Genomic DNA, 118,046 nt, shown 5'->3' on the forward strand with positions numbered 1-118,046 from the left:
TAAATTGAACCCATCGAGCAATCTTCACCTCTCCTCGGACTTCGCCCTCCAAGACGTACCTTAACTGCGCTACCTATGGTTAGGAGTTGCCCTCACGAAGGCGTACTCTTTTCGCATAGAAATGCCAGATACCCCCTTATGTGACTTGTGCAACACTGGCGTGACAATACAAGACTTATCGTGTTCCTGTGATTGTGTGAGTGAAAGCAACCTGCGACGCGAAGCGCTAGAAAAAACTTGATGATAGACCTTTTTCCGAAGAGAATATCTTCGGATCGTGGATCTAAGTGTCGCAGGCCATTAAAGTCATGTGGTCATTACTAGGTTAAAGAAAATCAAGCGGATTAAGTGACCACCTGCACGCGTGCAATGAACAAGTGCATATGTACCTCGAAGGCGCTGTCTTACCTCTACATTTATTCTCTTTTTTAACCACCTCGCCTCTTCACCCGATACAAGGTAGCAGACCGGACGCGTGCCTGGTTAACCTTTCTTTTAATTTCCCCTTTTCCTCGTTCGTCTCAGTGAAGCATGCTGCCGCTAACAAGGCAAATGTACAGTTACGGTCATGTTGGCTGTGCCATGTATAACATGTTGCTCGTGGTATTACGAGAAATAATTTCGATGCCTGCTTGTATATAGAATGAACCATCAAGACGGAAGTACTCGGGCTAATCAAATCTGTCTCTAATTGATACAAGGACACCCAGTAGGCATAAAAGCACAAACACCGAATGAATCTCAAGTTAGAAACCGTTTATAGGACGTGTTGCTCACTGATTTTACGATTTTTATATCAAATTCATTGCCTTTTTTGGTGCGTTTGAACTCACCAGTTCTTGCGTAATTTTAACATTAGGTAGAAATTGAACATTAGTGTTACTTCCTCCATGCAGTACTCAGTAATATGCAAGTGGCCGCGTCGTTATATGTTCCCTTGGTATAGCTTTTAGTATGGGGAGCATTTGCTGAAGTCACTTGTACCAACTGACTCAATGTGAAAAAAGGTTTTTTTCGATTCAAGCATTGCCCTGACAAAAGACATTTATTAAAAGTAATAGCTACACTTGTGTTCGTAGCCAAACGTTTGCTCAATAAAATTGTTTCCAGGGTCATCTGAAGTATTCATTCAACATTACAGCAGTCAGGCCACGTGTAGGGATTATATTCTCCTTGATAGTAGTCGTAACTTGGTGGTGGACACCTGTGAACAGAGTGCACATAATTAGCAGGATGCATTTTACATTCAGGTTTAGAGACCGGACGCTCGTACAAGCACATCAGGGTCGGATAGCCATTAGCATTTAATAGATGTTCCGCTAGACGGCACTAACTTCTAGAATAAGAGCAGTATTGGTGGTACCGCGTTACATTTTTTTTTGACGACTCAGTCACGCACTGGTCAAAACTTGGGACCTGTAACAGATAACGTACTTACGTTACCATTTTGTGGTAGCCTATTGTGTATAGTGTCACGCTAACTGTTTTTTTTTTCCTTTGTGAATGCCATTTTTCCAGCTCTCGCCCCCAAGGATTTTTTGTCGCAGCGATGGCCTGCCAAACATGGACTAAAAAGCACAGGCACTTTCAATTTTAAAAGCTTCATTTAACACATACACACACACACACACACACACACACACGCACACACACACACACACACACACACACACACGTTCCCATGCACCGGTATCAACTGCGCCCAATGATCCTCATCCGTGTATACAGGGTGTTTCAAGAAATGTGTCCAATAATCTGAAGAATCGAGAAAAGGCGCGTTTTGATCGCAGTCTCCATAGTTGCTTATTATGTAGCGGCAGGCATATGAAGGGGAATGAAGATAGCATTCGTAAATTATAATAATTAACTTTTTAATTCAAGAGAAATTCATTAATTCAAAGCTATTAACTAGGCCACTTGTCCGAATACTCAAAGCGGCAATGGGTTCATCGCATGAAGGACTTCGATTCTCCAATTTACTTAACAGCATAACTGCACTAATGAAAAAAGTAATAGCCCGACTTTTCTAATTCCCGTTACAAATGTTGTGTTCTACCCTTTTAAAATGCCTGCCGCTGCAGAAAAAGCAATCGTGAAAACAGCGTGTAAATAACGCCTCTTCACAATTTTTAAGGAATATTGAACACATTTTTTCAAACACACTCTATAGTCTGCACATGCACGCCGGCATCGATGAGGCACGGATGCTTATTTTGGGGTGCCAAAACGGAACGACGGATGGGGACCAAAGGACATCTGGCGTCGCAAACGTCAAACTGCCCTTCCCCCCTCTTTTATCAACCGCTTCCCACCCAAATGCAACGGGTCATTTCAGAGGCCATGAACCACGAGTTTTGATTTCGACGTGCTCCCCAGGAGGTGCTGTTCGTATCAGGAAAAGACCGATTACTGTAATGTAAAACTAGTGAGAGTCCAGTGATGAGTTAATTATGGATAGCGTGCATGATTGATTTGATTGACACGTAGGGTTTAACGTCACAAAACCAGCAAATGATTATAAAAGTCGTCATAATGGAAGGCTCTGGAAATTTGGATTACCTTGGGCTCTTTATTGTGCACCCAAATTGGAGAACATAAGCCTACACATTTTTTGCCTTCATCGAACCGGCATTAGATCCCGCGACGTGCAGGTCAGCAGCTGAGTACGTTATATAGTCGGTTACAACCAAAAAAATAAATCTAAGCTCCACCTACAGCCGTACCTTTGCCACCCGTACCATGAGAAACTTTGTTTAATAAAAAAATGTTTAATGATTTTGACTACTTGGTAATCAGCTAGACGAAAGACATCACGACTTTCGCTATTTGTTCACCTGCCCTTGAAATTCGCATCAAATCTCATTTGTTTATTTGTGTGATGCCAAGCACCTTTTGCGCATTTCACATCGGTGGTTTCATTATAAAGACACAAGTAGGTGCTACTGGTTATCGGTCAAAAAACGCGGACTTCCTTCGCAATTTCCGCGAAAATTTCAATATCACTCTCTGCAAAACACAGTTTTTCAAGTAAAAGACGTGAAAGTCGTAAATAATATTCGGCGTATTATTTGCGTTAGCAGCAAAAAAGTACTTATGGTTGCTACGGAAGCCACGTAGCAAGACTCTCTCGATGAGATGAATGGCTGGTGATTCGCAGTTTTCAATGCGGTGCTTGTTCTCTTATTTGTAATTTAATTTTTATTTTTCGGTTATCACCGACTATAGACTACCACGGTATGGCAGCGTGCGTGATTGAATAACATATTTGTATAATGTCCCTTTGAAAAAAATAGCTCTGTTCGTCGTCAGCCTCAACGTCAGGAGCGATGGCATGTAACTTACAGGCATATATAACCTTCTATAACATTGCTAACCTCTGGTACATTTGTACAAATTACCATTTTTTTGTGCGTGAGAAGCTATGTGAGGAATAAAAATTGTTGATGAAAAAAAACATATTGTGGGTTCTTGATGCAAAGACACGCTATTTAAAATATATGATTGTGGAAAACGGCAAAGGTAACGTTCGCTACTTTTTTTCAGTCATAGTGACAATAAAGCGTTTTTTTTTTATTTTTCGATGGAAACGTTGAGCGGCAACTGATTCATATTTTTGTTGGAGCTATGAGCAACGTATTTAGTTCCTGTTTTTTGTAACGCCTAAAATATTGTTCAAGAGTATTAGGCTAGCTGTCTCACCCTCCATATGATGCCAAAAAGAGTGAGAAGGCAGGAAGCCTTCACAATGCTTTTCGTCTGACGTGGCGTGTGACGATTCTGCCTGTGAGCTCGAGCGAAACCCCCAGCCTTTAAAATGCCCCGTGCATGAAGAACGTCTTCTAGACTAATAATTCTTGAGTAGTCACAGAGGGCACAGTGCTCAATAAGTACTCGCAATGCCATAATTCAAGCTTAAGCGAGATCCGAAGCATCGCTATGTGCCGCGATATGTAGACAGTATGAAGGCACGCGACCCTCGTGTAAAAATGTATCTGTTCCAGCACACGTTTTTCGAGAGAAAAGTATGCAAGTGTGGGTCACCGCAGTTCAATAAATAAAATAAATTCCGGCACTGTCTCGCGTTCTGTTTTGATTGTCTCTATTTTTCGCTTGAACCCATTTGTTTCGACTTCCTGAGTCAGCACATGATGCGGCACGTCCATGCAATGAATGCAGTAATGACAGCTTACTGCCTCCTGGCATCGTGAAAGTCCAGTTACAGTGTTATAACTCGTTCGTGTAATTCTGTATTGTTCTTTTTGTAACTCTGTCTCTCATTTGTTGTCTTCTTACGCTCTCTTGCTACTGCTATGTTCAAGTACAAACCTGCCCAAATTTCAGTATGGTTGTAAGTTGAGAAAACTGCGTATTTTGATTCCTCGTGTTTGTGAGACGTAGTTGTTGTTAGGTGTTCACACTCACATGCATCATACAACGATTAGCGCTGCCTAGCTGGTTGCTTTGAAATGAACACCGCACGTTGTCACTGGTTCACCGCGTGCAATTAGTGTATCGGTAAGGATTCCTAATCACGCAGGAACGCATGTCTGTGCATTTTCAGAAAACTAGGACATCGTTTTGCTGGTTTGTATATATTATGGTATTTTTAGGGCAGTATTGATTCAAGCAACTGAATCTAATGGTGTCTTAAATTGGCAGACCTGGAGTGGCTGACAAACTTTGCGCCGGATGCACTCCACTCTGGCGGAGGGACACAGGAGGGAATCTACCAGTGGAACACACATGCTCCCTCTGGAGCAAATGGCAGGGTCAGAATGGAAGGCGATGCGTGCGTCTTTTTTCTCGTATGCGTGGGCACACTTCACGTCAGCCATGAGTTGAGCCATGCATCAACGCCGTGCACCTGGACCTGGTAGATTTACAAACCAAATGATATCAAATATGCCTGCAGAAGTGAAGAACAAGATTTTGGTGCAATTTAACTATGTGCGGGAGTCAGGAAACATTCCTCAAACCTGGAAAATGGCCTGGCTCATGCCAGTGCTGAATCCAGATTAATACAGGACAGAACTGGCATTATATAGACCACTGCCCCTAACATCGTGCGTAGCGAAGCTGATGGAGAAGCTGGCCGGTATTCACCTAACATGGCGGATGGAGAATCACAAGGATGTTCCAGCATGTATGACTGGGTTTCAGCTACGGTTGAGTGCATAGGACAACACCTTGGACTTGGGGAGCCACATAGAAGACCAACGAGCATACAGATTTTCAACGCTGGCAATATTTCTGGACGTTTCGAAAGCGTATGACTACGTGTTTTAAGGTGCGATAATTTGTAGTCTTATGTCTGTGAGAATAATAGGGCACCTTTTACGCTTTGTTCAGGCGTTTCTTAGTGATCGATACGTGCAGGTGAAGTTAGGGTCAGTGTTCAGTAGCTCAAAAGAATGACCAGAGGAGTGCCACAAGGCAATCCCCTGTCTCCATAGTTGATCCATGTGGCCATCGCTGGTTTACCTGATATTCTTAAGGCTGTGAGCAAGGCAGTTCAAATATCAATGTAAACTGACGACATATGCATCTGGCTTTCTGAATATCAGCATGAGCTATTGGAAATGATAGGCCAAAAAGTTTTACTCTCCGCACAGACCTATCTTGAATCAATCGGACAAACATCAGCAGAAAGGTCTCAATTCATGCTATTATCAGGTATCCGAAGAAGAAAAACAGGGATGAAATATTACTTCCTGGTGCATCGAAAAGGCAAGTTAAATACATGAGATTGTTTGAAGTCACACTATACTTGAGGATGAATTGGCGATATGTAGTAGACAAGGCGATGTCAGTGCTGTCATCCCGTGTAAACATTGTTCTAACGATGAAAGCAACAAGCTGGGGGAACCACCCAACATTAAATATAAGGTGACAGCGGTAGTAATTGTCAATCGTGCGCTCTTCTAATTTCCTCAGATCTCTCCAAGTGAGTTTCAGTACGAACGGCTGGAAACTATTCATCCTAAAGGCCTAAGAGTTGTTTTGGAAGTGCCTAAGTTCGCAGCGAGCATGGAGGGGATTCATGAAGCTCGTCTTCCGCCATTACCTCTTCTCCCCTCCCAACCACTGCTGACACATCTTTGCTGATTTTGCGAATGGAGCACAGGACGAACACTACTCAGTCACCTTCAGACTGCTCGTAGATGCACGAAATCGCGAGCTTTCATGGCCCCCAACACCCCTCGCCATCTTGGCATGGGATTCCTCAAACACAGACAACTTCGACCAGACCCCTTGGTCACATGAGAATGTTGACTGTGAGGTGACGATTCTACGGATGCACAGCAAGTGCTCCAAACCGACAGCAGAAGTGAGTTCTTCAGTGCTTAAATACATGAAAGAAAAGTACGCCGGTCATTTGAAAGTTCCCACCTATGAATCGGTCGACATAGAGCGCGAAGCAAGCACTGCAGCGTTTGCGATCCCGTTTCTAAAGGTGTCCTGGGCAGTGCGACTCGAGTGCATTGTTTCATCTAGAGCATGTGAAAGCGTGGCAATTCAGGCAGCCCTGGAGAAACTGAGGTTTTGTAACGAGCAACAAGTCGTGCTGTTTTCGGACAGTAAGCCCGCTTTGTAGCGGCTGAAACACCGATTGGTTTTAGTTCAGTTCACTCAACATCACTGCAAATTCTTTAAGACCTGAATGGCATTGGTCTAAACATAAGGTTTCAATGAATGCCATCCTATATAGGTATAGGGGGTAACGAGGCAGCTGACAGGCTTGCCCGGAGTGCTTTCGAACTTACACCCACGAAGAATGATTCCTAAGACAATCAGAGTCTTTTACGAGAACCTGCAAACAGGCATTTTCACTCTTTAAGACTAACGCCACACCAGCCATGTGTGACAAACGGCTATCAAAGAAAAAGGCCTGCTTGATTCATCGCATTTGAATGGTATCAACGCGTACACTAGCATGGCTCCACAATATCATATTCTCCGCGACGCCGTTCTGGCCGAAATGGAAAGAAAATTGTGATATAGAACCCTATTTGCTTGAGTGTCCTGAGTTTAAGAAGTACCGGACGTGTTTAAGGAACCTCAAAGATTATGCTCTCCATGGGACAGCTGACTGATATTGTGTTCCTGCATGGTCATTGTATCTCCAGGAAGTTGGTGTCCCGACTTCTGTTGAATTTTTAATGCTGCGGACCTCTCATGCGACTGGTGAAGAGGGACAACTATGTTTGGGGTATGGTGCAGTGAAATAAGGGTACCGACGCAATACTGCATGTGGAATTGCACAGAGGCCGCCCAGTTATACAAACACAGGTCGCGCTACACTCGACTATTTAGGAGACTGCCCGTGCTTAGTTAAACAACAAATAAACAAAAGGACATTAGTTTTCAGCAAAGAACAATCCACGCAGAGCAATAGCCGGCGAATTTGCAAGGCTACATCCACCGGCTACCTACCACCTCCTAAGTCTAACCCTAGTTGGGTACGTGCATGTATGATCCTGGTGATGATGATGATGATGACATTTGATGTTCTGTGGCGCAAGGGTCATTTCACGGCCAAAGAGCGCCAGTTCACCATACTAAAGATGTGGACAATGATTGTGATAAGCGGCTGTATAAGGGCCATAAAATTCCTCGCGGGAAGGCGGGTAAAAACATACATTAAAATCATGACCATGCCGTGAAAGGTGTGTGTGGTATGAATAGATGAGAAAAGTTGCTGATAATAGAAAACGATGGTGGACATGTATGGCATTATCACAAGTGCCTCACTCATTCATACCCTTGCGTCCAAAGGCCGTGAGGCAAGTGCTTTGTTGTGTAGCCACCGCAGCGAAAACCTCTCTGGAGAGGTCGTGCAACGGAATGCCCGGGTACGATATAAAAACTACGAATTTCTTTTAAAAACGCTAACAATGATTTTTGACTAAAAGGTGGTTCCCTACCGACGAACATTGCAGGGTGTAAAGGTATATGCTGTCGGTAGGGTAATGAAAGGTGTTGTTTTCTTGGTGTTTCTAACTGTTTGCAGTGGATTAAAATGTGAACTGTTAGTAGTTCCCCAAATGTGTCACACAGTGGTGGATCACCACCAGACAAAAAATATGAGTGTGTCGTGTATGTGTGTCCTATCCGGAGCCTCGTTAGTAATACCTATGTACGACGTGATTTTGATACTGGGTGGCCAATGGCCAAGGTGGGGCTTAATAATGTGTAGTTTGTTTTGTGTGTGTCTATCCCACATGCTCTGCCAGTAGTCCCCGAGCTTTCGTTTGAGAGACAGCTTAAGATCAGGGGCCAGGATTGATATGGTTGTAGTGGCAGTGCTTTCGTGGACGGATGCAGCAAGCTGATCCGCCATCACGTTGCCTTGGATCTCATGGTGCCCTGGCACCCAGCACACAACATGTTGTTTGAGTGTGTAGAGTGTGCATAAAATGGAGTAAAGTGAGACGAGGACAGGGCTTTTTTTGTTTTTTAAGATTGTGCGGAGCCGTTACAGCACTGAGGGAGTCCGTATAAATTACTTCTTCTTGTATTTGTGATTGTTTGATGTGTTTAGCCGCCACAAGTATCGCCTAAGTTTCCGCTGTGAAGATACTTGTGCCTGGATTTAGAGGGCCAGCATCCGAAAAGGATGTACCGACAGCAGCGGAGGACGCAGAGGAGTTAGACTTGGAAGCATCTGTAAAGAACTCAGGACGTGTGTATTTGTGTTGAAGTTCCAGGAAGTAGTTTCGGATATGAGCAATAGGTGCATGTTTTGTAACTTCTAGGAAAGACACATCGCAGTCTATAATCTGCCACTGCCACGGTGGCGGGTATACTACAGGAGCCATTAAACTGTGTTCAAGTGATACTCCAGTTTCCTCAGCTAGACCCTTCAGGTGAACCGAGAAGGGCTGCCTCATCGAAGGCCTGTTTTGAAACAGAATGGAGCTCGACAAATCATTAATAGTGGAGTATTAGGGGTGCTTCTTGTATGCTTTCACCTTAACAAAATATACAAAGGACATGTAAGTTCTTTGTAGATGAAGCGACCATTCATTTGACTCAACGTAAAGGCTTTCTACAGGGCTGGTGCGAAAAGCACCCGTTGAAAGGCGGACGCCCAAATAGTTCACGGGATCCAGCATCTTCAGAGCACTTTGAGTCGCAGACTGATAAACAACGGCCCCATAATCTAAGTGGGTGCGAATAAGGCTTCTATACAGGTTCATGAGACATTGCCTGTCACTAACCCGCGTAGTTTGTGACAACACTTTTATTACATTGATGGCTTTTAAACATCTTGTTTTTAAATACTTGATGTTTGGTACGAAGGTCAACTTGTTGCCCAAGATTAAGCCTAAGAATTTATGCTCCGCATTTACAGACAGACGTTGACCTTTCAGTGCAATTTCAGGCTGTGAGTGAACGCCTCTGTTTTGGGAGAACAAGACACACGTGCTTTTTTCTGGGTTCAGCCGGAATCCGTTTTCCTCTGCCCATTTGGAGACCTTGTTTAAACCTAACTGAACCTGCCGCTCCCACGTTGCTAGGTTGCATTACTTAAAGCCAAGCTGAACGTCATCGACATATGTGGAATAGAACTTGTTGCGGAGGATGGACAGGTGCAAGTAATTCATTTTGATAACAAAAAGTGTACAACGAAGTACACCTTCTTGCGGTACTCCCGTTTCTTGCACAAATGTTTGGGAGAGAATACTCCCACACGGACACGGTATTTCCGATTAGACAAGTAACCCTCGATTATGGAAAGCATTCTACCGCGCACACCCAGGTGAGACAAGTCTTTTGATATGCCAAAACGCCATGTTGTGTCGTGAGCCTTCTCGATATTGAGAAACACTGAGAGGAAGTATTGTTTGTGGACGAAAGCGTCTCGGATCTGTGCCTCGATACGCACCAGATGGTCGGTGGTGTATCTACCCTCTCGAAACCCACACTGGAATTGGTCGAGCAGATTGTGTGTTTCAAGAAAATGTAAAAGTCGACGGTTTATCATTTCTTCGAAAAGTTTACAAAGGCAGCTGGTTAGTGCAATGGGCCTATAGCTTCAAACTGAGAAAACGTCTTTGCCCTGTTTCAAAGTAGGGATAACAATAGCCTCTTTCCAGGAAGCAGGGATGGTGCAAGAAAGCCAGATAGCCTTGTATAAGGAGAGTAAAGTTTTTCGCGTTTTGAGCGGCAGGTTTTTCAACATTTTTTACGTGACACGGTCGTAGCCTGGAGCAGAATTACTGCAAAAGTTTATTGATGTTTGTAGGTCAGCTAAGTTGAAAGGTTGGTTGTATGCCTCGAGATTTGTGCACTTGTATTCTAGTTTCTGGTTTCTATCCTTTCTTTATATCTTTGGAAAGCTTCGGTATAGTGTGACCAGCTAGACACTTGCTCGTAGTGTGCACCGAGGAAGTTCGCCTGATCTTTCAGGCTGTCACTCTGTGTGTTTACGAGTGGTAGTGAGTGTACTTGTCTTCCTGCTACCCTACGAACCATGTTGCAGACTTTAGCGTTTAGTGTATATGAATTTATCCCTGATAAAAACTTGTACCAGCTTTCTCTTCTGGCCTGTCGACGCGTTCTCCTGCCTTGAGATTTTATTTTCTTGAAGCTCTCAAGGCTTTCCACTGTCGGCCAGTTCCGCAGCAACCTCAATGCCCTGTTCTGATCCCCTCGCGCATTACGAGACTCAGAGTTCCACCATGGGACGTGTCGCTTGCTGGGCAGTCCAGATGTTTGTGGGATGCACTTGGCTGCTGCATGAGTAAGAAAAGCCGTGAAGTACTGCACAGCTTCATCGATGCCTAATCCGCATACGTCGGTCCAACTTAAGTGAGTAATCTTTTGAAATTGATACAAGTCGGCTTTGTTGACCAGCCATTTGGAAACATGTGGAGGACATTCATATAATATTGGTGTACTCAAAGCTAAAGGAAAATGGTCACTTCCGTATGAATTATTTATGACTTTCCACTGAACTAATGGTACAAGTGAAGGAAATGTGATGTTGAGGTCTATGGAAGAGTAAGTTTTGTTGGCAAAGTAATAGTATGTTGCTTTTTTCCTATTGAACAGACAAAATACCTGATGAAATGAGGAAGTGTTCAATAAGACAATCTGGTGCATCACAGCGAGAGTCACCCCACATGCCATTATGTGCGTTCAGGTTCCCAAGGACCAGATAAGGTTCAGGTAGTTCGTCTACTACAGACTGGAATTGAAGTTTTTCAAGACGGTGGTGCGGAGGTATGTACAAAGACCAAACGGTAACGAGTTTGTTAAGTCTGAACGGGTAATTGTGTACATGCTATACCTCGACTAACTATAACCGCTACACCACCGGATGGTGGCATGGCATCATCTGTATCCTTTCGGAAGATTACGTAGTTACGTAAAAAGTTGTGTTTGTTCATTTTAAGTGTGTCTCTTGTACACAAAGCACTCTAGGATTGTGTTCATGGAGGAGTTCTTGTAAGTCATCGAGGTTTCGAAGAAGGCCTCGGATGTTCCACTGTAAAATTTCTGTCTGCATATTTAAACAAAAAAAAAGATGCTGCTGTGTGTACAGAGAGTATCCTGTGTTGGAGTGAGCTTGTTAATTCAGGTGGCAGGACGATCGTCCGACCCCGTTATTGGTTTTTTTATTTTTCTTGGCGCGCTCCAAGGAGCCGCGCCGCTCTTTCGGTACCAAGGGTACCGTTGTATCCATTGCCTCCTCAGAGGCACTGGGTGCCCACGCATGCGAGCTGGTGGTTCTAATTTTAGGCCTCGCCTGTTGAGGTGAGGCCTTGAGACCAGAGGACCCTGGAGTCTCCGGTCTCAATTCGCTAGGAGGCGGGGTAGACTAGACTACTGCCGCCTTGGGGGCAGGCGCCACAGCTGACGGCTCGCTCTGCGCTGGCCGAAGGAGTGGCGAGGGCTGGTGCAGCGTTGCCCCCTGACGCGCCGCATCAGCATATGTAGCGCCGTAAAATGGCGACACTCTTCGTCCTGCTTCTTTGAGTGTAATATTTTCTTTAATTTTCAATGTGATGATTTCTTTTTCTTTTTTCCAAAATAAACAAGACCGTGAGTATGCGGCATGATTTCCACCACAGTTCACACAGTGTGATGGTTCTTCGCAGTTGTCAGAATTGCGGCCTGACACTCCACATTGTGCACAAGTTTGATGACCATTACAGCTTTGTCAGCCATGGCCATACCTCTGGCAGATAAAATAACGACGTGGGTTAGGTATGCATGGTCTGACCGACGTATTCGTGCGCCCTGTTTGAATACTTTCTGGCAGATTACTGGAAGCGAACGTGAGTAATAGGTGTTTTGTTGGTGTTACCTTGTTGCCTCTTCTGATGAGGATCCTTTGTACATTGGTCACATTCTGACTCTTCCACCCCTCCAGAAGTTCCCCTTCAGCATCAGATATTACTCCAAGTGTTGTGTTCATAGATCTGTGTGGCGTTACAGTGATCGGAGTGTCACCAAAAGTTGAAAGATTCTGTAGCTTCTCAAACTGTTATTTTTCTCGAACTTCAAGGAGGAGGTCTCCGCTGGCCATTTTGGTAACTTTGTACCCGGACCCAAGAGTTCCTGTGAGACATCTGGCTACTACAAAGGGGGATACAGTTCTGGCTTGCTTGCCACTTATCTCACTATGTATAACATAAAATTGGGGGAAGCTTTCATTTGATGGGTTGAAAAAGCCTAAGTCTTCTGTGCGTACGCGCTGTAATGCGGTACGATCGCTCAATAAGGGAAACGCTCTATGCATTCTACTTTAATTTTCTTCAGAAGCGTTGGCGGCCACCCACTACGGAGCCCAACGAGGGGGCGCTACAAGTTTGCGGATGCTAAAACCTGCAGACGCCAGCCGTACAGCGCTACTATAACCCAATGCGCCTAGACCAAGGTAGGCTATTTGCACAGGGTTAACCCTAGCCCCCAGGAAGTTCGGAAGTAAACAGAAGAGAGTAGAAGACAGGACAGATAAATAGTGAGAGATAATGACGAAGATGTAAGGACAGAGATATAGGAAAAGGCGACTGCCGATTTCCGCTGGGTGGGTCAGCCCAGGGGTGCCGTCTACGTGAAGCCGGGGCCAAAGGGGTGTGTTCCCTCAGCCGAGGGGCCTTAGAGGTCCAAGCACCCAGCGTCAACTCAACCCCCGTGGTCCCCTTTTCCCCGGACACGGCTCAGCCACGCACGGCTAGGCGTAGGAGAAAGCCGAAACTCCCCCGTTAGCTCGCGTCCATGGTGTCGCTACAGACCAAACGCCTACTTGTGCAGGCGTCCCTGCGGGGGTATGATCCTGATGCTACATAAGGATAGGATAAAGGGTGGTTGTGAGAAAAGAGACCCATTGCAGTACCCAGTTTGCCGTACCCAAAGATCAATATTGTTGAAATTTGAGCAAAATATCTGTGCAGGTGTAAAGTGAGATTCAATACCGAGCATTGAGCGGCGCTAGCGTTCGCGAGCACAGACAGAAGTGCACGTGTATTCGCTCAACAGGGCCGACAGATAGTGATGAAGACAGAGTGTGAGTGCACGGCTGCTCGATAAAAAAAAGATGTGGCCTGTTGCTTCTCGTCACCTTCAATGGGCGAACGCGTCTCGGCTGTCTTGGGAGATGTGGCCACTTTTTTTTGCGTGAGAGTGTTTTTATTCCAAGAAGACAATTTTTACATTTTGTCCACCACAAGATTTATGCTTGGATTTGTGTTTTGGGGGTGAACTTCCTTAAGTCGTGGCTTGTGCCCTCCTCTGTAGTTGTAGTAGTTGTAGTATTTAGCTACCTATAGTTTATGACTTGCCCAATAGATGACATTGTGTGCATACGTTCTTTAGCGCTATGTGCTAGTTCATTTATGAGGTGGGCGAGTACCCCCTCCAAGCCCGGAGTACGGCGCACTTTAGAGAATTGGAAGAGCCCCTACAGATTCTGAATAATACTTGGGTAGGATGCAACAGGTGCATAACGAAAAGGAAAGGTGGGGGTTTCAGAAGCCAAATGAAACATACTGAGGCATCGTGTTGAGAACACGTCTAAGTTTCGGGCACTGTAGGGAAAGAGAAAACTTGGCTAGGTGTAGCTTACTTGTGGGCGGGGAATAACTGCAAGGAAAAGAATTTAGAGATTGTAAATTGCCTACGCACCGATATCAATAAATTTGGTCATGGGGCCGAAATAATTCTTCTAGGGGACATGAGTGCTCACATACAAGATCTTGACGGATATTAGGACACTAGTGGCAGGTTATTGCTAGATCTCTGCGAGCAACATAGAGTGAGGGGCGAATAACGTGGGAAGTCGGACACAGGCAATCGAGGATTGATTATTGCCTCATGGCAGAGGGGACCTATGACAAGCTTAAAGAGGTGAGAATAGACAATGAAGGCAATAATAGATTGGGTAGTGATAATAAACGCATAACATTGCAAATGGGATATCAAACTGAAAATGAGAACATAGAATCAGTTTGGAAGCTCTTTTTTAGGTGACACACAAATAACAAATATAGCCGCAAGAGTCGAGATCGAAGTAGGAAAACAACCAGGCAAAGACTGGGAGTACAGTGAGCTGTTACATGTAATGACGAGGGAGACATAAAAAGAGAAAAAAGCTATTCGGTGTAAATGAAAGAGAAAGCGAAAAGGTTGGCGGTACAGAGAAATCCGAGAAGCAATCGAGAAGTGACGCGAGGCATGACGGGAACACAGAGAAGCAAAAAGGTGGAATCAGCCAGAGGATGAAGTCAACCAAATATGAGAAATATATTTGGAGAAAAACTTATTGTGCAGAAATTGGTTGAGGCAAGAAATTAAGGATCAAAGTGAATGCTGCATAACACAGATTCTCAAAAAAGCCGCTCCTATAACATTTTTAAGCCTTTTAAAAAGCACTAGAAAGGAAGTCTGTCATAAGGCAACAACATATGGTAGCTGAAGGAGAAAATAAATTGTAAGGGTGCGAAGCACAATGTTGTATCCGAAAGGTAGTAACAGATTTCCTTAAAAAGGTCGGCCGGAAGGCTTCCGCGGGGAGTAAAAGTATGGAAACGAGTGCAACCGAGAAAGAGGGAGCACTCGAGAATTTTGATTAGAAAAAGGTGGAAAGAAAAAAATCCCAAGCGCACTTCTCCAGGTTCCCATGCAGTACCCGTCTGCCTCATTAATAAACTAGGACATATCAATAAAGAAGGCCTGCTGAAATCCGTAGAAAAGTGCTTACCGGACGGAGAAAGAAATAGCAAACACTTGGCGGAAAAGTATAATGAAACTAATCTATAAAGGCAAGGGAGAAACGGGTAACAGTCGCTCGTATAGACTGCTTACCATTACACCTGTGCTATATACATGTCGGCGATGCAGGCAGTAAAATTTAAACTAGAAACGTGGCCAGCGCAAAGTAATATTTAGGAGAACTTCAGAATAGATTTAGAACCAAGAGGTGGTTAGACGATAACCTGTTTTTTCTTAGTCAGTGTACAGAAATATTTAAAGTATAAAAGTGGTCATTACACTTTGCTTATCTTGAATTCGTTGGGGCGCATGACAACGTTAATCAAAAAATTAATCAGAAAGTTAATCAGAAAGACATATTGGTTCCAGGGCTTACATTTAGGAAGTTAGTGGTATGCATGAAGTCAGAGGTGCAAACAGGAATGGGTGTAAATCAAAGGACTGCGTGGCGTCTCGTGTTGGGCGCTCACGGGAAGATAAGGAATGAGGCTGTAAAGGAGGATATGGGATGGACAAGCTTTGAAGTAAGAGAAGCTCGGAGAAAAAATAGATTTGAGGAGAGGCTCAGAGAAATGAAGGAGAGTGGATGGGCTGGGAAGGTTTCCAGTTGTTTGTATAAGAAAGCGCGGACAGGAAGTGGGAAAAAAGCTAGGAAGCTCACCAGTAAATATACGGCTGGCAGTGTGGACGACATTGCCACAAGGAGCATTAAGCGAAAAATCAGAGAGGCACATAAAATTCATTTGATGACAGCGATGAAAAAAAACGGCTCTCAGTAACTACCGAAAGGGCAGGAACGAAATAAGGCGGGGTGGATTTTATAATATTTCAAGGGGAAGCGCTTTACTGTTCAAAGTGAGATTGGGTTGCGTGCGAACGCGTGGTTATGAAGAAATATTGAATAAAAAATAGGAACAATGTACATGCTCAGCGGGAGCTAAGGAAACGGCGGAACATGTTCTGAATGAATGCGGGGATATCCACCCAGGTATACGTGTGGGTACAAGCCTACGTGAGGCTTTGGGTTTTATGAACAAACATGAAAGCGGGAAACGTCCTTGATATAAGCAAATAAAAGACGGTTAGAGTGTTGGTAGCAGAAAAGTATGAATGAAAGACAGAAATAGTGGGGAAATGCCATTCTGCCTGACGAGGTAGAGAGATCGAACATAAATTTACATTTTTCTTGTTATATCAAAATTTATTTATTCGAAGTAGATAACGCATTAGGCCAGCATGAAAAGAAAGTTTTCTTTCATTTTTTTTTTTTTTGGGGGGGGGGGAGCCGGATGGCACACATGTCACCATCTCGTTACAAAGGGGACGCTCATAGCATCCATCCATCACCTCTTGGGCTTCTATAACAAGATTGTGTTAGTGATTTTCACATAATATCCACGGAGTTAATGACGAAGACTGGGGCGAACCGTCCATTCGTCCGTCCGTGCTTACGGAATGACAGACAATCAGACACAGAAACGGGCTAACGGATGGAAGCACGAACCGACTGATGGACGCATGAACAGACGCACAGGCAGACGGTCATAAGCACGAACGGACTGACAGAAGGATGGACAGAAGTACGGAGAGGGGCACGGACGCATGCGCGGATGATCGGAAGCACGAACGAACTGACGGGCACATGAACGGATGGCAGAACGGACGAACGGACAGAAGCACGTATGCACGGACGCACTGAAGGACGGATGGGCTCACGGACGAACGAATAGAAGCTTGGACGGACGGACGCATGGATGAACGGAAGCACGGACGGACACACAGACAGACGGATGGATGAAAGCAAGGACGGACTAACCGACAGACTCACTGACGGACTGATGAACAGGAGCACGGACGGACGTACAGGCTGAAGCAGAGACGACTAGACACACGGACGGGCTTACGTATGGAAGGATAGAAGCACGGGTGGATGGATGGACGAGCGAACGATTGGCACGCGTATGGTTGGATACATGGACGTATAGCAAGATACTTCGCCCCACTCATCATAATTTACTCTGAGGATATGCTGAAATTTTTTGCTGTACTTTCTCGTCCTTTTTTTGTTTGTGATTATATGTAATGGAAGCTTGCTTCATGTTTCTTGTGCTTGAGTAAGCTTCTTTGGGGCTCGCATCCACGGCAGACAGTTTTTTAAGCGCTTTCATGTCGCCAAGCTGTTGAGAGCGGCTGAGCCACTCAAAAGTGGGAAGAGATGCAACTGTGAAGTACCAGGCATTTTTCTATTATATACAGTGTCGGGGTGCGTATTATATGTTACACCGCACTCATTTTGTCACAAAAAAGTGCCGAGTCAGACAGCAGTTGCCCCCTCAGGAAAACATCAAATCTCTGCCATGCCTAGGATACCTGCAACGGTCACGTGCAACGAAAAAAAAAACCCCCGTAGCATATTTTTTTGTTTAGATATCGCATAACACGAAAGTGAAGGGTGTCTTCACAAATGCAGTTGAGCATTTCATATACGTTGTTTAACCACGAGAGCGAAGGAATAAATTTCGCAGCAACAAATTGCGAAGAAAGGCTAGCAGCTAGAAACTTGCAGTGCGTATCCCAAGCAAAAAGCACGCACGAAATGAGCACACACAACACGATCATGAGGTAACAATGTCAAAGCTCGACAATCAAAGCCCACTGCTCTAACAGAAAGAAAGACACTCCAAATGAACGCACAGGTCACTCAGAAAATGATAATAAACACCAGTTGTTCTAAAATTTTGGGCCTTTGCCAATCGCGTGCAAAACGCTCCTTAGGTCACTTTGCACCATTTCTTGTTTTCGCGTATCTGATTCACCCTTTTTGTCAATGTTTCCATTGTCCAAAAACTTTTGTACATGTGCACCGTAAAGCTCATTTGGAGATAGATATGCACTCATGAATTAATGAATCAATTAAACCGTTTACAGTCAGCTATTCTGCGTGTATCTTCGTTTGTTGTTGGGGCGTGGTCTGTGTTCGCACTGTTAATTTTAGTTTAAATATTCGTACCAACTAGGCCCGAATGAAGTTCAATTGATGGCCACTGACTGGACCTAGTTTGGTTAACCTCCCTACTTTTCCTCTTTTAGTTGCGAAGCAGCTCTTTGACTAGCCTGTGTATCACTGTTCTTTATTGTCTCTGTGCGAACGCGCCACACCGCACCCCCCCCCCCCCCCCGCCGCCACAGTTGTTGGAACGATGTCAAGTAGGTCAAGTTGCAGCGGCGTGTTGACGTCATTTTCTGGAGAAACCGGCAGCAGCTGCCGGTTTCTCCCAACATACATATGTGGTGTTGCTCCTCCGCTAGCGTTCAATACACTTCTCTCTTGCTTCCCCCTCTCCACCACCCGCAACGCTCGAGTGCACATCTAGTGGAAACACTCTTTCGGCTCGTTTATCTGCGATACCACTTACACTAATCCCAATCCATCTCCCGTGTCTTTGCGTTTGAAAGAAACGAATACTCGAGTAAAGGCTGTACCAAGTTTTGCTTCAAACCGTTCTTCCGGCACTTGCATCAATGGCCGTTTCAGTGCAGTTAACAGCGTGCGCACAGGTGCTTCTTCGCATACTATCGTGGTTCCCTTCGGGGAGATGGTCCATGCAATTTTTTTTCTCTCTGTGTTATGGATGCCCGCATGCTCGGCAGCACTCGACGAGGAACATTTGGTCAATGCGGCATCGAACACCGAACCAGCATGGCTACCGGGATCACTGCGTACTTATTGCTATTCTCGTACTGGACTGCGTCGACGAAACAGCTTCCCCGGGAGATCTTTGCTGCCCTGCGGATGATTGCCGGTGCAATGGTCCGTCTTTTTCACATGCTTCGCCGCGGGTGCATATTGCACGAAATGGAGAAAAAGATTATCTGTTCACGTTGTTTTCTTGATAAACACTCGTAATTTGGCCCACCATGGCCAGCAGGATACCCATATCAGTCAGGAGCCACCTCCCAGCTTTCGTGCCCGGGAAGCTAATGACCTGTGCTGTCTCCTGTGCCTCCGTAATCTCTGCGATTGTATTGTGCATTCCCGACTGGAGGAGTCGTTCCGTTTGCTTGTAGTTAGAGATACCAAGACCTATCTTGATGCCTTGCCGAATCATGGCGTTTATCGGCCTTCTTCAAGATATTCATTCAAAGTGCCACAGTAAGAACGAATGAATGAGCCTTACGAGGTTGTCTTGTGCAAGACCACTGCGCCTGTAGGCAACCCTCCTGATAAGGCCGAAGGTACTGTTCGTCTTTTCGCGAACCGTAGTATCATTTGGTTATTGGCGCCCGCCGACCACAAGATCATGCTGAAGACGCGGATTGTCGCGACACTAGGGATTGTGCCCCAACTCTTTCTGTGTCGGTTATGTCGATCTCTGCCACGGGCTTCTGGTCTCTTGGCTAGCGTCCCCGCCTGATGGGTCTATACAAAAGCAGACCTGATTTACTTGGTGAGCATCTGAGGTCCGTGTCCCGAGAAAAGGACTCTGTGCAGTCGATGGCTTCCTAGAAGACACATTCAATGTGCCCATCGCTGCCTCCAGCACACCATATTGTTATGTCGTCTGCGTAAACGGTAAGTTCGAGGCCTTGAATCTTGCCCCAACTTCACAATAGACCAATCATGGTGATATCCAATAAGAGTCGTGACATCACAGATCTTTGCATATATATATATATATATATATATATATATATATATATATATATATATTTATATATATATATATATATATTGTGATGAGCGAGACAGAGAACAAAAGACAACACCCGACCCTGGGCCAGCTGTTCTATTCTGCCCCTTCGTTCTTCTCTTCCTTGCTCTAGCTACCCGCGCGCCGAAGCGCCAGCGTCTTTCTTGGTCATGACACTCGGCCGTGACGGCGCGCGCGCGGAGCTGGCGGCAAAGTTTCTGGTGGTCGGGCTTGGCTGCATCATGGTGGTCAGCCCGGACCACAATGCAACATAGAGCGACGGTTTGGGGGAAGCGTCTCTGGTGAATGGCTCTGGCTGCCTCGAGCTGGTCACTCTTTTTCACGCCACGATTTCTCTTGAAAAAGTGCTGTGGACTCAGGCGGCCGGCACTGGCTGCCCCGTTGCGGCCAACGCTCTCGGCCGCGATTGGGTTCCGGTATCTGTCAAAGGTAAATCTGGTGGTCGATATACTGGCTGCATCTCGGAGGTCGGCCTTGGCCACGCTGAAACTGGGTGCCAGAGTCTTGCACAAATCTATCAGGAGGTCGAGACTGGCTGCATCGTTGTGGTTGGTCTCGGCCATGTAGAGACTCTCTGTGGGAAGCAGCTAAACATGCACCTGACAGCGCGCTTCGGACGGGCTGCAAACTCAGCGGCAGGCATTGAACTCCGGACAAGGGTAGCCGAAAGAGTATCCCAAAAGACGCGCTGGGTACCTTGCCTTGTGTCGAGAATGGGTATGCAACTTCTGAGGTGTGTGGCGAGAGAACATAATTTACGGCTGGTTTTGGCATCTTCGGCAGGACATTTTGTGAACCTGTTATCGTATTGGCTGCTGTCTGCATCTTGAGCACCAACTTTCTCCTCATGTTCTTGGTCAGTGAGACCAGCAATGGTTACCTTGGGCTCTACCAGCGCCATGACGGTAAGCGGTTCAAGCATAGCGATGCTGGTGTCTCCACTTGCCTCAGTAAAGGTGATATTGAGGCTGGCTTCTCTAACTGAGCTGTATAAAGACTGGTACCAGCCTCTTCCACTGACATGATGGCGTCGCGTACCGGCACAGGTACTGAGAGCAGCAGTTGCGTGTCGCACCTGCGTCTAACGTCATTCGTAGGACAGGTGGAGAAGCTTTCTGCCAAGCGGCTAGAGGGCTCCGAGGAACCTTCGAGGTGTTGCTCCACTTCAGCTCGGTGTGCGAATGGGGTTGCGTCAGTGAAGGGCAATGCAGCAAAGTCGAGATTATTTTTTGCGGCTGTTTCGTTAGAGCCTTCAAGAGGTCCGACTTTGGTAGCAACCCCTGGCCGCAGTGAACTTGATTCGGGTATCGACAAAGTGTCTAACTTCTCGTGTGGTAAGCTGCAGCGCACAGCTGCAGCCTCGAGGTGGAAAGACTCTGAAGCTTGCTCCTCGATAACGGCCAGGTTGAACTGGATGGTGATGGAGAGGTGGTAAGGATTACGACCCAAAGCAGCTATGAGCTTACAGCTACACTCCGCCCATGACTGCTGCTTCCAGCCTTCATACCGGTGCCACGCCGCTGCACCTTCTCGAAGACGGTCTATGGCCACATACCATTTGTGATCCTCTGTCCAGGCCGCGCACATTGCTAGCGCGTTGACGGTTGCCACCCAGCTGTCAGCGTCGTTCCGGGCCCCGTGGAATTCCAGTTGTTCGCAGACGGCTGGTGATTGTGGGGTGGCAGGCACCAACGCAGAGATCACCGACGCGAAGCAGTCGAGCTGCTGTGGGAGCTCAAAGAGAGAAGACCGAAGCTGCCTGCGTTGCTCCGGTGTGCTCGCCTCAAGGTCGTATGAGGCAGTTACATTCAACACTGCGTTAATGTCACACAATGCTGGCAACATTGTAGGAGCTTGCTCGGTGATCAACGCTGTCAGTTTGTTAGTCTAGGCGCGGAGTAGCGCGATGGTACGCCACAGTTCCACGGCACTGTGGCACGAGGCTTCTGAACCGCTTTGGTTCGCGTCCGTGAAGTACGTGGTTTTAGTAGTACTCAAGGTGGTGACACGCTCGTCCAAGGAAGCATGAACAGCGTTTCTTGGCGGCTCATATGTTGGAAGAGTACCGGACAGGGAATGCAGGCCGTGGGAAGCTTGAACAGCATTCCCAAAGAACAGGAGCCCGTGCGTATTACGGCCGCGAAGTGGTAGCATAGTGTCCATTGGGTGATGCCCTGGTACCACAGAGGAGGCATGGACAACGTTCACTGATGGTCTGGTGGGCAACTGAAGCGGCGGCCGGGTTGTTGACTCCATCGCCAAAGAAGCGTGAACGGCATTCCTGGATAGAGAAGCCCACACTGCCGACGAACCACGAAGACACGTACCGGTTCCTTCCCGCAGAGGGTTGACTTGCCGGCTTGCGCTGATGACAGAATCCATAGCCATAGACGCGTGGACGGCGTCCTTTGTGAAATGGTACCGCTAACGTGTACTGCAGCCGCCGAGGAGGCCTTGACGCCGTCCCCGAGCCGTGGTGACAGTGGCGGCAGGTGATCAGCTGCCGAGGAGGCCTTGACGCCGTCCTCACGCGGCGCTTATCGCGGCTGTTCTGGATGATGAAGCCAGGACGTAAGACTTCTTCGTCAACTGCGCCATTGCGATGAGCGAGACAGAGGACAAGAGACAACACCCGATCCTGGGCCAGCTGTTCTATTCTGCCTCTTCGTTCTTCTCTTCCTTGCTCTAGCTACCCGCGCGCTGAAGCGCTAGCGTCTTTCTTCTTGGTCATGACAATATATATATATATATATATATATATATATATATATATAAGCAAACCAAAATTGTCTCCCCGTTGCTACATAAACCTGCCATTGCCCCGAGGTGTCACACTAACTGGGCGGAACCAACTATTTAGCACTGATTCACTTAAAGTGAAGCAGGTAACACAGAGGAGGCGAAAATCAAACGAGAGTTTGATTTTTGCCTAGATAGGCATTACTAGCAATCGAGAAAGAGTGTACTGGACATTCCCGATTATCCCAGTGATAAACATCGTGATAACACGCTTCACCCACACTGGGTCTTGGTTAACCATCTGCACGGTGCTATTCGACGTGTGATTTCGTGTTGGAAGGGGCATCTGCAGTAAACTTCAGTTTTCATGGGGTATTGCCACAGCCTAGCTCAGTCAGTGCCTATGGGATAATATAGGTGTGGTGAGAACCATTGAATCTCGCAGGGCCTATAAAAAGAAGATAACACATGCCACCAGTCGCCTCCGGTCGAGCCAAATTGCGAGTGCCATGCGAAGTGACCACTTTGGTTTTTATGGAAATTAAAAAAGCAGAAGCACGCAAAAGGACGCAGTGCTTATGGTTCAAAAGGATATCCGCGATCACTGTACCTATGGTGTATAAGCAAGGGCTACGGCAGGCTATGATTCACATGTCTTGGTTAATAATAAAGTACTGTAGTTGAAATGGCAAGCATGCAGCAGCGATACCCTTTTCTAAACAGCCCAGCTGTTTAAACTAGGATAAAGGTCGAACTAGGATAAAGCACTCTCAAATTATGACAGGTTGATTGCCACTATCCCTCAAGAGGAAGGTATATAACAGCTGTATCTTGCTGGTACTTAGCAACGGAGCAGAAACCTGGAGACTTACAAAGAGGGTTCAGCTTAAATGGAGGACGACGCAGCGAGCAATGGAAAGAAAAATGGTAGGTGTATCCTTAAGAGACAAGAAGAGAGCAGAGTGGATTAGGGGACAAACGGGGGTTATGGATATCATAGTTGAAATAAAGAAGAGGAAATGGACATGGGCCGGGCATGTAGCGCGTAGGCAGGATAACCGCTCGTCATTAAGGGTAACTAACTGGATTCCCAGAGAAGGGAAGCGGGTTAGGCGGAGACAGAAGGTTACGTGGGCAGACGAGATCAAGAAGTTCGCGGGTATAAATTGGCAGCAGCAAGCACAGGACCGGGTTAACTGGCGGAACATGGGAGAGCCCTTTGTCCTGCAGTGGACGTAGTCAAGCTGATGATGATGATGATGATGATGAAAGGTCGATGTGGCAGACCACAGTCATGAGCCGGTATTAGACTAGCTGACGCTGACTTGACCAGCGGCTTATGAAAAGTAGTCTGAAACCGAACTTCATGCTAGTGCACACAAAATGGCATCACTTGTTTACCAGCTAATGCGTCACGCTCGCTTTATTTTTCGTTCCACCGAAAGTGCTTCCTCATCAAAAAGATGACTGTAAGCCCCATGAGAAGCTGATTAGTCGCTTTTTTCTGCCCGTATGGGCTTCTATAGAGCCTTAACTACCAGCTGTATCGACCTTGTATTCCCTCCTTCGCTATCCAGACGTTCTTAGCATCGGTATGCTTACCCGCTGTTGCTACTATACAAACAAATAGCCGTTGTGTTTTTTGGGTGCGAATCAGTTATTTGACTAGCGTGTAGAACGCTGTCTTTCCTTTCGTCCGTAAGAACGCGTAGCGAGTGGAGCGAGTCGCAGGATATTCATACTTTACGAAGCCGCTGGAATGTTTAAACTGCTTCCAGTGGGACAGCGGGCCTGATTTATCTGTAACGAAAATAAATTTATATGGCTGCAGCAAGAAACTGGATTGGCTCTCCAGACAAAGGGCAACGACGTGTCAACTTTTTTTACTTCACCGATCGTCTCTTGAGAGCAATGACATAATACTTCCTTAATTGAGTGGCATTGAAAATATTTACACGTCCCAGAGAGCATTTAACAATGTGGTTTAGAAAGGCCACTCTTCCGGCTTTTGTCGTGATCGCGCAGTTTATGGAAGTATATAGTAATATCATAGTCGACGTATAACTACCAGGTTCATGGCTGAGTAGTACAATATTCGGATTACCATGTATTCCAGGAGAAAGTGGGTTGAAACACAGCGAATACACGACAGCATGGCCTGGGTCGGAATGTGAGGGACACTATGGACCACATCGATGCCGCTGGACATTTATACCGCTTGCAGTGAGGCGGGGGGACTAATTGATTACAAACAAAAATTGGCAGATCCCACGTACAGTGAGAATTGATTATATGCGAAGCACGAAAGTGAAAGGTTGATATTTCACTTTAAAATCCCCACACCGGTACGAGGTGGAGGTAAATGAAGCCGTACATGACTTCCGTGTCATGCAAATCAAGTTTTAATCCTTCGTTTACCTTTGTCACGTGATTCACGTCACGTGATACTAAATTTAGTATAAGTGCGGCTAGCAAAACGACCACGAGCACGATATGAGCATGGTATGATGTCATGTTCGTTCATTACACACGTGTCAGGATTATCATGTTTGCACCAGCAACATACTTTCGCCATCCACTGACGTCACGAAACACCAAGTTTGGTTTATGTGGAGATAGTAAGACGACCGCGAGCGCAACTTGAAGGGCTCAATAAACTCCTATGTAGAGTTGACGCACGCCCTCGCTGGGCACAGCGACGCTACGTTAGCAAAAGGCGAGCACTCTATAATCTGACGCCAGGCGCGACCGGCACGAGCAGCGTCCGTCGGTGCGGCCCGATGGCAACCGGCGCGAAATGCCACATGCTGCGTTTCGCGCCGATGCGTTACCCAGACAACACTGGGTCTCTTTTTAGTGGCGAAGCTCCTTAGGGCGTGGGCTTTGCGTCCCCTGTAGCCTGTATGTAGACACCTCTAGTTTAGTTCTTGCAGTGGTCACTAGATGGCGGCACAGTGGTCACTAGATGGCGCTCAGAGTCGCCGGATGGATAAGGCTGCACAGCGGAGAGAGCGCAAGGCGGTAGCAGTGCGCGCTCGCAGACAGAATCCCAATGTGCGAGCGCGCGAGGCAAGGGACACCGCAAGCCATCCATCGTCTAAGAACAAATAAAAGTTGATTTGTGTATATACACACACAGCGTTTCTCACGTCTTTACATGATGATCGACTGGGCGAATTACACGGAAGATTCACAGTTTACCGATGAATCCCTCCGGAGCTTCGCCCATTCATCATCATTCACCCCGTGAATATGCCGTAATTTTTTTTTTGTTGTTACGGAAGGACGCTGGACGCGCTAAAACGCGCATGCGTCAAAGCAACGCAGCGCGGCGCGCGCCTGCGAGTATATGGCAGGACCGGTGTCTGTCGTGGCAACGCCTGCTTGACCCGACGAAATGAACGCCGGTGAGCACGCGCACTGTGTCACGTCGAAATGTATTGGCGCCTTGACTGTGGCATGTAGTCATGCTCACACATGACACGCACCTCATGATTATCGTGTTTGCACCAGTCACATACCTTCGTCATCAATTGACGTCACATGATACCAGATTTGGCATATGTAAAGCTAGCGAAACGGCCGCGAACACATCATGAGTGTGGCATGTAGTCATGTTGTTACATGACACGCTTATCAAGATTATCATGTTTGCATGTGTCATTTACCTGTGTCGTGCATTTGCTTCGCGTAATACCAAGTTTTGTACATGTGAACCTATCAAAATGGCTGCTAGCACATCATGATTGAGGCGTGTAGTCATGTTGTTACTTGACACGCATCTTATGATTATCATGTTTGCACAAATCACATACCTTTGTCATTCATCCCCGTACGGTAATACCAAATTTGGTATATGTGACTCTAGCGAAACGCCCACGAGCGCATCATGAGCTTGGCATGTAGTCATGTTCTTACATGACACACATGTCATGATTTCCAAGTTAAGATCTGTCGCTTGTATTAGCCATGGAATCATGTCATACCATATCAGTTTTGCAGCATGTCATGTGAACGAAAACACCGCAAGAGCTGCAGGACCATGAAATTGAAAATATAACATTCATGACATCCATGTCGCGATTTTCATGTTTCGACTAGTCAAATAAGTTCTTCATGCAGTCATATTATGGCATACCAAGTTTGGCACCGATACATCTATTGAAACGGCCAGGAGAGCTAAAAGTCGTAGGTGGATAGATAGATAGATAGATAGATAGATAGATAGATAGATAGATAGATAGATAGATAGATAGATAGATAGATAGATAGATAGATAGATAGATAGATAGATAGATTTATTTATTTATTTATTTATTTATTTATTTATTTATTTATTTATTTATTTATTTATTTGAGTACCTACAGCGCCCAATTTGGGCATTACAGTAGGGGGTAGGAGACATAAAACTTGAAATTGATACAGGGTATGAATACCGATAACAAAACAAGTAAGCATGCTCAGCTTATACAGTGTGTACACATTCTCGGGAACACGAGGCAATCAAGGAAAAGTAAAACAAACAGAAATGCAAACAAAAATTGGCATCTTTTATTTCAACAAAAATTGTGACAGAGCATTTTGAAATGAGGGTGGTGGGGTGGATACAATATATTCTGGTAGGTTGTTCCATTCGTGTGTGGTTTTCGGGTAGAAGGAGTTTTTGTAAGTATTTATGCGACATCGGTATTCGCGAACTTTGCGGGAGTGATCTAGGCGAGAGGATACACAAGTGGGATCTTTAATGTACACGTCTTTGTTTAAACCAGTGCTACCAATATAAATATTATGAAATAGATTTAATCTTAAGAATTTGCGCCTGTCCTGCAGGAGAGGCCAACCCAAATGTTTACGAATGCACGAAGAGCAGTTAGTGAAATCATAGTTACCAGACACAAAACGCGCTGCTCGTTTCTGAACCCTTTCTAGCGCATTAGTACATATTTTAGTGTCTGGATCCCAAGCCACACAACCGTACTCTAAACTTGAGCGAACGTTAGAAAGATAGAGCGTTTCCTTTAGTTTAGGTGGGGCCTGTTTAAAGTTACGCTTCAGGAAGTTCAATACACGGCTCGCTGTAGCACTGACGTATTCAATGTGGTCGTTCCAAGATAGGTTGCTCGTAAAGAAAACGCCTAGGTACTTATATTTAGACACAACTTCCAAACGATTGTCTCCAAGAAAGTAATTCGTACTTAGAATGTTCTTTTTGTTTGTAAAGCGAACGGTAATACATTTTGAAAAGTTAAGTGTCATATTCCATGTGGTGCACCATGATAACACAGCCTTTAGATCACTTTGTAGTTTTGAGCAGAATCTTGAGCAGACGTGACGTCACGATATATGCAGCAGTCATCTGCATACATGCGCATGTGGCTGGATACTTGTTGGGTTATATCATTTATAAGTATCAAAAAAAGAAGGGGTCCCAGAACAGATCCCTGGGGGACCCCTGATAAGACATCGACTTCAGATGAATTCACTCCCTCGAGAACAGCCCGCTGTTTTCTACCAACAAGATACGCTACAAGCCACTTCAACAAAGAGGGAGGGATATTCAGAGCAGACAGTTTAAGTAATAATAAATTGTGTGATACAGAATCAAAGGCTTTTTGAAAATCTAAAAATACACAATCCACTTGGCATCCATTATCGATCGAGGCAGCTATATCATGACTAAATTCAATTAGTTGAGTATCGCAGGACAACCCTTTTCTGAAACCGTGTTGCGTAGTGCAGAAAAAGTTATTATCTTGAAGATGGGAGATTAAAGTGGTATAGATAATGTGTTCCATTATATTGCATATTACATAAGTTAGCGAGATCGGTCTGTAATTTTTTGTTCGCGTTTTGTCTCCAGCTTTGAAGATAGGGGCAACGTTGGCACTTTTCCAGTCGTCAGGTAAACAGCCAAGCGCCATTGATTTTTCGAAGAGCAAGACTAGAAATGGTACAAGTGAGGCAGCACAGTTTTTTAAAACATAATTAGGAATAGCATCAAGACCAGGTGCCACATTTACCTTAATTTTTTGTAACAGAGCTAAGATTCCACGTTCAGTAAAACATATTTCAATCATTTCTGAATTTTTTCTGACTAACTGAAGGCCGCTGGGTAGGCAAACTGATTGGGTGAAAACAGACTGAAAATAAAAATTGAATCTCTCAGCTTTGCCCTTTAAGTCTGCGCTGAAGTTGAGGTCATCTATAACATCTGGAATCGTTTCCTTTCCAGCCTGCTTGATTTAACGTACTTCCATACTTCTTTCGAGTTATTTTTGATCCTATCAGTTAGGCGACCCAGATGCTCAAGTTCAGCACAGCGACTCTGTTTAGCAATACTCTTGTTTAGTTCTTTCAACATTTCATGTAGCTCGCATTGTGGTGTCTGGCAGTACTTTCGATACACGCGGTGCCTGCGATTAATCTAGGCCTTGAGGCTGCTGTTCATCCAGGGCTTACTAGTTCTACGCTTTGAGGAAAGCACCCGTGACGGAACATTAGTGCGTATCAGTGATAAAAGCTTAGTTGTGAACAAGTGCCATGTAGTATTCAAATCCAGGTTGGTAGCATATTGTCTGAACTCCGGTAAAAACTGATCTAGCTCTCGGGAAAGAGAGACATAAGCACCGCGATTATAATAATGGATAGATAGATAGATAGATAGATAGATAGATAGATAGATAGATAGATAGATAGATAGATAGATAGATAGATAGATAGATAGATAGATAGAGAGATAGATAGATAGATAGATAGATAGATAGATAGATAGATAGATAGATAGATAGATAGATAGATAGATAGATAGATAGATAGATAGATAGATAGATAGATAGATAGATAGATAGATAGATAGATAGATAGATAGATAGATAGATAGATAGATAGATAGATAGATAGATAGATAGATAGATAGATACGTGAAAAGTCGCCGAAGTGCGCTAAGAAATGCTTCGCTTTTAAAAGAAAAATATATGGCTGCAGCAAAGCCCTGAATTAGCTCCCCGGATAAAAGCGCGACGACGTCTTATTGCTTTTTGTTTAGTTGAGCGACCATCTCATGGGAGAGATAGCTGGATACATTCGGTCCGCTCGCTACACCACCAATTTGTAGGTACTGGAAGAACGAGCCGCAACCTTTCCGAGACGCTCCTGCTCCGAGCGCGTTGCCATGCCGGGCGGTGACGTCACGATACTGGCGCTGTACCTAGCTCCCTACCTGCCGAAACAATAGGTTCAGCACTGTCTGGAGGAGACGCTCACTGTTTGCGGCGAGGCGTGTTGAAGTGCGTCTCTCGTAGATGCGGGCAACGCCTTCTAGGAGGTGTTAGCGAGGGACACTTCAACGTTGACATCAGCGGAGGGGGAGCAGAATGGCTCGCGTGACCTGCGCTCACTGAAGTGGGCGTATCCAGAACGTAAACTACCCACGACAAAAAGCCGAACGCGCATCGATCTAGTCCTTGCCAACTTCGACGTCGAATGTCTGCAGGAACCTGAAGCGTGACTTCACCACTCACGAAACTATGGTAGTCAAGGCAAAACGTGTGCCAGTTCTGGTCGAGCGCCCGTGTCCACTCTGAAGAAACGACAAGACCTACGCCAGCCATTGTTTTAAAGTAATCTTCCAGCGCTCACCGCTGCACCCGCGTCCCGTGAGGGTTGCATCTGGGAAGATGGTGTGAACTTCTATATTGGAATTCGTGTATTTGTCAACACGGCGTTCCCACAGCCGTTCTTATACATATTGCCACGTTCCGTTTCACAAGTTTTGTTATCGTCCCAAAACACAACACAATTCTCAGAGCGAACCGCGCCTGTAGTTTTCGAGAAGCTTCCAGTGTGTAGTAGATCATTTTGATAAGATCACGCCTACTCCGCGAACTGTACAGATTATTCTGGAACCTACGCCACCGCCAACGATAACGCTAGAACATTGGACGGCAAGAGTATAAATACTGACGCGCTTCGCCGCTTGTCAGTAGTTGATCGACGGCTGGCGCTCCATTCACTGCTATCTATGCAAGACTGCTACAGTAATCGAACTTTCCATTTACCGGGTACAGGTTCGCCCAAATAAACAGTTAAATCCCAACGTAAAGTCTCCTGTCTTCGGCCACGTCATGACCCCATGACATCTGGTGGAGGTGGAGGCTTCTTTCATGTACCGGACGCTCCCGTCAAGCTGTTAACCAAGCCCACGTCGGGGTAAAGACACCGACGCCAACCAGGAGCAGCGAACAAGCCGCCGATAGCAAGGGCTACCACCGGAGTACGGGCTTCTACAAGACAAGGCGCGGAAGACCAAGGGCATGACCGCGACTGCAGTGACAATGACAACCGCAGCGTGCCAGCCCACGATGGTCATGCATCAACCCAAAAAACCACCAATTTTCCATGCGTCATCGTTCGAAGACCCCGAGTCTTGGCTATAAACATACGGCCGTTTGGTCGCCCTCAACCACTGGGACCATGACGAAAAGCTCCGTCGTGTGTTTTTCTATTTGGAAGACACTGTGAGGACCTGGCTCGAAAATCGGGAGTCCATGCTCCGAACGAGGGACGTTTTCTGCGGCGCATTCCTGCGAACGTTCGCGAGCGTCGCTCACAAAGAGAGGGCCGCTGCTTTACTAGAGGCCCAGGTTCAGCTACCAAATGAAATGTCGCCATTTTCACAGAAGAAATGACCCGCATATTCCGTCACGCTGACCCAGACATGCCTGAGGAGAAAAAATTTCGTTTCCTCATGCGAGGGGTCAAACAGGAGCTCTTCGCGGGACTGATGAGAAATCCTCCAAACACCGTCCAAGCATTCGTAGCCGAAGCGACCACTATCGAAAAGACCCTGGACATTCGCACCCGACACTATAATCGTCGCCTGACTCCAGAATGCGCTGCTCCTCAAGCCAGTAACTCCGAAGACCTGCGTGAAACGATCCGAGCGATCGTGCTGGAAGAGCCGCGCAAGCTGTTGCCTTCGGTGCAGCCTCAAAAGGATTCGATCGCCAACATTGTGCGAGAAGAAGTTCGGCAATCGCTTCGAATTCCCCAAGCACCGCTGCCCGAGCTTGAAGCTATGAGCTACGCCGCTGCAGTGCGCCACAACGCTCCTCCCCGTCCACGCCAAAACGCCGCCCCATCGCACTTCCTTCGACAGACGCCAACACCGCCACCACCCCCACCAACGTCATACCGTTCGACAGCGGCCCAGCGCAGTGCGCCGAGGAAGACTGACGTCTAGCACACCCCTGACCGCCGCCCGCTCTGCTACCACTGCGGCGAAGCCAGGCACACATACCGCCGTTGCCAGTACCGACAGATGGGACTGCGTGGCTTCGCCGTCAATGCACCGCGTCCACAGCCAGGAGAACGGCCACGTGACTTCGCCGACTACCTGACAGGAACTCAGTGGACACCACGAAGCCCTTCGCGTTCGCCGTCGCCAAGCCGCCGCACGTCACCGCACCACCGGCAGTACTCTGGCCCAACGCTGGCTGGTCTCTTAGCCCGTATCCGGTAAACTAAGGGCAGCAACCGATGGAGGTGCGGTTGCTGAGCGACGAACTAATGAAGACCCTCCGACGACGACGACGACGCCGCAACGGAGCTTTCCGAACACAACGCCAACCAGGCAAAGCCATGACGGCGAAACCTCACTTACCGAAGGTGACCTGACGACGCAATATGGAAGCAGCGGAACAAGCCGACGCAGCCGTGACCCGATGCCACGCCCTAACAGTAATGCGAGACGGCGAACTAGCGACCTCGGCGTTCTTATCGACGGCCACAATGAGACCGCTCTCGTCGATACTGGAGCCGACTACTCCGCCATAAGGGCGTCGTTCGCCTCGAAGTTAAAGGAAGTTAAGACAGCTTGGGAAGGCTCTGCAATCCGCCCAGCCGGAGGTCATCTCGTAACGCCTGCAGGAATCTGCACAGCGAGAGTCACCGTTAACGGTCGTATTTATCCTACAGACTTCGTAGTCCTACAGCGTTGCTCGAGAGATGTCATCCTTGGCATGAACTTCTTATGCCTCCATGGTGTTGTCATCAACCTAAAAACAAAGTCGATAACGTTATCCACAGAAGAAGCACTACCACCGCGCACGCCGTCAGGAAACCATGCCTTGAATGTGCTGAAAGAACAAGTCACCATTCCGCCTCGCTCAAGCGTTATTATTTCAGTCGGCGCTCCTAAATCACCTGACTTAAAAGGCGTCGTTGAAGGTAGTCAGCATCTGTTGGTCACCCGAAATATCTGCGTCGCAAGAGGAATTGCCGAGCTGTGGGGAGGCAAAGCAACGTTTATGCTCACGAATTTCAGCAATGAGTACAAACATGTGAACGAAGGAACAACAGTCGCATACATCGGAGAAATTGTCGAAGCCACCAGTGCTTTCGCCCACGCCGATTCTGCGGAACCTGCTCAGAGGAACCAAGCCCCTCCCGTAGCTTTCTATGTCGATTCCAGACTTCAAAACCATAAGCAAGAACAACTCAAGCCCCTGTTCCTGCACTATGAAGATTGCTTTTCGTCGACATCGAAAATTTGACAGACCCCGAACACAAAACATCGCATCATAACCGAAGAAAACGCCAGACCACTCCGTCAGAGTCCTTACAGGGTTTCGACGCGAGAACGTGAGGCCATGAAGAGACAAGTTGTTGAAATGCTGCGGGATGACATTATCCAGTCGTCCAAGAGTCCATGGGCATCCCCTGAGGTGTTAGAGAAGAAAAAGGATGGGACCCTACGTTTCTGCGTCGATTATCGCCGCCTGAACAAAATCACAAGAAAGGACGTGTATCCTCTCTCACGAATAGAGGACGCACTTGATCGGCTCCATAACGCCAAGTACTTTTCATCAATGGACCTCAAGACTGGCTATTGCCAAATCGAAGTTGACGAAAGAGACCGAGAGAAGACGGCGTTTATAACACTGGACGGCCTCTTCGAGTTTAAGGTGATGCCCTTCGGTCTTTGCTCAGGGCCTTCAACTTTTTAACGAGTTATGGATACAGTACTGGCAGGATTGAAGTGGCAGACTTGCCTTGTGTACTTGGACGACGTCATCGTCTTTTCCTCGAATTTCGACGAGCATCTTCGGCGCCTTGAAGCTGTACTTCAAGCCATCAAGACGTCCGGACTCACACTGAAGCCAGAAAAGTGCAGATTTGCGTACGAGGAGCTCCTGTTTCTGGGGCACGTTATTAGCAAGTCTGAAGTTCGTCCCGATCCACGGAAAACAGCCGCCATCGCCGACTTCCCGCCGCCCACTGACAAGAAGGCGGTGCGCCGATTTCTGGGCCTGTGCGCCTATATAGGCGGTTCGTGAAAACCTTCGCCCGCATCGCCGATCTTCTCACTAACCTTACCAAGACCGACGTGGAGTTCAAGTGGGAAACGCCACAAGGACACGCTTTCAAGGAGCTTAAACATTGCCTCCAGGGACCTCCGTTACTTGCCTATTTTGACGAATTCGCCGAGACACAAATACACACTGACGCAAGCAGCGTAGGTCTTTTCGCCGTTCTTGTGCAGAGGGCTGACGGACTTGAAAGGGTTATTAGTTACGCCAGCTGATCGCTATCCAAATCAGAAGCCAATAATTCCACAACAGAAAAGGAGTGCCTCGCCATCATCTGGGCTACGTCAAAATTTCGCCCCTACCTCTACGGAAGGCCCTTGAAAGTTGTGAGCGACCAGCACGCCTTGTGTTGGCTAGCCACCTTGAAGAATCCTTCAGGTCGCCTCGCACGATGAAGCCTGAGTCTTCAAGAATATGACATTACTGTCATTTCAAGTCCGGCAAGAAACACTCCAACGCCGACTGTCTCTCTCGTGCGCCTGTTGACCAACCAACACCTGACGACCAGGATAACGACTACTTCTTGGGAACGATATCTACCGACGACTTCACTGAACGACAGTGGGCCGACTCGGAACTTAAGGCCCTAATAGAATACCTCGAAGGCAGGAACGCCAAAGTACCGAAGGTATTCAAGCGCGCACTTGCGTCGTTCTTCCTTCGAAACGGTCTTCTACAAAAGAAAAACTTTTCACCGCTTCGAGCTAAGTACCTCGTTGCGGTGCCTTCAGCTTTGTGACCAGAACTCCCGCAGGCCCTGCACGACGATCCGACGGCAGGGCACCTCGGTGTTTCTCGCCCGCTCGCGAGAATACAAGAAAGGTACTACTGGCCACGTCTTATCACCGACGTCACTCGTTATGTGAGAACATGCCGAGACTGTAGCGACACAAGGCACCGCCGACAAGGCCAGCGGGACTTCTGCCGCCAATCGAACCACCTTGCCAACCTTTCCAGCCGATTGCTATGGACCTACTGGGGCCGTTGCCGACAACGGCTTTCGGAAACAACTGGATCGTGGTAGCTACCGACTACCTCACTCACTACGCCGAGACAAAAGCCCTTCCCAAAGGCAGTGCATCCGAGGTAGCTAAGTTCTTCGTCGAAAATATCATCCTACATCACGGCACCCAGGAGGTCCTTATCACCGACCGAGGAACGGAATTTACTGCCGACTTAACTGAAGCGATCTTGGCATACAGCTAGACAAACCACCACCGGACGACAGCGTACCACCCACAGACCAACGGCCTCACCGAGCGGTTTAGCAAGACGATCGCCGACATGCTGGCAATGTACGTCGATGTTGAACACAAGACGTGGACGCCATTCTTCCGTACGTGACCTTCACATACAACACGGCGGTGCAGGAGACGTCGCAGATATCTCCATACAAATTGGTCTACGGAAGGATCCCGGCAACGACGCTCGATGCCATGTTACCCAACGTCACCGACGAAGAAAACCTCGATGTGAGTGTGTACCTTCGATGCGTCGAAGAAGCCCGACAACTCGCGCGTCTCCGTATCAAGAATCAACAGACGACCGACAGCCGCCGTTACAATCTTCGACGACGCTTCGTGGAATACCAGCCCGGTTAACGTGTTTGGGTGTGGACGCCGATACGCCGACGTGGACTAAGTGAAAAGCTTCTGCGACGGTAGTTCGGATCATACAGGGTGGTTCGACGTCTCGGCCCACTTGATTACGAGGTTGTCCCGGACGGCATCATGAACTCTCAACGACGCCGATCGCGACCTGAAGTCGTCCATGTTGCGCGCCTCAAGCCGTTTCATGCGCGTTGACAAACTGAATTAGTGTTTTTTTGTATTATTATTTTATCGTAATTTATTCGTTGTACTTTCTTGTATTATTGTTGTACCTTCATCTTTCATTAAAGCATCGGGACGATGCCTTTTTCAGAGGGGGGCAATGCCACATTCCATTTCCCAAGTTTTGTTATCGTCCCAAAACACTACACAATTCTCAGCGGAATCCGCGCCTGCAGTTTTCGAGAAGGTTCCGGGCTGTAGTAGACCATTTCGATAAATCACGCCTACTCTGCGAACTGTACAAATTATTCTGGAACCTACGCCACCGCCAACGATAACGCTAGAACATTGGACGGCAAGAGAGTAAATGCCGACGCGCTTCGCCGCTTGTCAGTAGTTGATCGACGGCCGACGCTCCGTTCACCGCTATCTGTGCAAGACTGCTATTGTAATCGAACTTTCCGTTTACCGGGCACAGGTTTGCCTAAATAAACAGTTAAACCTCAACGTAAAGTCTCCTGGCTTCGGTCACGTCATGACCCCGTGACAATACACATTACTAAAGATGGCTAACATGAGGTGACGTTATCGTAAGTGTACCAAGTTTTATAAGTTATATGATGAGTTCAACTAGTACAAATTTGTCCAAACAAAACATTATTATATGTTATTATGTCTTTGCATCGTGCTGTAGTGAACGCCCTGTAACGTTCTCCTCTGTAAAGTATTGAGATATATAAATATTCAGAGTGCAATTTTCCAGGATACTTAAGTGCTAAAGACGGCTTGCTCATCTTCCTGTGCTAGTTTCAATTTTCAATAGTCCCATGACAATCAAACATCCCAACCTAACGAAAGCTAATAATGCACTTATACTTTCTCTTTCTGAACGCAGGAACCATGTAAGCATTGAATGTTGTTGGAAGCTTCAGTATACGCGAAACAGTGGCGCGGCCAGAGGTGGCACTCTGGTCACGTCCCGATCCCGAAAGTTCTTTCTGGCATGATATACACATGCCAAAGTGACATTTGGCCACACTAGCTTGCCCAGCATCTACTTCAAATCAAGACATTGCCTCCTTCTTCTACCTCCCTCTGAACAAATTCATTTACGCCTCTCGCATGATGCATTGCTATGTGGCTGTTATAAATCAGATATATCTACAAAACATTTCAAGGTTTATTTTTACGAGCTTTTTTCGTCAGCTTTTTTCTCATTGCAACACCCATCAAATTTAAGCTCATCATCATCATTGTCATGTACACTAGCCTTGACTTCCTTTTCTGAAAACACATGGCTGTTTTCTAAAACCTGACTGGTATACGGATTGTGTAACTAAATTAGCTGCAGTGAGATGCAGGGTCAGATGCAATAAAACACCTCATTTCATTAGTGAATTACATTAATGATTGCGCAGAGTAGTGGCTGACGCGATAGATTTCTAATTTAAAATTGACTCACTTGAAGCCCTAGGTAGGTGACTGTGTAGAAGGTTCTTTCTGCCTAAAGAATGAAGAACTGGCAGAATGATGAAAAAGCCGTTTTGCATGTCGTAGAAGGTGACAGATGTCTTGTCATGGAAACAGAAGAAAAAGATGGCTGTCGCAACCAAGTAGATTTTAAACTCTTAGTGATTGTCGCAGAAAGATCAACTCAAAAGGGAATATATCTACAACACAATGGGGAGTGCTAAAATTTTTTTCACGTTCACAGCTGCTGAATTGAGGGCACGATAGAGACGCAAGTGTTATAAGCCGAATGAAGCGTAATATTGGCCAGCACATACTGAGTAATCCGGAATATTTAACGCAGAAGATGGGTAGCACGCAACTCCCCTTCAGTGTATTATTCTTCAAAGCCGAATCAAGGAATATAGCTTAACACATATTCTCTTAAACATTACTGTGCTATGGTGTATGAGATGAAAAAATTATTTAAACACTGCCGGGAACACTGGCTTAAAATGTGACTCGGCAGGTATGCCAGATGGGCTGCGGCGGCTGCATTTCCGATGGAGGCGGAAATGTTGTAGGCCCGTGTACTCAGATTTGGGTGCACGTTAAAGAACCCCAGGTGGTCAAAATTTCCAGAGCCCTCCACTACGGCCTCTCTCATAATCAAAGGGTGGTTTTGGGACGTTAAACCCCACAAATCAATCAATCAGGTATGCCAGATGACAATTTCTTTCCATCGTATTTCAAGGAAAGCACCACTATATAACAATACTCATAAGTGTCATATTCATTATATACGATAGAGACATTCTCGTTTTCACCTGCGAAGTGTGCAAGTAGAACCATTGCTGTTGTGAGTGCTTCCCTGCTTCAATGAAAAGAGTAACATACCCCAAAAATTCCATCCTCATTTCTTCTGCCCTACATACAAGTGCGCTGCATTCCAGGCTGCTTGTTACGGTAGCGCCAGTCATGAGTTTTTCACCTGCGTACGTACATGTATCTGCACAGACCAAACACATTTATCAACCTAAATGAAGCACAACATCTATATTTTTGTCAGCACAACGTCAAAAATTTTATTTTAGGTGATGGCAAGTGTTGAGAATGAATTGGCTCAGCACTTGTGTAACTACAGAAGTGTATACAATTATTGTAATTTATATATTTAAATAACGTCATCAGATTCAAGTATTTTCCTTCAACGAACCAGCATGCATCATATCGGTTAGTAAGAACTAAGGGGAAAATACCGCCATGATAGGTATATTATCATTGACAGACTTGATGTTGCCGGGAATCGGAAAAACCATACGTATAAAAATGTACAATCATTGGAATATATATATATATATATATATATATATATATATATATATATATATATATATATATATATATATATATATATATAATATGAAGGAGAGAAAAGAGATAGGACTTAGCGGTTGTCTTGACATTATTTACAACGGTTTCGACATGTGGACCGGTGTGTTCGTCATGGCTTATGAATAACTAGTTGGTTGGTTAGCGGTTCGTAAGGAAAAGGAAGAAGGCACCTAATGTCTGTCTGCCTACAGGCGACACGGCGCAGTGCCTAATAAGTGCGACACTACGTGAACATGTCACATCGGCAGGGTGGGGAAAGATAAAAAGGGAGAGAGCAACAATTTAGTAACGTTTTACAGTGGTGACATATGCCGTGCCAAACAGTTATCGTCTCATTGGCTGGAGCTAGCAAACGAGAGAAGGGTGAGATATGTCCTGTTTAGAGAGGGGTACGTGTTGTACGTTTGGGCAAAACGTAAATATTAGGAACAGCAGAAGCCAAATAAACCAACTAAAAAAATTCAAAGGAGTAAAAAAAAGGAAGGATGGGGAAAGAAACAAGAGGGGGATAGGGCGGCTTACGTGACGTACCACTGAAGTGTGGCCGCTTGGGCTAGTTGGTATGGCATGACGATAGTTCTAGCGCGAGAACAAAACGACGACACAGAGATAAGGAGGACACGAAGGACATGGAGGGGCACGGAAGGTCGTGGAGGGGCATTGTTGGTGAGCTTGGGTGGTAGGCAATTGTAGAGAAAGGGGCGACTCCGGCAGAGAGAGCTCCTGAAATGGCCCCTTCTGTGGTCCTTTAAAAAGGGGAAAACAGGTGTTTCGTTTTCGCTGAAAACACACTGACACGTTTCATATGTGTGGGGGGGGGCGGCAGATTTCGGGGCAAAGATGATAAAAACAGACAAGATCGTTTGAAAAGTACAGGCTAAATTTTGGGCCAGAAGACAGGTGTGGTCGATATGACGGCGTCCATGTATACCGCCCTTTTGTACCCCTCCCGGAAGAAGCGCTTGTGATTGAAACCGGCTGGCACTGGTTGGGTACTACCACTTACAAATAAAAAGGCAAAGATAAGTAAACAGAATGACCGAAAATAAAAAGAAAAGTAAAATAAGAGATTGGAACAAATAATAATGAGACATAATAGAACTGGTGGTATTGTGCGAGAAATATAAGCACAAATCTAAAAATTCCGGGAAATGCAAACCGACCAAACAGTAATACAAAATATAATAATAATAATAATAATAATAATAATAATAATAATAATAATAATAATACTTATATTATTATTATTATTATTATTATTATTATTATTATTATTATTATTATTATTATTATTATTATTATTATTATTATTATTATTATTATTATTATTATTATTATTATTATTATTATTATTATTATAAAATAAGATTAGGATGAATGAAAACAGTCATAAAACAAAAATACAAATGGGAACAGAGCATAGAAAATGTTTGGTTGGTTCATTCCCTCAGATAACTATAGGACACTTCCTTTGGGCATGTCGAGGAATTGATTGATTGATGATATTGATTATGCCAGACTCAATTCGTGTCCCATCTCACTTCCGCACGCCTCAAAGAACGATAGGTTGCCGATGCTTTCATTGATGTCATGTGTTAGTGTTTGGAATTCGTGGATGAAGTATGACTCCCTTTGTTCCCGTTCACAAGTCCCGCGTAAACCTCACTGGAGGAAGGTGACTCATATTTTACCGAATTCAGATGCTTGCAAAAAGGGAGATTTGGCAGTGCGCGTGCGTGGGCTTTGTGGTTATTGAAGCGTAGTCCTGAACGCTGTACCAGTCTGACCGATATATTGCTGGCCACGGACATCGCAATGCTGCATATATACTCCGTTCTGGCTGTCACAATTTAGCGAGTCCTTAACTTAGAATGTGAAGTGTAAGGACGAAGCCTTGGAAGCACAGTTTGTGGCCATGTGGTTGCTGTTGACTTGGCAGCGTGGTTTCCCGCATGGCTTACAACCCGACTCGCTGCTTTCAGATACGGTTGTCTTCGCTCTAACTTGTCTTTGATGCTCTTTCCATGATACCACTCGCAGCGGCTTCGTAAAAATTGAGGAGAGACACGCACTATGCTTTATAATGTTAAAATGTTTTGAAAGGATATTGTTGAGGTGCAGGAGTGTGGACGAGAATGTTATGACAATGTTAGTTTGGTTTTTTGAATGAAGTGGTCTTGAGCCCGACAAAATTTCATTCCTATCCAAACTACTCGTCCGGCTAGCTGCGTCATCGATAATTCTCTCTGGGTACTACTCTTTTGCCACAACGGTCGTTTTAATATCCTTGACAGGACCTACGAAATCTGACACGTCCAAGCCAATTCGGCGGTGTGCTTGCGAGTATGAAATGGCTGCCTTGCAGTGATGTGTATGGATACTCATATATTAAGACCTTGATGGCGATACATTGGTTTTTGTATAGGTTCGTGCAAATTAGTTTCTCATTCAGTTGAACAGTAACATCGAGAAACTTATAGTTGACGTGAAGTAGGTGCGTGTAAACGACATTGATGAGTGAGTTGAATTGAAGTCATGTAAGAACGACATCGGACTTTCCTCTCTGTGGTGCCAAATAATGAATATATCGTCCAAAAATATTTTGCAGACTAGAGGCTTCAACGTCCTAGTTGCAAGAAAAGGTTCTTCACTGGATGCAATAAAACTTTTCTCGTAATTAGGAGCCATCTTTGTACCCATAGCTGTGTCGTTTATCTGGAGAAAGTGCATAATATTGAACTCAGAGTTATTGTGACTGAGTACTAACTGAGGCAAAGTCGACAGCATGTCCTCATCTAAGCACACCGGCACACTGGCCTTCTTGAAAGCGACGACTGTTGCGTCTATGTCATCTGACTGGGGGATGTTCGTGTAAAATGACACTACTGTAGTGACAACTACGGGCTCTAAAAACGACGATGACGTTTGTTGTGGCGGAGGCTCGTGCTGCTGCAGCTGCTTCAGAAACCACTGGTTGCTGTCTCGGTGCTGTTAGGCCCAATAAGCGGTTGCTCCACACCAGCGTGCGTCTAAAAGTATTCTTGCATTTGGTGGAAGTGCTGGTTGTCTCAAACTGAAACTCCGTTCCCGGACTCTACCTCAGCCCCTCGCCTCGCCAATGCCTGACAACATGACCCAGCCCCCTGCAGTGATAATCCCATCAGTCACCTGTTCCGGAATGCCACTACAGCGAAATCCAGGGATTTTCAACGCGACCGACGACCAAGACGCCGAAGACTGGCTGTCGTAGTATGACGCTGTAAGTGCCCACAATAAATCGGATGACACAGACAAGCTCGCTTACCTCAATTTCTATCTCGTGGGTGTGGCAGAACTGTGGTTTAAGAACCACAAAGCGGAAATACCTTCTTGGTCAACCTTCAAGACACGCTTCGCAGAAGTCTTTGGCCGACCCGCTGTTCGCAAGCTCCGCGCCGAACAGCGCCTGCGCTGCCGCGCACAGCGCTCAGGCGAGACCTTTACCTCGTATATTGAGGATGTTCTGGACCTCTGCCGTCGTATCGATTCCGACATGTCTGACACTGACAAAATACGGCACATCATGAAAGGTATCGAAGACGGCGCCTTTCACATGTTCGTTGCGAAAAACTCGCAAACCGTCTCCCAGCTTATTCAGCACTGTCAGAGTTCCAACGAGCTGCGGAGAGAGCGGATTTCTAATCGACGTCCAAACCTCGACACGACCTCTACATCTGGGTTAACCATTGGCGCTGTTTCGTCCAAACGAAGCACGTTAATGCATCAAATCCAGCAGTTTGTCCGAGAAGAAGTTTTGCGCAAATTGTCTCTTGTGCCGTACGTCCTGACCAGTGCGCACACGCTGACCCCAACGCTCCGCAAGGCAATCGAAGAGCAAGTTTCTGACGCCCTGTCTCCCACATACAGTTTTCCGCCTATCTCCGCCCCTCTCACTTACGCTGAGGCCACCAGACAATCGCCCCCGTCACTACCAACCGTCACGGATCTTTCTAGACAGCCCCGTCCCCTCTACGCAGCAAGTCTATCTACCCGTCGCCACCCACCTCCTGTTCGCCACCCCACACCCCCATCAACAAACCTTTGGCGCACTCCAGACAATAGGCCAATTTGCTATTTCTGCCAGCTTCCCAGTCATGTAGCACGCTACAGCCTTCGTCGGGATTTGAACAGAACTGCTGGTGAGGCGAATTACGCCTCCTATCGTCCAGAGCCACCACAGCCGTCTTCGTTCTCCCCACGTCGGATCAGTCGCCGCCACGACGCCGCGGCTTTGACAGGATCGGTTGCCCTCACCACGGCGCCGCTCTATTTCTCCGATGCTTCCTAGATCACCACCAGGCCAAATGGAAAACTGACCATCGCAGTTCCCGAGGCAAGAGCGGCGCACATATCGAAACCTTCAAAGCCTCCGTTTTCACCTGCTAATGAAATAACTGTGCATATTGATGGTGTACCTTCGAAAGCGCTCGTTGATACTGGTGCTGTCATGTCTGTGCTAAGCGGTGAACTGTGCCGCAAGTCGAAGAAGCTTACGCTGCCGCTTTCCGATGTCTCTCTCCGCACGGCCCCTGCGCATCACATCCAACCTTCAGCGGCTTGCACAGCTTGACTGGCCATCCAAAATATTTTGTATGTAGTCGAATTCGTTGTGTTTTCGCCATGTTCACACGATATCATCTTAGGCTGGGACTTCCTCTGTGCTCATCATGCCGTCGTTCACTGTGCGCATGCCGAACTAGAGTTGTCGATGATGTGTGAGCTGTCCCTGTGTGAAGCGCCGACGTCTGCAGGACCTTCTTTCAAGCCGCTATCTTCCCGGTCACCGTAGCCGCGGACACTCGCATCCCTCCTCTATACTGTGCTCATGTGCCACTCTTCTGCGACGACGCACCCTCTGTCACCGCCCTCTTTATCCCCTCCGACACCTTCGGCTCTCGCTAAAGCTTCCTTCTTCCGTTCGCAGTTGTCACCGTAGAAAACTCACGTGGCTCCATTTATATAACGAACTCGCTTACTTCCCCGGCCATATTATTCCGCGGTGAACTCTTCGGTCACCTTGAGGAAATTGATTCTGTTTCATCCAGTCACCTACCTGATGGCTTGTCATCATCTCACTTAAACACCATTACATCTGATGCCGCTCCCACTTCATCTGCGGAGGGTTTTTCCCATTGATTGACCCTAAACTTCCCGCTGCTCAGCGCACCTAACTCCTGGCTTTACTCAATCGCTTCAAGATGTCATTTGACCATAGCCAACATTCTTTGGGTCGCACGTCTGCCATCGTTCACAAAATTGACACCAGTAGCCATGGACCTTTGTGCCAGCGCCCATATCAAGTTTCTCACGCTGAACACTGTGCCATTGATCATCAGGTGAACAATATGCTTTGACGTTGTGTAATAAATTCTTCAAACAGCCCTTGGGCCTCTCCGGCTGTACTGGTGGAAAAAAAAGGATGGCGGCATCAAATTTTGCGTTTATTACCGCTGTCTTAACAAGATCACCAGAAAAGATGTTTATCCACTGCCCAGAATTACCCTAGATTGCTTGCAAGGAGCAGAGTTCTTTTCTTCTTTAGATCTTCGATCTGGGGACTGGCAAGTTCCTATGAATGAATCCAACCGCTCCAAGACTGAGTTTGTAACGCCTGACGGATTGTACGAGTTTAACGTCATGCCATTCGGCCTCTGTATTGTGCCTGCCACCTTCGAGCGTCTCTTGGACGACATCCTTAGAGGCTTTAATTAGAACACATGCCTGTGCTATTTGGATGACGTCCTCGTTTTCTTGAGGGTCTTAAACTCCCACCTGAGCCGCCTCGCAAGCGTCCCGACTTGTCTTTCGAACGCTGGACTGCAGCTGAATCTGAAGAACTGCCACTTCGCTGCCCGCCAGCTTACCATCTTAGGGCATGTTGTTAGCAAGCATGGTGTCCGTCCTGATCCAGCCAAGCTTCGCTCTGTCGCCGACTTTCCCAGGCCGGCTACACTAAAGAAACTCCGCAGCCTCATCGGGCTCATCTAATATTTTTGCCGTTTTGTGCGCGATTTCGCCACCGTAATCGCACCCCTGACGCAGCTCCTTGCCGACAACCAAGACCTTTCGATGTGGTTCCCAGCATGCGATGGAGCATTCGTGTTCTTTACGGCATCTTTTGGCACCACCACCTATCCTACGCCACTTTGATCTAGACGCTCCAACCAAAATCCATACGGAGGCTAGTGGAGTTGGCCTCGGCGCTATTCTTGCTCAGCGTAAATCCGGCTTCGATGTGTATGTCGTATCCTACGCTAGTCACACCCTCACTAAAGCGGAAAAGAACTATTCAGTCACCGAGAAAGAATGTCTTGCCATTGTTTGGGCAATCACTAAATTCCGACCTTACGTATATGGCCGCCCATTTGACGTTGTGACTGATCACCACGCATTGTGTTGGTTGTCGTTATTAAAAGACCCATCTGGTCGCCTAGCTCGCTGGGCGCTACGTCTCCCAGATTACAATATTTGTGCAATTTATCGGTCAGGCCGCAAGCATTCGGAAGCCGACGCTCTTTCTCGCTCACCACTCCCCCACATTTATGTTGCAGCATCTGTTTCCAGCTGCGAATGTTCTGCATCTGAACAGACCGACGTGTCCGCTGAGCAACGCCAGGATCCATGGATAGTATTTCTTTTAGAGTACCTGTCTCAAACGTCTCCACGTACCGACAACCGTTCACTTCGACGAACTGCTCACCGTTTTACCATCCGTGACGGTCTTCTGTACCGGTGAAACTACCTAGCGCGCAGTATCTGAAGGCCGCAAATGGTTGGTGGTAATACCTCGCCACCTACGTTCTGACGTCTGTGCCTCTTTCCGCGCGGATCCACAATAGACCCACGCAGGTGTAGTGAAGACGTATGCTCGCCTACGCATTCGATATTACTGGCACGGAATGTACCGCTTTGTTAGGCAGTACGTCCATTCATGTTCCTAGTGCCAACGCCGGAAGAGCTCCCCTCGCACAACCACAGGGCCACTCCAGCCAGTGCCTTGTCCTTCTCGGCCTTTCAGCCGCATCGGAATCGACTTGTACGGTCCCCTACCATACACACCAAATGGCAACCGCTGGGTCATCATAGCCGTGGACCACCTTACGCGCTACGCCGAAACTTCGACATTTCCCGAGGCCACTGCGCGTGAAGTCGGCCTGTTCATTCTGCACAACCTCATCCTTCGGCATGGTGCACCCCGCGAGCTTTTCAGTGACCGTGGGCGTTCTTTCTTGATGGAAGCTGTAGAAGCCCTCTTACGCGAATGCAACATCATGCACCAAACAACGACCGCATACCGCTCCCAAACCAACGAGATGACCGAGTGAATTAATCGCACGCTGGGTGACATGCTCTCCATGTATATTTCTGATGACCATACGAACTGGGACCGCATACTGCCATTCGTTACTTACGCTTACAATAGCGCAATTCAATGGACAACTGGATTCTCCCCATTCTTCCTTCTTTATGGTCGGGAACCTTCACCGTTCTTGGACACTATCCTTCTGTACCGCCCAGACCCTTCAGAATCGACAACTTTGGCCGAAGTCGCCACATATACCGAAGAATGTCGGCAGTTAGCACGTTCGCTAACTACACACGATCAGGCTCGCCAGAAGCACTCGCATGACCAACGCTAATCCCCTTCGTCATACGCGCTTGGTACAAACGTGTGGCTCCGCGTGCCATCATCGGCCCCAGGCCTTTGCTCAAAGTTCATACCCAAGTATGACGGTCTGTACCGGATCCTGCGCCAGACTTCACCAGTCAACTACATAGTTGAACCTATTCAGCCACCTACAGATCAATGGCGCTGCGGGCACGACACTGTGCACATCGAGCGTCTAAAACCTCACTACGACCCACCAGTCCTGTCTGTGCCATAGGTCGCCAGGATGGCTCCTTTCGCACCGGGGAGTCAATGTAGTGACAAATACGGGCTATAAAAACTACGAAGAAGACGTTTGCTGTGGCGGAGGCTCGTGCTGCTGTAGCTGCTTCTGAAACCGCTGGCTGCTGTCTCGGTGCCGTTAGGCCCAATAAACGGTTGCTCCACCCAGGCGTGCGTCTAACAGTATTCTTACACTACATCCATTGTCACAAGGATGCTATAATATGAACCTCTAGTCTGGTGATTTTACGGAGAAAGTGGTTAGTGTCTTTAATGTATGAGGGGACAGTTGGAACAATATCTTTAATGATGAAGTCTAGCGCGCTTGGCATTCTTTCTATACTGTGCCATTACTTGAAACTATTGGATGACCAGGGTGGTTAGTTTTGTGTATTTTAGGGAGCAAGTAAACCTGCCCTGGAAAAGGCTAAATTTGTTGAATTGCCTCGCACATATCAAGCATAATTTTTCCATCCGTACGAATTGAATTTAGTTCATGGAACATTTCAACTTTTCAGAGGACCCATGTGATCCAAGGAAATCACCACGTTACGTTTAGTAGAGATATTGTGCGTGTTCAAGCAACCTTCATGTGTCGTTTGGGCGTTGTTGACATGTGTGGCAGATGTCAACATAATCCCGTATGTCCTTTCTAATTGCTGGCCGCCAGTACTTTCGCGGGATTAGGTCAGTGATCTTCTCGACGCCTAGGTTGCCATTGTCGTAGACAGTGGTCATAAAACTGTTTCCGAGGGCAGCGAGAATGATCACCCTGTGATGAGCTTGTCCTTCATCAAGAGACCTCTTCACCAGTATGTCGTTTCCGATTTCGTAATCTGAAGATTTCTTCTTGGCCTCCTCCCGAAATGATTTGCATTTAGTACACCTATCTTGAAACTCGTATAGGTGACTTTGATTGCCGACGACTACTGCGTAGCATCATAGTTCTTGTGTCGAAACGTGCTAATCCAAAGCTTTTGCAGCTTCTGACTGTCTCGAGAGCGCGTAGGCAGCAGAGTTTTGACGCCTAGGCTTGTGCCTAACGTCGAAAGAGTACTCTGCTAAGTCGAGCGTCCACCTCACCTATCTGCGGTTGCTGGCTTCCTTCTGAACAAGGTACGAGAAACTAAAGTTGCCCGTGAACACAGTTAAACCTGGGCTTCTTCTCTGACGAACCGAGAACTTCTCAGTGATCGTCAATGGAACGTCCTGCAGTCTAGCATGCTGAAGTGTAGACTACGATTGGGCTCGTTTAGTGATCTGCTGGCCTACTCTATGACTCGCTCCTTTCCGTCTTGAGTTTGAGAAAGCACCACGCCCACTCCGGTTTGCAAATCGTCGACGTGCACGTGTGTCGGGCAGTCTGAGCGGAGCTTGCGAAAATGTGTGGTTATTCAGGGCGTGTTTTACGTCGTTGAAAATATCTGGGTGAGCATGGGTCTACTCGGAAAAAACTTTCTTTGACAGAAGGTGTCGTAGCTTGTGCGTGAGGTTTGTATACTCTGGTATGAACTTTCGGTAGTGGTTTGCGAAGTGCTGGAAGGAGTACAGCTTCTTTGCACTGCGATGTGGCTCGAAATTCTCGACAGCAGTCACTCCAGAATCGACCAGTGTTCGTACTTCGGCGAAGGTCAAGCCACCCAGTAGAGATACTTTGTCTTGAATTAACTGACATATCCGGAGACCCAACTTCAGGCCGGCGCTTCGTACAGCAAACCTAAAGGCTCCCTCACTGTTGCGGCTCTCTGCTCAGCATGGACCATGTATGTGGGTGTCTTAGGGAAGTCATCGAAGTTGTGACGCAGGGCTCTGCGAGGTTTCAGGAGCCTTGCAATACAGAAATTCCATTCGAAAGTATTCATAATTTACATCTGGAGTGACGAATGCGGTCTTGTGGACGTAGTCCGGCTTCATTCGTATCTTCAGAAATGCCGTCGTCACGTCTAACACCATGAAGTAAGCCGATCCATCACGTATGAGATCGTCAATCACGTCCTCCATGACATGCATTGGATAACAAGGGTTGATGGTGTCCTCGTTGAACTTGCGATAGCCATGCACCATTCTTCATGGAGTCGTCTGATGGGGCGTTTGGTCGACTAATATTGTTCGAGCACTGTCTTCGTTTTAGTTCCGCCTTATGATGTTTTTCAAGATAGTAAGTCACTTGTTCTTTTATGAACTTGTGATCGATCGGTGAGCACCTTACGGCCTCGATGATACGGTTATATCGTCTCTGAGTTCGATGCTGTGTTAGGTGTAAGGACACATGCCTAAAGTGCTGGCTTTCAAGGTAAACACTTGGTGATACTTTAGAAGAATGGCACAAACTTTGTCCCTCTCTGCCTCAGAGGCATCCTTCGTTATCTTCCGGGTGGCGTCTTTAACCATATTGAAGAAACCTTTGTTGGGTGCGTGACATTTCATGTTGAGGCGCACAAACCCTTCGTCCTTTAAAATGGTCTCGTAGGATTGCCGGCAAAATGACCCGACAAGTGCTTCTTCGGTGCGATACGGTGTACCTTGTTTCAGGGTTGGCACTTTAGACGATGAAGATTTTTTATTGTCTTCAACTGGGATGATGGTCACATCATTCGGCGTGTGAAACTTCACGTTCACGCTGGTGACTCATCGCTAGTCGAAACCCAGAATCAGATCCATGCCACTGGGCAGTGCGGTTACCACGACGTCTACGAGTCCCACAATCGTCGTGCCCACTGTCACATCAATCGTCGTAGCGAAAGTTGGGTGTATTCTGCGGTTCAGCGCTTCAATTTCCATGCACGAGACCCATGGGTTCGTGGAAATACCGTCAGTCAAGGCAATGGCACTCCTGATGGATATTGGGCGCCACTGTCAATGCACATGCGGACGCGTCACTTGTTTGCAGCACCGGACACGATCGGTAATGTGCCGCCCGTCGGGTGAAAAAAAAAACATTTCGCTTGCCTCGAAGACGTAGTACTCCTTCCGCGGCTGCGATTGTCCTTCTTCACTCATTTCTCGTCTGCTGTTAACGTTGCTGGCGTTTTCGGCTTGCTATAGCCACGGGGCAGGTCATCGATGTCGCCGCAGTAGAAGCACGAACGGGCAGAGGGGAGCCATGATGGCCGTGGAACTCCGGAAGAATCACTATGTGAGTGGACGTCGTTAAGTTGGCTGAGCTGCTGGCTCGAATACGCTGGTCTGAACTATGACAACAGCTCGTTGTCAGTGGTGATGCCTTCTTATTGTTATCGGTACATGCGATCATGCGATGCCTCACGTCAAGCAAAGCCGCTCTGTCTATGAGTTCAGTCACGGTGCCGCAGAGTTGTTACCAGTGGGTTGACCTCGATGCCGCTGAGAATGATAGAAATTCATTCTTTTGTGCGATACGGTACAGTACCTTGTTAAAAATAGCCTTCTTTGAATACATGTACTCGATGGTGGTCTTGTGGCTCTGAAGGCGTCGTTTCGTCTGTAGTTTCTGGAACTCCTGCATTGTCAGCTTCCGTTTGAATTGAAGAATGAGCGTTTCCTTCCACTGCTCCCACGTGTCATGCTTTGAGCCCTAGACATTGTGCCAATCTTTGGCAGATCTCTTCAGATGGCTTGCTGCTGTCACCAACGTAATAGATGGCGTCCAGTGGGCGAGCGCTGCGATTTTCTTCCCTTGTGAAATCCATTCGTGGACACTTTGCTTTGGTGTCCCATCGAACACGGGGATTGAGGACAACGTGTCACTTGTAGAATGAATCTGGATGGGGCTCATTCTTGGTAAACCTCTCGACAGCGAGTTCACGAGTACAGCCTGCGTGTTCACAAGCACGGAGAGAATATCAGCCACGGATGGTTCTCCCCCATGTGTTGAAATGGTCGGCGCAGCGGGGCGTTTCCCGTCTTGCTTGTTGCCGTCGTTCAGGGACGATGACTGCATCAACCTGAGGACATCGTTGTGTCAGCTGGCACGGAATGATGCAACCCGTGGGTTGGAGTCGTTACCTACTCTTTTTGCAAAGAAGCATTGTGACTGGTGTTGTACCATGTCTCACGTTAACTCCTGGTCGCACGGTTAAGTTGGGCTCACAGACCATTCAGTTCTGCTCGAAGCCTCGCATTGTTGGCGGACAGCGTCTCCAGGAGCACCTGCCCTATCGTTTTAGAATGCAGCCTGGTCGTTCACTGACGAGACCGTCGGCCCCAATGCTTGGTGAGTGTTGTTTTTTCATCAGGAGCATCGTACACCTCATACTCTCACGTAGTCTACGAGTGTCTCTTTCACAGCAGTGGCTAAAGTGTTGCTATCGTGGGTAGTGAGGAGGCTTTCAACGATGGTCACTTCCGACTCCAATGGAGATGTACGGCGTGCTGTCGCTTCGTATCAAGGCGTTGCTTCTCCTACACATGCAGTTCGATCAGTTTACTTTTTTTGGCTGCCCAATGTCAGCGATGCCTGAATGATGAGTTAAAGGGCCAGTTACAAATTTTTGTTAGACCGTGGAAGTTGTGTGTCCAAGAAGGAACATTTCGCCATAATTTTTTTTCAGTCAGTTCTTTACTAGCTGAGAAAACTGTTTTTTAGAAGCGGCGAAAAACGAGGATGAGAGCAGGCGAGCTAGAAACCGTTGCCGCCCCTCCACGTAGTCTTCGCAAGCCAAATCTCTTTCCTACCCTCTGCGGCAATCAACCAAGAGGTCACGTGTACTTGACGTACCCAAACATGCCTGGCCCCTGAGCGCGCGAGCAGCGTTTTTTTAAAGACAATTCTTTTTTAGTGACATTCGACGCAAAAATTTCGGCCTGTCTGTCTGTGCACATGTCTGTTTGTCTACCCTAACGGTACCTTAAACGGCACCAAAGTCGCCAAAAAATACTCCAAATGGCCGACTCCATCCGCAGCGCCCACTAATATTGCTCAAAATTCAGCGCTCACACTTGTGCGATTGTCAAATAACAAGCAATTATTGCGCATATCTAAAGCACCATAACCACACGTCAATATTATGTATGTGTATCTTTTACTAGGAAAGGCACACATAAGTAACTTTAAAGATCGTAGCCTTTATAACGCTGCGCTGGCCATGCAACGCTTGCTCGAAAAGGCCAGCGTTTTCAACGCTTTGCTAAGACGACCCGGTGATGGCACCTACCCATCGCCTTGCGTTCTACACCTTATCACCTCAGAGACGGGCGCTCACGCCGCGCACCCCATTTTCCAGGATAAGTGCCAAATAGCGCTGACGTCTCACGTGTGATCTGACTTTATGTGTTCGTTCGCCTCCGCTGCACGCTCGAGGTACTCTAACGCAGTGCTTTCAGAATACCATTCACTGATTTTCTTTCGCAGAAGATCAAATAAACGTTTTGACCACTCTGTCTATACGCAAGACTATCGTCTTTCGACGACATTTGCAGTGTAACATGCAGATACGGACTAGCGTTATTTTGTGGTCTACTGCCTGTTTCTGCGGAATGGTTTGGAAACGCTGGCTTGGACGCGGTAGAATACATTTGCACAATGACTGCGCGAACGAATACGAGCGTTATTTCGCTTCCACGCTGTCGTTTGCTCGACGCGCTGAATGCGCACACACGCATTCATGAGAAACGCCAGCCCATTAGCCCACATCTCGTTGCAATTCACGAAAAAAATTCCAGATCTCACGTACAGTGGGAATCTATGATATGTGAAGCACAAATGAGGTAAGTTTCTATGCCACTTCAAAATCAGCACAACTCTACGAAGCAGAGGTAAGCTATGCCCTAATTGACTTCCGTGTGATGATTATCGTGTTTAGACCTGTCACGTATCCTCGTTACCTATTCACATCGCCTAATACCAAACTTGGTAGCTAGCAAAACGGCTGAGAGCGTGCTATGAGCGTAACATGTAGTCCAGTTTTACATGATACGCATGCTATGATTATTACATTTGGGCGTGTCATTTATCTTCTTTGTCTATTCACGTCACGTAGCACCAATTTTCGTATAGGTGAAGCTAGCGAAACAGCGGTGAGCACATTATGAGCGTGGTATAAAGTCATCTTGTTACAAGACACGCATCTTACGATTACTATGTTTGCACCAGTCACATACCTTCGTCATTCATTCGCGTACCGTAATACAAAATTTGGTATACGTGAAGCTAGCCAAACGGCCGTGATCGCATCGTTAGCATGGTATGTGGTCATGTTGTTACACGACACGCATCTCATGATTATCATGTTTGCACCAGTCACATACCTGCGTCATCTATTCACGTCTTGTGATACCAAGTTTGGTGTATGCGAAGCTAGCAAAACAGCCGTGAGCCCATCATGAGTGTGGCATGCCGTTATGTTGTTACATGACATACTTAGCATGATTTTTGTTAGGGTCTGTCGTTTGGGTTCGCCATCGAGTCATGCCATACCATACCAGTTTTGCAACTTCTCATGTGAATGAAACCATGGCCAGTGCAGCAAGAATATGAAATTTAAATCATCACATTCATGACATACATATCCTTATTTTCGTGTTATAACTAGTCACTTATTCTTGTCATACAGTCATGTTATGCCTTACCAATTTCGGCATTGATAGCTTTATCGAAACAGCCAACAGAGCTAAAAGTCATAGACGGCAGGATAGATAGATAGATAGATAGATAGATAGATAGATAGATAGATAGATAGATAGATAGATAGATAGATAGATAGATAGATAGATAGATAGATAGATAGATAGATAGATAGATAGATAGATAGATAGATAGATAGATAGATAGATAGATAGATAGATAGATAGACAGACAGACAGACAGACAGACAGACAGACAGACAGACAGACAGACAGACAGACAGACAGACAGATAGATAGATAGATAGATAGATAGATAGATAGATAGATAGATAGATAGACAGACAGACAGACAGACAGACAGACAGACAGACAGACAGACAGACAGACAGACAGACAGACAGACAGACAGACAGACAGACAGACAGACAGATAGATAGATAGATAGATAGATAGATAGATAGATAGATAGATAGATAGATAGATAGATAGATAGATAGATAGATAGATAGATAGATAGATAGATAGATAGATAGATAGATAGATAGATAGATAGATAGATAGATAGATAGATAGATAGATAGATAGATAGATAGATAGATAGATAGATAGATACGCTCAAAGTCGCCGAAGTTCGCAAAAAATGCTTTTCATTCATAATTAAAAAAAGACGACAGGCATGCGCGGAAGCCGCAGCAGAGTCACAGCAAAAGCTAGAAAAGCGGCCTTTCAGCGCCTTTTCAAGGTACTCACTGGTAACTACTTCCAGTGCGCCAGATTGTTACCCACTAGGGCAATTATAATAAACTTTTGGGTGGTAGGCCGGCATTTGCTTTACTATTTTGCGTCATTGCTTCTTAGAAGCGTGTATCCACTAAACCCTTGCAAGAAATCTCATAGGAATTGTTCATGCAGTGGCTGTCGACGATGGGGAATCGTGGTTGAAGTGGGTATGCGCTACAGGTAAGGAATGCGCACAGCCATGTTATTATCAATATACCGCATGTATGTGAGGTCGATTCTAGAATTTGGATGTGTCTGATACTCCGGGGCACCTGCCAATTAGCTACGTTCCCCTGTTCTTCTGCAGAAACATGCACTGCGCATGTGCTTAGGGCTACCTAAATCTGTAGCGAATAACGTTTTATATATAGAATCTAGAATTTCCTCAATTTTCACCAGATTCAAGATATTGACTGCACAAATGTACCTAATGACATTTGAATCTCCTATGAGGCGTAAAGAAACAGTTTTCATTGCTCAACCTGGTTTGTTTTTTATTTGTCATTGGCCTAGATTACACATACCTCAAGTAAAGTTTGTATAGTCTCTTCTCGACCCACTGTCCAAGCAAATTACGAAAGTCCTGCCCATTTGTAGCTTGACAAGTTCTCTGCGTATATACTTTGATGACATTTTCTCTAATAGTGCTAAACACCTTCCGAGTAATTTATTAAGAGCTACTTTACCGGACTACCCGCTAGGAATGCAAGCACACATCATCATTGCAATGGACGCTTCACAGAGAGATGAAAAGAGGGGCATCGGTATATTCTGCCTTGCATAGAGTGGTCCTTTTTCATCCAAAATCCAGATTTCATACATATCTCTATTGCAGAATTTTTAGCCGTGGCATTAGTTCGTAGAAAAGTGCCAACATCAATCAATTCCGCTTAACAATAACAGACTGCCAGACTGCTTGTCGGTCTGTAGTGCGCTCACGGCATCCGGTGATTCGAAAGCATTGGGCGAATTCCCTAGAACTCCCTAGTGCCGAATCGCTTAACCCAGGTACGATTAGCATGTGTGCCGGGGCATAGATGCATAACCTAAATGAAACGGCTGATGCACTAGCAAAAGCGGTGTTAGACAGACCAGCTGTCAATATTACCCCTACAATCGCCTTTATAGTAGCTTCTAGATTTCGGAGGCAAATGATGATGCGAGAATTCCCTACATTATCTTTAAAACATTCTTAGGAGTTCAAGCATCTAATGACACCCTGGAAAACTTCGTCACGTCATAACCGATGCCTGGAAGTTTTAATCGCTCGAATACGCTGTCGTATTCCTCCATCGAATTTTTATTTGTTTAAAGCAGGATTGACTGCCTCTCCACTATGTTCTTTTTGTGGAGAAGAGGAAACTGTAGAGAACTTTTTCATCTCTTGTAGAAAGTTTTCAACATTAAGAAATTTATCACTAGAAATACCATTACGAATCTTCGGCTTAGCTTTGACAACGTAAAATTTACTATCCCTAGGTGCACATACCCCTGGGCTCCGATACGGGATAGTGTGCGCGGCCGTGCAAAATTTCATTTTACAGTCTAAGAGATTTACTTAATAACCTCAATACCAAAAGGTTCTCAGTTAACCCAAGTAGGCTATTGAATTTTTTATACCAATCATTTGTTGCTCAGGCAGTAGGAACTAAACCATCATTTTTTTCTCGAAAGTAAATAAGAACTATATTTCCGTTAATTTTCTTTTCGCCAGTATTTTTTCTATATATTTTTCGTGCTTTTCGTAAGCTACCTGATTCATGGCCAATCCTCCAGGGTGAGTGTGAGCCACGAATATAGGTTCTACAACATCTACTACAGGGACAAGCTTTTGTAATGGGTTGGAGCATTGGACGGCCCACTCGTTACGCTATTCGTAGTGTGCGATGATTGGTTGTTTTATGGCTCTTTTCAAACCCTTTATAAGTCGTATCAACACAATTGCTTTCCCGACATCAAGCCTGTCTAAGGCAAGTTTGCCAAAAAGTCACAAGCACCAGCGTGGCTCAGTGATAAAATAGTGGGATAGCACCCATTGATTGATTTGGGGGGTTTAACGTCCCGAAACCACCATATGATTATGAGAGACGCCGTAGTGGAGGGCTCCGGAAATTTCGACCACCTGGGGTTCTTTAACGTGCACCCAAATCTGAGCACACGGGCCTACAACGTCTCCGCCTCCATCAGAAATGCAGCCGCCGCAGCCGGGATTTGAACCCGTGACCTGTGGGTTAGCAGCCGAGTACCTTAGCCACTAGACCACCGCGTCTGGGCGTGGGCTAGCACCCATCGGACTCGGGTTTCGAGCCCCACTGTGTTTTGGTGCTAGTTTTCTTTCTATTTTAACGCGTGACCTGAGTTGTGATCTCATAAGAGCTTTAGCCGCAAGAGGACGCACATATTGCCTTATGGGTCTCATTATTTACCTAGAATTTTATTATTCTTTTCAAGCAACAAATTAGGTAAACTACGCATGTCGTGTTAAACAATTTTCGCCATGTCACATGCCACTGTTGGCAACGTCGGAGCACTGTCGTCTACGTATAGGACCAACGTAATTGCACTGCCATGTACGGAGGGCCATTCATACGTGCTCGTCAGGCCCTCAATCCCTGGGTGCGCGCCAGCGAAAGGAAAGGTAAGCAGCGTTCATCTTGGTATTTGACTTATTTCCGCTGCGCGTAGCGTTGCCAATTTTGGTAGACGTCACCGTGAACGCCCCGTTTACACATTGCGCTTGTCAGCTCAAAATGGCCAAACCTGGTGAGTGGCCCTGTAAGGCAAGGTTTCATATTAACGACGAAAACTGCATTTAACTGAAGTTGCAACTGAATCGGCAGGGGTTACATGTGGAAGAATAAAAAAATGACAGCTTTGCCACAATGGCGAAAAAGGAACGTGATAGCAACAAATTGGAAGGTCGCGCTAAAAATGGCATGCAGATCTGAGACTTGTTCGCGCGCATCTGTACCTGTGAGTACGTTCCGTGCGTCATTTGAGCGTGAAAAACGCAGGGCTTGTTTCGTGTGGCTTTCGGTTCTACGCGTGACCTTCCTATTTGTTGCTATCAGGTACGTTGCCTTGCCTTTGCGGCAAAGCTGTGACTTCTTGTCTTGTTTGCTGGTAGATGACGCCAAAAGTGAACACGCCTTCTTTATATGTGGGTTCATGGTGCTGTCGGCAGCTGAGGCAGTGCGTGACCAGTGTTCGCGTGTTCCCTTCCATAAGAAACGAGAGTGTACCTAGTTCTTTGACTCTGTATTTTCGCCGTGACATTAGGGAAATTTTGAATATTGGTGCCAAAAGCTTGAGGCCCCAACGCGCTTTGCATATGGACGCTTTGGGTCAAGCAGGAGCGATGAGCTTTCGAATAGGGTCTGCGACACTTCGGGTACTCTAGTCTTTGTTGGGATTCGTCACTTCAGTGGGTTTCGTCACGTTTGTCTGACATAAAACATTTGGAGCTCCTGCTAAATTCGAGAAATAGCACCCCAAACCTAAAACCCAAATGTCGTTTGGGTTATGTGCATGTGCAGTTGTCCAGACGCTATTTCTATTCGAAAACCTATAAATATATATTTAGGCTGAAGCTTCCTTTCTCCTTTTATGTTCTATTTCACTGATACTTCTCTCTATTGTTTCACTCGTCAATGCCTACACCGCAGCCACTCCTCCGCTTTACGTGGGCATTTAACAGCTCCGTATTTAAACATCGGTGGATCCCACGTACCTTGCGCATCGACGTTATGCGAAACATGAGGAGGGAAGGTGACTGTTTCGCAACCTTTTATACAGCGACACGTCATGAATTGACGCTAAATTTATGTCTAAATGTTGTACGCACAGACATACGCTGAAGAGTTCCAGATTGTTGTTGCTAATATTCATGTGCGACAAGCACATGAGTATTAGCACCACCAAAAGCAAGAAGCTGATATGGAGCGCTGTTGCTCGCGAGGATGATAGCCCTGGACACTGCTACATCAATTAACTTTAGCGTATGGTGTTTAACTTCAAATGACGTGAGCCCGACGTGATGGCTCTATCGAAAGAGTACATAGGTGAGCTTCATAAAATCAGATAGCCTGCACTGCAAGCACAACTGACGCTTCACGAGCATTATGGTCTATTTTCTAAGCAGTTCCGAGACAATGCATGACTCTGTGGTAGAATGCTTGATTGCTACGCAGAATGCTTCGGTTCATTTCCTGGTGGAACCCTGACATTTCTTTGGATTTTTGGGTCAACACTATTCATGTCAGATTTTTCTTGATGATCAAACGATAAAATTGCTCATGGGTGTTATCGTCATTCCTGGCAAGTACCAAGAGTCAATCAGCTGTGACACATAGACGCAAACCAGTGGCACATACCCATCCGCGGGTATGCGCCGCTGTCTCGCGGCTTGTAATTGAAGACGTACGTGACGGCATTGTGACTATATTCATGCCTTGACCAGCACGTCGTATTCGCCCAACAATCTTACTCTCCCATAGTAATTTACGTTCATGCCAAGTTAAGAAGATGATCATGAGACCACCCAGACGTAAGTGGCTAATTAGATGGATAGATGCGCCGATAGACGCCAAACGGTCTTACAGTACGCAAAGAAATTCTTTGCATTTGACAATCAAAACTGTACACCACGAATACTGCGCACCTTGCACTGAGCCGCGCAGGGCTTGGATAGAGTAAAGCTAGGTGGAATTCAGCTGGCACGGTCTTCGCTAGGCATCATGCTTTTTTTTGACAACGTGCCGAAGCATGCACGAAGTGTTCATGTTGTAACTCACTACTCATGGCTAGATATTGATTAAGTGCAGTGTAATTGATCGCACTTACCTTAAATGCCAGAAATATACTAATTAGGTCACTTCATAAAAGTCGGCCTAATTTGCACAATAACGTCTAGGTTTTTTGTGAGCTTGTGTTTTAAGTTAACCTGCTCCTGATTATAGCCTATTCAGACTACTGAGTTAACGCGGCCCAATTTATTATTAGAGGTGTGGTCTCCAATAGGTGTCCTAACAATCCTACCTAGGCCTACGCCACAACCTCGTAGAGTTCACGTTAGGTAGGCTGTTTAGGCTGGTTTCAGCTAGGCGTAGCTCGGCTCGTCGTGCCGAGCTTGGTATTTGTGGGAACACAGGAATACTTACTCACTCTAAATAGGAGTAATTATGCTTTGATTTATTTAGCTCATGTTTGTATAGCTCGTTAGATATCACTAAACGTAACTAGCCTCAATGTGGTCATGCCAACATGAAGTTAACTTTCCTTCTACATCATTACCCCCCCCCCCTGCAAAACAAAGAGCGGGCATCGGAGCTTTCCAAGACTTATGAGAGGTACGGCTCATTTATAAATTGTTTTATATTATCCCACCTTTTCATTTCTGTTAAGAGTATAGCAACACATGAGTCAAACCATTATTAAAACGTAGTTAGTGCTGCCAACTACATACATTTCACTGCGAATATAGGTGGAAAAGCAAAGGACACCGCAAAATAAAAAGTCAAGGTTCCACCTATATGACAAAAGGTTATCAGCAGTGTTACTGAACTTTGCTGCTGTATCTCATTACTCTATGTCATTTCTCAGGATTTCGTGTTTTACAGGACGCTATATGCCACTGGGTGGAAGATATTGCCAGTGAAAACGATGCTAGAGGACAAATAGTGTCTAGAAGTGTACTTACTGTCACCATCAAATACAAGCACTTTCTCCATACCTGTCGCAGTCGAGAGGGCAGCAAGTATAGGAGCTAGTGTAGTAAGCATAAAAAATATTTGCTTCATTTTTCAGTTTCTGGAGTTCCTGGAACAATGCACGAAAGGAAAGTAAAGAATTGCGGCCGACGCCCACACAAAATAGTGATTTTTGCTCAAAGCGACGGCACTTCCTTTAACGCATTTTATGAATTCTAAGGTCACACATAGATGGAAGTCGCACTCAGTGTGAGAACCTCTCACCTTAAAACACAGGAATATTCGCAATGTCTGTAGTCGATCACGCCCTGAAGAATATTCCGGGATGTTATCCTGGCAATAGCGCCCAGCAGTACTGTTATCCACTGACTAGGCGGCTATGCAAGCGTGTTTCTTGCCGTGTTAACTGGAAAAAAACTTTGGAGTGTCCCACGTTTCCCGACTCAGCGAAAGGATAAGGCCCTGTGTGACAGGCTCTGTGGGATCCCTTCCTGGTGAGGCATTCTCGGTAAGTGGCGCTGTCAACGATGGTGCACACAAGTTCAATCTCTGTTAGCTTTTCTGAAATTACGCAGGTTAGCCACACGTTACTGCCTCACCTTTTCCTGCGGGTGTTCACGCTGGTATAGCCGAACATAGTCATTTAGTGTTTGCGTGGTGCATGATATCCAAATATTGTGGTTGGTTGTGACCTACATAGTAGTGCGTACCATTACCTGCCTTTTCACTGTAACTGACTTTCGGAATGTTGACACTCGCGACAGGCATTACCACGTGAATTTATACCCAATAACAGTAAATGCCATAAAAAAAACCCCGCGTTGCGTTCACCTGAAACACAGGAGATATTTGCAGCACGGGCCGATTTCACGGAACGGAGTTAACCAGGAACCAAATGCTTTTGTCGGGCGGAAAGGAGCCGCCGCTCCACAATCCTATATTTTGAATCAGTTGACGTGAGTATTAATCACTCCCGACTTTAGCGACTTTCGTACATCGACATCGAAAAGTTAATTCTCCATTTGCAAACTTTGATCGATTGTACCACCTTTGGCTAGCGCGAAATCACGCCAGCATCAAGGTGTTGGTGCAGGAACTGCCAGAATAATCTACTTGGTTAAACCCCAAGAATATTCATGACCTCCACCAGTAAAACCGAGTTAAGCGTATCGATCACATATGTATTAAAGTGGCGAAAGTTGGTTTCCCTTGGAAGCATATGTATTTTGTGTTCCAATGTGAATCGTACGCATGTTGAAAAGTAAAGCTACAGCATTCATAACTAAAAGCTCGTCTTGTCTATGCCGTGATGTGAAAAACTCTGACAGGATTCTCCTGGATTTCAGAGTTCTCGGCTTTAGCCACCAACATGAACATAAAAACTGTGTTGCATCTGGAATAATTAAAAAACGAGAAAAACTTGCAGCTGTGCAACTAGCAATTGTGGTTGAGCAAAAAGGGATTGAATGTGAACCCCTCCTTACCCAGACTTCCTTTGTCATCCTGACGATACTAACAAAACATATGCTTCACCCTATCCCCCCCCCCCTTTGCTGCCTGCTCACCACCAGTTTCTTTTCGCACACTCTTCGAATACTATAGTCAGAGTCCTTCAATACTTTTACTGGCCGTGATGCTTCGCCGTAATTCTACGGGAGAGCTTTGTGCACTGCGAGCGGAGGCCGAAGGGCGGTACTGCATCACCGCGCGGGCCATCGGGCCGACCAGAGGGAAGCTGGCTGGTGGTTCCACTACCCAGTCAAGCATCACAAGCTCAACTAACAAAACAGTGCCAATCTACGCCCTTTCTCATGGGGCACCTTGCGTTCGACGCACACAACTTGTACGAAAGTGCTTACCGCGATTTTTGGACCCTACAGGGTCGATAAGCAGTTAAGGCCGGTGACATGTCTGTTGCTGAGCAGAAAGGCAAATGAACCAACGTCGAATTTCGGTCCACGCCACTAGCATGCGACTATATGTTCCACGAGATTTGTGCGCGGCCTTTCTTCACCAGCTGCTTCAGCCGAGGCAAGGAGGATTAAAGAAAAATTGCAATTTTTTTAATCCTCCTTGAGCCGAGAGTAGTACAGGGGTGGAAAATGTAGCAAATGGATGACAAATATGTGAAGGACAAAGAAAAAAATATCGGAAAGAAGAGGTTGAGAAAGTGGGTGCGAGCCACGGTGTTTTGGTCGCAGAGAATAAGGGACAAGAATGGCTACGTTCAAGTGTGGTGCTCGGGGTTTCATGTAAACAGTGAGACCTCTTGCTTCATAAGGCTAGGCTCGTTACAATACTCTTATACACATGAGAACGTATTAGTCACCCCACCCCCCTCTTGAAGCGTTCTGGCTACACCAATGCTGACAATGCAGCTTAAGCGTTTGCCCCTTTAACCAACATTTCTTTCATAGTAACGCATTCCATGCAATAGATTTCCACAAAGAGCTGATAAGAGAGCCAAGTTCTCAGGTTGTATAATATCAGCATATTGAGCCTGACAAGGCCCAATGCAACACAAAAACCTCCCTCTTGTTCGGACAGTCAACTCGGTCCTAAGCTTGCTGGTGCCCCTTTATACCCGCAAGCTTCTTAATATCATCTGCCCACCTCACTTTTTGTCTCCCCTTCACCCACTTGCTTTCTCAAGGAATCCAGTCTCGGTTTCCTAATGACAAGTGGATATAATTTCACTGGTCATTGTTGTACATAGATTGCTCTGAATGCGGAGAACTTTTGGTTGTTCTGTTCACTTCAGATGGAAGTTTTGAATCTTGTTATGCATTAGGGGATCTGTAAAATGAGGCCTGCAACACCAGCTTTTTCAAAATACAATTCACAATCCCAAAAGTTTTTATTTCTGTAACATAACTCCCAACATTTATTCAGGACCTGGAACGACGTCAGAGCCTCTATTTTTTTGAAAATAGATTATTGAAAATGTGCCTGATTGCACAAAAAGAAAGTGGCTGAGTAGCCTAGGCATTTACCAGCCTTCATTTTATTAAAATTTCCCAATCAGCGTAATGTAGCCATGTCTGGCACCGAACTGGTGTTTCCTTTCAATAACTTTTATTACACAACGCAGTAAAACTTCAGATCAAGTGAGCGAAGATCAACTTGATGCGAATTTTCATAGTAAAAGCAAACTACTGATATTATGATAAATATAAACAAATCATGGCACACACAGTAAGCATATATTTCTCCACTGTATGGTGAAGCATTATTTATGCTTCCAGCTGAAGCCAACAGGTAACTAAATAAAAAGTAAACTCCAGCCGAAGAGAATAGATGCTAATAACAAACCAGTAATACTCGTTGTGCCCCCTGCAGAAGTCATATCTCTGTGGATATGCTAACTGGCAGGACATCTGCACTTTTTAAAAATAATTTTGGTTAGGTTAGAGTTCGCCTTTCTGCAAAGGCCATACAAAGAAAAAGTATAAAATGCCTCACCGTAAACTGGTAATGGAACGTAAAAGTCTACGTACGCCGGGTTTTTTACTGGAGCTACCTTCGTTGAAGCGTGGATTCCGCTTGTAGCGCTCATTACATATATACGGAGACGTCACGAACAGCTGTGAAAATTTATTGAACAACACTGCATTTCTTTGTTTGAAAAGTAATAGGCCTCCGTTTTTGGAAACAATTAACAGCCAGATTTTCATGTTTTCTATTCGATTTTCGAACTATAACGTACTCAAGTAAAAAGTAAAAGTTAATAAAATCAAGGTACATTCCAAACTGATTGTGCTATTGGTCTGCATCAATTGGAATAGTATTGCAGCGTTTCGAGGACATGTCAACAGTAGCGTGACAATTTCATGCACAAAACATATAACCTAACAAACTATCAGTGTTCTCAGAAATGTCGCCGATTCCCTGAACATCCTCTGTTTGTTTCGAGAATTCCTGGACGGCATTTTGAGCACTTCACTGAACAATTGATGCAGACAGTAAGAATGCTATCGACAGAACCCTAATCACATTCCTGAAAGCTGTTGGGTCATTATCCTTAGTATTTTCGGCACTGATGTTCTTTGTACGCTCTTGGTTGGGTGTGATAGCACGTGCCAGGCTACTCGTTCATAATATTTCTGAGCTGAAACAGCGAAGCTGCAGCAGATCTTTATTTCATTATTATATGTATAATTAAAGTCATACTGCTCTATCTTATCTGCTCTACTAGTCTTTCAACAAAATTTTCATCTGAAAGTATCACTGAAGCATAACGTACTAAGCTGAAACATGCGGCCACACGCGCTTGGAGACGCCGCCGCCGAAGTTGAGGTGACATTAGAGAAACTACCACCGAAAGCGGGCGTCGCCCGGGCGAACGTGTTCCCGCTGTTGTCACGTTGGCGCTGTTGTACTTTGCAACGCCGCTTCCTTGGCTTGCTCTTGTCGCTTGCGTTCAGCTGGGAAGGCTGCCTGATGGCGGTTTTACAATGCAAAACGCCAACAGTTACGGCTTCTATGGAAAACACACTTGCAGTGGCTGCAACATTCTGGTGTAAAACCGGAACCGTTTGAGTCGGAGCTATTGTGTATGGTGCAAGCTTTCGTGATTGGTCGAATCATGTACATATTCTGCTACCTCCTCTTAAGTGTACGGGTGAGTAATTCTGCCAAGTCCTTTTTTTCCTTGGCTTGTTGTTCTCGCTGCCCGGTGGTGGTTTTCGAATGTAAAACCTCTACAGTTTCGGCTTCTAAGGAAAACACACTTGCAGTGGCTATAAAATTCTATGGTAAAATCAGAACCGTATGAGTCGGAGCTATTGTGTCTAGTGCAAGCTTTCGTGATTGGTAAAATTATGCACATATGCTACCACTTCCTCTTAAGCGTACAGGTGAGTGATTCAGCAAAGTCCCTTTTCCTCCCTTGTCTTGCTGTTGTCGCTTGCTTTCAGCTGGGAAGGGTGCCCGGTGGTGGTTTCCGAATATTTTGTGCACGCGACTAGTTTTTATTTGCGAGACACCATGGATCTCGAGAAGTTGTTAGCTTTGGTGAGAAGATGGGTCTTTATGGCACCGAGCTACGGTGGTTAGTCAGCCAGACGAAAAAGAAGAAAAAGAGAGGGCCAAAGAGGAAAAGGCAGTTAAGATGGGAAAAAAAGGTTGGTGGTTGAAAGAGCCGAAGCGTAAAAAGCAGCTGAGCTTGAGAGAAAGAAGTTGGCAGCGCAGAGGGCCAAGGAAGAAACAGCAGCTTAGTCGGAGAGAGAAAGACTGGCAGCTGAGAGGGCCAAGGAAGAAAAAGCAGCTGAGTTGGAGAGAGAAAAGCTGGCAGCTGAGAGGGCGAAAGAAAAAAGAGAGGTGAAAGAGCGACAGCTGAAATAAGAAAGAGAAGCGGCGATGGCTAGAAGGAAAAGACAGCGGCAGCACGAGGTGGAACTCGAACAGCTCAGTGGTAGAGCATCGAACGCGTTAATTGAAGGTCGCAGGTTCGGTTCCTGCAAACGGCAGGTTATATTTTCACCCACTTTTCTTTCTTGAAATTTACCTTACAATTCGGTCTAATGACCTCCACTATACTTTCCTTGGCATTATTGCCCGTTTTATTTCATTAATATAGTGTCAAAACAAGGGAAAAAACGAGCGCTTAAGTATAACCTCTTTTCCTTTTTCATAAACGAGGGTCTCGTACTGGCCGACTTGGTGCCTTAGGTTGTATACGAGAGACTATTGGTCAGCTGCCAGCTCCTAATACGTTCACGCGTGGCGTGACGCCACACAGGCACAAAAAGAGTGTCCCACACTCGCCGTCGTAGTTACAGATGGCGCTGAATGACACTCTCACGTTGAAATTCACATATATACCCAATAAAGTGGCTGGGAGGATAGCCGCCCTGGTAGCTCAGTGGTAGAACATCGAACGCGTTATTCGAAAGTCGCAGGCTCGATTCCTGCCCACGCCAAGTTATCCTTCACCCACTTTTATTTCTTCACATTTACCTTACAATCTGGTCTAATAACATGCCCTATACTTTGCTGGTCATTATTGTCTCTTATATTTCAATAAATATAGTGTAAAACACGGAAAACCGAGCCCTTAAGTATACACTTTTTTTCTTATTCATTAACGAGGGTCTCGTACTGTCAGACTTGGGAGCTTACGTTGTATACGAGAGACTATTGGTCAGTTGCCAGCTCGTAATAAGTTCACGTGCTACGTGAAACCACACAGGCTCAGGAAGTGTGTGCCACACTCGCCGACATGGCTGCAGATGTCGCTGACTGACGCTCCCACGTGTAAATTTCCATATATACCCAATAAATTGGCTGACAGGATAGCCACCGTAATTGCTCAGTGGTTGAGCATCGAAAGCGTAATTCGAATCAGAAGGTCGCAGGTTCTGTTCCTGCCCACGGCAAGTTACCTTTTTACCCACTTTTCCTTCTGCACAATTTCTTTACAATTCAGTGTAATTCCACTATTATCTTTATACTCAGTCTAACTCCACTATACTTTCCTTGGTATCATTGTCTGTTAAAATTCATAATTTATATATATATATATATATGTGTGTGTGTGTGTGCGTGTGTGTGTGTGTGTGTATGTTTGTGTGTGTGTGTGTGTGTGTGTGTGTGTGTGTGTGTCTGTGTGTGTGTGTGCGTGTGTGTGTGTGTGCGTGTGTGTATGTGTGTGTGTGTGTGTGTGTGTGTGTGTGTGTGTGTGTGTGTGTGTGTGTGTGTGTGTGTGTGTGTGTGTGTGTGTGTGTGTGTGTGTGTGTGTGTGTGTGTGTGTGTGTGTGTGTGTGTGTGTGTGTGTGTGTGTGTGTGTGTGTGTGTGTGTGTGTGTGTGTGTTACTGTGTACATATACAAGAAAGGTAAGTTTCTCAAAACAAGTTGCACCACTGCCTGCCTACGCTTTTGCCACCTAATAATAGAACTATGCGTATATTAGAAAACATTGGCATAAATTTGCTCGTTCACAATGGCGTTACGCCAATAGAATATTTGGAAAGCAGCGCAGTTTAATCTGTCGATATAAAATGAGAACGGATTACAATAAATTTAGGCAGATTAACAAACAGGCTATATATACAATTGGTACTTTTTAATATGTTTGGGCGTTGTTTTTACTAAGTTTATAATGCATTAGGCCTTTCGGAAAGCAATAACTATTATCTTCCGCAAAACTGGCATGATAAAACAGAGTCGACTTATACTCGGGTTTGACGTGTAACAATCGAGTGCATATAAGCTCATATGTGCAACACTGTGTTCTGGATATCATAGAAACTGCTGACAAAACGAGGGTATGATTTAATCACGGTATTGATACTTGTCCTCTCTTTGTAGTTCGCCAGTAGCCACTTATTATGTAACACAGCTCAAAGCGCTGATTGAGTAAGAAGCTAGGCGGATCCGTGCAAATTCCGATTGACATTTAGTTTTTCTGTCTATTGGCAGGCTTTTGAAACAGTGAATGTATCGAAGCAATTTCGGCGTGCCTGTATATTCACTCGTACACCATGGCGCGTAGTATGTGCGACCACTGACGAATGCTCAGATACTCCGTAAACGCGCTAAAAACGAGCAATCAGCTTTCGCGGGGTCGGGCACGCGCGCTCTCAATGCAGATGCTCCTGAGATCTTCAGTACCGTGGGACTACAGCGCCGCCGCTACTGTTGCCCAACGGAAAATCAGCCGATATGCGGCGCGGCCAACTCGTTCTCTCCACTGCCCCCTTCTAGTACACTGTACACATAACGCACCGTCTCCTCCCTTGGAAGCGTGGCTTCGCCGACCAACTTCCTCACATCGGCCGCCGAGCAACTCTGAAAAAATCTGGAAGGAAAGGGGCGTGGTGTTGTCGAGTTGCGTCACGTGTCGCGGATGGTCCTCGAAACGTCTCGCTCTTTACCCAGCCTGCTGTGCATCGCGCCGACGAAACGATTAGAACTTTCTGGAATCTAGCGCGAAATGTATTCAAGTGAGCAGCGGAGAAGGGTGATCAGGATATGAAGACCATTTACGGCGGTGTGCGTAGGCGGCAGATGAAAGAATTTATGCGCAAGTGCGCAAGTGAGAGTAGAACATTCCGCTGTGTCGGCGAAGGCTTTTGTCACCTGCGACAAAGCAGGTGATGAAGAGGGTTTCCGCCTGAAGGGTGAAGGCTGGTGCTACCAGCAGAAAAATAGTGTGAGTATTTCGCCCGAGAGCGATAACGCGTCCCGCAATCGCAACACGTGGGAAGCCGACTTGTTTCCTGCGAAGAAGGTTGGTGCTTGAAGTGCTGACATTTGAAGACAAGGTTTCCTGGAATAGAAACTTCGGAAGCAGCGAATCGACAACAGTGCTGGAATTTGAGTGAGATTGTTGGAAGAGCATCGTTCAGATTTTGTTCCAAAGACTTTGGGCTGAATAAGCTTTCAAACTCTTTCGTATTTAAGTATCCTTGTTGTTCTATGCATGTGTTTGCGTTGTAGCGCGTATTGTCGTTTGTGTTTGTTGTTTCGAGGGTAGCTGATTGTATTGGGTAGACCATTGTTCGATAGGTGAAATATTGTACTGAGTTATTGCCGAGTGTGCATGTTGGCGTATCGTTTGATCTGCCATACCTGTGATTATAGTTTTGTTTTGCTTATCAACTCTCGCCTCTGACTTTTTCTTTGAACCTCAGCCAGCGGCCGCTGGCGCGCCAGATAGGACCACTTCTAAACTGTCCGCGCTTTCATGGTGCAGTTCGGGGGGCCAATACATCAGCCCTTGGAATTAGCCCGGTGGTCGCCTTCCTAATTAATGCGACTTGCGACACCGAGAAACGGTTGTCAAAATTATGGCACATCAGTTCGGTAAAGAAAATTTAACATCAACACGCTTGGCTCGCTATAACCGAGCAGGCTGTGAACTTTTAGAGGTGAAGGCGCTTTTGGGATCACTCCTTTGTCTCCCGTGATCGTTTGTAAGCACCGGCAGCAGTGCCAGAGAGGATATATTTCAGGGATGAAGCTCCTTTTAGATGTGAAGCTGCTTTTGGAGTCACCCTTTTCACTCCCGTTATCGTTTGTAAGCACCGATAGCAGTGCCACAGAGGATATGTTTTAGGGTCGAAGCTCCTTAAGCCGTGCGTCATGCGTCCTCGATACATGTAGTAGGTAGCCACCTCTCGTTTAGTTCTTGAAGTGTTAAGTTCTTGGAAGTGAAATGGTGATTCTTCACGTGTTTACTAGATGAATAAAATGACGCACGTGCGGACCCGTGGACGGACAGACAGACAAGCAGATGAACACACGAACAGACATACATACGGAGGGACGAATGGATGAACGGACGTACGGAGGTGTTCACTGATGGACGCATGGACGGACACATGAACGGATGCACGAATGGCAGCACGTACGAATGAACTGATGCATGGACGGACGAATGCCTGAACGGACGCACAAACGGGCGCATGTACAGATGTTTGGACTCATAAATTAAATCATGGACGGATTGGCGGACGCTTCGCCCCACTGATCATCATTCATTCCGTGGAAATGCTGTGACTTTTTTAGCCTTATCAGTTGTGCAATAACCTAATCTCTGCCATCAGCGCCAAGTGTAGCACATTTCACCACATAGACAGTAATTTGCACATAGCTCACACTCATAAAAACATGTAGCCCACATATCGTCATCAACGTCGAGTAAAAAGAGCAAAGGTTCTTCAAACATTAAATGAGGCTAATGGCCTGCTCTTTCTCGATTGGGTGTACAAGATATCTTCTTCGGTCAATGATTCTTTACTGTGAAATTTGAAGACAAGGTTGTTGCAATGGCATCCGTCATTGTCCTTTGCTTTAAGAGAGTGTTAATCGTATTAGGGCTATTCGTTTTCATATCACAATGATTGGCGATGACTGCAAAGCTGTCACATCTATCTTCAGTGCAGGTCACACAGTCACAACCGGTACTTTGAATTACCAAACACCTGCCTAAACAGGACATTGCCCTCATGTGCACACCCGCGTAAGTCAGGTGTGTGGCGGTGAGACGACTCATTCCTGTGCACAAAGAATGTTGAAGCGCTGAGTGCTGGTTATTAACTGTGACTTTGGCAACATGCAACTTTTATGCTAGGGACTGGCTTCTGGCCTTTCACGCCGTATTCTGTATTTCTAAATCAAGATACATTAAAAATTTGGATTAGTATATAAGTAGCAAAATACGTTCACGTTTTATCAGTCATTGTGATATTGTTACGTAGAAATCGCAGTGAACAGTTTGTTTGTTTGTTTGATTGTTAGTTAGTTAGTTAGTTTATTTGTTTGTTTGTTCGTTCGTTTGTTTGTTTGTTTGTTTGCTTGCTTGTTTGTTTGTATCCTGTAATCCATAGCTCGTACCCACTCTGGGGGAGTGGCCAAGAGAACATATATCTCATATGGATGATAACTGCATTATTGCTTACAACAAAAAAAAGGGGGGGGGGAGTTGTATAGTGAAGACAGTATGTTAAAAAAAGAAAGAAACCAAAGATTTAGATAGTGAGAAAAAAGAATCAACAACAAAGTAGACACTAATATCTACAACTTGATTTTGGGAGCCGACCAGACAGCTGGTTTTGCCAAACCCGATTAATTTGGTATGTCACGGATTTATCCAGAATTGAAAATTACTTTTCGACCCTTTTTTTGAGTATCTGTTAACGTGGGCTTCATGTTGAAAAACGTTTAGTCTTGAATAAAATTACACACCGCATCGAATGCATCTCTGTGGCAATTTCCCAAAACAGAGGCACCAAAACTTAGAACATTTTCTGTGGTTAAATTTAAACCTAGCTTCGCAAATGGAATATCTGAAAGTCGTTTCCTAGTAATGCATAGTTACGACATGAGTCAAAATAATGTTCAATAGTTTCTTATTTCGATGAGTGACAGGCGCAATATAAGAAATTTTTCCTGAAGATCAAATCAACCTCTTCTACTCTGTTGCCACTGCTGACAGTCTGTAGCCCCAAAAAGCTCACAAACAACGTCAACCTCTTCACTTCCAATCTGACGCGCAATTCAGGGTATGTCCCATTATACGCTGTTACCATTAGCCGAAACCACGTAACACAACCCTCGCCTCCGGCGAGGGTTGTGTTACGTGGTTTCCGGTGCAGGGTTAAACTTTTCTCCGGTGCAGGGTTAAACTTTTCTAAAAGCTAGTATTTTTTTCATTGGCGACCCCAGCGGTCGTATCAACATCACGTCGCCTTTACAATGGTCTCCTGAGATTTCAATACTCGGAGTTACTTTCACTGCATTTGGTATACAGGATAGCATCTGGTCATCCGTTGTACAAACTCTTCTAAGTGATATCAAAGCAGCCAGGTACATCGAATTTCCCCTCTTGGAACGCCGATACTTAACTCAAACGATGTAACTAGGAAAATTTCGGTACCTTTGCCATTCTGTTAAACCACCGCTCCACGTCCACAGGAACGTGCAAAGCTGCATCAGTTCATTTTTTTGGTCTGGTGGCACAGAATTGTTATCGCGTCCAGCGTTAGCTCAACCGCGAGATCAAGGCGGTTTTTCATTCCCCGACGTTTCCGTCACGGCTTCTAAATTGTGCCTCCGCACTCTATTGCGAATACTAAGCAATGATGGCATGCCCGCTCAGACACTGGCTCGCTACAATCTGCGGCCATCACTACGTGTCTTCTTGCCGGATAGCCAAATATACCAAGGTCCCCAATCGACTGAATTACCATCTTTGTATCAAGCCCTTCTGGCATTTCACCGACGTTTGGAAGCTACGTGCCCAGAATTAGAGGTGGCCGATTCTAAAGTGGTGGACACAATGGCCACCCTTCTACGGCCCTTGGTGCCCCATAATCGTCAATCTGTAATGAACCGCACTTGGAAACCAATAACTGCCGCAGTGTTGCCAGGGCATCTCAGAGACTTCGTCTGGAGGTTGGGCTAGGCCTTGCTTCCCACGCGAGATCGGTTGCAGCAATGGCAGGTGGTTCGCACTTCCACTTGCCCTAACTGCGTCATTGTAGAGACTAATCGACATGCGACGTTTGAGTGTGTGGTTTCCCGCCTTTTTTTGGCGTGCGGTTAATGCTGGTTTTCGGGGACAGGGTGTGCGAACTTTCGTGTCCAACGGCCGATTTCCGCGTAGCCGCTTCGCCGTTCTGTTAGTACTTGTGGGGCTGTTCAGCCTTTGGAGAAACCGACGTGAGGCCGTAGTTTCCGATGGCCACCGGCGTGTTTTGTGGCCGATACTGGGGAGAATGAGACGAGAGATCTTCGCGTTCCTCTCCGAGGAGCTTTTCTTCTTCGGGGAGCAAGAGTTTCTGCGGCATTGGTCGTGCCCTTTCGTCAAGGTGGAACACGAAAGGATACAACTCATTTTTCGACCGACTTGGTGCTAGACGGCACCCGTTGAGTTGTTTTATATGATATCATTTGTTACATATCGTGTTTCGTTTCTTCTATTGTATCGTTATACCATTGTATCATGATATAGCATTGAGTTCTTGTGTACATATATGCCAACATTGTCATATATATTAGAGCGAATGTTTTCACTGTAACGTAGTGATGTTAGTCGTGAAATATAGACGTGCCGAAGTGTTTATGCCCTGTTACTGGAATGTAAAGCCTTTGCGTTCTGTACATGCTGTAAATAAATTTTTCCTAAACATAAAAAACTAACAGCAAATGATGTACTTGAAAGCTTTCACGTAAGCAAACGACGCACTTCTTTTAAAGGTAACAACATCCTCCAATTAAAAGACACTCTTAAACCGCACAACATCTTGAATACGTAGTCTAAACCTGAAGAAGCTGGCATAACATGTCAACACAAAATTTGAGATCAGCACGACATACATCAGTACAGAGGATCAATTGCAAATTGGATTAGGCGTGACAGTTCGTTCCATTAAACTGTTCTATTAAAACGAAAGCCAGGAAAGGGCACACATGGACAAACGCCATCTAACAACTCATTTATTAAAAAAAACGTTTGTTTAAAAAGCAACGTCATCTGCGTAGTCCCACCAGCGAGCACACAACAATCCCTCTACAGAACAATGCCCCAGATCAACTCAATCACACCAACATACACAAACCAAGTTACAATAAAGGAGTACGTACACTGCCCAAATGATAAGAAAGCATTTTATAAAATACATTGCAGTAAAATGTTTTTAATGTGATTCTTATAATTCAGTATACGATACAGTTTATAACATTCCTCTGACGTGTGGACATGCGTAAGCTTGGCAGACTGGACGTTGCTGCAACATTAGACTATGAGAATACTTCTGCAGCCTGAAAGGTCATTCTAGTATGCACTTGGCCGTGAATTGTAAAGAATCTAGATGAACAACTCCGACTGGAGGCACTGGCATTTCGTTTACATCGGGATAAAACCACGATTGATGATTGATTGATATGTGGGGTTTAACGTCCCAAAACCACTATATGATTATGAGAGACGCCGTAGTGGAGGGCTCCGGAAATTTAGACCACCTGGGGTTCTTTAACGTGCACCCAAATCTGAGCACACGGGCCTACAACATTTCCGCCTCCATCGGAAATGCAGCCACCGCAGCGGGGATTCGAACCCGCGACCTGCGGGTCAGCAGCCGAGTACCTTAGCCACTAGACCACCACGGCGGGGCGATAAAACCACGAGGAATAAGTAAAAAAAAGACCTTTGGATTGATCGAACGAAAGGCAAGGACATATCGCTACTGTCTGCGTATCTTCAATAGCCTTATCTTTTCATTTGGTAAGTGCACGTGTCCAGGATGTGGTTTCGCTTGTGTGTGAGCATGTGCGTGCGTGCATGCGCACATGCGTGTGTGTGTTGTGGGGGGGGGGGGTATCGGGGAATTGTTGCATGCACAGATGATGTGCTCTCTGAGTAAAGCACGCAGATCAGGTTGCGTTTTCAGCAAAGGTTTTTTTTTTCAGATTTAAATTGGTTCTTAGATAGCGCTTCTTCGTACGTCTCCTTTCTTCGTCCCAGTTTGTTCTGCGCATAGGACTTTCATGAACTATTATTAACTAGGCCGGCTCGTCCATTTCCTTCAGTGACTTTATAGTCCTTCCAGCCCTCTTCCTACTAATTCTAAATTTGACCTAAGAAACCTAGCTGTTATCGTGCCTTCACTAGCAGTTTGCAAATTCAGAGCGCGCGTGTTAAGCTGGTTCCGAAAACTCGGACAGTGCCCAAACAACGTTTCAGTTGTGAATTCATGGAAGCCGCCTTCTGCAGAATATACAAGAAGAGTGGTTAAAATTTTGAGATCTGATAGCCGAAGACAGGTCAGACATTTCAAGGATCATCTGATAGTGGGGTGCTTGATTGCCAGGCTTTCATTCAGTCAACATGAGCGGTACCATTCCGCCCACAACTTTCCTGTCAATAATTCCACTGGTTATCACTCCATCAAGCACACGTTGGGCCACCAGCACATTGATTCCAGCGCCCAACCACCCACCCGACGAGTCTTCGTCGCATACTTCATCACGCGTGCCCACCATGCCACTTCTACTTTTTGGACCTCGATGCCTTGCAACATCCTTGCCGGACGCTATGAAGTCTGATAATAGTTTCACTTTGACCGCTATTCGCCACCAAATCGCGGAGGTTTTGCCGTCAAATATGCCTGACCAATGTGAGGTGAAATCGAATGAAGTATTATATAAGCTTTTCGAGCAGCGTTTATCATCTCCCTCAATGTCCATCACGGCAGAAGTTCCTGCACGTGACCAGCTAGGGCCCAACTGCCGAGATGTTGCTACAGTGAGTGAAACGACAGGTTACAACGTACCAGCTTCGTCGAAGGCAGAACACACAGTATATTCTGTATCGGAAATGCAGACGGACAACCGCTAAGATACCCGACAAGCTATTGGCCACGTCGTCCGGCTCTACAGCAAAACCTAATCCTGCAGGGGCATCAGACATCTACATCCAGATTCCTTGATAGGGGGCGCCATCCTGCAAAAATGCACCTCAAGCGTAGCCACGTGCCATGGCTGTCGTCGCTGCTCCTATGTTGCCGATAGTTATAGCGCGAGAACAGAACGACGACAAAGAGACAAGAAGGACGTCGCCGTTTTGTTCTCGCGCTATGATTATCGTCATGTCATGCAAACTAGCTCAAGCTGCCACACTTCTATATTGACACCCGGTCCTTCGAGCACGCCGTAACCGTTCCATGATCTCGCCTACTCATGGAAGCATGCCGGCAGAAATACAACAATAAGGTCCGCATTAAATTGATGTCGCCTTCTTTGCTGTCAATACAGACCCAGTTCCAACGTCTGCGGTCATGCCGACATGTCATCGAACATCAATCAGGTCATGATTGTTCCCCTTCGGCATCTACGTTCGCAACGCGTTAGCCATCGGAAGCCCCATCTTCGCTATAGCTCGTCATTTCTAAGTAATCGTGGTTTCTGTGGTCACACATCGATCTGTTTCCCGTCTATCGCCTGCATTGACACTTGCGCGGCCACCCTAAACTCCATCTGAGAACACATCTGCCACATGCACCCACTCGCCGGCGCCCTATCGAAAGGCCCGATCTATGTATTGTGCAGCCAACCAGAGCCCGACCGCAGCACCCTGGAGTGTGCTCCTTCGCCAACTTTGCTTTTCTTAAAGCCACCTACTGGAAGACTCATAAGGGCCCTGTGTGTTTACGTGATGATAATTTGGTCCTTCCAAAACCTCTCTGCCGTGTTGTACATACTCATCTTATACATACGCACTCATCGTTTTCATTCAAGCTCATTTGTGCAGGCAGGGGGGGGGGGGGGTAGTTTGTCACGTCATCTTCATTTTCTCTGATCATCATCGTCATGTTCCAGGCACCGTGCCGCACTTCTCGTGCGACTCACGCGAGAGCTCAAGGCGCCAAACAAAAACAATGCCGCCAGCTTCACGAAGTTAACGATGATGAGGAGCGTGAAGGTACGCTCATCTGCACAAACAGTGCATTATTCAACCTCACATAAAAACAGTTGACAGGTTGTTATTGGGTGATTTTATATACACTTATATTACACAATGCTTATTATCTACATATCTCGAAGATTACAACTTGGCAGTCGGTGAAGTACGAGGTGAGATGATCTTGAGGTGATATTTGAAAGTTAGAGACGGTATGATCGGTACAGGCCCCTCTGATGATCGTGGGACGCTTGTGGTTGTAAAAAATGCACGAGGGACCCTAAAGGCAAATCATCTGTGGGAAAAGCCAGCTGTCGTCAACCACAATGATGCCCACCTTGAAGTCCCCGAGGAGCACGAATGAACCGTGTTTGTAACGATGTAACCTGCACTTAGCCGATGACATTGCATCGTTGAGTAACCCAGGATTACGGAGTCAGACAAAGAGACCAGAAAAGTAGGTCTTAAAATTAATCCGCAGAAAACAAAAGTAATGTACACAAACCTCGAAAGAGAACAGCCCTTCGAGATAGGTATAGTGCAATTCAAAGTGTAAAAAACAATGCCTACTTAGGGCAGGTAATAACCGCGGAGACGAAACACGAGTTTGAAGTAACTAGAAGAATAAGAATCGGGTGAAGCGCATTTCGTAAGCACTCTCAAATTATGACAGGTAGATTGCCACTATTCCTCAAGAGGAAGGTATATAACGGCTGCATCTTGCCGGTACTTTTCTATGGAGCAGAAACCTGGAGACTTAAAAAGAGGGTTAAGCTTAAATTGATGACGTCGAAGCAAGCAATGGAAAGAAAAATGCCAGATGTAACCTTTACAGCCAAGAAGAGAGCAGAGTTGATTAGGAAACAAACCCGGGTTAAGGATATAGTTGAAATCAAGAAGAAAAAATAGACATGGCCGGGCATGCAGCACGTAGACAAGATAACCTCTGGTCATTAAGGGTAAATAACTGGATTCCTAGAGAAGGCAAGTGGGTTAAGGGGAAACAGAAGGTTAGGTGGGCAGATCAGATCAAAAAGCTTGCGGGTATAAATTGGCACCAGCAAGCACAGGGCCAAGTGGACCGGCAGAACATGTGAGAGGCCTTTGTCCGGCAGGGGACTCAGTCAGGCTGATGAAGATGATAATGATGATGATGTAACGATGCATTGCAGCAGTGTTGCGCGGCCTCCACGCCACTGCCTTCGCTTCCAAGCTGATCATGGTAAGAAGCTGCGTGGATATGGGCAGTCATATGAGATCCCGGCGGTGGAAAAGAAATGAGCGAAAAGACCCTTGCACTCACCCCGATAACTAGTGAGCAAGGCATGACGAGGGACTTGCTTCGAACAAAAGAAGCTTCGCTCTTAAGTGAACAAGTTCAGGCATCTGGCGAACTTGATGCGAAAATCCCCAGCTTCTCATTTCCAGGTGTGTTCAAATAAAAAGGACGATATCAGCACAGTGACAGCGGACGCCACCACGTCTTTCATGTTTCTTATGTTTTTTTTTGTTCCAGTATGGGTGACCAGTGTAGTAAGGAACGTGAAATACGTGAACGCTAAGTAGCTGTGTTTATCTAACTACTGTGTTGATGTCACCAAAAATGTGCTGCTGCTTGAGGCAGCACTGGTTTTTCTTCTCAACTGGTACATCACTTGTGTTAACGTATGGTAATGTGTGCATGTGTTCTGTCCATTTTCTGCTTTTTGTTCGAAAAATCATGGTTGCAGTCACCCTTAAACGTTCAACGAGCGACAGAGAGATTTGGTTTATCTGAAAGACAAACTTCATGCTTTGTACATTATTACTACGGCTAACGTCCTGCTCATCCGAAAGAAGCACGCGGCAGGTGCATGAACTACAACAATGCTTCCTTAAATGTCATGGCCTTAGTTCTCGTTTTCTTGACTTCGAATTGACGATGTTACGTTTGGGGTGTGCTTTTCTTTAACAAGTTTGAGCTAGCTAGCGCCAGAATTGAAATATTTTCTTTATCTGCGAGAAGATTCTAGCTCAAATTATATACCCTTGTGAACAACAAACTACCCTTGATGAGTTGAACAACGAGAAAAATATATTTTTTTCTGAGCGGCAAACGAGGCTGAGAACAGCACGTATATCTAACCAGCAACGTAAATTTCAAAAATTTCCTCATGGCGAGAGCAAGCATCGTGCTTCGTTTGAAGAAGAGCAAAGTGAAAATTGACCATTAAAAATAAGTCAGTCTGGGCCTAGTCGGAATGAAAAGAAATTAATTCAGGATTTGGCGCTTGAGTACCCAAGCTGCCACCAGCCGAAAAACTTCTCGATATTGAACAAAAAATTAACAGCTAGACTAATTTCTGAAGCGGCAATCATTGTTGAAGGTGAAGCTGCAAGAAAAGGAGAAAGCAATGTCTACCAGACCACGGAGCATTTAGGAAAACGGTAGAAATGAGCATGCATATAGAAAGATTAAAATAGAGTAAGCGAAAATAAGAATAATCAAGAATAAAAACAGGATCTCAAGTATCTTTAACAAAGCTGATGTAGAGGTATTTACCAAAAATGAGGGTAGCATCAAGAAGGTTTGAAAATAAATTGTGCTTTCGAAGTAGCAATATACAGACTCTAAAAGATAACAGAGCAACAATGCCATTCATTTCAACGACATATTCAGAGTAGCAAATGGTTAAAACTCTGACCCTCATCGTTCTCAGAAGCCACACACTTGAAAGATGTAAAAGGTTGATTCTATGAGTAACATCTTACGAGCATTAAAACGCAAATCATAGTATGACCCATGAAAAAGCAGCAGGAGATAACGGATCTACATGAGATTTGAATAAACATAAGTGGGCTTATATTCGATAACACTTCTGTACTTTACACTCAGAGCCGGAAAACCTCAAAACTTCTATTGATGAGAAGAATGCCAACAATAAACTAGAGCGCAAGAAAGGACAGGTGAAAGAGTTCAAGAATTATCGATCCAACAGCATACTCTGAGTAACATAGAGAGTATCTACGTAGTTAAGGTAATACGAAAAATTTTAAAAGTTGACATTAACCGAAATGCTGAGAACTACCGAAAGAATATTCTGTGATTGATCACAGTAGTGTGAACAGCAAAGCAACTGAAAAATTTGCCTAGTGTAATGAAACTTTATAGATCCGCTTCCGTAGACTGCGAAAAGGCGTTTGACTCAGTTCAGGTTGTACCAATCCTGGTATGCCGGATGTTCACAAGAGTAACTGAAGGACATACAAAACTCTTCATGTAACACGAATGAATTGTTTGAAATGTCCCACAATCACAGCCTGTGATTGTAGTTTACCAGTTATTCTTATCGGGGGATAATTCTGTTTATGCGCAAAGAAGACACTAGGACGCCCAAACACAAGCACGTATTCCGGATAAAGCTGCGTGTCGTGTCGCTGCTCTTACACGCCGGACGCCGACGAGAAGACAAAACCCTCAGTGATGGTAGCGTTACCACTTATTTGTCCTCGTATATAGGCTCACTCATTTTTGGACTTTCATACTAGGTGTAGTCATCCCATCGTGATCCCCAAGTGAGTCGCTGTCAAAAAGTACCTCACACTTTTTATGGGCACAAGGAAAAATGATCGTTGTGCTTGTTCACTTGCCTAAACAAATCATGCACGTGCAACCTATGCACGTGAGAGAATAGTACTCATAGAACATATTTGCGTTTTTTCCTAGTTCGTCAGATCGCAATCAAGCAATGAAATTGAAGGTGGGCTAACACACACGTCACCATTTTGTTTTCGCAGATGCAAAATCTTCCGCTATCTCTCCTATGCGAGGATCCGTCTTTCTGTAAACAGTAGTCGTGTGGCGAAACTCTGAGGTGCAGCAGCAGGCCTGACAGTGGGCAGACAAAAGAGAGAACGGCGCACCTTTAAAAATGCTATGGTGCTCAAGAAAACGCCGGTTTATAGGGGGCAAACGTAACGATGCTTTACGCAAAACGTACTCACGTGGTTGTCATTGCTGGTTACGTCATGCAATGAAGAAGTGAATCCGAACGGCCGTGACAAAGACGTGGTGTAATGGAAACTTTTTACAATACCGAGCTTGATAACGCAAGCCAGTCATTTCATTTGGCAAGAATAAATGTAGTGACTAGCCTGTCTAAATGAGTGTGCATGCGACTGAGTGTACCCTCCACAGTAGCAAGGTGGGGACACTTTTCACCATTTGAGTGCCAGGTTAAACACAAGTCGTTGACGCGCCAGCCATCTTTTCTTAATTAGCGTAATGTTCAAGCATGATGCTATATTGAAGTGCGCGTGAAGATGCAGAAATAAAATGGACCAGACAATATGTTGAAGGCGAGTGCCACAGTGCGTAGGCATGCTGTGAAACAACATGGCGCCCCTGGGAGAGTTCTTGCGGTCCTAAATTTTCTCTACATGTACCCATTCGTTCTTAAGATAGGTATAGCTAGGTAGCCTTGCTGTAAAAAAGCGCCAGTCCTGCGTGGAACGCTCAGCCCAGCCACAGCGAAAGTTGGAAAACCGGCATTTTTAGAGTATTTTAGGCACCCTTTGGGTAACTGATATAAGCACACTTGTAGGGTGCCCACTACTCTATGAATAATCACAATTTTTGTTTAGTAGGGAAGCGTGGACGATCATAACAACAATAATAATGCCTCAGACGTCGCCCAATATTTTATTTTAAGTCTCCCAGCAGGAATGGAACCCAAGAATTTTACGTGACAGTCAAGCATTCTACTCCAGAGTTACGCCAGGTCTCGGAACTACATTTCAAATTGACGTTAGAATAGACGCTAATCTCTGTGAAACTTCAATAGTGGTAGGGGGGCTGCCCAGCCAATTTTATAAATGTTACATATGAGCTCTTTTAATAGAGCTGGCATGTCGGGTTAACGTTAATTGTTGTTAGGTGCCATGCCCTGAAGTTGCTTCACGTAACACTGTCCAGGGACAGTATCTTCGCGAGCATCAGCGCTTCATATCAGCTTCTGGTTTTCCTAATACGCATGTTCCGGTTCACATAGTTCCGCAAGTGCAAACAACTGGTTGTATAAACATCTGCTACTCTACAAGATATGTCTGTGCGTGCAACATTTGTATATACTTAGCGTCATTTCATGACGTGTCGCTCACTGAAAAAATCGCAACACGGTCACGTTCCCTCCGAATGCTTCGCATAACGTCGATTCCCTAGTACGTACGATCAGCCAAATATGAGTAGCGAAGCTCCTTATAGCGGCACTTGTTCGTCCCTCGTTGCCGTTGTAGTAGTGTGTAACAAGTATAACATTTTGACCTACATGGTGGTGCCGGTGAGAGATTTCTTCTGTGCGTTGTTGAACAATAAGAGATAGTGTTCAATGTACATGCCACTGGCTGCTAAGGGGAAATGAGAGACAGAAGAATTCGGCTTTTAGTTAACGCGCACGCTGCAAATTTTTATTGTTCAACAAGGCACAGAAGAAAAGAAAGGGTTGCTACGTTATACTCGCTGGGCGTAACCTCCTATGCTTTAGAAAAGTTTAGCGAGCGTTGGGCTGCAGTGCCATGAATACAGTGAACTAGTATATACCATGAAGTCTAGGTGGTTAAATGAGGGAAGCAGACACGAAGTGCATGCCGTAAGAAAGCGTGCGTGTGCCTCCTCTCGTACAGTCATTTGAATGTCCGCTGGATGGCGGTGCTTCTATATAGGAATATATGATGAAAAGATGCGAGATGGTGGTACTTGGAGTGTTGAACAGGTGGACGAACGGGCACACAGACAGCATGGACCCATGGACGCACGGATGGCTGCACGGACGGATGGACGCGCGGATGGCTGCACGGACGGATGGACGCGCGGATGGCTGCACGGACGGATGGACGCGCGGATGGCTGCACGGACGGATGGACGCGCGGATGGCTGCACGGACGGATGGACGCGCGGATGGCTGCACGGACGGATGGACGCGCGGATGGCTGCACGGACGGATGGACGCGCGGATGGCTGCACGAACGGATGGACGCGCGGATGTGTGGACGAAAGCAGGGACGGACACACATGTGAACGTGCGGATGCACGAACAGATGCACGCACGGACAGGTGGATGGACGCACGGGTGCCCACACAGTAACATGCATGGATGGACTGAAGCAAGAACGAATGGACAGACGGATGCTTCGCCCCACTATCCATCATTCACTCCGGGGATATGCTGCTATTTTTTGTAGCGTCATCTATGCCATATTCTTCTAACACTTCGTCTGCGATCACTGTGTATTATTGCGAACGCTCAACTGACGATGCGTAACTGGAGCACATGAGTGTATTTTACTAGCTGCCTTATCGGCGCAAACCTGGTTGCGTCAGTCGGGTGTTTAGATAATTCTTAGCAGACAATTTCTCTCCGTTTTAGATCAGATTTTCGCTCCGGCACTACCACGTGACGTGGCACCGAGCAGCAGCTGCACATGATTGGTCTTTCCCGCACTCCGTTTATCAACGTGATAAATAGGCGAACCTTAACGTAAGTATTTTTTGCGTACACCACCAGTTTAAAATCACCTGTGCCAAGCTTCATCGAACCTTAACGGATTGTCACTCGCCTCTTCTGTGACCTTACGCTCGGTGCTGAAACGCTTTCGTGCTGCAAATGGAAAGAAGACCGCACCGCTTTAGCGGCCACCCAGTCGCCGGCGTGAACTGGAGGCCAACTTTTCTGGTCGACGAGGTGTCTGACGTGCGCATGTGCAGCGTTTGCGCAATCATCCCCAGGAAGACGCTGAAACTGCCATGTTCGCACGTTTTGTGCGAATGCTGCTTTGCGTGCGTCTCCCAGTCTGGTAGTAGGAAATTCCCCGAGGATCAGAAGACATTCACGGCGGCGGAGTGCACACCCATAAACTTCGCAGCCAAGAAAGTGAACCGCGTAAAAGTGAGTAAAACTCCCTACCACTGTACGCCACCTGTTTTAATTTAGCCTTGTTGAGGCATACCGAGGGGTATGAGTGGGGTTCTTTGAGCTGGAAAAGTATCAAGCAATGCACTTTCTGTAACACTTTTTCTTAGGTTGTTTTACGGTTTTAATGACAGCAATAATTCGCAACTGCTTCCAGTATATTCCTTCATTGAAATTCCTTCATTGACTTCTCCTACTACCCCACTGCGGTGGTCTAATGGCTAAGGTACTCGGCTGCTGACCCGCAGGCCGCGGGATGGAATCCCGGCTGCGGCGGCTGCGCTTCCGATGGAGGCGGAAACGTTTGACCGTGTGCTCAGATTTGGGTGCACTTTAAAAAACCCCAGGTGGTCCAAATTCCCGGAGCCCTCCACTACGGCGTCTCTCATAATCATATGGTGGTTTTGGAACGTTAAACCCCACATAGCAATCAAACTTCTTCTACTAAATACATGTACACGTGGCCATACCCCTGCCGCTACACAATAAAAGAGCCGGTGCCCAGTCAGCCAAAATTAACAATGTTTAACTCATGTTAGGATAAAGCTTTAGTGCACCAGCATAACTTTTTCACCCTGAGAAGTCAAGATGGATTCGGAGACTAGAAATTATTCTACTTCAAGAAGCAACGTTGATTCTGCTACGGTACAGTTGTGCCCTTCAATCCCCGATACGCATAGTGCACTTAACTCTGCGGAAGGCTTATGACAACGTTAACGTTTATTTACCTTCTTTACTCTAAACCAAATTACCATCTACTGTAAGAAACATTTGATCCCATAGCAACGGAGACCAAGGAGATGTACGCACAGCGTTTTGTTAGGACCTTACATGTAAATTAACACGCGTTTTTCTTCCTGCCAAGAATCATCGATAATGTAAATCATTGTCGCTAATTATACGAGAAAGCAGTGGTGCAAAAAAAATTGAGAGTAGTTTTAAACGATGCTAAGGCATTCTATCGTGCATGCGTGTTTGCAGTTTAGTCGGTGACTTTCAGCTCGTTTGCTAGCGTCGGTGTCGTTGATTGTGGCCGAAAACTAGTCGTGTTGACTGTGACTAGAAACCTTGAGAAATGCCACCAAAATAGTTAGAAAGACTCAACTATGAGTGAGGATTCAACCCAGGCTGTTTGCGTCGCAAGCAGATGTTCAACCAGAGAGTGATGTCTTTACTAAAGAATAACTCGATAGGATGAAGTTGCACTTTATTACATTCATACATGCGATGAAGTGCACGGAATAACCTCAATGAAAGTGAAATATTGCATGGCATGTGCGTAGGACTACGCGAAGCATCTAAATATGAGAATTGCGAACAAGTGCTTGTTTTAAAGGGCCACACGCTGCAAAGCATTCAGACGTATTAGGGAGTTTTAGAATAGCGTACCACGAGCCCTTGAGGTGTGGTTGCAGCCCCGTTCGCCTTTGTGCTCCCCCCCCCCCTTCCCCCAGGAGAAAATCCGAAATAGCGTGCGGTAATTGCGTCCCGTGAGGCCCGTAAATATATGTGTGTAGCTTATGTGCATTTGGGTTTGTGGTCGGGGCGAAAGTCCGTATGTTTTTTCGCAGGGGGAGTGACACTATGGTGCCCGCACCTAAAGCAGCGCCCGCAGCACCTGCAAATGTTATTAAACTACCCACTAAATCACAATATTCCTCCAAAAGCATGTGCGGACACTTATTTCACTGTGGCTCTGATGAGAGCGATGGACATTGGGCCTGACAACGTAATCACGTCATACCCTTGAAAGCCAAACTCAAGCGAACTCAGTTTTGTTTTAAAGATAATGCACTGGCTGAAATTACTCGGGATTAGAATTGCTGATTTCCCAAGGTAGTTAGGGCTTGTGTAATGGTCTGTTGCAATATTTGTGCGAATTTGTTGCTAATGATACGCATTTTATCTTAACTTCCACCTACCACCGCAGAATAACGACTGCAGATGATTTGTTTTCACGCATGCATAATTTTGTACTAATGTTGAGTGATGACTTGGTTATATGTGTATATGTATGTATATGTGTGTATATATATGAACGGTAAAGAAATGTGGTTTTTCAAAACGATTGGGCTAGTTTAGAGCAATTATAGTTGCGTACAATATAATAAAGATAACCTAAGTATTTACGCCAGCTTTTGTTGCTCCAGTTGTGTCATGTGCAACAAAACACTTTTTCCTACCAGAAGTGGAAAAAGTCAGCTTACATCTTCATTTATACAGAGAGCTCTCGTTAAAAAAAACCTCCCATATCGACAAGGGCTATAACTCTCAATATTGGCTGTCTGGCGATGACGTAAGTCCTGTACAAGCTTCATTTTGGTATTACGAGGAAAACTTGAAAAGCAGAGGAATAAAAAAATGTGAATTCAAGATAAAGCATAGGCGTCAAAATAGAGTACTACACCTCATTTGCTGTTGACAGACAAGATTCAGGCCAGGACTAGTGAGCTAGAAAAACCAACACTTTGGTGATGTACTGCTCTACTTGAGAGGCTAGCGGGTGCACCTCTGGACTTGACTCGAGATAGAAGACACGCCAACAGAGTAATGTTTAAAACGTGTCTGCAGGTCTGCGTGTTTCGATGGCAAAGGTCATGATAGACATCTTCCTTGATAGTTTAGAGACGCTCCATGAGCTATGGACGTCATGTGGCAGTAATTTGAAGAAACGAAAGTTTTTCTTGAGCGGATGGCCACTGGTAAGTGGCAGCACCATATCACTTTAGCGAAGCGTAGGAAACACCCACATTTTCTTTCATATCATCACATCGGCGCAGCGATAAGTACTGCTGTCTTTAGAATTAGATATAAATACATTTTGGAAATGAAGACAACCACTGCCTAATACTTATGTATTTGTGTTTGCCTCAAAATTGCGTGATACTTTGATTGGAAAGGTTCACAAGTATGAACGCAGACAGAACTTTCCCCGGGTGGTTGAATCATGCGACAGACAGAGCAACAGAAAGCCAAACAAACATTTATATATTGACGTATTTCAAGAAACGCCATCTTCTTTTAAAAACCTTCATACCCGCAGCATATGATGGGACAACCTTAGAAACAATAATCTCGCGTACGCCGTATGGTTGGCCGAGTAGCGATAGCAGGCTCTGTGACGCCTCCCAGCAAAGAAGGCTAGATGCAGTCGTTCCGTGCCAACAGAGCGAGTGGTGAAAATGAATGCTTGTAGATGTATCAGGCAGGCGGCAGAACCAGTAACACCACTCTGAAACACGCCAGCGTTGTGCTTGGGGCGCGCTTAGAACAGTGTTAAAGTTGAGCTATAAGGTATGGCAGCACTTGCGGGTACAGCGCAAGGTCGACCAAGACGGAAGACGGGACACAGCGGAGCACTTCCTCGCGTGTGAAAAGAATACAAAAAACAACAAATATTATATAAAAGAAGCGTATCAAAATAGCGCGGAAATGTTAAGAACGAATACAAAAAATTGCAGATCCCACGTACAGTGGGAATCGATGATATGCGAAGCACGAATTAAAAGGTTGATATGTCACTTTAAATTCAGCACAACGTTACCAGGTGGATGTAAATGATACCATACATGACTTCCATGTCACGATTATCATGTTTGAATTCGTCGTTTACCTTCATCTATTCACATCACGTGATACCAAATTTAGTATATAGGAGCTAGAAAAACGGCCCTGAGCACGCTATGAGCGTGGTATGTTTCATGTTGTTACATGACACGCGTGTCCAGATTATCATGTTTGCACCAGTCATATATTTTGTCATCCATTGCAGTCACGTAACAAAAATTTTGATATATGTGGGGCAAGCAAAAGGGCCACGAGCGCATCGTGAAGGGTCCAATATAATCCAATGTAGCGTGGGTGCGCGCGCACGCTGGACACAACGACGCTACGCCAGGCGCGACCGGCGCAACCAGTGTCTGTCTGTGCCACCCGAGTGAAACCGGCACGAAATGCGACATGCTGCATTCCGCGCCGATTCATTACTCCGACAACACTGCGTCTCCCTCTTTTCGTGACGGAGATACACCAGACGCGCTGAAACGCACATGCGTCAAAACAACGCAGCGCGGCGCGCGCCTGCGACTACATGGCAGGACCGGTGCCTGACGTGGCAACGCCGGCGTGACGCGATGAAATGAAGCAACAAAGCTGGCACACACGCTCAGGGACCGATACCTGTGCGCCACCAAGGACCCCCGGACAGCCGCCTACTCTTAGGCAGGCAAAAAGAACACGCAGTTGAACACCCCGTTCCAGCTCCACGACTTCCAGGCGGCCTTACGCAAGATGAAGCGTGACACTGCACCAGGGCGTGACCAGGTTACGGTCAAACTGTTGGCGAATCTTCCCGACGCAGCCTACGCCACGTTCCTCAAATACATCAATAGCATTTGGGACGGAAAAGCTCCTCTCCCTCTTTAATGGACATCAGCTCTCGTGACCTTCACCCCGAAGGCAGGTAAACCTATTTACGTGGAGAACCTTCGCCCCATCTCCCTCACGTCTTGTGTCGGCAAGCTGATGGAAACGATGGTACGCGACAAACTCTCCGCGTTTCTAGAAACAGAGCGCACTTTTGCGGACACCATGTTCGGTTTCCGCCCTCAGACGTCAGCCTAGGATATACTTCTACAGCTCCACCATGACATATTAGATACTGTTGAATGTTCCCACAATGACAAGGTAGTCCTGGCTTCGGATCTTAAAGGGGCATTCGACAACGTGAAGCATGAGGTAATCCTTGACCACCTCAGTCAGGCCAACTGTGGTTATAAAACATTCAATTACGTTGGGCAGTTCCTTACAGACCGTCAAGCCTACATAAGCATAAAAGATGAGGAACATGGGCCTTACGTAATCGGCTCGAGGAGAACTCCTCAAGGTGCAGTCCTCTCTCTCCTCCTATTTTATATAGCCATGCTTCATCTTCCCTCCCAAATTGGCTTCTCTGCCAGAGATACATCACGCTCTTTACACGGATGATATCACGATCTGGTCCACGCAAGGTAACCTGGGTCACATGGAGTCGTGCCTGCAAGCAGCAGCGACTGTAGTCGACGATTACGCAACCTACTGCGGACTCCAGTGTGCCCCGGCTAAGTAAGAATTTGTGCACGTACGTCCCTCCTCTCAGGACACAACTCAGCTCCATATGTCTTCACTCGGGACCGATCCGTGAGGCCAAGGAGATCCGCGTCCTTGGCCTCTTCATACACCACCAACGCAAGGCCGACACCACAATAGCCAAACTTCACACGGTGGGAGACCAGGTGGGCCGTATGGTCCGCCGGGTCTCCAACAAGCGGGGTGGATTGCGAAGCAGGGGTGCGATGCGGCTTGCCCATGCTTTCGTAACGAGTAAAATACTCTACTCTACTCCCTATTGCACCTACGCAAGTACGAAAATGATCAACTGGAGGTCATCCACCATAAAGTTATCAAGCGGGCCCTCGACCTCCTTATCACCACGTCCAACCAAAGACTTCTGGCCCTAGGCGTGGTGAATACCAACCGGGAACTTCGAGAAGCCCACCTCGTTAACCAATGCACGCGCCTTGCACAGACCCATTCCGGTCGCCGCCTCCTGGACCGAATACACATCAAACACGATTACTATACTGAGGAAAGGGTGAGAGTGCCAGAACCTTGGAGACGCGCCCTCCGGGTCTGACCCCTTCCCCGCAATATGTCCAAAAAAAAACCACAGTGGTCGCCGCCAGGCGCGCGCGGAAGCGTCGCAGCGACACTTTGGACAAGAGGAACACATGTGCTGCATGGACGTTACCAGCCCGCACCATGGGGGGTGGTTTACGGCCACAGTGATACACAACACACACCATAAACGGGCTCACTTTCAAAGCCTACAGCGCAACACATGCGGAGGAGATTGTCATCGCTCTGGTTCTCACCTATCCCTCTTCTCAACATATCATCACCGACTCACGAGGGGCCTGTCGGAACTATCAGCTAGGATGGGCTTCACCGCTTGCTCAGCGCATACTGGAACCTAGCTGCCGATACGTTAATCCAACTCCGCGAAATCTGGTTTGGGCACTCGGTCACCAAGGACTCGGGGGTAACGAACAGGCTGATCAGGCCGCCAGCACACGCTCTTCCCGGGCTATCTCCCTGTCACTGGAAGCCTACTCCCAATCAGACAACTTGGCCCTTTCATTCAGATATTACCAATTACTACAAGGAGGAGCACCGGCGCTATCCACACCCTTGTAAGGGACTGCATCGCGCTGACGAGCGCCTCCTTTTAAAACTGTTTACCAATACCGTACTGTGCCCGGCGGTGCTAAAACATTTCAATTCATCCTTTGATGGCACGTGCCAGTTCTCTGGTGAGGTGGCTGACACCTTCCACATCGTCTGGGCGTTCCAGTCTAATCCATCTATCCTCCCATCCCCAACCCCACGAGAGAGAACTGGGAGGCGGCCCTGCTCGGCTGTCAAGACATGAAGGCCCAAAAAGCCCTGGTTCAAAGGACGCGGGCGGCGTTGCTTGCCAATGGAGCTCCGGAATAGGGGTTCCACCTAGTGCTGTGAGGGTAGGAGGCCAATAAGGCCCCAACCCAATCACCTCTTTGTAACCATTTAATGGTTAATAAATGTTCCACCACGACGAAATGAACGCCGGTGAGAACGCGCATTGTGTCACATTGAAATGTATTGGCGCCTTGGCTGTGGCATGTAGTCATGTTCTCACACGACACGCATCTCATGATTATGATTGCACCAGTCACATACCTTCGTCATCCATTGACGTCAATAAATACCGCGTTTGGTACATGTGAAGCTAGCGAAACGGCCGGAAGCACATCATGAGCGTAGCATGTAGTTATGTTGTGACATGACACATCTCATGTTCGTCATGTTTGCACCAGTATCATAACTTCGTCATTCATTCACGTCCCGCAAAACCAAATTTTGTATAAGTGAAGCAAGTGAAACGGTCGCCAGCGCATCATGAGCGTGGCATGTAGTAATGTTGTTACTTGACACGCATCTCGAGATTATCATGTTTTCATCAGTCGCATACTTTCGTCATCCATTCACGTACTGTCATACCAAATTTGGTATATGGGACGCTAGCGAAACGGCCGCGAGCGCACCATGAGTATGGCATGTAGTCATGTAGTTACATGACACGCATGTCATGATTTTCATGTTAGGTTCTGTTGCTTGTGTTCGCCATGCAATCATGATACCAAACCAGTTTCGCAACTTGCCATGTGAATGAAACCACCGCAACAGCTGCAGGACCTTGAAATGTAAATCATGACATACGGATCATGAATTTCATGTTATGACTAGGCATATATGTTTTTCATACAATCAAATTATGTCATACCAAGTTTAGTATTGATACCATTACCGAAACGGCCAGGAGAGCTAAAAATCGCAGGCTACTAGATGGATAGGTATAGATACATAGATAGATACGCTCAAAGTCGCTGAAGTTCGCCAAGAAATGCATCGCATTTCTTAGCGAACTTAAAGTTGCGAAGTGTATCACATAATGACACATGTGCAGAGAAAATACGTGAACTCTGTCCGATTTGGGAGTCGTCGCTCTTCTGCGTCACTTCCGTTTCCTGTACCTTCGATCTCTCGCTGCACATAAAATTTCTAACGCTTAGCACTTGCATTGTAGAACGCATTGCGACAGCGAACTGATTAAAGCGTGCCTGAAAACGGTTTTTTTACGTTCTGTTTTTGACTAGACCACTACTGGAGCAAGTCATTGAACTATAGCATTTTCATTGAACTATAATTTAATGAAAACACCCGTTACTAACGGAGCTACGAGTAATGAATAGCTACGCTCCTCCTCCGCTCGTTGTTTCACCCTGAACTTCCTCAACTCTTCCTTCGACCCCGCCACGGTTATCTAGCACTCTGCTTCTGACCTACGTGTCGCGGGATCAAGTCCTGGGGTCGGAGGCTGCATTTTCGAAGACAGCAAAAATGCTGTATGCGCATGTGCTCAGATTTTGGTGCATGCTAGAAACCCAAGGTGGTTGAAAGTTCCGCAGCCCTCCACTACGGTGTCTCTCATAATCGTGTGGTGGCGTTGGGACGTTAAACCCCGTATAATGTCCTCCTTCCGAAGCTTGGGGCTAAGCTCCTCCTTCACTGACTTGTGCCACGTATTCCGCAGCCAATCAGATCAGCAGCCACGGTGACGCCAATGGGGCAAAGCATGTCGCTTTGTGGATGGACCGTTGAAAACGTGTTTGAGGTCTCTGCGTAAACCAGTGTAATAAATCGCACAGTTTACGCAGAGAGCTCAAAATTACCTGTACCTGACTCATTGGGATTGGTCTATGGGTCCTACGTGTTGATACTAAATTGTCAAAATTGTTTGAAGGTCCGTTTATGCTACGTTAACTACACGTACGTTTTTCTTGCTTTCGTGTACTTCGCAAGTATGTGCCTAGATTTGTTATTCGTAGCTGTACCGTCACATACCTTAAAAAATGGCAGCATATCTACGGAGTGAATGTTGGAGAGTGGGGCGAAGCATTCGTCTGTTTATTCGTTCTTGCTTCCGTCCGTCCATGCGTCCGTCAGTGTGACCATCCATGTGTCCATTCACCAGTGCGTGCCTCTGTTCGTGCGTCCGCACGTCCATCTGTGCGTCCGTCCCTGCGTCCGTCCCTGCGTCCGTCCCTGCGTCCGTCCCTGCGTCCGTCCCTGCGTTCGTCCATGCATCCGTTCATGCGTCCATTCGTAGGTGCAGCCATCCTTGAGTCCATTCATGCATCTGTCTGTGTGTCCGTTCGTCCATCTATTCAACACGCTAAGTATCACCATCTCGCATCTTTGCATCATATATTCCCCATATAGAAGCACCGCCATCCAGCGGACATTCTAAGGACTAAACGAGAGGTGGCACAAGCACACTTTCTTACGGCTTGCGCTTCGTACCTACTTCCCACCTTTAACCACCTCAACTTCATGGTATATACTAGTTCACCGTATTCATGGCACTGTGGCCCAACGCTCGCTAAACCCTTATAAAACCAAGGAGGTTACGCCCGGCTAGTACAACGTAGCAACCTTTTTTTTTTGTCAGATAGTGCTCAATGTACGTGCCAATGGCTGCAAAGGGGAATGAGAGACAGGATAATTCGGCTTTTAGTTAACGCGCACGCAACGATTGTTTTCTTTTTCAACAACGCACAGGAGAAATCTCCAACCGGCAGAATCTTACAGGTCAGAACGTAAGACTGGTTACACACTACGACTTCGAGGGACAAACGACTGCCGCTATAAGGAGCTTCACCCCTAAAAAACAGATGATTTATATCTCAGCAGCTGCTATTTCATTTGCCTTGACAAGGAGATCAAGAGAGAACGGTCAAACGATGCGTAACAAAGAAAAAGTTGTCTGACGGACTACATAGGCACACATCGATAATTCTCTGTGTCATTTATGTTGGAAAAAAACAACTGTAAAAGCAGCAAAGCACATTCGTGGCCAGGTTAGGCGGATCAGCACTTCAAAAAAAAGCGTGCAAGTAAAAGTGGCCAGAAAATAATGCTTTGCTCCGTACTTCTGTGTGCCTCACGGACTATTTTCCCCACAGGTCGAAGAAGGACTAAACCGCTACCGAATCGCAACGTATACATTTGAAACACGCACGAGATGCATGTTAGAGATGGACGTATTTCTCGCGCGAAAACCTAAAAGAAGGCACTCCAATTGCACTAGCGTGGCCAAGACTCTATAACAAACCGTAGTTAACACTGAAGCATTCGCTTCCAACAGCGACTGAAATTCTCCTGTCACCGAAACGCAGCGTCGTTCGCGCTGCACGCGCACCACAGCGCCGGATAGCCATCTGCGGAGTGAACAATGAACCACGGGTCTAGCACGGGATGAATGCGTGGTTCTTCGAATGTTCTCGGTGGCTTGCAACTTCAGTGCTCGCGTGAAGAAGTAGATATCAGTTTCGTGCGTTCCAACGCTCGTCGCAACTCGAAAGAGAAAGGGAACTACATTGCGAGGTGCTCACAATTTGAGGAGCGAAGCAACAGAGGCAGAGGCAACTCCTACTTACGAGTCAATCCGGGCTCGTTTCCTATTTTATTTCTCGAGTCGTGCTTTAGCAAGCTGTCTGCTTGGTGTGGCGTCTGTTGTATAGGACTGGGCGGATGCGCCTCAATTCAATGAGCATTTCTGCTAACTGCACGTTACTAGACTATGACATGACGAGCGAGTTGGACTTGGGCGCTATTTACTCAAATTTTTCGACTGGCGCTCCTACGCCGCAAAAATAGTTCCGAGAGTGATCGGTGCGCGCAGACCACTTTCGGCGGTCAGAATGTTCAGTCAGAATAAGCTCGCTTCGCAGTGTGAATGGGCTCGGCCGCGGTGAATGCGTTCCTTTACTCTGTGACAGTGAGCCATTTACGAACGCCATTTGTCATTGGCAGAACACGGAGCTTGGTGGCTTCGGCGTGTTGTTATCAGGAGCGAAATAGCACGAACAATGCGTTAGACGAGCTCTAAGGGTCATCGCCCCTTCTATTCCGATGCCCACGCACCTCAACATGGCGCGGTCAATCGCCCGCACATATATTTATTCCCGTATGTGGGTGGCTTGCACATCACCTGCTTTCACCGCAAGTTTGCGTTGAAGTTAAGGAAAGCACAAATGTCGTTTCATAAGGTGCAGTGCCCGCGTTTGGGAAAATAGCAAGCAACTCACAAAAAGAAGTACCAATAGCTACAGTTTCCAGTACACGTCTCTACGCATACTTGTGCGATCATTTGGTGCCTCTTTATTTGTGTTTGTGAAGAGCGCTTCAAGTTTCGAGCTGTAACAGTTGTTGATTCCTGCTCATCCTGTCTGTTTTCAGTTTGTGCGTCCTTTTAAGTTGAAGAACGCACTGCAAAACGCGGGCTGCGTCCCTTTGCTCACGTGCCATTAGTTTCTCTATATCATTCTATGTTGTATATTATTCTATATCGAACAAAAAATAATCAGCGGTTCACCATATATTTGAAAACGAGTTTAACACTCGTGTGGTACCGAATCCTAAAACTGAGGCGTAATGCATATATATGTTTATTGAATCGATAGTTACGTAAAGACGCCATGGTCATATCGACACCTCTCCAGATATACTGAGTTTTCTTGCCGATGTAGTGATTGTTTTGCGTCTGCAAGATCACTTCGCCAGAGTAAGTTTTTGCTTGTCTAGAGCTGGACTTTCGTAATGCAAGTAGCAGAAGTTCTTACTTATTTCCCTGTGCTGTGCCAACGCACCAACATCAGCGGCTGAAGCAGCACCACCGCAGTAAAAAAGGAAGCCTAGTTAAACACGTGCTTTATCTGAATAAAGGGCATTTCTTCGTTGGCCTCGAGCGTGCGTCTGTGTTACTACATCACCCTCCAGTTAAAAAATGTATGTAAAAAGTTGCAACAAACTCATGCTGTTCTTAAAAATATTTACAGTGTACATCTAGCTGTCACTGTTCATGCTGTTGTGCAATCACCTGTAAAAAAAACCACTATTGTGGCAATGAATTAACCTTTTTTTAATATCCGGACCAATCTGACCATTCAAGTTGCCTTGAAACTCAGCGACTTGATCTGATAACCAACGCTGTTTTATATTTTTTTAAGGTTTACTGTTGGAACGAATCAATGGGCTGCAAGTTCACGGGACCCCTAGAAGACCTTCAACAGCACTATGAGAACGACTGCGCCTTCCACGTGCTGTATTGCGGGACAGGAAACCACTACCTCCTGCGCAATGACGCTGTAGAACACAAAATGAACAGGTGCCGCTAACAACGTTCGTGTGTCGAGACGGAGCCCTCAGCGTCGCAAACTACTCCAGTGGCTTCTCCAGACTGCAGCGTCAATGAGGAACACGAGAAGGCGCTTGCAATAGACGTTTACCAAGACGCTCAGCTGGCTCCACTTCAGGACCAAATGACTCGTCTTGCTAAAAATGTCGCGTACCATCAAATCTTAATAAGGGTACTCAATGACGGGCAAAGGAAGTCTGCACTTACTGTTAGTAATGTCGTGACCGAGGTCGTAACCTCAGCGATATCTGAAGCTTTTCGAAAACAGATAAAGGGAGCAAGTTTCGAGGATCATAATGCCGCGATGTCAGCCCTGTCACCGTCTTCGGAGAAGACAGTTATTCTTAGAAAGCTTGAGCAATACGCCAACGTAACGCTCGGCACTGTGGAAGAGTTACGTCAGAACATGCGACAATTCGATCATGCTGCAGTAATTGCTCATTGTGAGCCCACGCTTCCTAGTCGCGATAGGCTTCGTCATTTGACTAAAGTACAAACAGCTAACTCTCAAGTGGGTGCAGAAATACCTAGCGTCACCTATAATCTGACACCTAAAAATGCCGACGGAAGACCGTACGTTCGCTGAAGTGACCACGTGGCACATGAGACACCTACTTTGTCGTCACTGTAAAAAAGATTGCTGCTGAAGACGCTATGCTTTTAGGTTTGGAGATCGAGTTTAATGATTTGCGTGAAGGTTCTCAGTGGTTGCCTTCTTCTCGGTCGGTTACCGTGGTACATCCAAACGGAAGGAGATTCGATATGCTCGAAGTCCATGACCCACCTTGTTCATGTAAGCGCAGTCTTGATAAACTACATCATGCTCACCTATCATTTTTGGCAGATATCAGTCGCCTCACGAAGGGCTTTTGCCAATACAAGAAGATGACGATTGAAATAAAGCTGGCGACATAATCGAGTAAACGTGCTTAAGAATTCCGCTTCATCATAATCTGAAGAGTAATTGTCCGCTGCTTCATCACGTATTAATGTTGCATCCTATCTTCGCGATATCTACTCAGGGTCATCAAATAAACGTGTTTTTATCACTTGCTTGCTTACATCTTGCTTGCTTACATATCACTTGCTTACTTACATATCGAGCAGCGTCTTTAAAAAATTATAGGTTTACGAGTCGGCTGTGATCCTACGAGAAATCGACGAACAAAAGGCAGCAGATGCGCGCTACAACAAAGCGGTATTGTTTCAAGGTTTCAAACTGCTCCTCTACGCACAATTTGTCGTCAATCGTGCACGTAGTGTGATTGTCTTAAAAAGAGCAACATTATTACAGAAAAGTGGCCTCTAATATTATTCACTCTCTAACTTTATCACTGTTTTTGTAAAGGAAGATTTTGCAGTGTTCATTACTCATGTAGATTTTTACCTATGTATGACTAGAGCTATGCTCACTAAATACAATAATAAAAATGCAATACTTGATGGTTTCCTGAAGAATGCGCTTGTGTTGGATGCTTTCTGAGTTGTCATTTCAGACACACTGATTTTTTTACTGCAGTAGCGTTAAAGAGCCCCCTCTGCTCAACTTCCAGCTTTGTCTTCTGTGATGGCGTTGTTAGTTGTCATTGAAAAATATTTGCCATCTTTCCCATGACCAAAATATTGACCTATGTAAGTGAAACAAATATTATAAATATTCCGGTTCAACTGAAATTCTACGCCTAGACGTGGAGCGCTAGCGTGCATCAAGGCTTTACTTCAACGAACATGAACACATGCCTATTTTTGTATTCTCGATCTGTCAATGCGTCAGGTAAGATATCATTATGTGGTTTCGTTAATGGGCTAGTTTTAAAGATATTCCGTGATTGGGGTAGTCGGTGGTGAGCGAAAAGTTGTTTTGTGTGCGACCGAGAAATCTACAAAGATGAAAATCAGAGATAATAAAATCCTGGGTCTTACTTTGGTCTAAGCCGGTCGTTCGCGCGGCAAGTGGGCGTTCTGCCACAGAGCCACACTTTTGCTTGCGAATACCTTGAAATAACTTACTCTGCTTAGAAATGTAGTGAACGCAACACATGCTTTACAAACACGTGCGTCCTGTTTACGTGCATTCACAACATGGCAATGCAACATTGCACTTATAATGTAGAAGCGTACATTGCCAACGGGTGTAAGAAAATTATTACAATAGTGACATCGTGGTTTAAAGCCGACCACTCGCTAGAAAAGGCACACACGTTACTGCGCCTCTTCTCTTAAGGTCACGTAATGGATGCATATCCGAAAAAAAAAAGAGTGATTTCAACCCGGTGCAAGGCCGCCGCAATGTTTTGTAAACTCCCACATTGTCTCCGATTGCTTTGTTAGGGTCCGCAGCGGCTGACTTTCAATGAAGGCGAAATGCTGGACGCTCATGTACTTCAACTTCAATGCACGTTGAAGAAGACCACATGTTCGAAAGTTTTGGGATCCGTAACTTCTGCGTCAGTCAGAATCACGCTGTGGTGTGCGGGAGTAAAAACGCGCCTTGTATTATAAAAGTACCCTCAATTAGCGCGTACTGCGGGTACTCGCTGTAAGCTCATTTGTTGGCTTACGTGAGCAACAGTGATAACGCTGGAAAACGCGATCACTTCTGTATAAAATGAAATCGTTTTGCTGCAGGCTGACCATATTTATTGGCGCTATCAGAAAACAGAGTGCTATGCTTGTACACCGAGTTAATTTTCAGGGCACAAGTTCGCCCAATAGTTTAATCTCTCTACCATAGTGACCACCGCATCTTTCATAGTGACCACCACGTGACAATACATTAGGTTTGACAGTTTCTGAAAGACACATACTCTTTCGCCGAACAAACATTTATTGCACGTGATCGAGCATTAAGATAACTAACGCTTTACGCCGGCAGATGTTGATAGCAATTGCAATTTTACGCGCTCTACGTGGGCCCACACACGCAACACGCCACTAAAGATGTCTCTGCCAGCGATTTCACCCCGGCAAAGTTGTTTTCACGGTTAATAAGGCAACTCTGATGCATTTTCAACTATATTAGGTAATGACATTTTCCGATTGTTTGAGCAGGCCTGTAGCCGTTAGACAAGTTTCTTTTGCCGCGAAACTCGTGAGTAATTTTAAATGAGCAATAAATCATGAACCAGGACAGAAATGTAGAGCTGCTCCGCGTGCGAATATCATGGCAGCACGTAACCATGGCTGCATGCCAGTGCAGCTGGCAAAGTGTAAACATTGTACACGTGCTCCTTTTATGTGCAGAACGCAAGTTGACGATGCCATCTGACGCAGATTTGAGCTGCGACAGCTGGTCTGATCTTACTATGACTTGTTCAGCGCTTAGTGCAGCCACTATGTGAGCACGCAAGTATCGACTTTTGATTTTAACGTACCGGCAAGTGAAGCAGCTTACTTGTCCCCATCCATACTTGTCACGCATTGATCTCTCCTTGCGCGCTATTTCTGTGAGACTGGAGGTCAACGACAACTAAGACGTTATCAAGATGATAAAACCGACCTGTTCTCGTGTCTTCGTCAACTAGTAGAGGAAAGCGGGCGCTGCATCCATCTGCTGGACGAGGTGGGGTAAAAAGACCAGACCAGAATTGTTCAATCATACCGGTTGCAAAACCGCGTTCTTAAACTGGGATACACAGTTGGCCTGATTTTCCTAGACTTATCTAGCGGCCGCACCACCTAGAAGCGGCAACATAAAACACAAATACTGCGTTTAGCAATGGATGTGCTGATTAACAGGTGTCACGACCATCTGCTCACTCCCAACATCTCAGCCATTGACGTGTCTGAATTTTCATACACATATTCTATGGGGAGTATCGCCACTCATATGAATAAATAGCTTGGAGACCAGACACGTAGACACGTCACATACGCTGGGTGCCCCGGTTCACAAATGTGATTGTGGGATTGGCTACCAATTTTAAAGTTTGTTTTATTAAAACTAAATCACTTGTGGTTTTACATTTTGGCATATAATATCACACGTGCCAAAAGGAACATATGCTGAAAGCTTTATCACAGTTGGAGAATGTCAAAAAATCGCTGGGGAAAAAATTTGCCCTGTATCTACATGTTTCACTGCAAATGTTGTCTTGCGCGTGCAGAGAGTGAAGAAAACGTTTATTTTGTGTTCGTGCAAGAGAAAATAGGGGAATTGTGTTCTGGAAGCGCTGCGTTAGTGTTTCTACCAAGGAGGATTAAAAAAATTGCTGGAGTGGAAATGCTTGCGCAGAAGTAAAGCCGGTCCTCTGACAAGATGGCTGCTGTGGTGGCAATCTTACTAGGGGCATGATGAAGTATCGCCGTTCAGCCATTAAAAACGAAGCGTTTTCCTCGCACGCCCAACGAGTTTAATGTGGGAACTCTTTCGGCCCACATAGTGCTCCAAGTGCGTCTTAAGGTTACTAGTTTTCCGTAGCGAGCCTCTAATTTGAGGCGAAGTTCTTTAAGGATGCAGCCATCCATACTTTTTTCTGTGTGTTATTTCGTCTTTAACAACTATCCTTTAATATAGAACTAACGTAGCATTTACATAACGTATCAAAACCACTTGATCTTTAAGTGGGCACTATCAGAAAAGAGCATGTTCCGCCATCTTGGCAGTGGCAATAGGTGCCTTCACTTCTGCTGGCAAGCCATCGCAGGAGCTTCCACTCCAGCAATTTTTCTTTCATCCTTCTTGGTTTACACTCGTGCAGCGAAAGTGCGCGAGCACATCGAGGAACGTTAGAAACGAGGGCCATCTGCCAGTTATCTTCGAAAACGAGAAAGGCGTGCGCGCCCGCGGAGAAAGAAGCACGCCTGTCTCGGAGGCGATAAGGTGTAGAACGCAAAGCTACATGTAGGTGCCACCACCGTGTCTTTTTAGATGAGCGCTGAAAACACTTGCATTTTCGAACATCGCGTTGCACTGTAAGCGGAGCGCGTTAAACGCTATGGTCCTTAGAATGGCCTCTGTGTGCCTTCTCTAGTAAAAAGGCACACATAAAAACATCGAGGTGCTGTTATGGTGCCGAATATGTGCGCAAAAATGGCTTTCAAAGACGAGAATCTTTCTTGGGGACCTTCGGCGCAAAAATTTCGGTCTGTCTGTCTGTCTGTTTGCTTTTTACAAAAAGCTTATTCTATCGTGAGACGCAATGAACCTAGGAAACAAGCGTCTATACAACAAGCAAAATAACAAATGGCAAAGCACAACATACATGAAAGATATAAACAAAAGTGTCCAAATCCGTAGGGTGTCCCTAATCCATGTTGCTAATGACTACATACCCAACATATATACACTAACCACAATATTTATAATGGTACCCTAAATGGCACCAAAGTGACCAAACGATACTCCAAACGGGCAACCTTATCCGCAGTGCCCACCAATACTGCTCAATTTTCAGCGTTCATACTTGCGCGATTGTCAAATAAAAAGCAATCTTTTCGCATATCTGAGGCACTATAACAAAACGTATATATTTTGTATGTGCGTCTTTTACTAGAAAAGGCATAATGAGTTATTTTAAGAATTGTTGCCTTTATAACGCTTGCACTAAACGGAACTTATTTCCAACGCTTTGCTAAGACCACACGGCGGTGGCACCTACCCATCACCTTGCGTCCTACACCTTATCACCTCAGAGACGGGCGCGCACGGCGCGCGCCCCGTTTTTCAAGATAACTGCCAGATAGCGCTCATGTCTCACGTGTGACCTGACTTGATGCGGTCATAGAGGACTATACTATATAAAGAGTGGCCACTGGAGCCTTTTCGCTGCCCAACAAGAAAGGGTCTAACCAACTGCTAGATGTCGTACCCATTCTCGCTTTTATTCCACTGTTAACACAGAAGTACAATGAATACCCGAGTTTGGCATCGATTTTTCGCAAACAAGAAATATGATACTTTGTGCAATTATGCCATATCCACTCTACATCATGTCCCGCTAAGTACATTTATTGCCTTACAACATAATACAAAAAAGTAAGACTAGACAGTATTGCCTTTCTGCATTTGTTTTACACAAAGAGGCATATTCATGTAGTTTAGATGTGCCGCAGAAGCATGGACAGCGCCTCCTAAAAAAACAATGCCTGGAACGTCACTCTTTTCAATTGCAAGCCTCCTGCCAGCACGCAATCTCGGAGGCCATGCCTCCTGCCTTCTGTTGCGACCGGTCACCGCCTGAGACCGCTCGCCTCCGTACCGCTGTCTCACGTGACGTCGCGGCTGCTTGGAGGCAACTGCGAGAGCATTGCTGTGTTTGCAGGGGGTGGCCGTCGGAGACGCTTGCCCTCATACCGAAGGAGGAGGGTAAAATCTGAGGGTAGGATAGCACGTTCGAGGCTCACGTTCCAGGCATTATTTTTTAGAAGGTGTTGGCATGGATGTGTAGCCTAGTGGAAAAGACACTCGACTTCGGCATAAGAGGGTGTGGGTTCAAATCCCATCGTCCGAAAGAAGAACATGTTATTTTATTTATGCTGAATAAATTATAGGGTCTGACCAACCACTCCAGGTGCTAAAAGCAGCGCAGTAGCTGGACCGCAGGGGCCTTCGGGATTGTCCGCTCTTTATTTAAGTATGTTTCTCTATGGTGCGCTCATTCGCCTCCGCTGCATGCTCAACGAACTCTAACACAGCGCCTCCAGAATACCATTCACTGAGTTTCTTGCGCAGAGCACCAAATAAATGTTTTGTTCATTCTTTCAAGACGCAAGACTATTGTCTTTCGACGACATTTGTGGTGTAACATGCAGATACGGGGCCAATTTTTTAATTGGAAATCACACACGTATGAACTCCGAAACTTGAGAAATACAATGGGCGCTCCGGATGTGGTTGGCCGTTTGAGGTATCGTTTGGTGCCGTTAGGAAAATCGTTACCGCAGACAAACAGACAAGCGTACAGACAGGCAGACCAAAATTCTGGCGTCGAAGGTCGCCAAGAAAGACTATCGTCTTTAAAAATCGCGAAATCTCGGAACGCACGGCTTCCGGCCAGCGCTGCATTCACGCACCGGCGTCAGTTCACGCATACACAGCCGCTTAATGGCATGGTGTTGACACACATCGTCTGCTACGTTGACTCACGCTGGCCATATGGCATGGCAGCCTGCTGATTTCCTCGTGATTGCGGAATCTTAGCCGCTATTGTGCCTAAACACTGTGTGATGCCAACCTGCCAGCCTTCATTGACGTCAATGAGCTTCTATAAACATTATTTGACAGCATACTTTTTTGCTTTTTGAAGCGCCTTGGTATGGACCACGTTTACGTATATATCTTGTTTGTGTGTCCACCACAGCACGCTGCGACGGGAAGGACCATAGCGAGCACATAACGTGCTTGGTATTGGTTTCACGCCAAATAAAATCGAAGCCCTCAACAGAGTCTGTCGTGCAGCTGAACAGCTTAAACGCAATAAAATGAAGGGAACGAACTCAGAAGCTCCGGAGGTTGTAGATAACGGTCTCAGCGGGCTCCTCGACGACACTTTGTTGCACGCAGGACGGACTTGCTCGCCAGCAACGGAACACACGCGTGAAAGTTCCAGCTTTACTTAACACCACGTTGAGTCTTCAGCGTGAACGGTGCTCCCTTTCACGGCAGTGAGACGCACAGTGACTCAACCAATAAAGTTGTTTCCATCTGCGAGCGTGAGATATGTCAGCCGAGTTTCCGAAGTAGCCTAAAGATCAGCCCGCTGTCTGACAATGCGACGAGTGCGCGCTACCGTAGCACGCGACGTTGTTCAACACTTCGCCCCTGAAGCTACTGCGCACGCGCGGCTACTGCACTGGCCGCATCACGATGCCAGTTGCTCCGATATTTCCCCTTAGTGCGAAACAGACTGTGCACCGGTGATTCGCTTTTGCGAAACGAACATTTCATTATAGTGAACTTGGCCAGATTTAGGCAATCTTCAACTAGAAATTTTGTGCAGAGTCATTTGCTAAAATACATATCTGCGTGCTGATAACAACCATTGCGCAAATGTATTGAAGCTTCTTGATATGTATTTGGCAAGTGTCGTATCTGATACAATTTTTGTGGTAGCCTCTTGTATCCACATCTTGAATACTTTTTTTCATTCAGTATCATGTATCGTATAGCGATACAACTTGAAAGTATCTTTACCCAGCCCTGATTCGGGGTGCAAAGGTGGACCAGCAGGAAGAAAAACACTTTTTTTTTTGCTAACGGGGGTAAGTCGTCTGCTGCTGCGCGGCCAATGCCATGTGACTTAGCTCTGCTTACGAAGCAAAGAACCCATTGCATGTTTGTGTTTATAGAATAAATGTTCGACAATTGTTCACAAGTGTTCGACAATAAATTTTCGGCAAAAAGCTTAACACGAGTATGCGTGCGCATATGATTACGGTCGGATTTTTGCCGTGAAAAAGGAGGAAATCGTGGCTAGGACGTAAGCTAGAGGAGAAGCGTTCAAGCTGGCTTCGAGTCTGCCAAGTTTGCCTCTGGGCGCACGATAAATGAACTATCCCAGTTTTCTAACAATGCCGCCTTACTGCGCTGTCGGCTGCTGTAAATAACAGAATATAGTTTCGATCCATGTTCGTAGTGATGCAACGCCATGAAGTGTAGCTGTGACACACTATAGTAGCTAACACCCAGCTGTAAGCTGCACAGTTAAATAAAAAAATGAAATTGCGAATATTTGTTGGTCACAGTGCAAAAGACGAATGTAAAGACTATGTGTTGTGAGTGAAGTGCGCGAGTCAAGTGACTTTCAAATTTGGCGCGTAAGATGAACTACTGACAATGTGTGCAAGATGGCGTATTGCGCCAGTGCGGCGAACACTGGCGATTGGAAAAAGAAGAAAATTCAAGGGAATGGGAGAAAAATCCAGAGCCAGGGCATCGAAGAACGAGGAAGAAGAGATTCGGGCTCGTGCTTGGAGGAAGAAGGCTAGGGTGCGGCGTGCGACCTCGTCGGGTGCGAGTACCTCCTGGGCGTCAGGGCATCCACCTAGCGGGCGACTGTTTCCACGGGGTCCTGGTGACCATTCAACCGCAGCGGCTATTGGCGAATCCTTGGCAAGACCTTGGTCTGATGTTCGAGCGGAAGACAGCGCAGCAGATGACGTCTACCGGGAGCGGGAGCAAGCCGTCGGGCTACGGGCCCGAGCTTATGCACTCTCACCACGGCAGCTTCCCCAATGGACTATTGAAGGGCGTGAACCGCTGGTGAGCCGTATCCGTCTTCTCTCGCGTCCGGACTCAAACACGAGGACTTTAACGAAAAGGACTGTTTAGACTCTTAGAGGTTTCCGCTCGCTAACGAAACTGACAGTGCTAATTAGTTAACATTTTTCTGATCTTAGTATTTTCCTTTTTGTGGTTTTTTTTGTGTGTTTGTGAAAGTATAATTTTTTTTTGCAAATCAAACGCTCACTTCCTTTTCTCGTGAGAGATTAACGTTTCACAGCTAGCTCGACTGGCTTTATTTACTGAACCTGTCACAAATTGGCGTCCGCTACGACAGGACGTGAGTGTTTGCCACTAAAAAGTAGATTTGAGTAAGGCTAACTAAAAAAGTAAAATGGGCTCGCGAGAGTTGATGGCGCTGGCAGAACGCATGGGGTTGGAGGGAGCAGAATTGCAGGCTTGGTTTGACGCACGAGAAGCGCGTGAGCGCGATGAACGAGCCGCGGAGAGAGACGCGAAGAAAGAACAGTTGGAGCTGGAAGGCCGCAATTTACAGCTACGTCTTGAAGTAGCAAAAACGGAGAACCAAACCCGAGAAGCAAGCCAGCGACACTTGGAAGTAGAAGAGAGGACGCTGCAACTGCGCCTGAGAGTAGCTGAGGCCGGTGTCGGTCAGCCTACGGTGGCTGACACGGGCAACCAAAGGAACGCGCCTATGGTAGTGAACCCGCATAACTTTATACCCGTTTTCAACGAGGACAGAGACGACCTTGACGCCTACCTGAAAAGGTTTGAGAGAGTGGCGACAGGTCAAGATTGGCCACGGGAAAAGTGGGCCACGGCTCTTAGTTTGTGCCTTGGCGGAGAGGCTCTGAAGGTATTTGGACGGTTGTCACCGAACGATTCCCTGTCATACGACGAAGTCAAATTGGCACTGCTCCAGCGTTTTCGCTTCACGGCTGATGGCTACCGTGAGAAATTCCGGAAAAGCAAGCCTGAAGACGGCGAAACTGGAAAACAGTATGCCACGAGACTCCAAAGTTTCTTTGACAGGTGGATAGAAATGTCTCAGACAGAGAGGAATTTCGATTCAGTCCGTGACTTGATTGTAGCCGAACAATTCATGGCGAACTGCAGTAGTCAGCTGGCGCTCTTCTTACGGGAGAAGAACTGCAAGACTCTGGAAGCCATGGCAGAGGCAGCTGATATATATATAGAGGCAAAGAGATTGAAGAACTTATTAATAGTTCAGAATAAGAGTGAGGACACAACTGGGAAGGCTAAATTGATTTCAAGCCCAAGAGCAGAGATGCAATGTTTTGTTTGTGGCCGTAAGGGGCACAAGGCTTCTGACTGTCGAAGTAAACCTAAACAAGTATTTTGTACAAACTGCCGTAAGTGGGGGCATGATGTGAAGGGCTGTCAGAAAATGACTGGCACTTCGAAATCAACTACATCTTGTTTAATGCTACCCAAAGAAGAGACCGGTCCACAACAATCCATGATTGATGGCGACGACTCGGACCGAGACGACAATGTTATGGGCACGGTGAAGACGCAAGCGCAATGTAAGAAACGTCCCATGCCAGTGTTACCAGGGGAAGTGAATGGACAGATTGTTCGAGTCCTAAGGGACACCGGAAGCAACACGTTGGTAGTACGCCGGTCATTAGTACCTGATGAAGCACTAACTGGCACTACCGCGACGTTGTGGTTGGCTGATGGCAGCACCATCGTAACCCCTGAGGCGGAGATACGTATCAGATCTCCATACTTTTCCGGCATGGCCATCGTCAAGTGTATGCCGTCGCCACTGTATGACGTCATAGTTGGGAACGTACCGGGGGCCCGTGACGCCAATGACCCCGACGTTTCGCGGAAACTTTCTCAAGATCAATTCATTAAGAAAAAAGTTCATTCTGCGGACGAAGGTAACCACCCAAATTCTCAACTGGTTGGTGCCGCACGTCTCAATAGTTCGCGAAGGGCCATCTCTGTTGGGCTCCCTGGCCAGATGTCTCGCAAAATGTTTCGCGAAGAACAAGAAAAAGACCAGACGCTTGACATCTGCAGAGCCAGAGTGGGTAAGAAGTTTGTTAGAAAGGGCTCGACATCTTTTTCTTTCGTAGCCAAGAATGGTATTCTTTACCGACAATACTTCCTGTCCCCTGGTAAGATCATTGAACAAGCCATAGTCCCGAAGTCCCTGAGAGGCCAAGTGTTACGTTTGGCTCATGAAAATGTCATGTCAGGCCATCAGGGTGTAAAAAAACAATAGATCGAGTTCTGGACGCCTTCTACTGGCCCGGGGTACAAGAAGATATCCGCAGATATGTCCGATCATGTGACGCCTGTCAAAGGACTTTACCGAAAGGCAAGGTGGGCAAGGTGCCTCTAGGGCGTATGCCGTTGATCGACACCCCTTTTGAACGTGTGGCGGTCGACATCATTGGACCGATAACTCCAGCCTCGGCAAAAGGCCATCGGTATATTTTGACTCTTGTGGATTTCGCCACTCGCTACCCTGATGCAGTGCCTTTGACAGCAATTGACTCAGCTACAGTGGCCGAGGGACTTGTCGAGATGTTTTCTCGCATTGGTTTTCCACGAGAAGTCTTGGCTGATCAGGCATCGTGCTTTACCTCAGATCTAATGAAGGAGGTGAATGAACTACTGGCAGTCAAGCATCTTAGCTGCACTCCATACCATCCTATGTGCAACGGGATGGTAGAGAGGTTTAATGGAACACTCAAGCAAATGCTCCGCAAAATGGTTCAAGAACAGCCTAAATGTTGGGATCGCTTGCTAGCACCTCTTTTGTTTGCTTATCGTGAAGCCCCACAAGCAAGCTCCGGGTTCTCACCATTTGAACTTATTTATGGCCGACATATTCGAGGACCTCTGAGCATCCTGAAAGAGCTATGGACTCATGATCAGGAGAACGAAGAACTTAAGACGACGTACGGATATGTCCTGGATTTAAGAGAGCGAATTGAGAAGACACTAGAGCTGGTACGACAAAACCTGAGCCGAGCACAGGTGTCGCAGAAAAGGTATTACGACCGCCACAGCAAGCAACGGGACCTGAAAGCTGGTGACCGTGCATTGATCTTGCTTCCCACAAGCAACAACAAGTTATTGATGCATTGGAAAGGGCCGTTTCCAGTCATAGAAAAGAAAAACGACTATGACTACTGGCTGGACCTTGGACACAGCAAAAAACTTTTCCACATAAACATGCTGAAAAAGTATGAAGAACGCCGTGAAGAACAGCTTCCTCAGACATCATCTTTTGTCGTTCTGGAGGAAGAGGAGTCTGAGAAACCACTACCAACTTTCAAAGTACAGGGTAGCTGCGGTATTGACTCCATAAAGCTTGGAGATGAAATCGGGGAGCGACAGCGGGTGGAGATACGGGACATCTTAAGTACCTACGAAGACGTATTCTCGGAGATCCCAGGTAAAACAAACCTTGTGGAGTGTCGGTTACAAACGACCAGTTCAGAACCAGTTAACACCCCACAATACCCATTGCCATTCTCTATGAAGGAAGTCGTTGAAAAGGAAGTGCAAGACATGTTGCAACTTGGCATTATAGAACCCTCAGAGTCACCATATAATTCTCCTTTGGTACTAGTCAAAAAGCCAGACAATGGCTACAGGGCCTGTATAGACTTTCGCCGTATAAACAATGTTCTGGTATCTGATGCAGAACCTATACCCAGAACTGATCACTTGTTTGCCGAAGTGGGAACAAAGAAATGGTTCTCGAAGTTTGATTTAACTAAAGGATATTGGCAGGTTCCTCTCGCAAAAGACTCGCAGCAAAAGACCGCCTTTTCAAGCCAATCAGGGCATTATCATTTCCTGTATATGCCTTTTGGCATCAAGACCGCATCCGCGGTCTTCACTCGTCTGATGAGAAAGTTATTGCTTGGAATACCCAACGTCGTTCATTACATAGACGACGTACTGGTGGCTACCACTACGTGGGAAGAACATCTAACAACTTTGAAGCAATTTTTTGCCAGGATACGACAAGCCGGACTAAGGATCAAGCCACAGAAATGTGAAGTGGCTATGAGCACAGTCACCTTTTTGGGACATCGATTGGGAGATGGCAACATACGGCCAGTCGAAAGCACGATACAGAAGATCACCTGTGCTTCTAAGCCTGAAACAAAGAAGCAACTCCGGTCATTCCTTTGACTGGCTGGCTATTACCGTGACCTGATACCTCGGTACGCCGAGAAAGCACAGCCGCTCACTGAGATGACGAGGAAGATGGAGAAAAACAAGATTACGTGGACCACGGATAGAGAAGAAGCGTTTGAATCACTCAAAAAGGCTTTGTCTTCTGGGCCAATCGTCAAAGCACCCGATCTGAAAAGAGAATTCGTGCTTCGGTCTGACGCCTCTGATTCTTGTATAGGCGCTATCCTTATGCAAGAGCATGATGGCATCCTCCACCCTGTGTCATATGCCAGTCGTCAACTTCAGCCTCGCGAAAAGAGATACTCAGCAATCGAGAGGGAATGCTTAGCGTTGGTCTGGGCGATAGAAAAGTATCATGTTTTTCTGTACGGAACGTCATTTGTCGTACAGACCGATCACCAACCACTGCAGTATCTCTTAAGGGCAAAACACCTGAACAGTAGGGTATTACGGTGGAGCCTCGCGTTACAAGAATATTCATTCCGAGTCGAGCACATTAGAGGCTCTGAAAATGTCGGCGCAGATTATATGAGCCGGTTGTGAATTTTTACGTTTTCTCGAGACAAGCGACTACTTCAAGTTGTTTGTTTGTTAAGGACATCTTGTGAATGGACGACGCGTGGTGACTTCTCGCGCACTGAACTGCAGTTTATTTTTCTTCGCAAAAGAAACTTTTCAAAGGGGGGACTCTTGTTGTGAGTGAAGTGCGCGAGTCAAGTGACTTTCAAATTTGGCGCGTAAGATGAACTACTGACAATGTGTGCAAGATGGCGTATTGCGCCAGTGCGGCGAACACTGGCGATTGGAAAAAGAAGAAAATTCAAGGGAATGGGAGAAAAATCCAGAGCCAGGGCATCGAAGAACGAGGAAGAAGAGATTCGGGCTCGTGCTTGGAGGAAGAAGGCTAGGGTGCGGCGTGCGACCTCGTCGGGTGCGAGTACCTCCTGGGCGTCAGGGCATCCACCTAGCGGGCGACTGTTTCCACGGGGTCCTGGTGACCATTCAACCGCAGCGGCTATTGGCGAATCCTTGGCAAGACCTTGGTCTGATGTTCGAGCGGAAGACAGCGCAGCAGATGACGTCTACCGGGAGCGGGAGCAAGCCGTCGGGCTACGGGCCCGAGCTTATGCACTCTCACCACGGCAGCTTCCCCAATGGACTATTGAAGGGCGTGAACCGCTGGTGAGCCGTATCCGTCTTCTCTCGCGTCCGGACTCAAACACGAGGACTTTAACGAAAAGGACTGTTTAGACTCTTAGAGGTTTCCGCTCGCTAACGAAACTGACAGTGCTAATTAGTTAACATTTTTCTGATCTTAGTATTTTCCTTTTTGTGGTTTTTTTTGTGTGTTTGTGAAAGTATAATTTTTTTTTTGCAAATCAAACGCTCACTTCCTTTTCTCGTGAGAGATTAACGTTTCACAGCTAGCTCGACTGGCTTTATTTACTGAACCTGTCACACTATGAAATTGACGCAATCAATAAGAGGTTAATCACGCTGATTAGAATGACTTTCCGTTCGGGGTGGCCATATTTTTTCTGCGAGACGCCCGTTTTCACAAAAACTGTCACCTTAGCTTGCGCTCTAACTTAAGCAAAGTCAACCTCATCACGGTGGCCTAGTGGCTAAGGTACTCGTCTGCTGACGAAAAGGTCGCGGGATTAAATTCCGGCTGCTGATGCTGCAATTTCGCTGGAGGCAAAAATGCTGTAGGGCCTTGTGCTCAAATATGAGTGCACGTTAAAGAAACCCAGGTGTCAAAATTTCCGGAGCACTCCACTACGGCGTCTTTCAGAATCACGGTGGTCTTGGGACGTTAAACCCCACGTATCAATGATCGCGCAATTACAGATATACTGCCCCGCCGTGGTGGTCTAGTGGCTAAGGTACTCGGCTGCTGACCCGCAGGTCGCGGGTTCAAATCCCGGCTGCGGCGGCTGCATTTCCGATGGAGGCGGAAATGTCGAGGCCCGTGTGCTCATATTTGGGTGCACGTTAAAGAACCCCAGGTGGTCAAAATTTCCGGAGCCCTCCACTACGGCGTCTCTCATAATCATATGGTGGTTTTGGGACGTTAAACCCCACAAATCAATCAATACAGATATACTGCGACCCTTTCAAGTAAACGGACAGACGGTAGGTTATCATAAAGAAAATTACAGAGCCTTTGATAATTATACATGGGGCTTTGACGAGTGGAAACCATGAGCACCAGCTATACGGAGACAGCACCACGTGTTGCGAAGTGGTGGTGCGCTTGGCCAACCTGTTCTATTCAAAAGTGTCTTGTTGCCCCGGGGAGTGGTGCATTGGCTGTCATGAAGGACGCATGCTGTCACCCGCGCTAGCCGATTGCTGCTGCCCGGAATCATAGTCACTGAAGAGCTGGCTCGTGTCCCTGGTCCGACTCTTCGGCAGTTTAATAAATTGTTGTTCGTATTGAAGTGAAGCCTCCGTCATCAATTATTTACCTATGAACGGGGCGTGGCAATCCCGATACCCACAAATTTCAGGTTGGGAAAGATTTACTCACCTCTGCATGGTGTTTCTTTGCGAAAACAAGAATCGGCTTGTGATAACATTTGGACTATATAGTGTAAGCCACGCACCGCACATATACAGACACACACACACACACACACACACACACACACACATATATATATATATATATATATATATATATATATATATATATATATATATATATATATATATATATATATATATATATATATATATATATATATGCACTGATGCTTAGCGTCGGGGGCTCACTGCGAATCCGACGTTTGGACAACGCTTTATTTATTTATTCCTTTATTTGTGGGATGTTTCTTTTGGTGGACATGAAGAAACCCCGTGAACGAGTGACATGGAGCTACGCTGCAAAATAAATGTGCAAGATGTGAAACAACCTGAACAGAGTAATAGGCGACAATATCGGCCCAATAATGTAACCCACATTTTCTCATTGGGACATCAAAATACTGGGACTGTGTAGACGTAATGACTCTGTCGCTCTAGCTCTCGGCGAATGCCCCTACCTAGTAGGCAGCTGTGGCTTCAACTAAGCGCTAAAGCGGTGTCATACTAAAGGCAAGTGTTGCAGAAAGTTGCATAAAAGTTAACGTGAGCTTGGCATGCGACATTCAAGAATGTGACATTGAAGCAGCATCGACTTTCATTACCTCTACTGCTTCCTCGGCGGTTCTCATTACATCAGCCTGTAGCAAGGCAGACAAAGCAAGGGCCCTTAAAGTGGTATCGAAACCTTTTTTTGGAGGCTAGTTTACTTCGCCATAAAAATAACTTATATGCAGACACGGCTCTAAACAAGTGGTGCGCTCAGCAATTGCTGATGAGATACTTTAGTTTGATTTCAAAGTCGATTGATTGATTGATTGGTATGTGGGGTTTAACGTATGTTTGTGGGGTTAAGGGATTGGTATGGATTGGTATGTGGATTAAGGATTGGTATGTGGGGTTAAGGGCGGCACCATTAGGGCGAAAGATAACAGCACTCTCATTTTCTAATGTTGAGCACAATTTACAGGAACAATGACATTGCCATTGTAACGATGAAGTCATAGGAAATCAACGGTTTCACCTGGTTTGACTCTACAACTCACAAATGCAGCTTGCAGCTGCATGGCTGGTAAAAATTGTTATCTGAATACGCCTAGAATAACGCACAAGTAAAGCTACGATTATCTCGCAGTACCAGAGAAACTGTCTCTTATTGTGGATGTTGCTAACGCGTACTTACATTTCTTTAGGCTCCGAGCTTTTTGTTCCGGCAACAAGCTGTTGCTGCGGCAGTGGCGATGCAAGTCTAACTACACCAGTTCAAATTTGTATAACATATTATATAGCTAAGTGAGGGAGAAACACACTAAAACAAAGAAGGATGTTTATTGCACTCTAGGGCTCGGTGCAGTATCAGACATTTCAGTGCTACTACATTTAGTGTGTGGTATATTCAGGCTGTCGAAATTATTGCGAAACTACAAGTGTTGCTTCACTGCTACTTGCACTGCTGTTTTGAAATACAATGCCTGAAATTTCAATTGTATGAGCTATTTGGCAACGTGAAATTTCCTTTAGGCCACCGCTCTGTTAGCGTCAGGCAACCAGACTAATCGTGTGTGACATTCGAGTAGTGAAAACATGATGCCTCTCTCAATTATTAGACGCTAGTTCAGGGGCTCTACAATAGCTAAGGATTAATTCATTGGGGGGGTTCTATAACTGAAAGCCCAACATCACAGGCCCGAGGTGTATGTGATGTTATGATGTAGTCATGTTGTATAGTGGATCGGGTGGCGTATTACGTAGTTGGCCATTGCCATTGAATTCAGGAGAGAATGGACTCATAGAACACTTTTGTACTGAGATTTGATGTAAGAACGCCTTTAGACATAAGCACTAGCTGAAATATAGTATGACGACTTGTAATTGCGAAGTATTTCTTAGCAAACTTCGGTGACATTAAGCGTATCCACCCACCCACCCACCCATCCATCCATCCATCCATCCATCCATCCGTCCGTCCGTCCGTCCATCGATCGATCCATCGATCCATCCATCGATCCATCCATCCATCCATCCATCCATCCATCGATCCATCGATCCATCGATCCATCCATCCATCGATCCATCCATCCATCCATCGATCCATCCATCCATCCATCGATCCATCCATCCATCCATCGATCAATCCATCCATCCATCGATCCATCCATCCATCAAACGATCCATCCATCCATCAAACGATCCATCCATCCATCAAACGATCCATCCATCTATCTATCCATCCATCTATCTATCCATCTATCCATCTATCCATCTATCCATCTATCTATCTATCTATCTATCTATCTATCTATCTATCTATCCGCCTACGACGTTTAGCTCTTCTGGCCGTTTCAATAATGGTATCGATACCAAACTTGGTATGGCATAACAGCCTGAAAAACACATTTAACCAGCCATAACATGAAAATTATGATATGTATGTCATGAATGTCATCATTTACATTGCACGGTCCGGGAGCTCTTGCGGTGGTTTCGTTCATACGGAACGTTGCAACACTGCTATGGTATGGCGTAACTGCATGGCGAACACAAGCAACAGACCCTAACATGAAAATCATGACATGCATGTCATATAACAACACGACTTTACGCCACGCTCATGATGCGCTCGCAGCCGTTTCACTAGCGTCACATATACCAAATTTGGTATTACAGTACGTGAATGGATGACGAAGGTATGTGACTGCATGGTGCAAACATCGCAGTCATGAGATGCGTGTAATGTAACAACATGACTACATGTTACGCTCATAATGCGCTCGTAGCCGTTTCGCTAGCTTCACCTATACCAAGTTGGGTATTACGGGAAGTGAATAGATGACGAAGGTATGATGCTCGTGCAAACATGGTAAATATAATATGCGTGTCATGTAACAACATGACCACGCAACATGCGCTCAAAGCCGTTTCGCTAGCTTCACAAGTACCAAACTTGGTATCACGTGATGCGAGCGGACGACATAGGTAAATGATACATCTAAGTATGATAATCACGACATGCGTGTCCTGTACCAACATGACCACATGCCACACTGATGACGCGCTTGCGGCTGCTTCGCTAGCTTCACATATGCCAAATTTTATATTACGTGACCCTAATAGAGGACGAAGGTATGTGACTGGTGCAAACATGATAATCATGAGGTACGTGTCATGTCAGAACATGACTACATGCCACAGTCAATGTACCAATGCAGTTAGACGTGACGCGGTGCGCGTGTTCGCCGGCGTTCATTTCGTCGCGTCAGCCGGTAATGCCATGCCAGGCACCGGTCCTGCCATATACTCGCATGCGCTGGCCGCGTTGCGTTGCTTTGATTTATGCGCGCTTCAGCGCGGTTGAATCAAATTTCACGCTGGTTGCCCTCAGGCCGCACCGACAGGTGCTAGTCGCGCCTGGCGACAGACTGTAAGTGCTCGCGTTTTGCAAACATAGCGTCGCTTTGCCCAGCGTGCGAGCGCGACAATGCTTCATTGGAGTATATGGGCCCTTCATGATGTGCTCGCGGCCATTTTTCTAGCTCCACATACACCAAGTTTGGTGTTACGAGACGTCAATAAATGACAAAATATATGACTGGTGCAAAGGTGATAATCCTGACACGCGTCTCATGTAAGCACATGAGAACATACCACGGTCACAGCGTTCTCGTTCATGGCCGTTTCGCCAGCTCCACATATAATTTAGTATCACGTGAAGTGAATAGATGACGAAGGTATACGACAAATCCAAACATGATAATCAAGAGATGGAAGTCATGTACAACATCATGCACCTCGACCTCGTAACGTTGTGCTGACTTTAAAGGGATATATATCAACATTTCTAATTCGTGCTTCGCATATCATCGATTCTCACTGTACATGAAATCTGCCAATTTTTTCTTTTCATTGTGATAACTGCCATGGCAAGACTATGGATATTGAAGACGTACACTAATAACCATCTTTTTTGCGCAGAACTAAATTGAGAGAGAGAAATTTTTTCGATAATAAGGAATAAACTGTTTATATTGTACCAACAAAGGCAAGACCACTTGTGAAGATCAGTGATGTGGTACGAGATCACACGAACAGCGTATGGACCTTTAAACGACAAGCACTGTCTTCAATAAGTGTACAAGGAACGCTCCAACGAGTGACCTCGTCTAGTGTGACTGTTACTAGCCGCGAAGCACTAAGTGGTACTGCCGAGATCATAACTAGGTATGCCAGGATGGTACATCTGCATTCATGGGTAGCATCTTGACATCAAGACCAAAATCGACCCGGCGCCAGCGTAAAACTGTTTCAGGACACGATTAGGAGCATTCATGAGGCTTCCTATAGTAATGACGTTCATGCTTGCTAATGATCCACTGTGCGCCACACGCGTTTCTCTAAACACGGGTGTGCAGCCGCAAAAAGCACAATGCGGCGGCAAGTGGAAACTCACACTATTGTTCATCGATAGTTTACACTCTTTTAGGGGTCACTCCACGCCAAACGTTCAGACATTTTTGCGACCATCGCGATTGTATTGAAAATTCGGTAGATTCCACGCACCTGGGAGTCAACATCATTCAAGCATGTGGAGGAAGGTGACCGTGTTGCAAGTTTTTCATTAAGCTACAAGTCATGAGTTACGCTAAATGTAAGTACACGTGTTGCACACACAGACACATAAGAAGAGCTGCAAATGTTTATATGACCAGGTATTTGCACTTGCGCAACAATGCCAACTGAAACCTGCGCATTAGCAACAATATAAGTTGTTATGAAGCACGAGGATGCTGGCCCTGGTTTCTGCTACATAAAACAACTTGAGCGCATGGCAAATAACCACAATTCGTTACGTTAAAAGAGCACTGACATAGAATTTAGTCATGCCAAGATTTTCGCGTCAACGAGTAGCTATCGAACCTGTAGCAAAGATTCGCGACCTAAAACGCCACTGAGTGCTGAACAACTATCTCTTTTATTGATTTATATTACTGGAATCTAGCACTACTCAAAAAATGGCTGGATATCCCGCCATTTTCAGCGCTGGGAGCACCAGCAGTGGCGCTGACCAGTTCTCCACAGGAAAGAGTGACGTCAGGCTCAGCTGCTCCACAAACATTTCGTCTGCTAAGCGGACACATTCAGGCATGCCTTGTCACCTCATTGCTCTCGTCACCATACAAAGTGTCCACTCGGGTTCAAAACGATAGCCTGAAGCTTGGGATTCCCGCGATTCGCGACGTCACGGACTATTTTTGCTTCGATCAATCTTTTCGAGAACAGTGATTCTGAAATGGACGCCATTCCAAGCTGCACTGCAGAGGTGCCCGAGGCTGCACGCTTCAGACATGTTCGCTTGTGTGTCTCAGTTAGCTATATATGTGTGTTTTGGCGTGCAAAGCATTCAGGTATACGCAGAAGGGTCAATGCAATATAGCTATCGCGAATGAGCATCAACGGGAAAATAGAGTACGTTTCCTGCTGGTCAGATTTTTTTTGCACATCCAGATGGCCGCACCTATCCAGCCTCTCGCGCTTAACACGGTATTACCACTTTTACGCGGACGCAAAGTCTACAGATGAACTAAAATTCAACAATACATGCGTGTTACTTGTTAGCGATGATATCCTAATACGCGCTCTTCCACTTTTGACGGCTTGTGGTTGTGTTGATGTGTAGCACATACGTGATATAAAGAGACACCCACATTGCGCTTTTTTTGCGCTTAGAACTAGACGACTGCAACTCACCTGCAACTCACATCGATTCCCCGACATGCTGACCGAGAACCACACGTTTAATCGTGCTCTTTTCTTTCGCCATTCCTTTAAAGGTGGTTTTTAACTTGATAATTTCGTGAAACCATTCAAACCGGTGCAATGAAGATCAGACACGACTAGCCACAGCCGCGCTAGACTGAACCTGCGCGTGCTCGCCCGGCCGTGGAAGAGCGAGTGCGTTTCTGCGCTTCAACGCCAGTCAGCGCCACGGTAAGAACACCCGGATCGGACACGTCATCGCTACTAAGGCATCGTAACTCCGGATATCACACCGAACACGTAGCACTAGTGTGGATATCGCAGGGCAGTATATTTTTCGTTTTTTCTCCTTAGCTTGTCTACGCTGTTTGACATCGAAATAAAATAACTTCCACGCGACGGATGCCATTCACGTTTGGCCAAGAAGACCTATGCATACCAAGCAATCGAATGATGCGCACATCTCGATCTTGAAATTTTATATCAGTGCTCCTTTAGCCTGACGTAACGGCTGTACCAAAGGAGTTCATTTGTAACGTTTATAAAATTGAGTAGGCAGCACTTCATCCACTATTGACGTTTCACGAAGATTAGCGTTTATTTCAAAAGTAGTTCTTAGACCTGCCGTACCTCTGTGGTAAAATGTGTCATTGCTACGCAGAATGCTTGAGTTCGATTTCAACGGGTACCCTGACATTTATTCTCTGCAATCGTCAGGTCGACGCTAAAAAGTCGGGTATTTCTTAACGCTCACGCGTTAAAACTGCCCTTGTGTCTTCTCAATATTCCTGGGTAGATGGTAAGGGTAAATCACCTGTGACACATACCCGCATACCAGCGGCACATGCGCGCCCTTGGGCATGTGATACTGTCTGGCGAGAAGTGTCTCACGACGTACGCGGTGTTATTGTGACAATATTTATGTCTTGACCAGCGCATCATATTCGTCAAATCATATACCCTCCCATGCTAATTTTGGTTCACGACAAGTTAAGGGGGTGACCACGAGAGCACCCAAAATGTAAGCGGTTTGATAGATAGATAGATTGATAAATAGAAAGATAGATAGATAGATAGATACGCTCGAAGTCACCAAAGTTCGATAAGAAATGCGTCACATTAAAAAAAACATCCTGCTGATATACTGCATTAGGAACAGGGATTTGCTAGAGCAGTTTGTAGAAAAAATGTTTCTGTCACGTGGCTGCGTTTTCGACTTCCCGGAATGTCGTTTGGGTGTTGTTTGTGCAAAAATTTATTTTGAAGTACCACTTAATTTTTCTACTACAAATTTGGTCTACATTTTAAGTAAAGGTGCTTGTGTAAGGTGTTTGAAGCGTAGTAGCTTGAGTGCAATTTTACAGGCACGTGCGCCTCTAAGAATTTATTGAAATTGGGCTTTTCTCGCCTTTTTCCATTGCAATACTGCGCTTTTTATTATTCTGTGTAGTGAGTACTTACTCCACAGAGGGTATATTTTGAGAAAAAATTGCGTTTAGACCTTTCAAGCTGTTAACTTTACGAGACAAAATTATTTTGTAAACTTGTGATTTTCGTCCATATTAAGACGCAATTTGCAGCATGTGGTGGTCATATAAAAATTACTTCCACACACAAATCTAAAGAAAATAAACGGTTATTTTTATATGGCAAGTCATGTCATTACATGTTTTTGTTTTGAGGAAGAAAACAGTTTTTACACTTTCCCAGTTCCACATATTTTCCTCTTTATTCCTATAAATGCTGCTGTCTCGGAATTCCACATTGCAATCAATAGGAAAGCTGAAATATAATTTTATTTCCTGAAAAATCTAACAATAAGTTTCGCCAGATAAAAAGAAATGTTTTTTTTTATTTAAGCATAAAGATGATTTTAATCAGACCACCACATGGTGCAAATTGCGTGTCAACCCGGACAACAATACCGACATAAAAGTACTTATTGATTATAACAACAATAGAAAAAGCTTCCTCTGTGTCCTTCCTAAAGTAAAATTTCTGGCAATGTTTTGCATTTGCA

The 118,046-nt window shown here is 46.0% G+C and overlaps 2 long non-coding RNA genes across 3 annotated transcripts; one reads left to right on the forward strand and one right to left on the reverse strand.

Annotated features, from left to right (window-relative positions):
- Window positions 1-1,026: 1,026 nt before the first annotated feature.
- Window positions 1,027-94,617, reverse strand: LOC142767597 (uncharacterized). 2 transcript variants are annotated; one of them, XR_012885010.1, is made up of 4 exons: window positions 94,516-94,617; window positions 59,611-59,729; window positions 38,162-38,273; window positions 1,027-1,204 (listed from the first exon to the last, which is right to left on the reverse strand). It is a non-coding gene; the product is annotated as an uncharacterized LOC142767597 (long non-coding RNA). The 2 variants fall into 2 exon arrangements; XR_012885009.1 differs by lacking the exon at window positions 94,516-94,617 and adding an exon at window positions 63,083-63,153.
- LOC142767598 (uncharacterized) lies at window positions 82,036-95,766 on the forward strand. Its single transcript, XR_012885011.1, has 2 exons — window positions 82,036-82,448; window positions 94,121-95,766. It is a non-coding gene; the product is annotated as an uncharacterized LOC142767598 (long non-coding RNA).
- The last annotated feature ends 22,280 nt before the right edge of the window (window positions 95,767-118,046 follow it).

Source organism: Rhipicephalus microplus, chromosome 7, assembly GCF_043290135.1.
Source record: "Rhipicephalus microplus isolate Deutch F79 chromosome 7, USDA_Rmic, whole genome shotgun sequence".
Classification (NCBI taxonomy): domain Eukaryota; kingdom Metazoa; phylum Arthropoda; class Arachnida; order Ixodida; family Ixodidae; genus Rhipicephalus; species Rhipicephalus microplus.